Source organism: Arachis hypogaea, chromosome 5 (genome assembly GCF_003086295.3).
Source record: "Arachis hypogaea cultivar Tifrunner chromosome 5, arahy.Tifrunner.gnm2.J5K5, whole genome shotgun sequence".
NCBI classification, from domain to species: domain Eukaryota; kingdom Viridiplantae; phylum Streptophyta; class Magnoliopsida; order Fabales; family Fabaceae; genus Arachis; species Arachis hypogaea.
Genome location: NC_092040.1, coordinates 11,332,030 through 11,476,208, shown reverse-complemented (window position 1 = coordinate 11,476,208; position 144,179 = coordinate 11,332,030). Strand labels below are relative to the sequence as shown.

The following is a 144,179-nucleotide window of genomic DNA, read 5'->3' as shown; positions in this document are numbered from 1 at the left end:
GCATACCAATACATGAGAGAACAACAACATCAGTATGGAACCCATAAAACTGGAGTTCTGCAATCAATTGGCCCCACATATTTTTGGCCTCACATATTTTTTACTTTATGTTTAATAATGTTCGTTAAATACTTAATTTCATTAGTGACTACAATTAAAAAAGAATTTATATACGCATAAAAATACAAAAATACTTTTAGAAAAATTATACAGTTTTAAATAAATTTCACTATTTTATTTATTGCTAATAAAGTGCTACAAATAAAAATTAATAATTTTTTTTATCTTACTAATGATAACGAAATGTAAGTTCTTTAAAACAATTATATTCTACCTAAACGATATACTTATTATCAAATTCTTAATATATATATATATATATATATATATATATATATATTAAGAAATTTATTTTAGAGAAATAAAAATATACCAAAAATAAAAATATATTTATTATTATATTTTATAAATAAAAATATATTGTTTTTTAATTAAGGCTGATAATATATACTCTATTTGCAGGTATATAATCATACCCAATTTGATCGAGTAGAGTTGTTTATTCAATTTGCTACGAATAAGATAGAGTGCGAGTAGAATTTGCTTGTGGATAGGATCGAATACGGGTTTAAAATATATCATATCTTATTCTACCAGTATTTTTAATATATTATATAATATATATTTAAAATTTAAAAGTTATATATGTAGTGAATAAATATTAAAACCACAACTTTCTTCTTGTAAAAAAGCTCAAGATAATTATTAAGTTAATAATTTAAATTATTAATTTAATATATTTATTATTTAAAGAATAATATTGTAAAAATTTGGAATTATAAGAAGAGTGATGAGACATTTATCTTTATTTGTGTTATTTTAATTTTATTAAAAATTTGATGATTATGTTATTTATAATTTTATTTTAGATTTTAGTATTTTTAATTTAAACTTAATTTATTATTTTCTATTTTATTAATATGTATGAAATATGGAATGATTGAATTTTATATTTATTTGAAAATTTTTTATTTTCCTACAGGTAGGGTTAAATAAGGTAGGGTTGAAAACTTTAAGATGCGAGTGAATAAGGTTAAAGTTGAGTTTTTAAAAAGTTTTCAACTTATAGACAGAGTTAGGGTAGAGTTTGGATAGGATTAGGGTAGAGTCCAAATCCTATAGGACTGACAAAGGATAAGATAGAGTAGGGTTTGAATTCTACCCTAATCCTATCCAAACTCTATCATAACCCTATCTGCGAGTTGAAAATTTTTTAAAAATTCAACTTTAATCTTACCTGCATCCTAAAGTTTTCAACCTTACCTTATCTAACCTTACCTATAGAAAAATAAAAAAGTTTTTAAGCAAATATAAAAATCAATCATTTTATATTTCATACATATTAACAAAATAGAAAATAAAAAATTAAGTTTAAATTAAAATTAAAAATAATAAAATTTTAAAAAATCTAAAATAAAATTACAAATAACATAATCATCAAATTTTTAATAAAATTAAAATAACACAAATAAAGATAAATATTTCATCACTCTTCTTCTAATTCTAAGTTCTTACAACATTACTCTTTAAATAATAAATATATTAAATTAATAATTTAAATTATTAACTTAGTGATTATCTTGAGTTTTTACAAGAAAAAAGTTATGATTTTAATATTTATTCACTACATATATAATTTATAAATTTTAAATATATATTATATAATATATTAAGAATTCTAGTAGAATAGAATAGGGTATACTCTAAAGTCGCATTCGATCATATCCACAAGTAAATTCTACTCGCACTCTATTCTATTCGCAGCAAATTAGATAAACAACTCTACTCAATCAAATTAGGTAGGGTTATCTACCCACAAATAGAGTACATATTATCAGTCTTAATTAAAATGTTATATATTTTTATTTATAAAATATGAAAATAAGTATATTTTTATTTCTCTAAAACAATATATATATATATATATATATATTAAGAATTTGATAATAAGTATATCGTTTATGTGGAATATAATTATTTTAAAAAAATGTATATTTCGTTATCATTAGCAAGGATAAAAAAATTATTAATTATTATTTGTAGCTTTTTATTAGCAATAAATAAAATAGTGGAATTTATTTAAAATTTTATAATTTTTCTAATTTTTTTTGTATTTTTATGCATATATAAATTCTCTTTTTAATTATAGTTACTAGTAAATTTAAGTATTTAACAAACATTATTAGACATAAAGTAAAAAATATGTGGGTCCCATATTGACGCTGCTGCTCTATCATGCATTGGTATGTTATTTCTGCTACCTATGTCATTGTTCGACACGTGATTTTTACATGTGTTGAAAGAATTTTCTTTCTACACAATAGCAAAATTCTATGATTTATTCAATTTACCATTTATAACAATAAATGAGATCACCGTTGTATAAGTCATTTAATTTGAAATAGCATAATTTGTTATTATAATTAATATATGTATTGCCCACAAACAAATTAGAAAATTAAATAATTTCCTAACAATCTTCCACTTGAACTATACATATATTCTTTTTTTGAAATAATCACAACTTGTAAACTTTATCCGTATATCTAAATGTTATTTCCCTTATTACTTTAGCAATCTGATCCATCTCATATATTAGATATGGAATCACCGTAACTTTTGTCATATTAATGTCGCGACTGAACCACGATAATCACCATCCTAATATACTTAACGACATAGATCAAATTTGGATGAGTAATATGAAAATTACATGCCAAGTGATCTCATGTGTGTCTATTTTCAGTTACTCCAACTTTAAAATTTTATTGAGATCAAACATAAAACAAATATTGTAAAATAAACATTTCACATAATATGAAATAAACCATCAACTTGATTCTACAGAAAGATAATTCAATATCTGGCATAGGACATATAGTATAAAATAAACTCCCACTAAACCAAGGCATCACATGTATTGACACCTATCCGAACAATGTACTCATGAAAGACTTTAGGGATCAATCCCTTAATTAATGGGTATACTAGCATATACTCAGTTCTTATATGTTTTATGAAAATCTGTTTTTCTTGAATTTTCTCTTTGACAACTAAGAACTTGATGTCTACATGCTTTGATTTTGTCGAGCTCTTGTTGTTGGAGCATATATGCTGACTTATTATTACAAAATATTTTTAATGGTCTTTCAATATCATCTACTATATGAAATTTAGTGACAAAATTTCACAATCATATGCGATGTTTGGATGCCTCAAAGTAAGCAACATACTCAGTCTCCATTGTTGAAGAAGCTACAAGAGTCTGTTTGTTAAACTTTTATGCAATAGCTCCTCTAGCCAACATGAAAACACAGTTTGAAGTAGAGCGTCTACTATTTTGGCATTCCGCAAAATCAGAATCAGAGTACCCAATGATCTCCAAATTTTTTTATCTCAGCTAAGTAAGCATGTAATCCTTTGTTCTCTTCAGATAGCGCATTGCGCGTTTAACGGTTATCCAATGATCCATACTCGAATTGCTCAAATATCTACCCAACACTCCCACTATGAATGATATATCGGAACGTGTGCAGACTTGAGTATACATTAAGCTCCCTAGTACTTATGCATAAGATTTATCATGCATTATCATCCTCTCAAGATCAGTTTTGGAGCATTGATTGAGACTAAACTTGTCTCTTTTAGCTACGGATGTATCCATTAGTCTACAACTTTTCATACCATATCTACTTAAAATTTTTTCGATATAGTTCTTTTGTGATAATCCAAGAATACTTTGAGAGTGATCTCTTAGTATCTCGATTCCTAATACAAAAGTGACATCATCAAGATCTTTCATTTCGAATTTGTTCCATAGAAATTTCTTAATTTTATGCAACAAGCATATATCGTTACAAGCAAGTAGAATGTCATCAACATATAAGACAAAATATGTATTTTCTCCCATTTAACTTGTGGTATACACATTTATCTATGATATTTACCTCAAAATCATATGAGGTAATGACTTGATGAAACTTGTGTTACTATTGACAGAAAGTTTGTTTGAAACCATAGATGAATTTTTTTAACTCACAAACAATATATTTTGAATCACTTGATACAAAATTTCTCTAATTGTACCATATACATTGTTTTATCAATGTCACCATTAAAAAATGTTGTCTTTACATCCATCTGATATAGCTCTAAGTCAAAATGAGTTACTAGTGCCATTATAGTTCTAAAAGAGTCTTTCAATGATATCGGAGAAAAAGTCTCTTTATAGTCTATGCCTTCCTTTTGGGTAAAGCCTTTAGCGACTAGACGATGTTTATATCTCTTGACATTACCCTTAGAATCCTTTTGGATTTAAATCTCCATTTACAACCAATTGATTTTACACCTTCAGGTAATTTTATGAGGTCCCAAACGTCATTATTTTTCATAGACTTCCTCTCTTCTTTCATGGCATCAATACACTTTTCAAAGTTAGAACTTTGCATGGCTTGAAAAAAAATGATTGGGTCATTTTCTGTCAAACCAATGTCATTTTCATGTTCTTAGAGATAGACTATATATTCATGCAAAATTGCATTTTTCCTTTCTCTGTTGGATCTTTTTAATGGCACTTATTGAGGTTGTTGAGTTTGCTGTATGGGTTGAAATTGAGGAGAATTCTCATTATTCTCCTGTACTATAACCGTATTTTGAGCAACAATAATATTCTCATTATTCTCTTGTACTGTAACTGGATCTACAGTAGTATTCTAATTGTACTCTTGTACTATAACTACATCTTGAACAATAATAGGTAAAAAGACCTGATCATTATTAGTTACAGAATCCTCATAAAAAACAACATTCCTAAAATTTTCTCCCCCCCCTCCCAAACTCAACATCCTCCAAAAATCTCACATTTCTCGTTTCAAAAATAGACCTTAATATAAGATTATAAAATTTGTACCCTTGTGAATGCTCAACATAACCAACAAAGTAGCAACTAATTGTTCTCGAGTCTAATTTTCTTTCATGCGGCCTATAAGATCGCGCCTCAACTGGACATCCCCAAATATGCAAATACTTTATACTAGGTCATTTTCCAATCCAAATTTCATAAGGAGTTTTGTTAACTGCTTTGCTTGACACCCTATTAAGGATGTACATTACGGTCTTTAAGACTTTTTTCCAAATGATTAAGGTAAGAAAGAATGACTAATCATACTTCTCACCATGTCCTTAAGCATGCAACAAAAATAAATATATATATAAGTACACAACGAAAATAAAACACGCTTGTATTTTGTGTGTGTGTGTGTGTTCTAAAACGACAATTTATTTTTTTGGAAAACTTCATCCATCTCTCATCCGCACAAGTAAACGGTACTACTATGGCCAGAATTTCTTCAAACCACCTAATCCCTTTTTTCAAATTTTGTCCATGCTTAGTCAAAACGTCAACATATTAGTTTGCCTCTTTGAAAACATGTCGAATTATCACCCTGTGTGATCTAGTCATAAGCTCTTTTATGGAACGCACCAACGAAACTCCCACATGCTTTTCTACCACTACACTTTGGAGAAGATTAACAACGCAGCTAGAATCAAACTCCATTACAAGATAGAGGATGCTTATTTCCACCGCTAATTTCATACCCACAAAGAATCCTTAAACTTTTGCTACTGTGATTGTACACTTCCCAATGTTCATACTAAATCCGGCGAGAAACCTTCTTCTGGAGTCACGGATGATGTCGCCACTAGCTCCTCTGCTACCCAGTTGAAAGACAGAGCCATCAACATTTAAATTGGTCGAGCCTTCTTCAGGTGGTTCCCACCCGATTTCCAATGTCCTGGTAAGTTTGAGAATTCTGCTACTCTGTTCAGTGATGCTGAGAATGTAATTGTAGTTTGCTGTTAGAACTGTAACCATATGTTGAATTTGGACTTGTTGATTATTCTGATGATTGAAAACAAGCTCATTTATGCATCTCTAGGTTGTGTTGTAGGTAGTAATAAAGATGATGGTCTATAGGGTACCCTTAGTAAACTTTAAAAGATTGTTCTCCAGCCATCTTGGTGGACTTGGTTGAAGAAGTCAGGCTTTAAGTTACTATTGACAATGCTATTCCAGACGGTGCAGATGAAAGGACAGTCACGCAACATATGGAGTAGAATCTCATCATCATTTCGGCATCTTGGGCAGCTTCCATCCTCGGTAAGGCCTCTCTTCTTTCTCTTGTAATTTGTCATTAGAGCATCATGAGTAATCAACCAACTAAAAGACTTGAGTCTTGTAGGAGTTTTATTTTCCAAATATGTTTATAGAGTCTGTTGTCCTCTCTCCCGTCACTGTAAAATGTTTCATAGGCTGATTTGATAGAAAAATTACCATTCAGATTAGCTAGCCAGCTGATGAAATCATCTCCAACATAGAGGTTAGGCGCTTTAATAGTATGAATAATATCTTTAACTTCCTCAGGTAGAACCAGGTTTAGCACTTCCCAATCTCACTTGCCATCTTCCGTTACATAATATGATACTTTCTCATTTAGCTTGTTTTCATCTAACTTAATCAGAGATACCTCCGAAAGCTCTGTAAAACCTGGAACCCATTGTTCTTTTCAAAAAGAAGCCATAACTCCATTTCCTAGTTTCCAAATAAGGTTACTTTTAAATTTTTCTCAGACTTTAGTAATCGTGAGCCATGCATTAGAATTACTTGATCTGTGTTGAATATTAGGCATGGTACTTTTGCCACAACCATACTTTGCCCGCATATCCTTGACCCAGAGTGCTTCTCTATTGTGGATGAGGCCCCAAGCAAGTTTCATTAGAAATAGAAAATTAGAATCTTGTGCCTTTCAAATGCCTAACCCACCCTTCTCTTTCGGATTACACACGTTATCCCAACTAAGAAGATGTATTTTTCTTTTCTCATCACTGCTTTTTCATAAAAAATTTCTGCAAATTTTGTCTATCTTGTTGCACAGTACTACTAGAATCTTCATGGTTTGCATGCAGTAGCTAGGAATAGTTAATAACACTGATTGTACAAGTGTGCACCTCCCGACTAAGGAGAGAGTCTTTCTTTTCCAACTAGATAACTTGCTTTGCATCTTGTCAATAACAAATTAAAAATATTGTTGATGGCATCTTTCATGAATGAGAGAGACTTCCAAGTATTTTTTCAAGTTAGATGTGAGGTTGATTACTAAGTCTTTCCTCAATATTTGTCTCATGGTATGATTAACATTATTAGAGAAATACACACAAGACTTGCCAAGGTTAATTTTCTGTCCCAAACTCTCACAAAAATGATTTAGAGCCTCCTTGATAATCTGAACCTGTTTCCTATCCACTTTTGCAAAGAGAACTAGGTCATCTGAAAAATAGAGATGAGAAATTTTAGGCCCTCCTCTTGATAGAGTTATAGGTTCCCATTTCTTATCATGGACTAATTTATTTATCAAACGGGATAAACGTTCAATGCATAAAATAAAGAGGTACGAGAAAAGAGGATTTCCCTGTTTGATTTCTCTATTTGGGGAGAAGCTTTCTGATGGAAAGCCATTCCATACAAGATTCATGGATGTTGTCAATATTCAAAAGCCGATAACACTTCGAATTTGATCCAAGATCCCTGCATCTTTGAGGGAGTCCATCACAAAGAGCTAATTAAGTTTGTCATAGGCCTTTTCTAGATCTATTTTAATTGCCATCGAACATTTTCCATATTTTTTATTCCTCATAGTGTGAACCACCTCTTGTGCTACTAAGATATTATCTACATTAACTCTGCCAGGCACAAAACTTGACTGAGTATTAGAGATAAGAGAAGGCATATATTATTTTAATCTAAATGCAATAAGTTTAGTCACAATTTTATAGCAAAAATTACAGAAACTCATAGGTCTAAAACGTCCAAAATTTTTCGGTGAAGGAATTTTGGGAATAATAGCTATCAGAGTCTTGTTCACTTCTATTATGTTGTGAGGCTGATTAAAAACTTCTTTCACCAAAGTCGTAAGTGAATTTGCCACCACATCCCAAGCTTATTGATAGAATTTGGCTGCGAGACCATCGCTTTCCGGAGCCTTCCAGCTTCCCATAGAAAAAATCGCATCCTTAATCTTTTTGTTTGATTCCTCCTTAGCCATATCCAAATACTCTATATCCTGTAACATAGGAAATTGATTAGAAACAACAAAGTCATTATAATCAGATTCCAAACAATAGAGATTCTTAAAAAAATTAACACCCCAAACTTTATGAGTGTCCACATTGTCCACCCATTCGCCTTCCTCACTCTTTAAGACTGTGATTTTGTTTTTCTTACATCTTCTATTTGCCTTAGAGTGAAAATGTTTTGAATTTTTATCACCGAATTTAACGGTATCATATCTAGACATCTGTTGCCAATAAGTCTTCTCTTAAATTGCTATTATCTCATATTCTTTTCACAAATCTTTTTAGAGTTTATCCAAGAAGGGATTATTGTTGAAAGAGTTCTTTTTGTTGATCCCTTCAAACCTTAGAAAAATACGTTATTTTTTTCTTGAAAATATGCCTAAAAACTTCTTTGTTTCAAGTCTTAGCTGTGTTGACAAAGTTGCTAATATTCTGTAACAAGCTATTTTGTTCCAGCCAGCTACTTTTAACCATATTATTATAATTCTCATGCATAACCCAAGGGGCAGGAAATATGAAAGGCTTAAGTCCTTCCCTTTGAGTTAATTGAAAATCTAGCAAAATGGGAAGATGATCGGACTTTAGTTTGGATAAATGTTTGACATAAACATATGAGAAAATATCAGAAAAGTCAAAATTGTTAATGAAACAATATAGTTTTCTCTTTGTAGTCTTCCTTTGCCAAGTAAAAAGGGGTGCAGGGACAAAATTTTTTCTCTGGGACTTTTTGACAATCATATAAAATTTTCTCATTTCCATTACCCCCAGATTTTCTGTTGCAATCAGATCTTTCCTAACATGATTTCCTTTATTCACTGATGCTGGCTGGCCTTGGACTGCGGCGGCGTTTTTTCCTTTACGGTGGTTCTATTCTTCAGTAGCTACTTGAGATTATTGTCTATCATTTACTTCCTTCATCTTCTTTGGACATCCATAATATTTATATCCGTATCTACCATAGTTGAAACATATTAGATGAGGACCATCGTATTCTAGCCTGAATTCTTTTTCCAAGGCTGAGAAAGATGACACCAGCTTTTTCTTTAAGTCAATTTTTACAAAAATGCATGCAAATTTATCTCTTGAGTAAATAGACGTGTGTTCATCCACTTTGAGCATGGTTCCAATAGATTTTTCAACCTTCCATAAGAAATATCTATTATATAATTCGACTGGGAGATTGAGAATCTTGATCCAAATAGCAACCTTTTTAACCTCATTCTCTTGGAGTATGAATAAATGCCGCCACCTTTGAACGAAGAGGTAATGATAAGCAATCATCCAAGGACCCTCAAACAAAGTATGTGAATCATCCTCTTGGCTAGAGAATCACACTAGGAAGTACCCTCCAACAAGGTCCATCACACGAACTGCTTCCTTCTTTGTCCATCTCGGGTTTATCCACCGTTCCATAGTCTGTAAATTCAGACTCTTCTCTAAGGGCTTAACGATGAGTTCTTGCTTCCACGGCCTGCACCATTCATCATATTCTTTCAAAGACACCTCTAAAACAAGATTTAGATTGAAAAGAGTTTGTGATTTCTCCATATGTTCCATCAGATCCTCATCGAAGATGTAGTCTTCTGTGACTATCTCGACGATTTCATATAGATTCAGCTTTCCAAGCCTGTCATTCATCAGCCTATCCTTGTAGGAAAGCTTGGAACCTACGGATGCACTATTGATAAGGGTAACAACATTCTCCAGCGAGTTTTTTGACTCTTTAATATTCTCTGATTTTTTTCCTTTCTGTATGATCGTTATATGTTCTTCTACTTGATCTTCTCCATCCATCTTGACTTTTTTTATGCTCTTCGTAACTAGATCTTCCTCTTCTAGTGATTGTTTATCAATTTCAATGATAATGGCTAATGGGTTCATTCAAAAAAAAAAGGAGTAGCTTTAGAAATAATTTCTTAATTTTTTAGTTTCTTCTTTGCATACTAGAGTAGTTACTTTGTTATTGTTATGATCCAATCATAGTTACGTTTCATATATAATATATATATGCACACATATTAACGTATAGTAAAAATTAAAACTGAATATTTTCGTTGACTAAATTATGAATGATTATGATACCACTTGTTGTAATAAATTATTTTATAATTCAAATCATTCATATTGAATCACTGATATTATATATATCATAATACGGAAGCGTACCTTTACTCATAGAAATTAAAGATTAGAAATTAATGGAAGAGTTGTCTCAGTCTTCCTCAACCAAAACCTTTTGTATCCTTAATAGGGTGGTTGATGAATTGCAAGTTCTCTGATGGAAAAATAGTTGTTGAAGCGACTTTGGTATGTTGGGGACCGAAATCCTGAAGTTACTGTTTATATTTGAGTATGGCACCCATTAAATCCTAAAGTCTAAATAAAATTAGTATTTAAAGCCCATAAAGATAATATATGATTTTATTTTCATTTAATTCCAAATCAAAAGTAATTTTGTCTTATTTAATTTAGCATTTATAACAATAAATAAGATCATTATTATATAAGTCATTTAATTTGAAATAGCATAATTTGTGATTATAATTAAGAATTAAACTCTACATCCAAGCAAAATTCTTATCCAAGTCTATCCAAGTTGTTGTAACAACTTTTCAAATTACACGCTCTCTCCTCCTCCTCCTCCTCTTCTTCCTCCTCCTCCTCCTCCTAAAGTTGCACACACAGGTTTTTCTTCTTTCCTTCTTGTTCTACTCCTTTTAGAGATTATCAATTCAATTCAATATAATTCAGAACACTTGTATCCATTCAATTCAAAATAATTCAATTCAATTCATAATGAATTGAACATGTTATTAAGGTGAAACAATTGTATAATACTAAATGAACGAAATATTATCTATTATATAAAATCAAATTCAACATAGCTTTTTGCATAATGAACCGAACATGTTATTAAGGTGAAACAATTGTATAGTACTAAATGAACGAAATATTATCCATTATATAAAATCAAATTCAAAACAGCTTTCTGCATAATGAACCGAATACGTCATTCAGGTGAAACAATTCAAAACAGCTTTCTGCATAATGAACCGAATACGTCATTAAGGTGAAATAATTGTATAGTACTAAATGAATGGAACACTATCCATTATATAAAATCAAATTCAAAACACTTGTGTCTACAATTTAGAGATTATCAATTCAATTCAGAACACTTGCGTCCATTCAATTCAATTTAACAATTGCATTCTATTCAATTCGATTGAAAAAAATAATCCATTAGCAAAATGTTGGTGTTGTTAGTGATGACAATAACAAAAGAGGAGAAGAAGAAGAGGAGGAGGAAGAGGAGAAGCAGAAGAAGAATCTGCGTGCGCGAAGAAGAAGGAGGAGGAGGAGGAGGAGGAGGAGGAGGAGGAGGAGGAAGAGGGGGAGGAGAAGGTATGCTGAACTTGAAAGAAGAAGGAGAGGACGTATGCGTGTATTTGAAAAAGAAGCGCAGGAAAGAAGAAGAAGAAAAAATGCGTGTAACGACGCTCTTTTAATGAGTGGTTTTTGTTGATGTTACGTTGGACCTACTTGAATAAACATAGATAAAAAAAAATACTTAAATATATAGTAATACCCTATAATTAATATATGTATTGTCCACAAATAAATTAAAAAAATTAAATAATTTCTTAACAAGATAGACTAGTGGTTAAATGAAAAAATTAAAGTATGCCTAACATCACCCATATAAATTTTAACTCAAAATTTTCAAATTATTAGTCAATTTCTAACCAATAATGCATAGCGTTAATTGTGATGTATGAAATTCTAACATATATACTTTATTGTAGCATGTGTTTTAAAAATTGTATGAAACTACTTTTTTTTTATCTTAAATTAATAAAAAAACACAAATAATTAATTGATTATATCTCTAGCACAATTTTTTTAATTTGTTTAAATTTTCATTCATTTATATAAAAATTCTGATAATATATTATAAAATTAATTTTCTATTAAAAAATTTAAATAAATAAAAAATATAAATAATTATATTTTTAACACGAAATTCTTTCAAATCTACTGTTGCTTGGATGCATGTGATGCACCATTCATTAGCTAGGTATATATATAGATGTGACTAAATTAATTGATAGCTTATTAGACTACTGGTCCACGTATATACAGTGGTATGCACATAATTGTCCTTAATAGATAGCTAGGGATGCAGTATATATATATATATATATATATATATATATATATATATATATATATATATATATATATATATATATATATATATATATATATAGTTAGTGGGAAATGTTTTTGTTTTAAGAAAAATAGTTGTACACAACAATTGATTAATGCATGTCATAAGAAGATATAGTAGTAATAAGTTAACCGCATACTTGTTACCGATGCACGCATTCAAAATTGAAATAAAAGCGAAAGACTTAAGAGAAATTGAATTTAATATGAAGTATTTGCAGAAATTGAAGATCATAAATTCCATTCTCTCAAAACTTGTACGAAATGAGGTGAATTGAATCACAAGTCTGGAAAGAGAAATTGACAAGTCAAGAGAGTGTGATGAAGGAATTTTTCTTGACCGTAGGGTTGCTATCTAAAAGAAGACAAATAGAGCAAAGGCTTTCCATCTCTGCGAGTCTTATAACCGAGAAAGTGGCCTTTCTTCTTATTTGTCTTCTCTACCTAGCCATCAAGCTATAGCAACTACAGACAATTTCATTTCTGATCACTTCTTCACACATTAAATAATTAGGGTTTTTCACACTCACTCTTTCTCAACATACTATGCCCTTCAAAAAAAAGACTTAGGAGAATTAATTGATTTTCTAAAAAAGAAAATAGTTAAATCGTTTTCGAATTCCAACTGTGTATAGTAGTACTATTTGGTTCACAATGTTAAGTTTCATAAACGTTCCATCAATTATTTAATGCCCTGTATGCAAAGCTTACCTAAAATTCAACGATTTTGAAAATTGCAGTAAATTACAACACATGCAAGGCTTGTTGTGGACGTAAGTACGTAACTATTTATGTGGGGGGCTTAGAAATCCCCACACTACTAATCAAGCTTAGAGGCTTTTTAATGGTATCATTGACTTGCACTGTTTTGTGCCTAATATAATTGATGAGTACTACTTGTATGTACTACTTGATGACCAATAATTATTATGGTTTTGCGGAGTGGAAGAGTTAATTTTTTTAGCTCTTCTTTTGGCAGACCACTTTATGAAGACTGATCATGTGGGGAGCAAAGAAAGTCGATGCCAATGTCACTTCAAGAACCATGCCTTTAGTCAAAAGACCAAAAACAACCCTTTAATTTCCATCATTCTCCTCACTTTCGAACACTGTTGCTAGCTCCTTGTCCCAAGAGGTCCTTGCATTAACGAGCCAAATGAATAATAAAATTATTTTGTTAATTTAGAAAATAAATATTTGGGTCAACGAAATAAACAAGTAGAGAGTGACGATAACCTGGCCCAATGTGTTGTTTAGAGGTAAAATGAAAAATGAGACCAACCCATACATAAAGTGGTTTGGTTTCCAAAAAGAACATACAACACATGACTTAAGGACTTTGTGTCCCATTCTTTTCTTGTGTGTTCCAGTTTCATTGTCCTATGCCCCACGACCTACAGAGTTATGAAACCCAGGTCATCAATCATGGTATATGTATATATGTGTGTGTGTGTAGTGCTTGTTCAGTGTTTCAAAGTCCCTGTTCAGTGTCCACACTCACACTGAATTCAGATTTGGTTGCACCTTGCACGCGTACGTACGCATACATCACACACATACATTTACATATATGTTACTGCAATTTAAAGGGACAGAATCTGATCCTTTTAGATCAACAATTTGATTGGTATATATTGTTCCAAAAGTGTGTATAGATAGTACTTATCATTTTCGTTATCAAATAATGTCTCAAATGATTTAATTAATTTCCCTCTAGGGTCTTTGTTAACTAGAATCCACAACGTGTCACCACACTGGTTGTTAATTTCCGACCCCTCCAATCATAAAAGTATGGTTATATTATATGTCTGTTCAAATGACTTGATTAAATGAAAAGAACACATTAGATATCTATATTTATTAATTTAAATTGCTGTGACCGGCCCTATGGAATTTTCATCATCAATTTTTGTAGTGGGCTTTGATTGGACAATGAGGTAATTAGTACCATCCATATCTACAATGGTGAAAGTGATGCACCGCCCAAAATAGTAAGTAACATTACAACATCTCTATATCTTTTGCATGATTATTATTATTTAATAAGATTTGTGCTCACTCGTCATAATGGCAATATGAAACTTCTTTATCTCTTTTCGCTTTCATTCTTTTACAGGCCCTGCTGCTTAACTACTTGATGATCGAGAACAATTCACACGAATAATTATTTTAAGGATAAATCAATGTTCAAATATGGAACAGTAAACAGATTATTTAAGCTCGCTAATTGCTTGATGGGACTGCATGGAGGATATTATATTATACATATATACATATAGGGCTAACTCGAAGAATCTGGCTAATAATAAGTTAATGACTGTCTAATCTCAATGATATTATGATATGGAACTGATGAACAATATGATCCAATTATTGGTCTTTTCCTGTGATTAACTTGCAACTTTCAAAGTTTGACCTATGATTTCGGGTTTCCAAGAAAGTTGCTATCAGTGTGTCCATGATCTATATCTAGCTGCATTACACTAATTAAGTAAAAACATTATTCACAGTAACCTCTGATGAGTGATGAGTATGACCCCAACACTATAGTCTTACATAGGTCTGGTTGATTATTAACACTAGGTCACAAGCTAAGCGCATATTCTTTATTAATTATTAAAGTTTAGAAAATTAAAGAAAGATAATTAATTAATCAATTAATAAAGAGGCACGAAGAATCTGCAGCTCCTTTTAGTTGGAAACCAGTTCATCATCAATTAGGTTGTCACAATTCAAGAAACAGCATTCCTTCTTGTTATATATAGTCAACATGGTTTAAAAATTAAATGTTTGTCAATTTGATTATTGAAAAGATTAAATACTTCAAATTAGTTCTTAAAAATACAATAATAATTTTTTTGTATATATTATTTTTGCAATTAAAAAACCTTAATCTTTTTTGTTTCTTATACATCAAATAAAACATATAACATTATTTTATATAGATGGCGTGGGCCATATGACCCTTGAAATCAATACTGCCCTCTCACTCACCACCTCTTTTTTATATATGCCCACTACTCTACGACTCATGGAATCCTGCAAAGTTTTTTTAACTCTTTCAAATTTAAAAGTAAAAGGCAAAAAGAGTAAAAGTTTGAGTATCCGACTTATAAGTTTAATCAAAACAATCAATATACAAAATACAAACCGTTTAATAGTTACACGGGAAACCGCATGGAATAGTAAAAACCTATTAAGACTAATAAAGGCATAAAGTCGTTAGCCTGGGAATCAACCTTATAAAACAAGTTAGAATCTAACAAGGGAGGTACACAGTTTTTTATGCATGTAACACTATCAAAAACTATTCACTCATTTAGCCATTGGAATATTTTTCCAAGTACCAACTCTAGTTTGTGTGAAGAAGGTATGAAATTGAAATGAATAAACATGTGTAGCTGAGGTCTTGACTAGGGATGTCAATGGGGCGGGGCAGGGGCAGGGGATGTCTCTCTACTCCTGCTCTCATCCCCGTCCCCAGAACTAATCCCCATCCTCGCCCCGATTCCGGTCATGGGGGATAATTGTCCTCATCCCTGTTTTTCGCATTCCTCGTATTTCTTGCGGGGCTCATTTTCCATCTTCCTATGTTTAATATTTATATGAACATTATAATAAAAAATATCAAAAAATCAAAAAACAAACTACAAAATACTATTACAAATATAGAAATATATCTTATCCAAGATTATAAGTCCAAAAACACAATATAGCAAATTATAGTCCATAAAATAAAATCTTAAAATATGTGTTCCTTCCTCTTGTGTTTGTTGAAGACGTGCTTCAATTGTTTGATCCTCATCATCTTGAGTTGGTTCTGTTATTTTCAATAGGAGTCGAGCTAAAACTATCCATCCTATATAGTAAGATTACTAAAACACCCCTTATGTTAGTAATAAAGTAAGGGTATTTAAGTAAGCTCCAAAATTCGAGAAATTATCGGAGATGGGGTGAGAATCCCTGCTCGGGTCCCCGCACCTGTTTCGGAAAAATTTTGCTCCTCATCCCCATTCCCATTTTTATGGAAAAAATTCCCCACCATTGTGGCCCCATTCGAGGTGGTCTCCGCTGGAATCCCCACCTTCTGAGAATTTTTGACACCCCTAGTCTTGGTATAATGATAATTTATTTGCCTCTTGAGTAATCACACTTGAGTTCGAAATTTGGTTGAGACCAAATGATAAATAGAAAATTCTTAAAAGTGTTGTGTTATATAATGTGAAGACCGTTCGACTCATCTGAAAAAAAAAAAAATAAATCATACGATAATATGTGAATTACTAAAAAAACATTTGTTCTTGCATGTTTGGGGTGGGAGGAGGATCACATCAATTAATATAATGGATATATTGCGTTTGGATGCAATATTAAAAGCACTAATTATTATTATTGTTGCATTTAATGAAGATTTGATCACGTGGGTAGAGCAAGTTGTGCATGTGTGCGTTTTTCGCTTTTTGGTTTGGATTGAATGAAAAGACGGCCAACCCACCCATCACTGAACTAATATAATGTGCCATCGAAAGAGAAAGGTATACAAGAAGGAAAAGAATTAAACAATGGTTGGTATTGAATTTCAGTGTTCACTCGGAACCCGAAAAGCACGATTAAGATTTAAGACACACATGCATAAGTGGTTCACATGTTTTTCAAACATAAAAAAAAGTAGTTGACATGGATATATAGTTAGTTAGTTGTCCATCATCTCCGCTTAGCTTCCCCAGCAAATTACACTCCTTTTCTCCCCGCCGCTTTAATTTTGGAGAAAATGTTGACTTCTTAGTATGAACTAAGTAGAACCAACATATATATTTTTTTTTTACAGAAAAAAAATTTAAAATAAATATTCTTTTCAGTTTCTAACTATTTACCAGGAGAACATAATATCTATGCACAATTAAAAATTTTTGGTCCTTAATCATTTAAGTAATTAGTTTAAATAGATCTTAACACATCAACAGACTGTTTATAAAAGAATGTTTAGACTAATTATTTAAGTGATTAGAAATTGATTATGAATTTTTGAATTGAAAAAGACGTTTTGTCCTTCAAACAATAGTTAGAGATTAGAAAAGATATTTACTCCAAATTTTATTTATAAAAAAAGTTAAACGAAGCTTCCATTAAGAAGAAGAAATATTTGACTTAACTCTTAAAAAAAAAACATACATTCTCTATGTTCAACAATTAGTTGAGAGTGACTACAAATTTCTATTACAGAAAAATAAGGAAAATGTCGTCATTGTCTTGTTAGCTGAGATGGAAACATTAGCCTTCTAGGATTTAAAACTTTTTCGGAGAGAGCGAGAGCAAATATTTTTTATGCTTAGCTGATTAGTAGCATTACAATTTTTCATTTATTAATTACGATATTGTAGAACTCACATGAAATAAATTCCATATTTCATTTAATAATAAATTAAAGTATATATATCAATTCAATATGCAAGTTAAGTATAAAAAAAGAAGTTAATTAACAAGTGTTAACATATGTTTCGATATAGTGAGTTTGTATTGAATAGTTAAATATTTGAAGCTGTTAATGCATCTATTGTGTATTTGATTAAAAAACCCTTAAAAACTTCTAATAAGAATGACTTTTGTTAACAAAACCGTAAAAGGAAAAAAGACACCTATTATTTTGGTTGTTATAGTGAGAGTAACAATTCTTCTGTTTCAGGTCCTTGATTATTGACAACCCTACAATCCCTCCCTTAAAGAAACCAAAGTTGCTCTTGTTCCAACCATACCCTACACATACTAATAATAATAAATAAAGATATAAATAAATAAATAATAACTTTCCTCGGAATCCATCTTCCGTATTGTTTTTGGTCAGGGGACTTGGAAACCATCTTCCCTCGTCTTTAGTTTTGTATTTTTCCTCATGTGCCTTCATTAATTGATAATAATTATTCCATCCTCTTTTTTTTTTGGACTGTTTCATCGTCTTATGAAAACAAAAATGATCCAAGGCCTAGGAGAAAGAATATTTGGGCCTTCAGAATAATCATAACCCAAGTCCGAATATCTAAATACATTTCGTATTGAACCGAAAAGCGGGCCTATAACAATGGTCTCCTTCAACAGAAAAAAAAAACTCTTCTTAGTCTTCTTCTTCAACAAATTAATTAAATGATTTAATAGAATAATGAAGGAAAAGAAAAGGTCCTAACAGGAAGGGGGTAGAGTGAGATTTCTTTGTGTCGTCAAATTTTCCTACTCCGACTCTTTTGGATCATCAATGCATTCCAAGTTTCACGTTTGAACAGTTCTAAGTTTTTGTCTGTTGCCATTAGCATACATTTCTGTGTCCATGCACACACGAAAAGACAAGCATTCTCATGGTATGGCACTGTTCAAGTCACGGAACAGTAGGAGATCATCTTCATCTCCATCTTACGTATCCACCTTAACAATATTGGTTTTCATTGGACTATGCATCTTTGGCGTTTGGATGCTCAGCTCCAACTCCGTCGTCTCCCCTGATGACGAAACTTCCACCCGCACCGCCATTGATACTACCGACACCGAAACTGTCGCCGATGACATCGCTGATGACACAATAACAGAAGACAAAAAGGACAAGAGAGATACTGTAACTCCGGTTTTCGGTGACAACCCCGGCCATCTCCCTGAGGATGCCATCAAGTCCGGCGACCACAAACACGATGGACAAAGCCAACAGCACACTGCTGCCATTACTGACGCTCAGATATCCGAGGAAAGCTCCGTAACGCAAAAGGAACAAGCTGCATCTGTAGTAAGTGAGGTAGCTTCAGAACATGCTACCACGAATGTGGAAGAGGTAACTAGCAAGGCCCTAGATGTTAAAATGGAGGAGGAGGAAGCAAATCGAGAGCAGTTGAAGGAAGAGAAGGGAGAGATGGGAAAGACGAGAGAGACAGATGGAGGCGAGGGATCAAAGAAGAAGAAGAAAAAGAAGAAGAAAAAGGAGAAAGAGAAAGCATGGTCGACGCAGGCAGATGAGTCGAAGAGGCAGAAGGGAGAGTCAAAGGGCGGAGAGGGTAGCGAAGATCAGCTGACGTGGCAAGTGTGCAACACGACGGCAGGTGCGGACTACATACCGTGTTTGGATAACGAGAAGGCCATAAAGAGACTGCGCAGCACCAAGCACTTTGAGCACAGGGAAAGGCATTGCCCTGAGGATGCACCAACTTGCCTTGTTCCTCTTCCCCAGGGTTACAAGAAACCCGTGGAATGGCCTCACAGCAGGGAAAAGGTTACTTACTTTCTTTCACGCTTTATTTCATTCATTCATGCTCAGCACAAGTAATCATTACTGTCTTGTGTTGGAACAGATATGGTACCACAACGTGCCACACGTAAAGCTAGCACAGGTGAAGGGGCACCAGAATTGGGTGAAGGTGTCGGGTGAATACTTAACATTCCCTGGAGGTGGAACCCAGTTCATTCATGGAGCCCTCCACTACATTGATTTTCTTCAGCAGGTAGGTGAATTACACTTTGATTTGTTAATGGTATGTTGAGCCAATGTGAATGTGGTTGTGTGTGTCAGGCTGAAGCTGGGATTGGATGGGGGAAACATACTCGGGTGATATTGGACGTTGGATGTGGGGTTGGAAGTTTTGGAGGATACTTGTTCGAAAGAGATGTTATTGCCATGTCTTTGGCGCCAAAAGACGAACATGAAGCGCAAGTTCAGTTCGCCCTCGAGCGAGGGATACCCGCCATATCTGCTGTCATGGGTTCTCAGAGGCTCCCATTCCCTAGCCGTGCCTTTGATCTCCTGCATTGTGCGCGTTGTCGTGTACCTTGGCATGCTGACGGTATGTTCAATCATTTTCTTTCTTTCTTCATGCATGCATGCCTCACTTGCAAACTCTCTTTTCTAGGTGGTATGTTGCTCTTGGAATTGAATCGACTTCTGCGCCCAGGGGGTTATTTCGTGTGGTCTGCTACTCCTGTATACCAGAAGCTACCAGAAGATGTTCACATATGGGAGGGTAAGCTATATATCTTGTGTGTCAACAAATTGCTGTTCATTTTATAGCAACTTACTTGTTATAAAATCTCTTCTAGAAATGACTGCACTCACAAAGACCATGTGCTGGGAACTTGTCACTATCAACAAGGATGAACTAAACCGTGTTGGTGCTGCCTTTTTTCGCAAACCAACTTCAAATCAATGCTACGAGCAAAGAGAACAGAACCAACCTCCCTTGTGCAAGGATGATGATGATCCGAATGCTGCTTGGTACATGCATCAATGGACTATAATATAGTTTTACCATAAGTTTTAGTTCTTTTTTTCTGATCATAATTTCCTGAATGAGTTGTTATATTACCAGGTATGTAACTCTACAGGCTTGTATGCACAAGGTGCCTGTTAACAAGGCTGAGAGAGGAGCCAAATGGCCAGAAGCTTGGCCTGCTCGGTTGCACAAAACCCCATATTGGCTAAACGATTCACAGACGGGGATCTATGGAAAACCGGCTTCTCAAGATTTTGCAGCGGACAATGATCGCTGGAAGAATGTTGTGGATGAGCTGAGTAATGCTGGTATAACTTGGTCTGGCGTGAGAAACATCATGGACATGCGAGCTGTTTATGGGGGGTAGTTTTCCAACTAAGATTCTTACTACTATATACATTTTCATTTATGTGAGATACATAATCTAAACACCGTGTGTGTTTGTGTGTGTGTGTGTGCAGATTTGCAGCAGCTTTGAAAGATCTCCCTGTTTGGGTATTCAATGTGGTGAACGTAGATGCACCAGACACACTTCCTATCATCTATGAGAGGGGTCTGTTTGGGATATACCATGACTGGTGTGAATCCTTTAGCACCTATCCACGAACTTATGATATTTTGCATGCAGATCATCTTTTCTCAAAGCTTAAGGAGAGGTATGGATGGTAGTAGTGATCCTTCTTCATCCACACTAGAGGAATTGCAGTACATTGATCCAATTTTGTTTATTTTGGATCCACAGGTGCAAACTTGTTCCTGTCATGGCAGAGGTTGATAGAATACTCAGACCGGAGGGTAAATTGATTGTTCGTGATGAAGCTAGCACCATTGGAGAAATAGAGGCTTTGTTAAAATCCCTGCAGTGGGAAATAACCGTCTCCAAAAAACAAGAGGGTTTTCTCTGTGCAAAGAAAGGCCATTGGAGACCCGACAGTATAGCTTCGTCCTGATGAGAGGAGAGAATTCAAATACAGTTTAATTTTAAGATTTGTTGGTAGACAAAGCTGTACCATGGCATTGTCATGTGTTTGGAATCTCATATTCTTAAGTGTCCACAAAAAGTATAATTGCTCATGGTAGCACATAACATACGACAGTGTTGTGACATACACCTATAGGCAAATTTAGACTTCTTTAGGTCAATATAGACTGTCTTGTAATTCTGTTCTATGCAAACATCCGATACAGTTAATTCCAACTATGTTAGATTATTTTGTAGCAGAACCATTCGTCCAATGCGTGTGCCATATTTGAATCTGAAAGCCTTTTCTGTTTTAAACTTTTAATAGAAAGGAGGGTTCATATGACAATTCACTGTTTGACCTTTGCCTCTTTCTGAGGATTCTACTTTTTTTTTCCCCGGTTGGAAACAATCTTGTCAAGATATGGATACAAAAAATAATAGAATGTGGTTTACTAGTTGTTCACAGACTTCAATGATCCATATCTATAATTTCCATTTTCCAGCTCCACAAGGAGTATATCGATATTTTGTATCTTTATAATAAGCAATTAAACCAAGGAAATCAATTCGAGCTCCTCAACTTTTCCTATAGATATTATAGAATGACCCCTCGAAATAACAAGACAGAGAATCTAACTATAATTTTGGCATCAACAATATGTCAAGTTGAACTGAGAAGTTTCTGCAATTCACCGCTCTGTGCTGCAGCTCTGAGATCTGTTATGCCATAAACAGCGAAAAAGTAGTAGTGAGTAACGAAACACAAAGAAAGAAGGAAAGAAGGATAATAATTCAAAATTGAATAGCTAGATATGATTGACATAACAAAAGCAGCAAGTTATTGGTAATAACTAACCATCTGATCCACCAATATGTTTTCCATTGACAAATACTTGTGGGACAGTGCTTCTACCAACCAAATCAAGAAGCACACTCTGAATTTGATACCCATCATCTACATTAAAAAAAAAAAAACTGATTGTAACATGATAGAGACGGAATGAATGAATGAATGAATAGTAGAATACCTCGGAGATCAAGCTCGACCACAAAAGGGTGTTCGTTCAGATCAGCAAAGGTGCGTTTGGCACGCAAACAATACCTAGCAACATGAAAATTGAAAATTGAAAATTGAGTCGGCGGAATCCCTAATCCCTAATAATAAAGAGATCGAAGTGAGAAGATGACGGACGGGCAATAGGATTTGGAGAAGATGGTGATGCGGTTGGAGTAGATAGCGTTCTGAACAAAGGCAGACACGGAATTCGACGCTTCCACTCCAGTGGGTCCCACCCTCACCCCCCTCCAGTTCCAATATAGAAAGATTAAGGACAACACAGACACCGTCGCAACCACCCTCATCCCCGACCTCCTCATCGTCTTTCCTCTTAGCTTCTTTCGCTTATTCCTCAATCCTCAAACCCACAATCGCACCTTTTTCTTCCGAATCCAGAGCCAATTGATTAATTGAATACTTGATACTAGTCGTCAATCGATTCACGTTTCGCTTCCCCAATAACCCCAACCCTAACCCTCTCTGAAATTTAGAATTTTTCCGTTCTATTGTTAAAACTGAATTAACCTTTTCAGGTCACCGTACGGACATCATTTATAAGGAAAATTATTATTATGAATATAATTTTGATACATTACGAGTATTGCATTAAAATTAAATTTTATTATTATTTATATTTTACCATACTAATATTATATAAAAAGTATTAAAGAATAAGTAAAATTTATTGATTTTTGTTCGAAGTTCGTTAATAATATTTAGAAGTGTGACTTTTTTTTGGAACAAGCGAGTTCAATATAATAAAATGGAGTAATAAAATATCAAACAATGTTTCAAATATTAAAATCTAACAAATTAAAACCTAAAAACAATTCTTAATATAATTTTTGACATTATTATCAACAACAAAAAAATCTAAACTACACCATTTTCTATAACTAGTCAAAAATTTGTGAAACACCTCTTCTATTTTGGCTGCTTTGTTATTAAAGATCCGTCCGTTTCTCTTTAATCACACATTCCAAATAACTGCAAAAAAATATATATGTTACAACTAAAAAAAAAAAGAAAAGAAAAGAGGAGGGACACGTGAAAAGCACGTGACCCCATTAATCTCCTTTATTTACTGGAGGAAGGCTCCCGAACCCCACCCTTTCTCCTTCCTTTCCCAATCTCATCTCTCTCCTTTTTCATCCCTCTTATTTTCTTAATCTCCTCCATCTTCTCATCTCTTCTTCTTGTAATTACATACCATTATCAAACTCATCTTCATTATCTTACTTCCTTTTTTTTTCTATTCTATCTCTATTTATTCAAAATCTCTAAATCATAGAGTTTCAACTTAATGAGTGAAGGAAGCATTCAACTTTGAGTTCTAATTATTATTGAGGTTTCAAGGTAACTTTTTGACTCAATAATTAATCATATTCCCAATTTTTGTCATCTCTATATTTATGGGTATGTATAAATCCGAATTAGGGTTATTAGGATTAGGAAATTTGGGGCTTTTGTCAAGATGAGTAAGATTATGTTAATTGACAATATTAGTACCTCACAAATATCATTATTATCATATTTTTAGAGTTGTAGAATTATTGGACATCATTTGGTAGCTCGATGACGCGCTTAGAGTTGCTTCCGGTTCTTTGGAATCAAATTGTGACTAGATATTATATCTATAATTGTTTTTAAATATATTATTATCAATATTTATGTTGAATCATTATTTTTGTAGTTTGAAAATATTTGATTATTGTGATTTTTGAATTTTTGAAAATAAATATTGATTTGTGAAACTTATAATTTTATAAAAATACACATGAGACGATATTTATATATTTTGTAAAGCATACATGTTTTTTCATTTGACTTCATTAAATTTTAATTAAAATTTTTAGTATGCAATCTTATATATATTGGATTTTTTAGGAATTTAGTAGTATGTTATAAGCATTAGAGATTTTTATAAGTGCTTTGGTTTGGATTGATTTGGGAACTTTGACTAGAAAACCGTAGTTAACGGCGGTTATGACGTTAACCTAGATGCATCTGGATCAGATCTCAGCTAGCAGGGGGTTGTTAGCCTAACGTGTAGGCCACACGTTGAATTTGTTATACCGTATGGGCACACTAGAGGAAAGGGCTACCCTTAGAAGTGGAGCCGCCCTAAGTGTGTAATATTTGATTTGATTTGACTTCTGGATTGAGAACTCCCATTTCAGTTTATCCGCTTAACTACTTATTTATTTATTTGCATAATTAATTAATATGAATTTCTCCTCTCTGAAAAAAATATAATTTTCAAGGTAAATTTTGTATTGTCTCGTGTGGGTTATAGATGTAATGTTTGCTCACTGAGTTGCAAAACTCACCCTATTATATTCCCATATTTTTCAGATACATGAGTCATTCCAAGTTCCATTCCACCTGCCTTAGTCATTTTGGTGAGCCCTTCTTCTTTCCAAGGGCTAAGTAAATATGTAATGGAACCTTTGCTTAAAATTTAGATTATGTCAATGCTCCATATGTCACAGGCAAGATTCTCGTGTAGGTTATGTTATTTTGAATCTTGAATTGTTTAGATAGTAATTATAAGTTGGTTATGTAAGACTTATGGATTTAACTATATACTCTGATTATCAACTTTATATATATATATATATATATATATATATATATATATATATGATGTGTATTTTGGGTATATGTGGTTGTGGATATAGTTGGAATATGCTGTTGTTGTTGTCTTTGGAAATAGATGTTTATTATTGATACAGGGAGTTAATATTTATAATGGTAAGGTCCTAGAAACAGAAGAGATTCTGTCCGTTCTTCTGAAAATTTGGTTGTTTGGCTTGCTGAGGGACTTGTCCTTTGAACGCCAGTCATGGCTTAGTTCGGGCCATGACAAAGTGGTATCAGAGCCTCATATTTTTCTGTGTAATATGGAGCAAGTGTTCTTTAGTAAGATCACAATTGTACAAATAGAAGTCGGCCCATTTTTACAAAGTGTGATGTTACTAGAAGCCTATAGGAAGTTGTCTTCAATCCTTTGTTCTCATGATTCTTTCTCCCTGTCCTATTCTCTTTGAACTCCATATACATATGTCGTTGGTGATTCAATCGCTTTACTTACTCGATAGGTGGAAGATGCCACCTAAGAAAAGACGTGGCGGAGCCGTTGGTGTTCCTGATACTGTTGAATCCAATAGGGCAGTTTCTCTGCCACTTGGAGCGCTTCGACAAAGGCCAAGGAGCCAAAGGATAGCTGATAGGCGCAAAGGAGAGATACCCCGCAAGAGAGTTCAAGAGAACCCCGCAGTAAGAAAGGCTCAACCGGACTTAGCAGCTGAATTAAGGGGAATGAATCAAACCCTGAATGCGGTATTATAGGTCCTAACAAATCAAAATAGGAGCGGAGCAGGAATTCCTAATATGCCAACTCCTCAGTCTCATAGGGTTCATCAATTGTTTGGGGATCAAGAGCCGCCAATTGAGAAGTATTTGAAGTTGAATTCGTCCACTTTTAATGGAGATTCATTGGATGAAGATCCACAACAATATCTAGAAGATGCAAAAAAGCTATTCGGGCTCTCAAGTGCACCAAAGAATGGGTTGTTGAGTTAGTATCCTACAACTTGCGTGGTTCGGCAAGATATTGGTATGAGTCTCTTCATGAGAGTAAGGAAGCAGCTGAATTACCTCATCCTTCATGGGAAGAGTTCACTGAAGAGTTTCTCGCTCGATTTTATCCAGCTAACAAGCAAGTAGAGGATGCAATTGCCTTTGAAAGATTAAGGCAAGAGAATATGACCGTGACCGAGTATGCTAAGGAGTCTACTAGACTTTCTAAGAGTTCTCCATACTTGGTAAATTTAGAAGAGATGAAAGTACGTTGATTCGTCCGTGGGTTGGCAGAACCTATGCTCACTACTCTTATGCCTGAAGTCAGACGCATGTCTTTTAAGGATATTCTAAATTCTGCCTATGGAATTGAAGCTGGGATAGCGGAGAGAAATGCTTATAAGGATGTTGGTAAGAAGCCCAAGATGAAGGGACAATTTTTTGGTGGATCTAGTGCAGGAGGATTTCAGTCTCATCATGGTCAGACTAATCAGCAAGGTTATTCGGGTTATCGAACTCGTCCTCAAACATCTTTTGGTGGAGTTGCTTCTTCTGGATCTACTCCTATGAGTGTTTCGAGTCCCAGACCCTTTGTTAAGGGCACCTCTCAATCTAGTGCACAAGGTTCAAATCAGACAAGGTCAGCTCAGCCGTACTGCCATCAGTGTGGGAGTTACCATTCTGGTATATGTTTCAAGGCCACTGGAGCATGTTTTGGTTGTGGCCAATCTGGTCATCTCAGGAGAGATTGTCCTAATTCTAGAGGAGGCTTTGCTCCAGGTATTGCACGTCCGACAACACCAATGCCATCATCTTCAGCTATGTCTATTGGGAATTCTTCTGGTCCCAGTGGCAGAAGAGCAGGTGGCAGTGGTCAGACTTATAACAGAGGAGGGAGCCAAAGAAGAAGAGGTCAGGCACGTGTGTATCCTTTAACACGTCAATATGCTCAAGCTTTTAATGCTGTGGTGGCAAGTACCTTACAAGTTTGTTCTTTAGATGCTTGGGTGTTATTTGATATGGGTTCTCATTATTCATATGTATCTCCACATCTTGCATCTCATTTTGATAAACAACCTTAACTATTATCCCACCTATTTTATGTTGGCACTCCACTTGGAGTATCCACGATGGTTCGAGTCGTGTTTTGGTCTTGTGTTGTTAGAATTAATACGGTTGAAACCTTAGCTGACTTGATTCTTCTAGAACCAATGAAAGATATTGATGTTATCCTAGGCATGGATTGGTTAGCAGCTTGTCATGCTAATGTGGGCTGTTACTCCAAAACTGTGAAGTTTGACATATCGGGTATCTCACCTTTTGTTTTTAAGGGTGATGATTGTCCCACTTTAGCTAGCATCATCTCATCTATGAGTGCTATGCAATTGATGGATAAGGGAAATCAAGAATTTTTGGCAGTTGTTAGAGATGTTGATGCCAAAATGCCTAGTCTTGATCAGGTTTCTATTGTTAGAGAATTCCCTGACGTGTTCCCTGATGAGCTACCGGGGATGCCGCTCAACCGTTAAGTTGAGTTTTCCATAGAATTAGCTCCGGGAGTCCAACCTGTGTCCATTCCTCCCTATTGTATGGCTCCAACTGGGTTACGAGAATTAAAATTTCAATTGGAAGATATGCTAGATAAAGGATTCATTGGTCCTAGCACTTCTCCGTGGGGATCTCCTGTTCTATTCATAAAGAAGAAGGATGGAACGATGCGACTATGTGTGGATTATCGTCAACTCAATAAGATAACTGTTCGCAACAAGTATCCATTGCCAAGGATTGATGATTTGTTTGATCAGCTTCAAGGAGGTAGCTGTTTCTCAAAAATCGACCTGTGTTCAAGGTACCATCAATTGAAGATAAAAGAGGAAGACATTCCAAAAACTGCTTTTCATACTCGCTATGGGCACTATGAGTTCTTAGTAATGTCCTTTGGTCTGACGAATGCGCCTGCAGCTTTCATGGATCTGATGAATCGAGTCTTCAAACCTTTCTTAGATCGTTTTGTTATCGTCTTCATCGATGATATCTTGGTGTATTCGAAAAGTGCTACAGAGCATGAGTATCATTTGAGGATTGTGTTGCAAACCTTGAGGGACCACAAGCTTTATGCTAAGTTTTCTAAATGTGAGTTTTGGATAGATCAAGTGACATTTTTAGGGCACGTTGTATCAAAAGATAGAATCATGGTGGATCCAAAGAAGGTTGAAGCCATTCAGAAGTGGCCAAAGCTTACTACAGTGACGAAAATTCGTAGCTTTCTAGGGTTGGCCGGCTACTATCGGCGATTCATCAAGGACTTCTCGAGAATTTTTGCACCATTAACCAAGTTAACTGAGAAGAATATAAAGTTTCAATGGTCAAAAGCTTGTGAGGAAAGTTTCCATATGCTTAAGGCTTGTTTAACCTCAGCGCCTATTCTTGTTTTACCTTCTGGGTCTGGGGGATTCTCAGTCTTTTGTGATGCATCTCGGATAGGACTTGGTTGCATATTGATACAGCATGGCCGCGTTATTGCCTATACCACGCGACAACTCAAGAAGCATGAGCAGAATTACCCAACTCATGACCTGGAAATAGCAGCGGTCATTTTTGCTTTGAAGATTTGGAGACACTACCTTTATGGTGAGACCTGTGAGATCTATATGGATCACAAGAGTTTGAAGTATATATTTCAATAGAAGGGTTTAAATTTGAGGCAACGGAGATGGATGGAGTTGCTAAAAGATTATTATTGTACCATTTTGTATCATCCTGAAAAGGCAAATGTTGTAGCAGATGCCCTCAGTAGGGAATCTATGGGTAGCTTGGCCCGTATCATTCTTGCAAGGAGACTAATTGTTGAAGAAGTCCATCAATTGGAGGCCAGTGGAATTCAATTTGACCTTGGAGAATCAGGAGTTTTCTTAGCACATATTCGAACTCAATCTTCCCTGATAGAATAGATCAAGGTTGCACAAAGTGATGATCCAAAACTAAGAAAACTTATGGAAGATGTTCGCAATGGGAGGAGCTCAGACTTTTCTCTTGATCAAGATGTTTTGCGTTGTGGTCAACGCTTATGTGTGCCAAATAACCCCAACTTGAAGAAAGCTAATTTGGAGGAGGCTCACAATTCTAAGCACACAGTTCATCCAGGCTCCAATAAGATGTATCAAGATTTGAAATAATTATTTTGGTGGGAAGACATGAAGAAAGACATAGGAGTTTTTGTTCCTCATTGCTTAACCTGCCAACAGGTTAAAGCTGAACATCAAAGACCTGCTAGGTTATTGCAACAAATTGAGATACCTGAATAGAAGTGGGAAAGGATTAAGATGGATTTTGTAACAGGTTTACCTCGTAGTTTTAAAAGTTTTGATTCAATCTGGGTAATTGTGGATAGAATAACAAAGTTAGCCCACTTTCTTCCGGTGAAAACAACTTTTAGTGCAGCTCGGTATGCTCAACTTTATGTTGACGAGATAGTTAAACTACATGGAATTTCAATGTCCATTATTTCAGATCGCGGACCTCAGTTTACCTCTCATTTTTGGAAATCTTTTCAGAAAGCGTTAGGAACTCGTCTGGATCTTAGCACAGCTTTTCACCCTCAAACTGATGGACAATCCAGACATTGGAAGACATGTTAAGGTGTTGTGTTTTAGATTTTGGTGGGAATTGGGACAGCTATCTACCTTTGATCGAGTTCTCTTATAATAATAGTTATCAAGCCCACATTCAAATGGCACCATTTGAGGCTCTTTATGGGAGAAGATGTAGGTCACCTATTGGGTGGTTTGAGGTTGGTGAAGTTAAGCTTTTGGGGCCAAATTTGGTACAAGATGCAGTTGAGAAGGTTCACATAATAAGAGAACGTTTATTTGTAGCTCAGAGTAGGCAGAAGGCTTATGTTGATAATAGGAGGCATAACTTAGATTTTTCAGTGGGTGATCAAGTGTTTCTTAAGGTGTCGCCTATGAAGGGAGTGATGAGGTTTGGAAAAAGAGGGAAGCTAAGTCCTCGTTATATTGTTCCATTTGAGATATTGGACAGAATAGGTGCAATCGCTTATCGCTTGGCACTACCGTCTGAGTTGTCTATGATTCATCCAGTTTTTCACGTATCAATGTTGCGCAAATACCTTTCTGACCCATCTCATGTGCTTACACCACAAGCCATAGAGCTAAAAGATGATTTATCATTTGAAGAGGAACCCGTAGCTATAGTTGATCGTCAAGTAAAGAAACTACACTCTAAATAGATAGCATCTGTGAAAGTTGTTTGGAAGTGGAGGATGCAATGCGCAACAAATATCTGTATTTGTTTGAATCTGAAGGTAACTATCACAACTATCATAGTATATGAGTTCAAAATTCGGAGACCGATTTTTTTTAAGGGGAGAGAATGTTACAACTAAAAAAAAAAGAAAAGAAAAGAGGAAGGGCACGTGAAAAGCACGTGACCCCATTAATCCCCTTTATTTCCTGGAGGAAGGCTCCCGAACCCCACTCTTTCTCCTTCCTTTCTCAATCTCATCTCTCTCCTTTCTCATCCCTCTTATCTTCTTAATCTCTTCCATCTTCTCATTTCTTCATCTTGTAATTATATACCATTATCAAACTCATCTTCATTATCTTACTTCCTTTTCTTTTTCTATTCTATATCTATTTATTCAAAATCTCATTTTCTCAAAATCTCCAAATCATGCAGTTTTAATTTAATGAGTGAAGGAAGCATTCAAATTTGAGTTCCAATTATTATTGAGGTTTCAAGGTAACTCTTTGACTCAATAATTAGCCATATCCCCAATTTTTGTCATCTCTATTTTTATGGGTATGTATAAATCCGAATTAGGGTTATTAGGATTAGGAAATTTTGGGCTTTTGTCAAGGTGAGTAAGATTATGTTAATTGACAATATTAGTAGCTCACAAATATCATTATTGTCATATTTTTAGAGTTGTAGAATTATTGGACATCATTTGGTAGCTCGTTGATGCGCTTAGAGTTGCTTTCGGTTCTTTGGAATTAAGTTGTGAGTAGATATTATGTCTATAATTGTTTTTAAATATATTATTATCAATATTTATGTTGAATAATTATTTTTGTAGTTTGAAAATATTTGATTATTGTGATTTTTGAATTTTTGAAAATAAATATTGATTTGTGAAACTTATAATTTTATAAAAATACACATGAGACGATATTTATATATTTTGTAAAGCATACATGTTTTCTCATTTGACTTCATTGAATTTTAATTAAAATTTTAGTATGCAATCTTATATATATTGAATTTGCTATGGAATTTAGTAGTATGTTATAAGCATTAGAGATTTTTATAAGTGCTTTGGTTTGGATTGGTTTGGAAGACACTGACTAGAAAACCGTAGTTAACGGCGGTTATGACGTTAACCTAGATGCATCTGGCTCAGACCTCAGCTAACAGGGGTGTTGCTAGCCTAACGTGTAGGCCACACGTTGGATCTGTTATACCGTACGGGCACACTAGAGGAAAAGGGGCTACCCTTAGAGGTGGAGCCGCCCTAAGTGTGTAATATTTGATTTGATTTGATTTGACTTCTGGAATGAGAACTTCCATTTCAATTCATCTGCTTAACTACTCATTTATTTATTTGCATAATTAATTAATATGAATTTCTCATCTCTGGAAAGAAATATAATTTTCAAAATAAACTTTATATTGTCTCGTGTGGGTTATAGATGTAATGTTTGCTCACTGAGTTGCAAAACTCACCCTATTATATTCCCATATTTTTCAGATACAGGAGTCATTTCAGGTTCCATTCCACCCGCCTCTCAGTAGATCTTAGTCATTTTGGTGAGTCCTTCTTCTTTCCAAGGGCTAAGTAACTATGTAATGGAACCTTTGCTCAAAATTTAGGTTATGTCAATGCTCCATATGTCACAGGCAGGATCCTCGTGTGGGTTATGTTATTTTGAATCTTGAACTGTTTAGATAGTAATTGTAAGTTGGTTATGTAAGACTTATGAATTTAATGCGTATAATGCGGTTGTGGATATAGTTGGAATATAATGCGTATTTTGGATATATGTGGTTGTGGATATAGTTGGAATATACTGTTTTTGTTGTCTTTGGAAATGGATATTTATTATTGATACATGGAGTTAATATTTATGTTGGTAAGGTCCTAGAAACAGAGGAGATTCTGTCCGTTTTTCTGAAAATTTGGTTGTTTGGCTTGTTGAGGGACTTGCCCCTTAAGCGCCAATCATGGCTTGGTTCGGGCCATGACAATATGAGCCACTTGTTACACTCTTTTTTTCTGTTAACGACTCCTGTCTAACTCTCAAAATGTTCTTTCAGTGAACCCGGAATAGACACAGCCTCCCAAAGTCAAATAGTCATTCACACCACACCTGTCAAGTAAATTCACAACCAAGAAACAAGTGATAGATATGTTCGACATCTTTTTTACACAATACACACATGTTATCACCGTGGCTAATAATTCCTAACATATGCAATATTTCTTTGGTATTCACTCTTCCTATCAAAACAAACCAGACAAATAACTCCACACATGGTGGAACCAAACCTTTCCATAATATTTTGGTGAAATTATAGCTGGTGATGTTCTCCGAAAGTGTTTCTGACTGCAACACCTGCACAAAAGAGTTAATTGAAAAAATACATTTTTTGTCAAACTTCCATATAACTCTCTCTTGCATAACACATGCTATCTTTACAGGCCTTAAAGTCTCATGCAATTGATCCACTAATTCCAACTCCCATTGGAATAAATCTCGCCTCTACTGGAAGTTCCAAATCCACTCTAACCCGTCCCAAAATTCACAGTCCCCTATGACAGATCCTATTTGGTTTGAAACAGAGAAGAGCCTCAAAAAACTCGTCTTTAACGAACCATGAGTTAAAAGTATATTGTTGTATTATTAGAATAAAACAATTAGAATGATGACTAAAAATTAAAAATATTTACTAAAAAAATAAATTCTCCTTATCCCTGAGTTTTTTTTATTATATATAAAGATTATTTTAATATATCTATGTCACTGTAAATATAATAATTATGGTGTTTCAAAAAGTGTTGTTAAAATTAAAATAATATTTTTTATTATTTAGCAACACTTTTTCTAAAATATTGCTAAAAAACATTCACAAAATATAAAAAAATTCTGATTTTAATTTTAACAACACTTATAATGCGTTATGTTATAAGTTATAACTCGGTCTTTATTGTATATTTTTATAAAAAGTCTTATAAAAATAGTTATTAATGTGTGAACACATGGTATTCCTACATATAATTAAGTAGAATTGACATAAGTGCAACAAAATGCATATCTTTAATACATATAAGTCAAATACAACATGTTATTACTACCTGTCAGCTGCCAGATATTGCAGTACAAGTTTACCTTCTAAGATATACACCAACCTTCTTTAAATGTGTTTGCACTTCGAACACATTACGATCGTTGTTACCAGTCCATTGAGCTGTCCAGGACTTAGTATCCTTCATAAGGCCCTCCGATTTTCTTTGCTGAACTGGTGTCAATACTCCAGTGTAGGTACTTAGAACCTTCTTGTATTTTGTCATTCTCCTCATCAAGTAGCAAGGAAGCTCCTCCAACATGGTGAGAATAGGCTTTCCCCTATAGTGATTAATTTTGGCATTACATACCTCACTCATGTTGTTGGTCACATTGTCAAGTTTGGGCCATTGGCTAAAATAGAATTCGGTCCAGCAAAAGGGTTAAAACTTAGCAATATATGCCGATGTTTCTTCGTTCACCCTCTTCAGCCTCTGGATATGATGCTGGAACTCTGCATCTATACTACTCTTTGCACACGCCCATACCATATTTTTCAACTGTTTGTCCTTGAACCTCCCAATAAAATTCTTCAAAATGTGCCTTATACAACTTTTGTGGTGTGCATTCGGCATTACCTCATGCAAAGCAGGCAGCAAACCCTGCAGAATACATCCAAATAAACAAGCTTAAGATGTGCATTTGAATCTTGAAGAAACCATTTAACAAACACATAGATCTTGAGTTAAACCATTCATTAGGCAGATAAGTCCTCCAAAAAATCATTTATCAAGCAGATAGGTCCTCAAAGAATGAACACATCAGACATATAGGTCCTTAAAGAATGAACAATGCAACTCAGGATCACCTCAATTCAATTCAAATAGAATGACATCAATTACAATAAAATCACATCAAATACACATAAACAAGTAGCTTAGGATTACAGCAGTTCAATTCAAATACAATCAGGCCAATTCAATTCCATTCAAATACAAATACAATAAGGCCACTTCAAATATAGTAACACCAAGTGAAGTTAAAATAATGGTGCTGTCATCACATCAACTCAATTCAATTCAAATACAGTTAGACATATTCACAACAATATAAACATAAATAATGTAACTGTCATTTACCTTCTGCTGATCAGAGATAAAATTTCATCCTTCCGTTGAGCAATTACCAATGTCCTCTTGAAGAAGTTGTAGAAACCACTTCCAACTTTACTTTGTTTAACTGTTAACTACTGCATAGGTAATCACATAGAAGTGATTGTTTGCATTCTGAACTATAGTAGACAACAGTTACCCCCCATAATATCCTTTCAAGTGACATTTGTCCAACCCAATTAGTGATCTGCCAACCTAAATCTCTACACCCATACATCCAGACATACAGTTTGCTAAACAATGGTGGTGAACCAGAATTGTGGGGGTTGTTTCTAGCAATACAGTGCTGCCAGGATTGCTTCTGTGAATCTTAGTGAGATAATCTCTCAACTTTTCATACTGAACTCTCTCATTCCTAACATACCTTTCTCTAGCAACCTTTAAAGCTCTATAGATAATCTTGTCACTGCACACCACATTAAAATCTATCTTAATATAATCAAAAGCTTTTCCATAAGTCACGTGAGCCTAAGCATACCTGTTCCAAATTCCCTAGAACAGGTATGCTTAGGCTCGTAGGTCTTAATATGGTAGCACCGTCTAGCACTATTCCAGACACAATAAATCAGCCAGGGATATTCATTATCATCACTGCTAGGGACAATAGCAGTCTCATTAGTTATTGGTATAACTTCAATAGCTAGAGCATTTGCCTTCACAGTTTTAGTATCTTTTGTTCCTGATCTTCCATTGTTTTCAGCATTAGATTCCTCTTGAACTTCTCTAGAGCATAGTTGTAAAAACTGAACCGGTGATAAAACCGATCAGACTATTAGTTTATTGGTTTATTGATTCAACTGATAAATTACTAGTTGAACCGATAAAATCAGTCATACGTAAATAAAAAATATAAAATAGTCAAAAGTCTAAAATTAAAATTTAAAATAGATATCTTCACTAATATTTTAAAAACAATCAAGTTTCAACAAATTATAATCAACAAGTTATAATTCAGTTATCATTGAATAAGTATATAAAATTCTAGTATTTTTTTATAATAAAAATTTTTTAATTTTATTTTCATACTAAAGTAACTATTTTTTATTTCAATAATTAACTAATTAATTTATATTTATTATATTCTTTTTATTGAAAATAATATTTAATAAATATCATATAATCATAAAAAGAATAATGATATTGTAATTAATAAAAATATTTGATATTTTTATTTATATATGTTTAATAACATTTATATTAATAATTATGAATAATAAAAATATAATTAATTTAAATATAAGTGAGTATAAATTTAAAATAATATTAACAAAATTATTGTATATTTTTACTATATAATTAATAATTAGCATATAAAGTAACAAGGAATAACATAGTTTAGTAGCAAGGAAGATCCAAGTTCAAGTAACATTTTAACAATTTTGGAATTTTCTCTAGAGCGGGTGATGAGCGGATAATTTATACGCTTTTTGGCATTGTTTTTAGGTAGTTTTTAGTAAGTTCAAGCTACTTTTAGGGATATTTTCATTAGTTTTTATGTTAAATTCACATTTCTAGACTTTACTATGAGTTTGTGTGTTTTTTTGTGATTTCAGGTAATTTCTGGCTGAAATCAAGGGATTTGAGCAAAACTCTGAAAAAGGCTGACAAAATGACTGCTGATGCTGTTGGAATCTGACCTCCCTGCACTCGAAATGGATTTTCCGGAGTTACAGAACTCCAAATGGCGCACTCTCAATGGCGTTGGAAAGTAGACATCCAGAGCTTTCCAGAAATATATAATAGTCTATACTTTATTTGGAAATTGACGACGTAACTTGGCGTTGAACGCCAAGTACATGCTGTTGTCTGGAGTCAAACGCCAGAAACACGTCATGATCCGGAGTTGAACGCCCAAAACACGTTATAACTTGGAGTTCAACTCCAAGAAAATCCTCAGCTCGTGGATAGATCAAGCTCAGCCCAAACATACACCAAGTGGGCCCCGGAAGTGGATTTATGCATCAAATACTTACTCATGTAAACCCGAGTAGCTAGTTTAATATAAATAAGACTTTTTACTAGTGTATTAGTCGTCTTTTGACCACGTTTCATCTTTAGTCTCAGTTTTGTATTATTCTTCATCTTAAGAGGCTATTGATCACATTTTAGGGGGCTGGCCATTCGGCCATGCCTGAACCTTTTACTTATGTATTTTCAACGGTGGAGTTTCTGCACACCATAGATTAAGGGTGTGGAGCTCTGCTGTACCTCAAGTTTCAATACAATTACTATTACTTTCTATTCAATTCTCTTTTATTCTTATTCCAAGATATACGTTGCACTTCAACTTGATGAATGTGATGATCCGTGACACTCATCATCATTCTCACCTATGAACGCGCGTGACTGACAACCACTTCCATTCTACTCTAGGCCGGGCGCATATCTCTTAGATTCCCCAACAGAATCTTCGTGGTATAAGCTAGATAGATGGCGGCATTCATGCCGGAAAGTCTAAACCTTGTCTATGGTATTCCGAGTAGGATTCTGGGATTGAATGACTGTGACGAGCTTCAAACTCCTGAAGGCTGGGCGTGATGACAAGCGCAAAAGAATCAAGGGATTCTATTCCAACCTGATTGAGAACCGACAGATGATTAGCCGTGCTGTGACAGAGCATAGGAACGTTTTCACTGAGAGGATGGGATGTAGCCATTGACAACGGTGATGCCCTACATACAACTTGCCATGTAAAGGAGTAGGAAGGATTGGATGAATGTAATAAGAAAATAGAGATACGAGAGGAGCACAACATCTTCACACACTTATCTGAAATTCCCACTATTGCTTTACATAAGTAGTTCTATCCCTTTTTATTTTCTATTTATTTATTAATTTTCGAACTCACCATAAACCAATTTAATCTGCCTAACTGAGATTTACAAGGTGACCATAGCTTGCTTCATACCAACAATCTCTGTGGGATCGACCCTTACTCACGTAAGGTATTACTTGGATGACCCAGTACACTTGCTGGTTAAGTTGAACGGAGTTGTGTCCACACATAGTTGAAAAAGCAATGAATTTTACAAAATACAATAACAAAGGAATCACAATTTCGTCCACCAAGTTTTTGGCGCCGTTGCCGGGGATTGTTCGAATATGGACAACTGACGGTTCATCTTGTTGCTCAGATTAGGTAATTTTCTTTTCAAAAACTTTTTCAAAATTTTTCTTTTTCGTTTTTCCAAAAATATTTTTCGAAAAAAAAAATTAAAGAAAATCCAAAAAAAATTTAGAAAATCATAAAAATAAAAAATATTTTGTGTTCTTGTCTAAGTTTTGAGTCAATTTTTAAGTTTGGTGTCAATTGCATGATTTAAAAATTGTTCTTGCATTTTTCAAAAATCTCATGCATTCATAGTGTTCTTCATGATCTTCAAGTTATTCTTGACAAGTCTTCTTGTTTGATCTTGATGATTTCTTGTTTTGTGTTGTTTGTTGTTTTTCATGTGCATTTTTCGTTTGTTAGAGTCCATGCATTAAAGATTTCTAAGTTTGGTGTCTTGCATGTTTTCTTTGCATCAAAAATTTTTCAAAATTATGTTCTTGATGTTCATCATGATCTTCAAAGTGTTCTTAGTGTTCATCTTGACATTCATAGTGTTCTTGCATGCATTATGTTTTTGATCCAAAATTTTCATGTTTTGGGTCATGTTTGTATTTTTCTCTCTCATAATTAAAAATTCAAAAATCAAAAAATTATCTTTTCCTTTTTTCTCTCCAAATTTTCGAAATTTTGGGTTGACTTGGTCAAAAAATTTTAAAATTAGTTGTTTTTCACAAGTCAAGTCATATTTTCAATTTTAAAAAAATCTTATCTTTTTAAAATCTTTTTCAAAAATCATATCTTTTTTATTTTTTTCTTTTTTTCGAAAATTTCAAAAATCTTTTTCAAAATTATTTTCAAAATCTTTTTCTTATCTTTATATCACATTTTCGAAAACTCACTAACAATTAATGTGATTGATTCAAAAATTTGAAGTTTGTTACTTTCTTGTTAAGAAAGGTTCAATCTTTAAGTTCTAGAATCTTATCTTGTAGTTTCTTGTTAGTGAAGTAAGCAATTTCAAATTTTTGAATTAAATCTTTTTATCTTTTATCTTATCTTTTTCAAAAATTTTATCTTTTTCAAAATTTGATTTCAAAATATCTTATCTAACTTCTTATCTTCTTATCTTTTTCAAATTTGATTTTAATATCTTTTTTCAATCAACTAACTAACTTTTTGTTTGTTTCCTATCTTTTTCAAAACCAACTAACTACTTTTCCCTCTCTAATTTTCGAAAATATCTCACCCCTTTTTCAAAAATTCTTTTTAATTAACTAATTGTTTCATGTTTTATTTTTAATTACATCTTATCTTTAATTTTCAAAAATTACTAACCCTTTTTTTTAAAATTATTTTTGAAAATTCTCCCTCTCTTTTCTTATTCTATTTAATTATTTATTTACTAACACTTCTCTTCACCTCTCTTCATCTAAAAATCCGAACCTATTCTTCTTCACTCTTACCCCCTTTCTTTTTCTACTAACATAAATGAATCTCTATACTGTGACATAGAGGATTCCTCTTTCTTTTCTTGTTTTCTTCTCTTTCATATAAGCAGGAACAAGGATAAAGGCACTCTTGTTGAAATTGATCCAGAACCTGAAAGGACTCTGAAGAGAAAATTAAGAGAAGCTAAGTTACAACAATCTAAAGGTAACCTTTCAGAAATATTAGAACAAGAGAAGGAGATGGCAGCCGAAAATAATAATAATGCAAGGAGAATGCTTGGTGACTTCACAAAGCCAACGTCCAAGTTTGATGGAAGAAACATCTCCATTCCTGCCATTGGAGCCAATAACTTTGAGCTTAAGCCTCAACTAGTTGCTTTAATGCAACAAAACTGCAAGTTTTATGGACTTCCATCTAAAGATCCTTACCAGTTTTTAACTGAGTTCTTGCAGATCTGTGAGACTGTAAAGACGAATGGAGTTGATCCTGAAGTCTACAGACTCATGCTTTTCCCTTTTGCTGTAAGAGACAGAGCTAGAATATGGTTGGATTCACAACCTAAGGATAGCCTGGACTCCTGGGATAAGCTGGTCACAACCTTCTTGGATAAATTCTTTCCTCCTCAAAAACTGAGCAAGCTGAGAGTGGATGTTCAAACCTTCAAACAAAAAGATGGTGAATCCCTCTATGAAGCTTGGGAAAGATATAAGCAGCTGACCAAAAGATGTCCATCTGACATGTTTTCAGAATGGACCATATTAGATATATTCTATTATGGTCTATCTGAATTTTCGAAAATGTCATTGGACCATTCTGCAGGTGGATCAATTCACCTAAAGAAAACACCTGCAGAAGCTCAAGAACTCATTGACATGGTTGCAAACAACCAATTCATGTACACTTCTGAGAGGAATTCCGTGAATAATGGGATACCTCAGAAGAAAGGAGTTCTTGAAATTGATGCTCTGAATGCCATATTGGCTCAGAACAAAGTGTTGACTCAGCAAGTCAACATGATCTCTCAAAGTCTGAATGGATGGCAAAATACATCCAACAGTGCTAAAGAGGCAACTTCTGAAGAAGCTTATGATCCTGAGAACCCTGCCATGGCAGAGGTTAATTACATGGGTGAACCTTATGGAAACACCTATAATCCATCATGGAGAAATCATCCAAATTTCTCATGGAAGGATCAACAAAAGCCTCAACAAGGCTTTAACAATGGTGGATGCAATAGGCTGAGCAATAGCAAGCCATATCCATCATCTTCTCAGCAACAGACAGAGAATTCTGAACAAAACACTTCTAATTTAGTCAATCTAGTCTCTGATCTGTCAAAGGCCACTTTCAGTTTCATGAATGAAACAAGATCCTCCATCAGAAATTTAGAGGCACAAGTGGGCCAACTGAGTAAGAAAGTCATTGAAACTCTTCCCAGTATTCTCCCAAGCAATAAGAAGAGAATCCAAAAGGAGAGTGCAAGGCTATTGATATAATCAATATGACCGAATGCACAAGGGAGGAGGAGAACGAAAATCCTAGTGAGGAAGACCTCCTGGGATGTCCCTCAAGCAAGAAGGAATTTCCTATTAAGGATCCAAGGGAATCTGAGGCTCATATAGAGACCATAGAGATTCTATTAAATCTCCTTCTGCCATTCATGAGCTCTGAAGACTATTCTTCCTCTGAAGAGGATGAAGATGTGACTGGAGAGCAAGTTGCTCAATATTTAGGAGCTATCATGAAGCTGAATGCCAAGTTGTTTGGCAATGAGACTTGGGAAAGTGAACCTCCCTTGCTCATTAATGACCTAGATACCTGGATTCAGCAAACTCTACCTCAAAAGAAACAAGATCCTGGCAAGTTCTTAATACCTTGTACCATAGGCACCATGACCTTTGAAAAGGCTCTATGTGATCTGGGGTCAGGGATAAATCTTATGCCACCCTCTGTAATGGAGAAGCTGGGGATCATTGAGGTACAACCTGCCTTGTTCTCATTACAATTGGCAGACAAGTCATTGAGACAAGCTTATGAAATAATGGAGGACGTGTTAGTAAAGGTTGAAGGCCTTTACATCCCTGCTGATTTCATAATCTTAGACACTAGGAAGGAAGAGGATGAATGCATCATCCTTGGAAGACCTTTCCTAGCCACAGCAGGAGCTGTGATAGATGTCAACAGAGGTGAATTAGTCCTTCAATTGAATGGGGACTACTTTGTATTTAAGGCACAAGGCCATCCCTCTGTGACAAAAGAGAGTAAGCATGAAGAGCTTCTCTCAGTTCAGAGTCAAGAAGAGCCCCCACAGTCAAACTCTAAGTTTGGTGTTGTGAGGCCACAACCAAACTCTAAGTTTGGTGTTAAGATCCCATATCCAAACTCTAAGTTTGGTGTTGGGACTATACAACATTGACCTGATCACCTTTGTGGCTCCATGAGAGCCACTGTCAAGCTATTGACATTAAAGAAGCGCTTGTTGGGAGGCAACCCAATTTTATTTATCTAATTTTTATTTTATTTTATTTTATTGTTATTCTGTGTTTTATTAGGTACATGATCATGAGGAGTCACGAAAAAAATCATAAAAATTAAAAACAGAAGCAAAAACAGCAGAAAAAAATTCGCACCCTGGAGGAAGCACAGGCTGGTGTTCAACGCCAGTAAGATGCATCTGGCTGGCGTTCAACGCCAGAACAGAGCATCAACCTGGTGCTGAACGCCAGAAACAAGCAACATTCTAGCGCTGAACGCCAGGAATGTGCCTAGAGAAGAAAAGCTAGCACTGAACGCCAGTAACAAGCATGAAACTGGCATTCAACGCCAGAAACATGCTTTACATGGGCGTTGAACGCCCAGAATGTGCACCACACGGCGTTTAAACGCCAGAATGGTGTGCAAAGGCTTTTTACATGCCTATTTGGTGCAGGGATGGAATTCCTTGACACCTCAGGATCTGTGGACCCCACAGGATCCCCACCTACTATATTCCCACCTTACCTCCTAATCCTATTTTGTGATTTCCCCATGTCACACTTCCCAACACTCTTCACCAATCACCTCAATCCCTCTTCCCAATCACCTCCCTCACCACTCACATCCATCCACTCTTCCCCATAAACCCCAACTACCTTCAAAAATTCAAAACCATTTTCCCACCCATTCCCACCCTAAATGGCCGAACATACACCCCCCTCTCCCTATATATACCCTTCCATTCTACTTCATTTTCACACAACACTTCCCCCTCTACTATACCTTGGCCGAACCCACATCTCTCCCTTTCTACCATATTCTCTTCTTCTTCTTCTTCTCTTCTTTCTTCTATTGCTTGAGGACGAGCAATATTTTAAGTTTGGTGTGGTCAAAGCACAATCTTTTTTGTTTTCCACTACCATCAATGGCACCTAAGGCCGGAGAATCCTCTAGAAAAGGAAAAGGGAAGACAAAAGCTTCCACCTCCGAGTCATGGGAGATGGAAAGATTCATCTCCAAAAGCCATCAAGACCACTTCTATGATGTTGTGGCAAAGAAGAAGGTGACCCCTGAGGTCCCTTTCAAGCTCAAGAAAAATGAGTATCCGGAGATCCGACATGAAATCCGAAGAAGAGGTTGGGAAGTCTTAACCAACCCCATGCAACAAGTCGGAATCTTAATGGTTCAAGAGTTCTATGCCAATGCATGGATCACTAGGAACCATGATCAAAGTATGAACCCGAATCCAAAGAATTACCTCACAATGGTTCGGGGGAAATACTTAGATTTTAGTCCGGAAAATGTGAGGTTGGCGTTTCACTTGTCCATGATGCAAGGAGATGAACGCCCCTACACTAGAAGGGTCAACTTTAATCAAAGGTTGGACCAAGTCCTAATGGACATATGTGTGGAAGGAGCTCAATGGAAAAGAGACTCCAAGGGCAAGCCAGTTCAACTAAGAAGACTGGACCTCAAGCCTGTGGCTAGAGGATGGTTGGAGTTCATTCAACGCTCCATCATTCCTACTTGCAACCGATCTGAAGTTACTGTGGATCGGGCCATCATGATTCATAGCATCATGATTGGAGAGGAAGTAGAAGTTCATGAGGTCATCTCCAATGAAATCTACAAAATAGCCGACAAGTCCTCCACCATGGCAAGGCTAGCTTTTCCTCACCTTATTTGCCATCTATGTTACTCAGCTGGAGTTATCATAGAAGGAGACATCTCCATTGAAGAGGATAAGCCCATCACCAAGAAGAGGATGGAGCAAGCAAGAGAGACCCTTCACGGTTCTCAAGAGATGCATGAGGAAGCTCATCATCAAGAAATCCCTGAGATGCCTCAAGGGATGCACTTTCCTCCCAACAACTATTGGGAACAACTCAACACTTCCTTAGAAGATTTGAGCCACAATGTTGAACAATTAAGGGTGGAACATCATGAGCACTCCATCATTCTCCATGAAATAAGAGAAGATCAAAGAGCAATGAGGGAGGAGCAACAAAGGCAAGGAAGGGACATAGAAGAGCTTAAGGACATTGTTGGACCTTCAAGAAGAAGACGCCACTAAGGTGGATTCATTCCTTGTTCTTATTTCTTTCTGTTTTTCGGTTTTTAATGTTGTGTTTATCTATGTTTTGTGTCTCTACTTCATGATCATTAGTATGTAGTAACCATGTCTTAAAGCTATGAATAAAATCCATTAATCCTTCACCTCTCTTAAATGAAAAATGTTTTAATTCAAAAGAACAAGAAGTACATGAATTTCGAATTTATCATTGAATTTAATTTAATTATATTGATGTGGTGACAATACTTTTTGTTTTCTGAATGAATGCTTGAACAGTGCATATTTTTGATCTTGTTGTTTATGAATGTTAAAACTTTTGGCTCTTGAAAGAATGATGAACAAAGAGAAATGTTATTGATGATCTGAAAAAAATCATGAAATTGATTCTTGAAACAAGAAAAAGCAGTGAAAAAAATGGCGAAAAAAATAGAAAGAAAGAAAGAAAAAGCAAGCAGAAAAAGCCAATAGCCCTTAAAACCAAAAGGCAAGAGTAAAAAGGATCCAAGGCTTTGAGCATCAATGGATAGGAGGGCCCAAGGAAATAAAATCCAGGCCTAAGCGGCTAAATCAAGCTGTCCCTAACCATGTGCTTGTGTCATGAAGGTCCAAGTGAAAAGCTTGAGACTGAATGGTTAAAGTCGTGATCCAAAGCAAAAAGAGTGTGCTTAAGAGCTCTGGACACCTCTAACTGGGGACTCTAGCAAAGCTGAGTCACAATCTGAAAAGGTTCACCCAGTCATGTGTCTGTGGCATTTATGTATCCGGTGGTAATACTGGAAAACAAAATGCTTAGGGCCACGGCCAAGACTCATAAGTAGCTGTGTTCAAGAATCAACATGCTTAACTAGGAAAGTCAATAACACTATCCGAAATTCTAAGTTCCTAGAGAAGCCAATCATTCTAAACTTCAAAGGAAAAAGTGAGATGCCAAAACTGTTCAGAAGCAAAAAGCTACAAGTCCCGCTCATCTAATTAGAATTAATATTCATTGATATTTTGGAATTTATAGTATATTCTCTTCTTTTTATCCTATTTGATTTTCAGTTGCTTGGGGACAAGCAACAATGTAAGTTTGGTGTTGTGATGAGCGGATAATTTATACGCTTTTTGGCATTGTTTTTAGGTAGTTTTTAGTAAGTTCAAGCTACTTTTAGGGATATTTTCATTAGTTTTTATGTTAAATTCACATTTCTGGACTTTATTATGAGTTTGTGTGTTTTTCTGTGATTTCAGGTAATTTCTGGCTGAAATCAAGGGATTTGAGCAAAACTCTGAAAAAGGCTGACAAAAGGACTGCTGATGCTGTTGGAATCTGACCTCCCTGCACTCGAAATAGATTTTCTGGAGCTACAGAACTCCAAATGGCGCGATCTCAATGGCGTTGTAAAGTAGACATCCAGAGCTTTCCAGCAATATATAATAGTTCATACTTTATTTGGAAATTGACGACGTAACTTGGCGTTGAACGCCAAGTACATGCTGTTGTCTGGAGTCAAACGCCAGAAACACGTCATGATCCGGAGTTGAACGCCCAAAACACGTTATAACTTGGAGTTCAACTCCAAGAAAAGCCTCAGCTCGTGGATAGATCAAGCTCAGCCCAAACATACACCAAGTGGGCCCCGAAAGTGGATTTATGCATCAAATACTTACTCATGTAAACCCTAGTAGCTAGTTTAATATAAATAAGACTTTTTACTAGTGTATTAGTCGTCTTTTGACCACGTTTCATCTTTGGTCTCAGTTTTGTATTATTCTTCATCTTAAGAGGCTATTGATCACGTTTTAGGGGGCTGGCCATTCGGCCATGCCTGAACCTTTTACTTATGTATTTTCAACGGTGGAGTTTCTGCACACCATAGATTAAGGGTGTGGAGCTCTGCTGTACCTCAAGTTTCAATACAATTACTATTACTTTCTATTCAATTCTCTTTTATTCTTATTCCAAGATATACGTTGCACTTCAACTTGATGAATGTGATGATCTGTGACACTCATCATCATTCTCACCTATGAACGCGCGTGACTGACAACCACTTCCATTCTACTCTAGGCCGGGTGCATATCTCTTAGATTCCCCAACAGAATCTTCGTGGTATAAGCTAGATAGATGGAGGCATTCATGAGGATCCGAAAAGTCTAAACCTTGTCTATGGTATTCCGAGTAGGATTCTGGGATTGAATGACTGTGACGAGCTTCAAACTCCTGAAGGCTGGGCGTGATGACAAGCACAAAAGAATCAAGGGATTCTATTCCAACCTGATTGAGAACCGACAGATGATTAGCCATGCTGTGACAGAGCATAGGAACGTTTTCACTGAGAGGATGGGATGTAGCCATTGACAACGGTGATGCCCTACATACAGCTTGCCATGGAAAGGAGTAGGAAGGATTGGATGAATGTAATAAGAAAATAAAGATACGAGAGGAGCACAGCATCTTCACACACTTATCTGAAATTCCCACTATTGCTTTACATAAGTAGTTCTATCCCTTTTTATTTTCTATTTATTTATTAATTTTCGAACTCACCATAAACCAATTTAATCTGCCTAACTGAGATTTACAAGGTGACCATAACTTGCTTCATACCAACAATCTCTGTGGGATCGACCCTTACTCATGTAAGGTATTACTTGGATGACCCAGTACACTTGCTGGTTAAGTTGAACGGAGTTGTGTCCACACATAGTTGAAAAAGCAATGAATTTTACAAAATACAATAACAAAGGAATCACAATTTCGTCCGCCAGCAGGTCAGTTGGACCGATTTTCTACCAGTTCTCACCTGTTCTTATCCTTAAATGGTCATATTACTGGACCGATTTTCTACTGGTTCTTACCTATTCTTATCCTTTTAGCCTTACACTTAGCCTTAAACTTTGCCTTTATAATCATAGCCTTTTTTTTTTCACTTGCACACTTGAATCTAACTTTTCTCTTATCACTTTTGACATAAAAATTCTTCCCCCTTCAGCAATAGTATAATCCTTTAAGGCATGCTTGAATTGATCAAATGTGGCACACTCCATGTTCAATTGGAGTTGAACATCACCAAAGTGTTTAAGCCTAGCTTTCTTTCTTATATTATCCTTCTTTTCAACAGTTTTTTTCTTACCCTTCTTATCTCTTTTGCCATCTTTGCTTTTTATTTTCTTCATGAGTCCTTTATCTTCATAGCTATCATAGCTATCATCGGTGTCATCCTCAAAGCCCAGAGGTGGGGGTTTATACGCCTCGTCTTCAACACTTTCATAGCTATCATTGTCAGAAATTGGTTCAATAGAAAAGACCTCAGCTTCATTATCCTTATCATTGTCTTCTTGATTCATGTTATCTTTAACAGCATCTCCCTGACCCAAATTCATGTCATCTTCTTTCCCAAAATTAACATCTTTCATAATTGGATGATCAAAGAACAGACATAATTCATCTATCTTTCTGTCTTCTCTCTTCTTGTCACACATCTCTCTAATTTCTTTATCTTCATATATAGGATGTTGGCCTGCTTCATAACTAGGAATTGTTGAATCATACCAATACATCTTCGTATGCATGGTAGCCAAGCTCTTTAAATATTTTCTTCAAATCAAAATAATTTACTAAGTCAAAATCCAACGGAGAAAATCTCTTTACATTTCCATTAATGTAAAGAAGTTCACTCCTGTTATCTTTGACAAAGCTCCCCCATGTTGAAAGACAGGAATAACCCAATCAGTCATTTGACATTCATAAATATAGAATAAAATGTCAAAGTCAAAACACAAATTTAGATCAATTACATACTAAACAACAACTGCTCAAACTTTGATTTTTTATTTGTGATAACCATATTAATCCATGCATAAAGTTTATTTACCACAAACTATTGAATCTTTGTAATGTTAAGCTCATATATGCATGCATTACACAACTTATCAGGAACTGATTTTCATAGTAATGAAAACTTAAAAACACTTTTTTTAGCAACTAATTTTTACTATTATAAACAGCTACACGAGGTACACACCTTCGAACAAGTGCAACAATGAACTACTATACCATCCACATCATAATAGAGAAGAGATATACTAACTTCGACCAGTGGCGACCGATAGACCAGCAGAACCTTCATTTACAATAATTCTGTCTCGTATAAAGCCTTGATTCAACAATGTCAGTGAAAGTTATCGGAGGATTAGCAGTTGATGTGATGATGGATTTCTCCATAAAACCTAGGGAAAGAAAGAGAGTATGTTACGTGTAAATTCGTTTTGGGGGAGAAAAGACAAAAAGGGACCTTTACACCTATTCAGCTAATGAAACGACAACACAACATCGTGCCCTAGTCCCAAAACGTGGCGTTTAACATCATTCAAAACGGGGACCTATTTGTTCTAATCTCACGTAGCACTTAATGGCTGAGTCACTAACTTCAAGTGACATGTTAGATTGTTCTGTTAGTTCGTGATGAAAAGGTAACAAAAAAGACTAAAGTAACAGACATTAGAAAAAGTTTGAGACTAATTGTGTAATTAAATTTTGTTAGGGACTACAACGTCTACTTCAAATTTTTTTAGAGATCAATTTAGGTAAATACTCAAAATTATGTGAATATAAAATATTAAACACATGAAATAAAACTTATAAAATTTATTCTATGAATATTTTTCTTAAAATATAGAAATAAATGTCTTTTATGAACAGAACTGATATAATAACCATTAGTCATTAAAACGAAAAGAATAATTATTAAAATTGTCTGTTATAAATTTAAAAAATTAAAATGAATACAAATAAAATCGAATGCCAAGACTATTCATATGATTCTGGCCTGTTGCACCGCTATTTTTTAAATTTATAATGTAATAATTTCTATGTATCCATGCCTGCTTAAGGATGGAGTCAATTAAGTACAAATAAGAATAAAACAAAGAAAAATACGGGATGTAAAAGAATTTAAACTCTTATAAGTCAAAGAGAGATGAATATAGAAATCTAGGCTTGTATTAATTTGTCTTTGATTCTAGAATGATAAATTTAGTAAAGCAGTAGTTTACGCATTGCTACAACTTTAGTATTGGCACATTAAAGAGCCAAAATCTATTGCATTCCAAAGTCGTAGATACTGGGCCTACCTAACCCCTCAAAGTCAGTCTCCTTATCCAAACACCAAAACGGGGTAAATTAATGTGAAGTAAGAGCAATTCAACTCAAACCAAACTGTTCATACTTGATTTGCAAGTATAGCGAAACATGAAGTACATTACGGGAAATGAAGATACCAAGTAGTTACAAAAAAGAAAGGTTTGGTCAAACAGAAACATCAACCAAGTATTGATTGGAGGAAGCTTCCCATAGCTCCACAAGCACAAGAACAAGCTCATCCCTCATCTTGGATTAGGTATGGCGGAGGTTGCGGTTACAATTGTGGTTGAAAAGCTAGCAGAACTGCTGGTCCAGCAAGCAGCGGAGGCAGTTTCAGAGGTGGAATGCCCAGAGGGGGTGAGGGAGCAAGTAGGGAAGCTCAAGAACGAACTGGCATGGATGCAGGGCTTCCTCAAGGACGCAGACGCTAAGCAAAGCAACGAGCGTGTTCGCATCTGGGTCTCTGAAATCAGGGACTTGGCCTTCGAAGCCGAGGAGCTCATTGACACCTACATGTACAAGGCAACCATGCACACCCGCCATCTGGACAAGCTTCTAAGACCCCTCCACATGTACAAGCTTGCAAGGAGAATTGACAGGATCATGTCCAAGATCAAGGAGGTCTCCGCCAGGCCCGAAGCTTATGGCGTCCGAGGCGAATCGCGCGAGGATATTAACCTCACTAGTATTGAGAGTTTGAGGCACTGGAGGCAGCCATCGCCTTATTCGGAAGAAGAGTATGTTATTGAACTTGAAGATGACATTGAGCTGCTGCTGTCTCAGCTTCTTACCGTGGAGCCAAGGAACCATGTAGTTTCCATAGTTGGCATGGGGGGTTTGGGAAAAACCACCTTAGCCAAGAAGCTTTACAATCACAGAAGCGTGGTGAACCACTTTGAGTGCAAAGCATGGGTGTATGTGTCGAAGGAGTACAGAAGAAGGGATGTTCTGCAAGCGATTCTGAGGGATGTGGATGCTTCAAGCAGAGATGAGGCTGACAGGTTGGAGAGGTTGCCGGAGGAAGAATTGGTGAACAAGCTTCACAGTGTGTTGGATGAGAAGAGGTACATGGTGGTTCTTGATGACATTTGGGGAATGGAGGTTTGGGACGGCTTGAAGTCTGCATTTCCAAGGAGGAAGATGGGGAGTAAGATATTGCTGACAACTCGGAAATGGGAAGTTGCTTTGCATGCCGATGCGAGTAGCAGTCCTCATCATCTGAGGACACTGACAGAAGATGAGAGCTACAGTTTGCTATGCAACAAGGTGTTCATCCCTCCGGAGTTGGAGAGCCTTGCAAGGGAGATTGTGGTGAAGTGTGAGGGTCTGCCCTTGGCTCTGGTTGTGATTGGAGGATTGCTGTCAAGGAAGCACAAGTCAAGTGTGGAGTGGGATCAAGTGCTGAGGAATATCAGCTGGCACTTGCTGCAAGAGCAGGAGAGGATAGCAAGGATTCTTGAACTCAGCTACAATGATTTACCCTCCCATTTGAAGTCCTGCTTTCTCTATTTAGGCCTTTTCCCGGAGGGTCTCAACATTCAGACAAAGAAACTGCTCAGATTGTGGGTTGCCGAAGGCTTTTTACCGCAGGAAGGCCAAGAGACGCCGGAAGGGGTTGCTCACAGATACTTGAATGAGTTGATTGGAAGGTGCATGATTCAAGTGGGAGCAGTGAGCTCCTTAGGCAGAGTTAAAACAATTCGCATCCATGATCTTCTCAGAGACCTTTCACTCTCCAAAGGAAAAGAGGAATATTTTCTCAAAATATTTCATGGCAACATGGCACCCTCATCCACCACTTCACAATCTCACTCTCAGCAGCCAACTAGATCCCGGCGCCTTTCTATACATTCTTGTGACGACCGGTATGACTTCTTAAAACACGGTGCTCATCATTCGCGGTCCCTGCTGTTCTTCAACAGAGAGTATAATGATATAGTGGGGACAATCTGGTTCCACTGGAATTTCCTCCAAGAACAGAAATTGAATTTCATCTACAGGAAATTCAAGCTACTCAGAGTGCTGGAATTAGACGGTGTTCGGGTTGTTAGCCTGCCAAGCACAATAGGGGACCTGGTTCAGCTAAGGTACCTAGGATTGAGAAAGACTAATCTAGAAGGAAAACTGCCACCTTCCCTTGGAAACTTGAAAAACCTGCAGACACTTGATTTGAGGTATTGCTGTTTTCTCAAGAGAATACCAAATATAATTTGGAAGATGGTGAACTTGAGACATTTGCTGCTCTATACTCCATTTGACTCTCCAGACAGTGGACATTTAAGATTGGATACATTAACAAATCTGCAAAGCCTACCCTATATTGATGCTGGTAAGTGGATAGAAGATGGCGCTTTAGCCAAAATGAGCAATCTCAGGCAGCTGGGGATATATGAATTATCAGGAAAAATGGTGAATTCTGTACTTTCCACCGTGCAAGGTTTTCGCAACCTTCATTCGCTAACTCTTTCACTTCAATCCGAAGAGGATGAATTTCCAATGTTTAGGCAGCTGTCTCAGTGCATTCATCTTGAGAAGCTCTCTTTGATTGGAAAGATCAGGAAGCTACCCGATCCACATGAATTCCCTCCAAATCTTTTGAAACTAACTCTGCATAACTCCCACCTGCAGAAGGAGTCAATTGCCAAACTGGAGCGGTTGCCTAAACTCAAGATGCTCATATTGGGCAAAGGTGCATACAATGTGCAGGAACTGAGCTTCAATGCTGAGGGGTTTTCGCAATTGAATATTTTGCGGCTTATTCAGTTGAAAGAATTGGAAGAATGGACTGTTGAGGAAAGAGCACTTCCTAGGCTCGAGCACATGCTTATTGATGGCTGTGAGAAGCTGAGAACGATTCCAGAAGGACTCAAGACTCTCACTTCTCTCAAGAAAATAAAAATTATAGGAATGCCGGTAGAATTTGAACATAGACTTCGAACTAATGATGTGCCGGAGTTCAAGTATGTTACTCCTGCAATTGAATCTTCCATGGACATTTTGGCAGTTGGTATGCTGATTCATTCACCGATGCTTCTATTTCAAGTTTGATATATAAAATACATTTATGCATTGGTGTAAAGGATTTAAGAAGCTCACTTTGATTGCTTCATTTTATATTACATATTAACAATCAGCACAATGTTGATGAGTAAGCACAAACCTTCATCTAAGGCATGGAAACATTTTCAGGATCTTGCAGGTATATTTCATTTGCCATTGAACATTAATGAGTCATCTATCTCTCAAAAGGAAATCCATTTTTTATGCAAATGGTCAAGATTTATTGCAACTTTAAAGTTTTAACGATCTGAGTCTCGGACTATTACACATTTGTATGACTCATTTAGTAAGTTAGAATTCTGTTAGAATTGTTAGAGTTGATTAGTTCAGAATTAGTATAGGATAAGTTAGTCCCTACTTTCCATTAACCAACTTTCCCGCTATTAATGCATTTATACATGTCAACTTCTGCATTAATATAATGCAAGCTATGATTTCTCTCATTTCTCATCTGTTATACACTTATACTTATACTGACTTGTATAAAAAACAGCAAGATTTTTTGTTTAATATTCACTCATTAAATCATGAAGGATAAAGAGAAAGAGTTAATGTTCATATATAAAGAAGCTGAGTGTGGATAGAATATTTCTTTATTAAGTTATTGGAATACTCATTTCACCAAACATAAAAATAACAAATTAACAATGCTATAAAACACTCCACTTAATGTTCATGACACACGGCCAAAACTCATCATGTAGAAGAATTAAATGTTGATAAACAAGGAACAATAAATTAAAACATAGGTACAATCATGAGATCTGCCAACATGACAATTCTGTGACTTGATTAAGCATTAACCCTTCTGCAGTTCTTTCTGATCTCACCCCTTGAGCCTGTTAAGGGAGTAATGTTCCCCATCTTAACCATGGACTTGGCAAATTGTTCAAAGAAAAGATCATTACTTTCAGCATATTTCTTCACTAAACCTGCAGACACTGTATTCTGTGTCAAGAGAATTTCATCAGAGCTTAACAAACCCCTCTTGGTCAGTAAGTTCTTGTAGTAGCTGTTATCAAATTTTGCTGGGCTGACAAAGTCTAGCACAAACAGATTCTGGTCTCCGCCGGATCTTGGGCAGTGAGTGCGCAATTGAGCAGCATAGTATTGGTCAAGAGTGAAGTCTGCTTTGCCGTTGCCAGTTTGGTTGTAGAGTCTTTGCCTGAAGCTGGTACACCTTGAGTCTCCTATAGTATGGCTACCTATAAAAATTACACAACTGTTTATACCCAAGAGCACTGGTGCAGCTATGAAATACCACCAAATGAACTAAAAGGGAGTGATACTTAAATGTAGTAATTTGGTGCATGCATGAGAATAGAGGCTTTAAGCATAAACCAATCATGTTATGGACACACAAAACAAGAATAGAGGCTTACCAGATAAAGCAACTAGATCAACAATATCAAGGCCTTTAAGCTTGAATTTAGTTAGGATGGTTTGAAATGTGTTATTGGGGGCAGGAATGTTGTAGTTAGAGCCACTTATACTTGCATCAAGAGAATCCCTTCTGCCTAGAGGCACTTCCCATCTTGGTCCACCAGTCTGCACATAAAAGGGTATGGTAAAATCATCATCCTAGATTAAGATAAGGATATAGGGAGTGCCAAAAAATAAATAAAATACTAACAAGAACAGTTGAATCTCTGGCAGCTATGGCTAAAATGTCAGCACAGGACACAGTCTCAGGGCATGCCTTCTCTAGTGCTGATTTGATTTCATCAATAACTTCAAATCCTCGAGCCGAATTACGGTTGGGATTTGACCTCTTCTCGCTGATAATGGTTCCACTGCTATCTAGCAACACTGATCCATCACAGCCCTGAAATTGCAAATAAGTCATTCACTAGAACAATATAAATTCTATAACACATTTATGACGACACTTAGAAAAATTTTCCATTTTCGTTTCAATCACTAAGTTGTTGTTAGCTTCCTGTCATATGTTATGTGCAGAGACCTTGACAAAGCAGTCATGAAAATGCAATCTCAGCAGGGAAGCAGCCATGCGTGTTTCTTTCGCGACAGCTTTGGCCACAATGGACTTGACAATCTCTTGAGCTCTGGGGCAAGACTTTACATAATATTGCGGGTAGAGGTAACCGCCTACTTTCTTGTCACAATGGCAGAAGGGTGCAAAGGCTAGTAGAGAAAGAAGCAGGAGAAAGTTCACAGAATTGGCCATACTTGTTCCTCTCATCAAGATCACTAAACAGGACACAAAGTATAGAGTGAGTATCTAGAAAGAAAAAAAAATAAAACGTCTTCAAACTTGATTGGATGCACATTGTGATAAGAACATGGTATATATAGGAAGAACCTGGCAGAAAATAATTGCATAACAGGAGAAGAGTAAGAAAAAGGTGCAATGGTGAAAAAAAAAAAGCTTGGAGTTGGTAGCTAACTAGCTTTCAAATCCATTAAAAAAAAGGAGTATTGGAGTTGTTAAGTCTTGCCTCTTGCTACTGGACAAAATAAATTCTCTGTAGTATTATCAACATAAAAATAGCTTGAGGCTTTTTAGCATGGTATAAAGCAAAAGTGTTTAAGCTTAAGCTTCACTAATTATTAGAAGGCATTATTGGACCCTGGTTCCTACAGTATTCTTGCATTGAAAGCTATGTATTATCATTGGGTGTTTTTATTTATTAAGACCCGCATCAATTCCTTTCTTGCATTAACTTCTTAAGCACTATGGTCTGCTTTTCATTAGACAAAACAATGATTTGGCCTAATTACACTTTTTCACATGTACTTTATTTTCTTTTGCTAGGCATGCATGTGTTTTTCTTTTCTGCATTTCTTTTAATTACTATAAATGTTTATGTTCTTTGCCTTATTGAGGGAGTCTACACCTGCTTATGTTGACTTCATTGTCGGTCTTCATATTATTGAGCTAAGTTTCCTACCGAAAATTGTGTATTCAATGTGAGAATTGACACAAAAGCTAGGATTAACCGTTGCTTTAGATTAATGTTGAATATTTCAAAGCTCTTCTTGCATATCTCTCTTTTTGATTCATATCTTTTTTCCATATTTTTCTATTGGAGAAAGGCATGCACATGTTATATTAAAATACGACAGAATAAATTTAACATGCGATGGATGAATTATAGATTATTATAACTGTTTTTACACGTTTGTACTCTTTATATATGCTCCTTTTCTTGATCACTATAAAACGTTGCTTGCTCTTGATTTCTGGTTAGTTAATTAAACGGAATAACTTTTTGACTTCAAAACCTAACAACTTGTATTTAAGCTTGTGTAACTTTATATACGCGTGATGACAAGGTCTATAGTAAAATAACAAATCAAAGGGAATGTTACATAATTAATTTTGTGATGTAATTATATGAAGGAACAGGTATGTTTGGATAACATACACCTACTCCTCTCCAGCTTTCTTAAACCAAATTTGTCTTCTTCTGGTTTACCAGTATTTGCTTTTATATATATGCTGCTAAAATATGAGGGCTATGCTTCTTTTAGTAGCATATAGTAAGAGATAATATTAAGCTGTGTGTGGCACCTGGCAAACTAGCCTCAAAGCTATGAAAGAATAATAAGGATTATTACATATCAATTTCATGCAGCATAATTCGAATAAATTCTCTCAAGGGGTTATGTCTGCTTTACTTTTAAGCACCTACTTGTTCTTGGCAGCTGGCAGCTCCCCACCATGACAATATCATAAACTCACACATGAAAAAATGGTAATTGGTTCTTTGTAAATTTGAGCTTATGTGTTTTATTTTGTGCTTTACACTTAACTACTTGAGTACATCTACTACCGGTAAACTAGACAAGCATTTTACAGCATAAATAAATAGGTAACGTGGTACCGTCACTCAACTTTGGTATCTCGGCTTAATTTCTGCTAAACTGAAGCAATTCACACGTGCAATCTATTTATATTAAAAGAGAAATCACAGCTAGGGTTGGAAGTGAGCTTAAATTCGGCTCACATAAATTGAGCTTGGCTCACGACTCGATTCATTAACAATCGAGTCTATTTCTTAAACTCAAGCTCAACTCACCAAATGCTCACGAGTTGACTCAAATAATAGGAACATAATCTATAATTCTATATTAACAAATTATAACTTATATATTTTAAAAAATATTTAAAAAGATTAATTTTATATATTGTTTATCTATCAATAAATTATAAATTTTTTATTTATATCCTACATCAAAATTATATATAAAAAATAAATATAAAATTTTAAATAATTAAGATCATTAATATATATAATTATATATTACTATTTCATATGTATATATATAATATTAAAAGTATAGATTAAAGGTATATAGAATATGTGTATTAATAATTATATATATATATATATATATATATATATATATATATATATATATATATAATCCAGTCAACTCACGAGCTAATGAGCTGAACTTATCCAAGTTCAAACTTGGCTTATTTAACTTATGAGTTCAATTCCAAGCTCAAACGTGGCTCACCAGCTGACGAATTTAGCTTATCAAACTATTAACGAGTCAAACCCGAACTAGTTTGACTCACTTCCAACCCTAATCACAACCATTATTAGACATTTGATTTTATTCTATTTTAACACCTAAAGTTTTTTCTTTAAATGACATAACTTTTTATCTTTACATTATACTATAGTATTTTTATTATATTTTTATAATTTTTTATTTTTATATAATGTTATACATTCTTTTTTAATATTTTTTAATAAATATAGTTAAGTTATAAAATTTATTTCGTTCCCTCAAATAAATTTAATTTTTCATATTCTCCTATTCTTTACTTTATATAGGTTATTCTATACTTTTAATATTAATATTTATACTTTTTAAATAGACATAAATTGAGTTAAATTAAAATCTATTCATTCCACTACAAAAAAATTATTTAAAATGGTATTTATATTATGACGGTTTTGAAAACCTGCCATAATATTTCGATAGAGTTAAGTACTTTTTTCGTCTCTAAGACTGCGTTTGTTTCTGAGAAGAGGACAAGACAATACACTGAGAACAAGACACAAAGAATAGAGACACAAAATTTTGTGTTCTTGTATTCTGTTTGGTGATAAACTAGAACAAATTACGAAAATCTAATTTATTCTCATTTTTCTTCATTTAAAAATTTTGAGAAGAAAAATATAATAATAAAAAATATAATTATAAAAAATTAACCAGAATAATGAAAGAAAAAATAAAAAATAAGTTGTGCTCTGTGTCATTTCTGTCAGGATGGACACAAAATATACTAATTCAGTGTCCCTAGATACAATGTCTCGATCCATGTCTCATATGTCAAACACGATTTTGTGTCTCCGTGTCCTTGTCTCAATGTCCCATCCCGAAAACAAACGCAGCCTAAGGTCTGAGGTGAAAATCAAATTCGTCCCGACCTTTTTTTGCTATTAAAATCATCCTCAACATTACAAAATATTATAAAATCATCCTTTTATCCAAAAATAATATTTTTTAGACAATTTTACCCTTAAATAAAAATAAAAAAGGTGAAAACGGGCATTGCTTCCCAGCTATTCGCATTCTCTCTTTTCCCATACATAGCCTTTCTCTACTTCACTACCAAATCCAAGACTTCCCCTAACCTCACCCTCTTCGACTTCTACTTCTTGCTCGCCTTCGTCAGAGCCACTGGTTAGTTTCTCTTCCTTTCACATCTCTTCTTTTCTGCTTCCAATTTCAATTATTTAACCACCTCAATTCCATTCTGCAGTATCAGCTGGGTTTGAGTCATCGGTGCCAATCACCACTATGCGGAGCTCTTGTGGAGTCTCAACTCGAAACGGAGACCCGACCCGGAGAAGTTATAACGGTTCGGATCTGTCAACAAGAACTGAACCGGAATGGAACTGGAAATGGAAGGGAGGGGAGGAAGCTTTTGCTGGTGACGGTAGAGGTTATGGCAAGGACGAGTCAGGTAGTCACGAGTGGGTTTGGGTTGTTTTGTTCGAATGTTCTAGGTTTTTCTTTTGGCCCTCTTTGTGGAGTTGATGAATCCTGAATTTTGATTGTAAAGTTCGAAGCTTTTCTGAGTTTAAACGTAGGACTGTGTATTGATACCTCACATCAAGTACAATTCAGCAATTGTGTCATCCTAAATGCATTTGGTTCTTTATGTGTTGTCCTAGTTTTCGTACATTTGCTATGGTTGTTTGGAGTTTGGGGTCAAATATTCAGTTTTTTCTTAACTTTACCATTTTTAAGAATCTATATCTAGCTTGAGCATAGTTTTTCAATTACGTTGTGTCCAGTTTGTCGGTTGTAGGATGGTTCGGATAAGGATGAGGGGGAGGCGCCTTGGTTGATGCGGTCGTGTGAACGTTGGTGAATCGGGCCGCCGAGGTCTCGATGTGCGGAGAAGGAGGGGGTGTCACCTGCAAAGACACTCCGACGCTCTAGTCAGTGAGTGTACAGATGAGTATAAGATGTAGTACGTGACGTACCTTGGGGGGAGGGCAGGTCCTTCCCCATTTATACCGTGTCAGAGGTGGGCCCTGTGGGGACGGGCCCACTTTCCTCGAAGCTTCCTCACAGCTGTATTGGAGGGATGGTGAGGACGCGTGTCCAAGTATCGTGGCGAGTGCTGAGAACCCGACCACTCGGGTCGGATTCTCAATGGGTCGGGTAGACCCGTATGTGGTTTGGGGTAGGCCGTAACAGTGCCCCCAACGCGCCGGCAATCAGCCGCATGGGCTGTTGGTGGCGGGTTGTCCCTTTATTCATAGTCGTTAGGTCGGTCGTTCGTGTGGGAGACGCGCCACTCGCGTGCATGCCCATTCGTAATTTGGGGCGTTCATTCGTCGTCTCGTTTCTCGCGCGGGGCATTGAATGCTCATAATGGGTTGAAAAACCCCGTATGCAAAGACCATTTTGCCCCCAGGCCTTTCGCGCTCGCCCTAAGGCAGTTTTAAACAGTTTTGCATTTTCCTCTTCCATTCTTGTTCCTCCTAATCGTCTTTGTTCCTCCTTTTTCCTGCATTCCCCATCATCCAGAAGTTCTTTTCAGCATTCTTGCGTGTCTCGTTCCTTTCCGAATTTTCCTAATAATCCAGGTAATCACCATTTTCCTTCTACCTCAATGGTTTTTTGCACGTTTGTTATAGGTATCTGTTGCTTGTTGTTTTATTTCTGTGAATAGATGTATTTTTTTTCTATCGAATATGGTGTGCCAAGGGGGTTACCATTCTGGACTTGGTCTTATTTGGTCTCCCTTTTAGCTATGCTTAGTTTGGTTGTAGCCAGAGTGTCGTTTGTTGGCAGCCATGACTTGGCTGACTTCCTCATCATTTATGTACTCCTTAGCTACCATTTGGATCTCATGCATCGTCCAAACCGGTTTTGTGGTGAGGTGTTTTCGAAAGTCCTCGTTGAGGAGGCCGTTCGTCAGACAAAAGCTGGCCACCGAATCGGTTAGGCCGTCAATTTTCAAGCATTCGTCGTTGAACCGGTCCAGGTATTTTCTGGTCGGCTCCCCGTGTCTTTGGGTTATCCCAAGAAGGTTGATCGGGTGCTTTGCCTTTGCTATTCGTGTCGTGAATTGGGCTAGGAAGGCACGGCTGATGTCCGAAAACCCATAGATGGATCCCTGCAGGAGGCCGTTAAACCATCTGATCGTGGGTCCTGCCAGAGTCACCGGGAAGGCTCGGCACCTCACCTCGTCCCCTACTCCCTTCAGATTCATCCTATCTTCGAAGGTTGTGAGGTGTTCTAGAGGGTCTTGGGTTCCATCGTACCTCATGTCCGTTGGTTTGTCGAAGTGCTTCGGCAACCGGACCTCGAGGATGGATCGATGGAACGGGGTGGCACCCATTATCAGGGGTCGCCGTGTCCTCTCAGTCCTCTCTTCCCCGTCTTTGCGATCTCGTCCCGTGAGGCGCGTTTCTTTGCCTCGGGAGTAGATGATTGTGTCGTTTCGTCTTCTCGGGATAGGTGACTCTTCTCGGGTGTTCTCTGCTTCTGTTCAGGATGCGGAGGCGTGTCGGAGACGACTTCGGCGGGAATCTCTTTCTCGACTTTCAGGAGATGGGGAGTAGCTAGGATCGGTGATTCGTCGATCATGCTCCTGATCGGCTAGCTGTCGTTCCAGGTTCTGGACCCTGTGGCGTAGCTCCTGCATTATTCTGGCGCTGTCGCCGCCAGTTCCTCCGAAAGGTCGCGTCCCTGTACGTGGTTCAGTGCGTTGTCGGGGGACCTTCGTCGTCCTCTTGGCGAGGCGACGGAGGCTGCCCCCTCTGCGCCGGCTGCTCGGCCTTGGTCTCCGGTGCCCGGCACGACGTGCATTTAGGCGGTCCCCACAGACGGCGCCAATGTCCAGTTTGTCGGTTGTAGGACGGTTCGGATAAGGATGACGGGGAGGCACCTTGGTTGATGCGGTCGTGTGAACGTTGGTGAACCGGGCCGCCGAGGTCTCGATGTGCGGAGAAGGAGGGGGTGTCACCTGTAAAGACACTCCGACGCTCTAGTCAGTGAGTGTACAGATGAGTATAAGATGTAGTACGTGACGTACCTTGGGGGGAGGGCAGGTCCTTCCCCATTTATACCGTGTCAGAGGTGGGCCCTGTGGGGACGGGCCCACTTTCCTCGAAGCTTCCTCACAGCTGTATTGGAGGGATGGTGAGGACGCGTGTCCAGGTATCGTGGCGAGTGCTGAGAACCCGACCGCTCGGGTCGGATTCTCAATGGGTCGGGTAGACCCGTATGTGGTTTGGGCCAGGCCGTAACACGTTGCTGTTGTGATTTTGAAGTAGTTTTTGTACAAAATTTATCTTTAATGTAGTTTCTATTTTGCCAATTTTAGATTATGTTTGGTTGGAAAGAAAGAAATAGAGAGGAAGAAAATAGAAAGAAAAAAAAGGAAAGGAAATAAATTGAGTGGATTTTTATTTTCTTTAGATGTGTTTGGACGAAAGAAAATTAAGAAGAAAAGAAATGTTATAAAAAGATAATTTTATCCTTATATTATAAATGATATAGAAAAAAGTAAAAGGATAATATTGGAAGTAGAGAAAGATTTAATTTTCTCTCTATTTTCTCTTCATTATTGGAAGGAAAAAAAATATCTATTTTCCTTCTTCTTCCATTTCCATTTTCAATCAAACAAGAAAAAAAATTTGGTAGATCCTATCAATATTTTTTTTTTATTTTTTTCTTCCATTTTTCTTCTTCTCATTTTACTTCAAACAAATACACCTTTAGGGACAAAAAAAAATACTTAACCCTATTTTAATATTGCGGTGTTTTTTGTTGCTACCGTTAAGTGATCTGTCCTTGGTGGCGATTTGGGTCATTACAGCGGTTCCACCCCGCCGTTATCTCCCACATATATAAGCCCAATTTCAACCCTAATTTCAGAAACACTAGGTTGCTGAAGACGCGTGCGTACACTGCTGCTTTCATTGTGTGGCGATCTCCGATCCTATGCGTTCCCTGACGATCTTCTCCGGCGGCATCCTCCGGCGACGATCTCCTCCGGTGACGTCTCCTCTAGCTTCTTGCTGTCCTTCTTCTCTACCAAAATCCTCAGTGCCTCCCTTTCGTTCTCCCTTTCCTTCCATTGATGGTACTTCTCTCTCTCTATATCTCTCTTTCTTTTTGGGTTCGCTTCTCACTCGTAAATTTGTCGTAACGGTGAAAATGTGATGTGAATTTTGATAAGGACAGTGTTTGATGATGGAAACCTACCGCAGGAGAATAGCTTCATATATGTGAGTGCTATTTCTTCTTTTTCCAGTTTCGGTTTGTAAATTATAGCTTAAATTATAGCTTAAATCTTTATCGAACTAATTAACTTGAATTGATAATAATAATTACTAGTCTCTATGTTCCTGTCACAAATGCAGTTCAAATTTCTACATTAATTATTACTCTTTCTTTGCTATATCATGTAATTTAAGGGCTGGTGGAGTGGAGGATTTGGATATGGACTGTGAATTGGGATATTAGATCAGAAGTAACTTAATTACCTGCAGAAGCTCAATGCCAGCTGGTGAAATCCAACTTGATGCTAACTGCATTATTGATTTGAACCTAGATTTCAATAGGTATTTTTATTTACTCCTTTTTATTGTTTTCTCCATTTGTTCACTGCTTATTATCAGAGATTTTCTTTATTTAGTCTTTTTTTTTCAAGTTGTTGCTTATTAAGATGGAATAAGATTTGATGGTTGTTACTGTTGTTGTCATATATTGATTTCTAATATTGATTTTTGTGTTCAAAATTTCAGATGCTAAGATTTCTAATAAGATTTCTAATATTGATTTCTAATAAGATTTGATGATTGTTACTTTTAAGTCTTTTGGCCGTTCCTTATAAAGATTGAAAGTTTAGATATGAACTATTAATAATTATGTGTTGGTAATGTCCAGTTAATTGATTATACGACCAAGTCAATCTTATCTTCTTAGTCATGTTGTTGAACCGTTATAAATTTCTGTTTTACCCTTGTGATAATGTAACATCAGCATTCTAGTGTTCACTGGTGGTTAATCAGAGGTATGATTTGGAAACTTTACATTATCCTGCATTTATACTTTGTAATTATATTCCTGATTAATTTTATTTTACTATGTTTAATCTTGCACATATTGGATGCTGTTTCCAACTTCCAATAGATACTTCTTCTAGTTGCAATTTTTTGTTCAGAACTTCAGATATGCAACTGATTATCAAGCAAGAAATAAATTTTTAAAAAAAGAAGAAAACAAAAAATCCAAATGGTATTGTTCTACTCAATGAATAAATGTTCATGTGAGCTGAAAACCATTTCCAAAAGATTGTTCTGTTTTTACATAGGTTGAACTATTGTGAACTGCAATTGTCTTGGAAATTATTTGACGTTTAAAATTTGAAACCCCCCCCCCCTTCTAAATCTTACGCTTAATTTAGCAGTGAGTATATGTACCTCCTCACAATCCTTTATCATTCGATGCTTTATGTATTTGTTCGATGTTAATTCTCTCATTCTTAAATTAGGTTTTATATTTGTTTCTCCCTTGTTCTAGCTGACTGGATTTGTTATTGATCAGGGCCTAGCTGCCTTAATTGGATTTGTGTTCTTGTGGTTTAATTGGCAACCTATAAAGTGAAAGATGCTTAAATTGACTCTTTGTAAATAAAAGGTTTATTTCTTATTTTAACCCTTCAAATAACTAATTTGATAATCGTTAGCAGAGCAAACATGTAACTTCATTATTGACCTATCTAACCCATTATTTATTTCTTTTTTAAGTGACATGGTATACACTTTGTTGCTGCTTACAGTAGTCATTCTGTGATTCTTGCAATATCCTTTTTTGTAGTAGCACTTTCATTATACTATATAATGCACCCAGGTGCTCCTACATAAACTACATTTTTTTATATGTTTTTCATTATAATCTTATTTTGCATATGTTGTTCTGCATTAGGAGATCTTGATGTCAAAAAGTGAGAAGGAAAAATTATTTGGCTCCAAAAATTCTGAGCTTAATAAGGTAATAGCTTCATGTTCTTTCATCTGTTAATATATAAATTATATTAGACACTCCACTTTTGATGCTTAATAAGGTAAGAGCTCCCAATCCCAATTTGTTTTGTTCTCTGTGTTTTTCTTCATGATCATCTATGTCAATGTCATCTATGCAAGAATAATTAAGAACATCTCAGATTGTATATAGAAATTCTATTAATACAGACTCATGCCTTAGATAATGTAAGTATTTATATCTATATTTAGATCAAAATCATCTTCATCAGCAGTCAGGTTATCATTATTAGCTGCCTCAGAAGGAAAATTCGCATTCGAAAAGATCACTGAAAGTTCCTGAATACTCTCTTTAGAATCTTTTGTTTCCGCAATCGGGGCATGCTTTTTTTTTACCACTGGTGAGATCTTTGATAACTTAGATGAATATTCCCTAGGGAAGCCAGAGAGCAAAGCAAGCACCATTACTTCCAAAGATAACATCAGCTAAGAACGGATCAAGTGAGGAGAATATGATATGAAATCCAACTCAATATTGTAGTTTGTCACAATACATTGCTGTAAATCTTTTGGGATATCGAGCACCTTCGCCAACAGTGTTGTTGTGCATTTGAAGCCAAGAGATTCATATGATATGGGGAAATGAAGATGATGAAGCATGCAAGAATGAGCCATGGTTAGAGCAAAACTTAGATTCTTTATTTGAAAATGGTGATAATCTATCATTGTTAAGAGATAAGGTAGATGATGAACTATTAGATAATGACATTGGAGAAGACGAACACATGTCAGAATAGTTAGTAGGTTAAATTAATTTAGTTTCTTTCATAATCACTGTGTATAAAACCAGGTCTTCAAATTGAGCTAAGCCAAATACGGTAGAGTAGGTGAGTTTTATTAATAAGTGGTTTATTATTGAAAAATAATTTTTGTCTACATTTCTTCTTTTTCAATTTAACTTTTGTTTGTAAATTTTACATAAATATGTTGTTTGGATTCAATAATTGATTTAATGGAACTACTAAACCTTGATGCATATTTTATTCTATATTTATTAATTATTTATTTGATCTATTATGATATGCCAAAGCAAAAGAGGTACAAGAATCTACTTAAAGCAGCAGCAGCTGTAAATTATTCACAAGACAAGTCAATAGCAGCTGCAAATTCAACCCGAGTCAAGTCGGCAGCTTCAAATGCATCACAAGTCAAGTCCGCAGCAGCTGCAAATTCCTCCTGAGACAAGTCGACGGTAGCTTCAAATTCCTCCCGAGACAAGTCGGCAGCTTCAAATTCCTCCCGGGACAAGTCGGCAGCTTCAAATTCCTCCCGAGATAAGTCGACAGCAATTACAAGTTCCTCCCAAGACAAGTCGGCAGTTTCAAATTCTTCTGAGCCATCATCAGTTGCTCCAACTATATCTGAGCATTCATCCGAACCTAAACGCAAATGTGGACGTGAATCTAAGCATTACTGGACTGTTGATGCCATAGGTATGTAATATTCTCAACTGTAATATTCTCCGGCCACTTATCGCACCATTTTTTTCACTCCTCTTCCTTTCCAAATTTCACTATCTTCCAAATTTCATCCATTTTTTCTTTAATACAATGACCCCTCGGAATCAATTTACATGTCCATGTTTGGTAAATAGAAGGGTGGGCAGGGTTGTGGAGAGATGCAGCACAAACAATCACATAGGAGCTGCTGATTTTTGCTGTTGTTTTTGTTAATGATAATCAGTGATGATAATTACTGGTAGTTAACATTTACGTTGCATTAATACGTTACCATACATTACCGTAAACCATAGAGATTAGAGAGTATAGAGACCCCTGTCATTGTGATTGTCTAGTCAGTGGAGATTCTTAAGAAAGATGGTAAAATGAGCAGCGTCAGTGGGGTGGGTCACACACACTTTTCGGTGCGTCTTTTCTCTAAATGGGTCAGATCTTCCTCCAAATAACGTTCCTGCCACTAATGCTTCCCTTCTACTTCTACACCACAATGCCTCACAGCTGTTCCTCTCTCCTTCCAAAACATTTTATTGAGTTATTATCTGAAGAGTATATATATTTTGATCAATCGCAGCATCTTATCTCGTTTAGCAGTAATCATTTTCTGCTCTAACTTTTTCTTTGAATATTTGGTCAAAATTATGTTTCTTATTTACCTTATTATATTCTTACATTTGATCAAATTATTCTTTTTCTTAAATTTTATATTCTTACATTTGATCCAACTTGTTCTTTTTCTTAAATATTATAGTATTTTCTTGTTTGAATAATGATATTTATCTTGCAGTAGATATTACTAATATTAGCCTATTTTCACCTTGATTCAGAATTCCGATGTATAATATATAGTATTATATATGTAGCTGTTACATTATACCGTGCACAAGAATCAATCTTTTATAATATATATCTATCATCATATGTTTTATTTTTTAATCGCTCAATTTACTCATTTATTTATATTTATTTATCTATTTTAGATGAATATGAAAATAGTAGACGCCTTCATTTATTAGTGAAGGATGTGCATAATTTGCCAGAAGGTTTACGCATAATTATAAATTTTGATAGATAGCATGCAGCAATAGGTGAAGCAGCCAGACTCCTTGTAGGAGTTTGTGGGCAATTGGCCACTGATTGTGTAGCATTTTCAATCAGTTTTGATAAATGTTCAGATAATTCAGAGAGCTTTTTTGAAAATCAATGGAATATTTTTTTCCAAGTAAGAATATTACTTAAACTCTAAAGCTTATTTCTTTGTCATTATTTAGTTATATTTGTTAGTTAATATATATTCTTTGTTCCATATTAAAGGCCCGATTTTACTTCAAAGTGAGTGATAGTTTGGCCAAACGATTTCTCCTCCAATCGCTTGGCAAAAAATGGAGGGAACATAGGACAAAGCTTTGGAATGAGTTCTATGATTCGAGGTTGAGTAAAATCGAGATCATAAATAATACACCAGAAGATATTGCTCTTGATCAATGGACTTTATTCGTAGAGTATCATTTGAAGCCTGAAACTTAGGTAAGTACATACTCTCGTAGTTAAATGTTGTCCTACTAAAAAGCCTTATATAGTTTGCTGCTGTAAATAGGATATTGAATTCATATGGAATGTTGTGAAAGGCCTTTATATAGAGTTGGTAATAAAAAGCCTTTATTCATAGTTTGCTGCCTGCTCGTCTTTTATTTTATATAGAGTTGGTAATGAACCAGCGATATGTTGAATGCATGTTTGACTCTATTTAATTGTGTCCAATTTTATCTTGCAAAATCTTTGTAAGAGGAATCAAGAAATTCGGCAAAACAAATAATTCCTCATACTTCAGGTGCTAAATTAATTGCAAGAAGAAGGGTTGAATTGGTAATCATTTGGGCAAAAAAACCATTATAAGCCAATGTGCTGTAGAATTTACGTTAATAAGCCAAATTGAATATGGTTTCAGTAATGCGCCAGATCATATATTAATATAATTCGAACCAATTTGGTTCGAACTGCATTTGTTAATAATTCGAACTAGGTCAGTTCGAATTATGAGTTGAGTCTTCTTCAAAAATCGAACTAGTTTGGTTCGAATTTTGATTGCAAGTAATTCAAACCAGAGTGGTTCGAATTATAGAAAGAGAAACCGGCCAAAGTAATTCGAACCAGACTGGTTCGAATTAAACAAACTTTAATTCGAAGGAGGCCGGTTCGAATTAGTGGGAGAAAGAGCTCTATATATATGGCTGTAAACGTGAGTTGGTCTCATTAGAGGGAGTAAGATGGCTAGTGAGGAGAGTTTTGTTGTTTTGGTTCACCACAAAGGATCCATTAAGAGGAAAACTCGTTCCGGAGTGAAGTTCACAGATAAGGATCCTCTCTGTATTGTCGTTACTCCTACGACGAGCTTTGATGACCTTGTTAGATCTGTACTGATGAAGCTCGGTCTAGAAGGTGCGAAGCGGGTTAAGAAGTTTTTCTATCGCATTCCAATTACAGTGCTCTAGGATACCGTGAAGTATGATTGTTTCACGATTAGTAGCGATAAGGACTTGCAAGTAATGTTTCTTTGTCGGCGGCAGTTTTCGGAGGTGAGGACACCAGAGTTGTTGGCAAAACTGGTTGATGTGGTATCCAGCTCAGGAGGTTCGAACCGGAATATTACCACTTTAGGCACGCCAGTTGGTTCTAGTTCGCGGCCTGTCGTTGGTTCTTCCTCCGTCCCTGTGTACCAGCCGGTGGTCCAACCTGTCGCCTTCCCGTCTTTTACTGTTGATCTCAACGGCAGCGTAGGCGACGGGGTAGGTTCAAGGGAAAATCTGCCGAACGCTTTACTTGGCGTTGCACAACTTGGTGTTGGAGACGGATTGTTGGGTGATGCAGAGGAGGATGACGTCGAGCCGGATATGATTGACGATGACAGCGGCGATGATATTGGAGCGAGTGAGCCTGCATTGGCGATAGGTGGTTCTAGCTCTGGCACACAACAGTATCCACCTCATTTTTCCTCTTTGGACTTGGATGCCATGAGGCAGGAGGGGGTTTCTGGGCATTCTGTTGGATTCGGAGCTAGAGATGCGGAAGGGACTGCTGGTCTGACAGAGTTCCAGGTTGGTCAGCAATTTTAGGATAAAGATCAGGCCCTGTTAAGTGTGAAGACTTACATCATCCGATGAGGGGTACAGTACAAAGTAATCGAGTCTGATTATCGCCGGTATGTGGGCAAGTGTTCTGCGTTTGGGAATGGGTGCACATGGTTGATTCGACTGAGTCTCCGGCAGCGCAAGGGCATTTGGGAGGTCAAACGATACAATGGACCTCACACTTGTCTTGCCACCTCCATCTCGAGTGACCACAGGAGTTTGGATTATCATGTGATATCGGCGTTCATTATGCCAATGGTTAGGGCTGATGCATTCGTCAGCATCAAGGTGCTCCTGAATGCCACGGCAGCACACTTTGGGTTTAGGCCGACTTACAGGAGGGTCTGGATGGCGAAGCAGAAGGTTGTTGCCTTCATCTACGGTGACTGGGATGAGTCATACAACGAGCTGTCCAGGTGGGTGTTGGGAGTTCAGTTGACGATGCCTGGTACTGTTGCAGTCCTAAGGACTAGCCCTGTTCGAGTTGGAGGACAGGTAGACGAGTCTCAAGCTTATTTTCATAGACTTTTCTGGACGTTTTCACCGTGCATCAAGGCATTCTGTCATTGCAAGCCGCTAGTCAGCATTGACGACACCCATCTGTAGGGCAAGTACGGGGGAACGTTACTCATCGCAATTGCACAGGACGGGAGTTGCATTCGCACTAGTAGAGGGTGAGAATGCTGAGTCTTGGGCATTCTTTCTCTCCCACCTTTGTCAGAACGTGACACCGCAGCCGGGTCTGCTGGTTATATTGTACAGGCATAACGGCATCAAGGCTGCGCTTGAGGCTCCTGACGGAGGTTGGTTACCTCCATCTGCATACCGTGCATTCTGCATTTGACACGTAGCTGCTAACTTTGCCCTTACCTTCAAGGGCAAAGACGCACAGAGGCTTCTTGTGAATGCGGCGTATGCCAAGACCGAGGTTGAGTTTGATTAGTGGTTTGATATTCTGCGGTCTGAAGACCCGGCGATGTGTGAGTGGGCGAACCGGATTGATTATTCCTTGTGGACTCTTAATCGTGACGAGGGGCGAAGATTCGGTCACATGACGACGAATATCTCTGAGTGTGTGAACTCAATCCTCAAGGGTGTCAGAAACCTACCTGTATCCTCGCTGGTGAAGGCAACATATGGTAGGCTTGCGGAACTTTTTGTTCGCAAGGGGAGAGAGGCTGAGGCCCAGATGGGAACCGGACAAGAATTCACTCAGCACTTGGCCAAGTGTATTGAGGCCAACTTGAAGACGGCGAGGTGCTTCACGGTGACTTTGTATGACAGGGATAATTCCGAGTTCACCGTAGCCGAAACCACTCCGACTGGTTCCTTCTCATTGGGTAGCTATAGAGCATCGCTTGCCGCTCGGACATGTGACTGCGGGTACTTCCAGGCGCTTCATTTCCCATGTCCGCACGCACTTGCATGTTGTGCCTATTCACGGGTGAACTGGACCACTTATGTTCACAGCGTGTATAGGATTAGTTCGGTATTCAGTGTGTATCGTATGGGATTCACCCCTCCGATTCTGGAGGGTTTCTGGCCACCATACGACGGGCCTACTGTGATACCGGACCCTGACAAGAGGCGTGCGAGAGAGGGTCGTCCGAGGTCCACCAGGATACGAACAAATATGGACGAGGCAGATCCAAACCGTCCAAAGAGATGTGGCCTATGTCGCCAACCCGGACACACGTCGGAGTTGCCCACAGTTGGGTGGATCGTCTCACACTGGGGGCCATTAGTAGCCATGTTCTTAGCGTTAGTACTTATTTTAGTTAAGTTTTATTGTTGATTTTTTAACTTTCATGTATTCAGCATGCTGCTTTAAGTAATGAATATGTTATGTATCACTTTGAGTCTTGCTACAAGTACCCTTAATGCAAAATTTAATAAATAAATGTACATATTAGACTGTTATATGATGCAATGATTATAAATAGTCACTGCTAAATTCGGTAAACAGCAGTTTTCAAAGTACAATTCGATGAACAAACAACAAAGGAAAACAGCTCTAAAATAACAATAAAAGTACATATGGCTGTGATACATGAATAAACCCTACGGAACAAAATACATGATACATGACTCATATAAACAGATGCGATCCCGTACCGCAACGACGGGGTACCCGTACCCGCTGACCTCTGCGGATAAACGGCTTCTCATCCTCGATCTCATCCGTGTCCTAATCCAGGCCAGGCTGTGCAGGTGGCGTAAAATGGGCGGGTGCCGCAGACGGCACGGCAACAGACTCTGATGCAGCAGCGTAGGCGGATGGTGGGGTATTTCCCAAACCAAAATGGTCACCAACAGATGCCGTAGGAGGCTCGTTCAGATCAACGTCCAACGGTGCCTGGGTGCCGGATGTCTGACCACGCCTCCGAGCCGGCACGTCCTCCTGCATGATGGCGGTGATGTCATCTAGAAATTGTGCACCCCCGAAGTCTGCATCAAGCGTATCTGAGACAAGGAAGTCTGACCACTGTGATCCCGGAATAACCCATGGGGTACCCTCCTGCTGAGGCTGGTCATGGGCGGGTACACCAACGAAGTAATTTCCAAGAGGCCCTGACCCAAGTCCAGCGTGACCAGGGTCAGCCACGTCACCCATACCTGACCCATACCACTCATCTCCTTGTCCGCCATCGTGGGTACTAACACCATGAACTGCAACAGTACCTGTACCATCCCCGCCCACCAGACCATGCTGATCGTCGCCATCGTCGTCAGGGTCACGAGGACGGTGGTCCCCCGCACCATGCCCTCTCTGTCTCCCTCCCTGGCCTCGTTGTCCGCCTCTAGCGGGACCGTCATCGTCATGATCGTCAATAGCCGCATCAAGCTCCCTCCACTCACGCTGGCTCCTTCGTGTCCCAACACGAGCTCTCCTCTCAACCCGCCGCCTGTCCGGCACGTCCTCAGGCCGATCCATGTCACGAACTCGCCCAGCACCCCGCTGTGAGGCCTCAACTAGAATAGGAACGCTTCTCGGATCCATCAACTGCATCTCCGGAGATAGGAACCTCTTTCCATGTTGCCTCCACCAATCGAGGAACTGCTGCGACGGTCCAGGGTCGGCAACAACATCGAACCTCATCACGGTATCCGCACGGGAATCCCAATAGAGATGCCACTTCTGCAACTGGTACGGGAACCATCGATCGCCGCTTCTGCCGTCCTTGGACATCAGAAAGTCGATGTTCAGGGCGGGATTCGGACATGGCTGCACACCTCCAAACTACGGAAGAACCCTATCTATCTGATGCCACTCTATGACGGCAAACTAGATCAGCGATGTCACAGACCGCCACAACGCCATATGCCGAGGCTCCAATGCCTCTGGATGCACAACCTGAAGTACGTCGGGAGTTGTGTAAGGCATTCAGATAAATTGCACGGAGAACTCTCCATTGTTAGGGCAACTCATGGACCCAATTCATAAACTGTGGTTAAATAAAGGAACTTATTACGTAGTGTACTCACCTCCCTGTCCTGTAACCGGTCTATCCTCAACCTCCGCATCTGCACTCTAGGACCCTTCTCGCTACCGGAAGGGTTGTATCCTGACCACCTGCATCATAAATATGTGTTTAGGGTTTGTAATACTTTTTTAATCAACATGAAATTACTTATATTTAATTGAAATAGAGAAGGCTAAGTAGAGTACCTCGACGCCAATGGCCAGCTGAATGTCTCATACCCTTCAGGCCTTTACCGAGGAAATCGCCAGAAGATCTAAGACTGAAGTAGCTGAAGTGGGCCCGCTAACTTGACCACATGTCTGTTCGCCACTCGGCACATGCACCGGTACAACCAGGCTAGTGCTGCAGAACCCCAGCTGTAGGTACCCATCTCCTCCAGCCTAGCTACGTAGGGAAGCCATCTGATGTGAATGCGGTTGCCGGACTTGTCCGCAAATAGCTGCGTACTCAACAACATCATGATGTATGCACGGGCATATCTCCGCACAGTCTCGTCATCAGCTCCCTCAGGGCACTCACCAAAAGTCTCCTGAACCAGCTGCAGTTCACTGCGTACTTCTGAACCTGGCTGGGAGGAGAAACCATTCCGAGCAACTCCTGGAACCACACCCAGGCTGGACGGCCACCCTGTATGTAAATATGGAATTCTGATAGGCAGCCGCTGACGTAACGTTTGTCCACTGGCAAACTCAACTAGTATGCCACGTCCTGAAGTGTGATCGTGCACTCTCCGAACGGCATGTGAAACGTGTGCGTCTCCGGACGCCATTGCTCGACGAATGCACTGACAAGGGCCTCGTCTAACCGGAACCATCTATCGTTCAGCCTTGTTAGATGGTATAGTTCGGCCATCTGCAAGTACGGAACGTATCTGTCATCGAGTCGTATGCCCTGCTGCCACCGCATGCTTCAGATGCATCGCTGGGGCTGCACATGACATGCACCGCATTGTTAGAACCAGCTTCATAACCAATGACAAACATAGCCAAAATGATAAATCATCAAGAAAATGTCATACTAAATAAAACCGCTTAAAAATCTATGAACGAGAACCACATGCAAAACAACTACCATAGACCACACAGCTAAACCACTAACATAAAACAGCTAAACTAGAACCACTTTCATAAAACTGCTTAACTAAAACCATGAACATAAAACAGCTAACGCAAAACAAGTATCACAAACCACTAACATAAAACAACTAACAAAAACCACTAACATAAAACAACTACATAAACCACCAACATAAAAAAACAAACATAAACCACTAACATAAAACAGCTAACATAAAACAACTAAATCATACCACTAACATAAAACAACTAACACAAACCACTAACAAAAAACAATTAACACAAACCACTAACATAAAAAAATCAAAATAAACCACTAACATAAAACAGCTAACATAAAACAAATAAATCATACCACTAACATAAAACAACTAACACAAACCACTTACATAAAACAACCAACATAAATCACTAACATAAAAAAATCAACATAAAACCATACCACTTACAAAAAACAACTAACATAAACCACCAACTAAACCACCAACACAAAACAACCAACACAAAACAACTAACATAAACCACTAAAATAAACCACTATCATAAACTACCAGCAGAAACCACCTACATAAATCACCAACTAAACCACAATCTAAACCGCATGCAGAATCTCTCAACTAAATCACCAGCAATACCACAACGATTTACTGCTAGCAATAAGTTATTTCTGTACTAACCTCATCATTGATGACCCCGGCTATATGAGCAACTCTGTCCAAGCAATATAACCGTGTCGGATCGTTCCCCATCAGCAGAGTATTCTGCTCAGGTCTTCGTCAGATAGAATTTGGGTTGTTTTCTCTGGGATTTGGTGGGATAGGGGAAAGGAAGAATGGTTCGAATGAGGCTGATTCAAACTCCTTATATAGCCGAATCACCTGTAATTCGAACCAGGTAGGTTCGAATTATTAATGAGCCACGCCAAAAGTAATTCGAACCAGGTTGGTTCGATTTACATGCAATGCTTTACTTTGTATAATTCGAACCACATTGGTTCGAATTATGTGCATATTAAGTTCGAACCACATTGGTTCGAATTATGTTCAACCTTTTCATCCTAATTCGAACTGCCTTGGTTCGATTTATTAACATTTGTAGTTCGAACCCGGCTGGTTCGAATTACATTAAAATTATCACTTGGCTTATTGTTGAAACGATTTTCGTTTTGGCTTATTTACGTACCTTGAAACTGCCATTGGCTTATTAGGGTATTTTGCCCTTAATTTTATATAATAGTTAGAAAATAGGACAAAATACCCTAATAAGCCAATGACAGTTTCAAGGTACGTAAATAAGCCAAAACGAAAATCGTTTCAACAATAAGCCAAGTGATAATTTTAATGTAATTCGAACCAGCCTGGTTCGAACTACAAATGTTAATAAATCGAACCATGGCAGTTCGAATTAGGGTGAGAAAAGGTTGAATATAATTCGAACCAATGTGGTTCGAAATTAATATGCACATAATTTGAACCAATGTGGTTCGAATTATACAAAGTAAAGCATTGCATGTAAATCGAACCAACCTGGTTCGAATTACCCTTAGCGTGGCTCATTAATAATTCGAACCTACCTGGTTCGAATTACAGGTGATTCGGCTATATAAGGAGTTCGAATCAGCCTCATTCGAACCATTTTTCCTTTCCCCTATCCCACCAAATCCTAGAGAAAATGACCCAGATTTTATCCGACGAAGACCTGAGCGGAATACTCTGCTAATGGGGGACGATCCGGCACGGTTATATCGCTTGGACGGAGTTGCTCATATAGCCGGGGTCATCAACGACGAGGTTAGTACAGAAATAACTTAGTGCTAGCAGTAAATCGTTGTGGTATTGCTGGTGGTTTAGTTGGTGGTTTATGTAGGTGGTTTCTGCTGGTGGTTTATGTTAGTGGTTTATTTTAGTGGTTTGTGTTGGTTGTTTTGTGTTGGTTGTTTTATGTTGGTGGTTTAGTTAGTGGTTTTTGTTAGTTGTTTTTTGTAAGTGGTATGGTTTTATGTTGGTTTTTTTATGTTAGTGGTTTATGTTAGTTGTTTTATGTAAGTGGTTTGTGTTAGTTGTTTTATGTTAGTGGTATGGTTTACTTGTTTTATGTTAGCTATTTTATGTTAGTGTTTTATGTTAGTGGTTTGTGTTAGTTGTTTTATGTTAGTGGTTTGTGATACTTGTTTTGCGTTAGCTGTTTTATGTTCATGGTTTTAGTTAAGCTGTTTTATGAAAGTGGTTCTAGTTTAGCTGTTTTATGTTAGTGGTTTAGCTGTGTGGTCTATGGTAGTTATTTTGTATGTGGTTCTCGTTCATGGATTTTTAAGCGGTTTTATTTAGTATGACGTTTTCTTGATGATTTATCATTTTGGCTGTTTGTCATTGGTTATGAAGCTGGTTCTAACAATGCGGTGCATGTCATGTGCAGCCCCAGCAATGCATCCGGAGCATGTGGCGGCAGCAGGGCATGTGACTCGATGACAGATACGTTCCGTTCTTGCAGATGGCTGGACTATACCATCTAGCAAGGCTGAACGATAGATGGTTCCGGTTAGGCGAGGCCCTTGTCAGTGCATTCGTCGAGCGATGGCGTCCGGAGACGCACACATTTCACATGCCGTTCGGAGAGTGCACGATCACACTTCAGGACGTGGCATACCAGTTGGGTTTGCCAGTGGACGGGAGTTACGTCAGCGGCTGCCTATCAGAATTCTATATTTACATCCAGGGTGGCCGTCCAGCCTGGGTGTGGTTCCAGGAGTTGCTCGGAGTGGTTCCTCCTCCTAGCCAGGTTCAGAAGTACGCAGTGAACTGCAGCTGGTTTCAGGAGACTTTTGGTGAGTGCCCTAAGGTAGCTGATGACGAGACTGTGCGGAGATATGCCCGTGCATACATCATGATGTTGGGTACGCAGCTGTTTGCGGACAAGTCTGGCAACCGCATTCACATCAGATGGCTTCCCTACGTAGCTAGGCTGGAGGAGATGGGTACCTACAGCTGGGGTTCTGCAGCACTAGCCTGGTTGTACCGGTGCATGTGCCGAGTGGCGAACAGACATGTGGTCAAGTTAGCGGGCCTACTTCAGTTACTTCAGTTTTGGATCTTCTGGCGATTTCCTCGGTTTAGGCCTGAAGGGTATGAGACGTTCAGCTGGCCATTGGCGTCGAGGTACTCTACTTAGCCTTCTCTATTTCAATTGAATATAAGTAATTCCATGTTGATTAAAAAAGTATTACAAACCCTAAACACACATTTATGATGCAGGTGGTCAGGATACAACCCTTCCGGTAGCGAGAAGGGTCCTAGAGTGCAGATGTGGAGGCTAAGGATAGACCGGTTACAGGACAGGGAGGTGAGTACGCTACGTAATAAGTTCCTTTATTTAACCACAGTTTATGAGTTGGGTCCATGAGTTGCCCTAACAATGGAGAGTTCTCCGTGCAGTTTATCTGGATGCTTTACACAACTCTCGACGTACTTCAGGATGTGCATCCAGAGGCATTGGAGCCTCGGCATATGGCGTTGTGGCGGTATGTGACGTCGCTGATCTACTTTGCCGTCACAGAGTGACATCAGATAGATAGGGTTCTTCCGCAGTTTGGAGGTGTGCAGCCCTGTCTGAATTCCGCCCTGAACATCGACTTTTTGATGTCCAAGGACGGCAGAGGCGGCGATCGATGGTTCTCGTACCAGTTGCAGAAGTGGCATCTCTATTGGGATTCCCGTGCGGACACTGTGCTGAGGTTCGATGTTGTTGCCGACCCTGGACCGTCGCAGCAGTTCCTCGATTGGTGGAGGCAACATGGAAAGAGGTTCCTATCTCCGGAGATGCAGTTGATGGATCCGAGAGCCGTTCCTATTCCAGTTGAGGCCTCACAGCAGGGTGCTGGGTGAGTTCTTGACATGGATCGGCCTGAGGACGGCGGCGGGTTGAGAGGAGAGCTCGTGTTGGGACACGAGGGAGCCAGCGTGAGTGGAGGTGGCTTGATGCGGCTATTGACGATCATGACGATGACGGGCCCGCTAAAGGCGGACGACGAGGCCAGGTAGGGAGACGGAGAGGGCGTGGTGCGGGGGACCACCGTCTTCGTGACCCTGACGACGATGGCGACGATCAGCATGGTCCAGTGGGCGGGGATGGTGCAGGTGCTGTTGCAGTTCATGGTGTTAGTACCCACGATGGCGGACAAAGAGGTGAGTGGTATGGGTCAGGTATGGGTGACGTGGCTGACCCTGGTCACGCTGGACTTGGGTCGGGGCCTCTTGGAGATTACTTCGTTGGTGTACCCGCCCATGACCAGCCTCAGCAGGAGGGTACCCCATGGGTTATTTCGGGATCATAGTGGTCAGACTTCCTTGCCTCAGATACGCTTGATGCGGACTTCGGGGGTGCACAGTTTCTAGATGACATCACCGCCATCATGCAGGAGGACGTGCCGGCTCGGAGGCGTGGTCAGACATCCGGCACGCAGGCACCATTGGACGTTGATCTTAACGAGCCTCCTACGGCATCTGTTGGTGACCATTTTGATTTGGGAGGTACCCCACCATCCTCCTACGCTGCTGCATCAGAGTCTGTTGCCGGGCCGTCTGCGGCACCCGCCCATTTTACGCCACCTGCACAGCCTGGCCCGGATGAGGACGCGGATGAGATCGAGGATGAGGAGCCGTTTATCCGCAGAGGTCAGCGGGCACGGGTACCCTGTCGTTGCGGTACGGGATCGCATCTGTTTAGATGAGTCATGTATCATGTATTTTGTTCCGTAGGGTTTATTCATGTATCACAGCCATATGTACCTTTGTTGTTATTTTAGAGCTGTTTTCCTTTGTTGTTTGTTCATCGTATTGTACTTTGAAAATTGTTGTTTACCGAATTTAGCAGTGACTATTTATAATCATTGCATCATATAACAGTCTAATATGTATATTTATTTATTAAATTTTGCATTTAGGGTACTTGTAGCAAGACTCAAAGTGATACATAACATTCATTACTTAACGCAGCATGCTAAATACATGAAAGTTAAAAAATCAACAATAAAACTTAACTAATAAATACTAACGCTAAGAACATGGCTACTAATGGCCCCCAGTGTGAGATGATCCACCCAACTGTGGGCAACTCCGACGTGTGTGTCCGGGTTGGCGACATATGCCACATCTCTTTGGACGGTTTGGATCTGCCTCGTCCATATTTGTTCGTATCCTGGTGGACCTCGGACGACCCTCTCTCGCACGCCTCTTGTCAGGGTTCGGTATCACAGTAGGCCCGTCGTATGGTGGCCAGAAACCCTCTGGAATCGGAGGGGTGAATCCCATACGATACACACTGAATACCGAACTAATCCTATACACGATGTGAACATAAGTGGTCCAGTTCACTCGTGAGTAGGCACAACATGCAAGTGCGTGCGGACATGGGAAATGAAGCGTCTAGAAGTACCCGCAGTCACATGTCCAAGCGGCAAGCGATACTCTGTAGCTACCCAATGAGAAGGAACCAGTCGGAGTGGTTTCGGCTACGGTGAACTCGGAATTATCTCTGTCATACAAAGTCACCGTGAAGCACCTCGCCGTCTTCAAGTTGGCCTCAATACACTTGGCCAAGTGCTGAGTGAATTGTTGTCCGGTTCCCATCTGGGCCTCAGCCTCTCCCTTGCGAACAAAAAGTTCCGCAAGCCTACCATATGTTGCCTTCACCAACGAGGATACAGGTAAGTTTCTGACACCCTTGAGGATTGAGTTCACACACTCGGAGATATTCGTCGTGATGTGACCGAATCTCCGCCCCTCGTCACGATGCTGAGTCCACAAGGAATAATCAATCCGGTTCGCCCACTCACACATCGCCGGGTCTTCAGACTGCAGAATATCAAACCAGTAAAACTCAACCTCGGTCTTGGCATACGCCGCATTCACAAGAAGCCTCCGTGCGTCTTTGCCCTTGAAGGTAAGGGCAAAGTTAGCAGCGACGTGTCGAATGCAGAATGCACGGTATGCAGATGGAGGTAACCAACCTCCGTCAGGAGCCTCAAGCGCAGCCTTGATGCTGTTATGGCTGTCCGATATAACCAGCAGACCCGGCTGCGGTGTCACGTGCTGACGAAGTTGGGAGAGAAAGAATGTCCAAGACTCAGCATTCTCACCCTCTACTAGTGCGATTGCAACAGGTAGAATGTTCGAGTTCCCATCCTGTGCAATTGCGATGAGCAACGTTCCCCCGTACTTGCCATACAGATGGGTGCCGTCAATGCTGACTAGCGGCTTGCAATGACGGAATGCCTCGATGCACGGTGAAAACGTCCAGAAAAGTCTATGAAAATAAGCTTGAGACTCGTCTACCTGTCCTCCAACTCGAACGGGGCTAGTCCTTAGGACTGCAACAGTACCAGGCATCGTCAATTGGACTCCCAACACCCACCTGGGCAGCTCGTTGTATGACTCATCCCAGTCACCGTAGATGAGGGCAACAGCCTTCTGCTTCGCCATTCAGACCCTCCTGTAAGTCGGCCTAAACCCAAAGTGTGCTGCCGTGGCATTCAGCACCTTGATGCTGACGGATGCATCAGCCCTAACCATTGGCATAATGAACGCCGATATCACATGATAATCCAAACTCCTGTGGTCACTCGAGATGGAGGTGGCAAGACAAGTGTGAGGTGCATTGTATCGTTTGACCTCCTAAATGCCCTTGCGCTGCCGGAGACTCAGTCGAATCAACCATGTGCACCCATTCCCAAACTCAGAACACTTGCCCACATACCGGCGATAATCAGACTCGATTACTTTGTACTGTACCCCTCGTCGGATGCTGTAAGTCTTCACACTTAACAGGGCCTCATCTTTATCCTGAAATTGCTGACCAACCTGGAATTCTGTCAGACCAGCAGTCCCTTCCGCATCTCTAGCTCCGAATCCAACAAAGTGCCCAGAAACCCCCTTCTGCCTCATGGCATCCAAGTCAAAAGAGGAAAAATGAGGTGGATACTACTGTGTGCCAAAGCTAGAACCACCTACCGCCAATGCAGGCTCACTCGCTCCAATATCATCGCCGCTGTCATCGTCAATCATATCCGGCTCGACGTCATCCTCCTCTGCATCACCCAACAATCCGTCTCCAATACCAAGCTGTGCAACGCCTAGTAAAGCGTTCGGCAGATTTTCACTTGAACTACCTCGTCGCCTACGCTGCCGTTGAGATCAAAAGCAGAAGACGGGGAGGCGACAGGTTGGACCACTGGCTGGTACACAGGGACGGAGGAAGAACCAATGGCAGGCCGAAAACTAGAACCGGCTGCCGTGCCTAAAGTGGTAGTATTCTGGTTCGAACCCCCTAAGCTGGATACCACATCAACCAGCTTTGCCAATAACTCTGGTGTCCTCACCTCCGGAAACTGCCGCCGACAAAGAAACATTACTTGCAAGTCCTCATCGCTACTAATCGTGAAACAATCATACTTCACGGTATCCTGGAGCACCGTGATTGGAATGCGATAGAAAAATTTCTTAACCCGCTTCGCACCTTCTAGACCGAGCTTCATCAGTACAGATCTAACAAGGTCATCAAAGCTCGTCGTAGGAGTAACGACAATACAGAGAGGATCCTTATCTGTGAACTTCACTCCGGAACGATTTTTCCTCTTAATGGATCCTCTGTGGTGAACCAAAACAACAAAACTCTCCTCACTAGCCATCTTACTCCCTCTAATGAGACCAACTCACGTTTACAGCCATATATATAGAGCTCTTTCTCCCACTAATTCGAACCGGCCTCCTTCGAATTAAAGTTTGTTTAATTCCAACCAGCCTGGTTCGAATTACTTTGGCCGGCTTCTCTCTCTATAATTCGAACCACTCTGGTTCGAATTACGTGCAATCAAAATTCGAACCAAGCTGGTTCGATTTATGAAGAAGACTCAACTCATAATTCGAACTGACCTAGTTCGAATTATTAACAAATGCAGTTCGAACCAAGTTGGTTCGAATTATATTAATATATGATCTAGCGCATTACTGAAACCATATTCAGTTTGGCTTATTAACTTAAATTCTACAGCACATTGGTTTATAATGGTTTTTTGCCCTAATCATTTCTATGGTTTTGTTTGAATTGGCTGAGAACTGCTAGTCTCCAATGCATGATATTGACCAATTTTCCCATGATAATGACTATTTTTCATGAGAACTGTTATTGTTACGATATTACGATATTGACCAATTTTCCTATGATAGTGACTATTCATCATCAATTGATGATGGTTTAGAAGAATTTGAAGCTGTCGACTTGTCTCGGGAGGAATTTGCAATTGCTGTCGACTTGTCCCGGGAGGAATTTGAAGCTGTCGACTTGTCTCGGGAGGAATTTGCAGCTATTGTCGACTTGTCTCGCGAGGAATTTGTAGCTGTCGACTTGTCCCGGGAGGAATTTGTAGCTGCTGCCGACTTGTCTCGGGAAGAATTTGCAGCTGCGGCGGACTTGACTTGTGATGCATTTGAAGCTGCCGACTTGTCTCGGGATGAATTTGCAGTTGCTATTAACTTGTCTTGTGAAGAATTTACAGCTGTTGCTGCTTTAAGTAGATTCTTATACTTCTTTTGCTTTGGCATATCTGCTTAATAGATCAAATAAATAATTAATAAATATAGAATAAAATGTGCACGAAAGTTTAGTAGTTCCATTAAATCAATTAATGAATCTAAACAACATATTTATGTAAAATTTACAAACAAAAGTTAATTTGAAAAAGAAGAAAGGTAGACAGATTATTTTTCTATAATAAACCGCTTATTAATAAAACTCACCTACTCTACTACTCTACCGTCTTTGGCTTAGCTCAATTTAAAGACTTGGTTTCATACACGGTGATTATGAAAGAAACTGAATTAATTTAACCTACTAACTATTTTGATATGTGTTCGTCTTCTCCAATGTCATTATCTAGTAGTTTATCTACCTCATTTTTTAATAATGATAGATTATCACCATTTTCAAATAAAGAATCTAAGTTTTGCTCTAATTATGGCTCATTCTCGCATGCTTCATCATCTTCATTTCCTCCATATCATATGAATCTCTTGGCTTCAAATGCACGACAACACTCTAATCTTTACTCAAATCATCATTGACAAAATACACCATTCGAGCTTGTGAGGCTTCAATATATGAATCATCTTCCTCTCGGTCATTAATGTGTATTACTCGTGAAAATTTAACAGAAGTAAAACCCCAACTATCCTTTCTACAGCCCTGTTCTCTAGTGGTGTCAGTCCATTTATATTTGAATAAAGTAATCCGAAATCGGCCATTGTAGTTTAGTTCTATAATATCTTTTGGTTTGCCATAATATGACAAATCGACATTCTTAACATCAGCATCACTAGCGCTAGCAGCACAAGGAGTTGAAGACATTAAAAAACTTCACTAGTTTGGGTCTTTAACCCATTGTTTCGATTGGTAGTTTGAAAGGAGAATCCATTAATACTAAATGTAGAAAACCTCTTCGCATATCGTGATGGACCCTTTGCTAAGTATCTCAAATCCTCATGCACATCATTCATAATATCTGGGTTCATAAGCTATTATGATAGAACAACATATTAGTTATTATATCCACAAATACTAGCTCAATATTAGCAAAAAATTATGACTTCGCTATTTACCTATGCAGGAAACCAAGTAACAAAATCTTTATTGACTCTTTTTTCTATATCTACATTTGAAGGCCTTCTACCCTTAGATCGTCTTCGTACAAAATCTTTGAAATAATTGTCAGATATGAAAATTTAATTCTAACTAAACATCTATTTTTAAGTAAATAAAAAACATGTATGAAAATCCTTAAGCACTTATCAATAAACGGTTTGACATATGGATAATTTAAAATCACATAACGATGTGCTTGTTTTTTTTCCATAGGTGACAACTTAAATATTGTGAAAGCTCCCTTTGAGTTCCCCATTTGTGGAAAAAGGGAATCCACATGCGTACTGTAATTATCATCTAGATGATCATCAACACGTGATGGCCTATTAAATCTTGTCTCAATCCCTTATAAGTATCGAGAGAAAAATGTAAGAACTTCTTTAGCCATGTATCCCTCAGCTATAGAACCTTCTGATTTAGCTTTGTTTCGTACATAGGACTTCAAATGACCTAAATACCTAGTTTGTATAATTAAGTGACAGGTTAAATACCTAAGCAAGATATAACTAAGTGATAGGTTAAATGAATAATGATTGAAAAGAGATATTTACCTCTCAATAGGATACATCCACCTATAGTGTACTTGTCCTCAGAGTTTTGCTTCATCAACTAGATGACATGTTAAATGAACCATGATTGTAAAGAAAGAAGGAGGGAACAACATTTCTAAATGACAAAGGGTAAGGATTATTCGAGGTTGGAACTTCTCAAGTTCTGTAATACTTAAGCTTTTAGAGCACAACTGTTGAAAGAATGAAGACAACTCTATTAGCACTGCAGTAACTTTATCTGGTAGCACATTACGTATGAGAATGGATAATAGTTGCTGCATAAGAACGTGGCAATCATGACTCTTCAATCCAGAGAGCTTTCTTTGCTTCAGGTCAACACACCGTGAAATATTACTCGAGAGACCATCTAGTACTCTCATATTCTTTATAGTACGCAAGAATATATCTTTCATGGAATTTGATATCGTGAACAAAGATGGATGATATCTCCCATTTTTATCTGACCATAAATCTTTTTTTTACCCATTTCTTTAAGATCCTTACGAGCTTTGAGATTATCCTTTGACCTTTCAGTCTCGTTGAGCAAAGTGTATAACACATTGTCGCAAACATTCTTTTCAATGTGCATAACATCTAGATTATGGCGCAATAAGTTAGACTCCCAATAAGAAAGATAAAAAAATATGTTTTTCTTCCTCCACATCCCCGATTCAGCATCTTCTTCAACAACTTTTCGTCGAGTCCTCTTACCTTTACTTTCCTGTAGTTCCTTCCCAAATGAAACATTGATTCCTTCAAGTTGTTCCAATATTTCTAACCCTATTAGTACTGGTGGGGGATCCCTCAACTCAACTTTTCCATTAAATTTTGCACGACTTAGCCTAAACTTATGACCCTTTTCTAAGAAACGGCAATGCCCCAAAAACACCATTTCCACCATGCTTTAATCTATATGAATCAGTGTTGAAGTTACATATAGGACAAGCATATTTACTGTGTACGTTCCACCCAGATAAGTTACCAAGGCCTGAAAAATCACTAATTGTCCACATTAATGCTGCTCGCAATGTAAACATTTCATTCTTGAACCTATCTAATGTTTGAACACCATCATGCCACAACTCTTTTAACTCTTTAATAAGGGGTTGTAAGTATATGTCTATGTTGTTTTTCGGCATTTTTTCTCCGAGAATAATCATTGATAAGATAAGTGATGTTGGCTTCATGCACTCCCATGGAGGCCGATTGTATGGAATAAGCACCACTTGCCAAATGCTATAGTTTGTATGCATAGCTCCAAAGGGATTGAATCCATCAGCTGCAAGACCAAGACGTACATTTCGAGGATATTCGACAAATCTATCATGAAGTAAATCGAATGTCTTCCAAGCTTCAGAATCCCGCGGATGCCTCATCTTCGAATCTTTCTTTTCTGCCGAAGCATGCCATTGCATTGATTGAGCAGTCTTAGAACACATGAATAATCGTTGAAGTCTCGATTTTAGTGGAAAGTATCGCAAAATCTTTGCTGGTTTCTTCTTTTTAACATCGCTCCATTTAGATGTCTTGCATCTTTTGCATTCTTGCAAATCTTTATCCTCCCCCAATATAACATGCAGTCAGTAGGGCAAGCAAGTATCTTGGTATAATTAAGCCCTAGTTTCTTTATGGTTTTCTTAGCCTCAGAATGTATTTGAAATCTTTGCATTTCCAAAAGCATCTTTTAATAACTTGAGGATTTCGGTCATGGCTATGTCGCTTATTCTGTATAAGCACTTTATGTGATACAGACTAACTAAGAAAGACAATTTTGAATACTTTGTGCACCCTTCATACAATTGTTCATTGCCATCTTCTAAACTTGAAAAATTCTACATTTTTTCCATTGTGCTCTTCATTTTCTGCTCCATCTCCATCTTCTATGTTGTCTTCATCTTCATCTCCATCTTCATTCAAGTCAGGTCCAGCAACTCCAAACACGTCATTGAGCATTGTTACCATTAGATGCTGAGATGTCGAATCATTTTGTACAATATGACTAGTTTGATGAACTTGTGACCCAATTCCAAGTACTTTTTCACCATGCCACTATCAAACTTTGTTGTTTTCTGGAAATGGCTTGACTATTAAATGTTCAAAAATTTTCTCTCTTGTTTGCCACTTGCCAAAACCACACACTGGACAAGGACATTTAATCTGACGACCCGCGAGAGATCGATGCTCAAAAGCAAAATCCAAAAACTTGTTTAAACCATCTTTATACTCATGCATGGTTCGTAGTTTTTCAATCCATGACGTATCGATTGACATGACTAAGAGGGACTACAAATAGAAATTTTAAAAAAGCTATTTATTAAAAATCTATATATATTTTAAAGGTAAGAAATTTATTCTTTTATATACAAATTAGATATTAAAAATTTACTTAAAGAATATTTAAAAGAAAATATAAGAAAATTATAATTACCTTTTTCAAATGATAGTTTCCCTTCATTTTTCTTTCCCATCAAATATTTAAACTTGAAGCTTTCAAAGTAAAGTAGCTAGCAACAAGAGTTGAAGAAGATCTAAAACCTGTTTCACATGAAAAATTATCACCAATAGATTAATTAAAATTATCAAGATTAAACATTCAAAATTTCAAATAATCAGCATGCATGTGGTCAACTAGAATGATATATATATATATATATATATATATATATATATATATATATATATATATATAAAGAGTAAAGTATCGTTTTTGTTTCCAACATTTGGGGTAAGTCCCAAAATTGTCCTAACGTTTCAATCGTCCTATTTAAGTCCCTAACGTTTCAAAATTGACTCAATGTTGTCCTGTCGTTAGTGATTCATCAACAGAATTGACAGTGGGATAAAATTGAGACGGTTTTGAAACGTTAGGGATTTAAATAGGACGTAAACGTTAGGGACAAAAACGATACATAAAAATAAATTTTAATTTAATTTAATCTTTCAATAATATTAATTTTTTTACTATACATAGTATTCAATTATTTTTTAATTACATCTAAATCAATTACACTTAATCAAATTACTTTTATTTTAAATAAATTTATTTTTTATAATTTTAATGAATTTTGATACATTAGAGACAAAAAGTATAATTTATATTTTATTGTATATATATTATTTTTTTCTTTTATACAAGTTTATATACTAGTCATTCTGCAAACATTTTATGATAACTAAAATTTTTTAAGAGTAAAATTATAAAAAAAATTAATTTATTTAAAATGAAAGTAATATTATTAAATGTAATTTACTTAGATGTGATTAAAAAATAATTGAATACTATGTATAGTAAAAAATTGATATTATTGAAGGATAAAATTAAAATTTATTTCTATATATTATTTTTGTCTCCAATATTTTCGTCTTATTTAAGTCCATAACATTTCAAAATCGTCTCAATTTTGTCCCGCCATCAATTTTGTTAACGGATCCCTAATGGCAGGACAACATTGAGTCCGTTTTGAAATGTTAGGGACTTAAATAGGACAATATAAACTGTTCCTGTCTTGTAATCTGAGCCGAGGTATAACTCCTTCTAGTGCCGAGATATAACTCCTTCTTCCGTGTGTATGGAGTTTTCTATCCTAAGAGCACAGATGCCGAGCTATACTTCAGCCGTCAAGGAACACCGGAGGAGGTTGGGACCTGCAAAGAGACTCCAACGCTCAAGTTAGTAAAAGTATAAGATGAATATCAAATAACTCAGAATGAATAGTGTTGTGTACCTAAGATTGGAGGTGGACGTATTTATAGAATTGTTGTAGTACTGATATTGTGGAGCTGTTATTTAGTGGGTCTAATTATGTGATAACTGCTCTTTAGTGAGCTTGTTTAGAGAGATTTGCGGAGAGATTCCTGTGCCATCTGGGTTGGCACGTAGTTATATGATTGTATATGATAAGTTCGTTAGAAGAGCAAAACACGTACTCTCCACGTACTCCTGTATTTAGTTTTAACCAGATTGATTCCGATTTATAGTCCTGAGCCGAATTATAGCCAACGGACGGATCATAGCCCAGCTTGACTTGTGAAAATTTTCAATTAAACAGGTTGAGCTTCCGACCTATAAATCGGAATTGTGATTATGGCAGCCCCCAAGCTCAACTTGTTAGATTGAAAAAGAGAGGGAAAAAAATTGGTAGTAATAGATGAAATAATGAAATAGATAAACAAATAAATAAAGATGAATAAAAAAGGTGAGATAGTTATGGCTATTCAATTAGTGGTAGCCCCCAAACTTAGCCGGTTAGTCGATATTTATTCAAAAACAATTGAATGGTAAGAGTTGTTCGATCAATATAATTATGTGGAGATACTTTTTCTATTTGAGAACAATTTTTCATGGATGGCACATGGATGGCATATAGTATTTGATTGACGCGAACTGAAAAGTTCGTCGATTGTATGATCCGAGAATGTAGTGATCAATTGTCTTTGAGAATTTTTTCGACCCACAATAATTAATTGACGAATTTCTTACCCAAAGCAATTAATTATTGAATATTGAGTGAATAATAAAGATTTGTAACATAAATAAAATGGGTTGAAAGTAAACATGCATAAAATATTGTAAAATAGAAAAATAAAAGAGATGAGTCCATCACCTATGTATCAAAGTAACGATCATTGCTAATCTGAGTTTGTTTTTTTTATTGGTATTTTTTGGATTGATATTTTGAAGTTGAATGATTGCATCAAAGTATCACGTGTGTGTTGTACTTGAGCTTGAGTGTCCGATCTTTATGGTCGGTTATTACGGATAATTGGACATAATAGATAGGTTGGTATCTTGTGCGTTCGAAAATTGGAGTATAGTTCCGTTTTGATCTGATCGTGTACTGGATGGCTTATAGATCAAGGAAGATTAATAGAAAAAAAAAATTAAAAGTAAAAAAGTAAAGATATTTTAAGAAGAGAGCACATAACTGCATTTCGACGTATGAACTTAGCTTAAATACACCTTTGAGAAAAAGATATTCCCTGTACTTGTTAGAATATTGTCACAAAATGTATGTATCTCGTCTGATGAGCTTTAGGTGTCTATCATGGGTGTCCATCACCGCGGTTTTAGCTTACGAGGTATAGTGTTATCATTACTAGAATTTTTTTTGTTCCTTTGTTCCTCCTCATTGCCTCGGTTGTTTTTGTTTTTGGTTTAATAATTTGGTCATCCGCTAAACTTTTGTTCACAGCGCTCGGCCTCGCCTCGGTGGGAGGAGGAGGTGGATTATTTTACTCTTCCTGCAAAATAAGATAAATAATTCAGTAGAAAAAATAGTAGTGGGGTTTAGTAAACTTGGCCCAACGGTGGGCGCCATATGTTCCTGTCTTGTAATCTGAGCCGAGGTATAACTCCTTCTAGTGCCGAGATATAACTCCTTCTTCCGTGTGTATGGAGTTTTTTGTCCTAAGAGCACAGATGCCGAGCTACTTCATCCGTCAAGGAACACCGGAGGAGGTTGGGACCTGCAAAGAGACTCCAACGCTCAAGTTAGTAAGAGTATAAGATGAATATCAAATAACTCAATAGTGTTGTGTACCTAAGATTGGAGGTGGACGTATTTATAGAATTGTTGTAGTACTGATATTATGGAGCTGTTATTTAGTGGGTCTAATTATGTGATAACTGCTCTTTAGTGAGCTTGTTTAGAGAGATTTGTAGAGAGATTCCTGTGCCATCTGGGTTGGCACGTAGTTATATGATTGTATATGATAAGTTCATTAGGAGAGCAAAACACGTACTCTCCACGTACTCCTGCACGTGTGTATTTAGTTTTAACCAGATTGATTCCGATTTATAGTCCTGAGCCGAATTATAGCCAACGGACGGATCATAAACATTAGAGACAACTTTAGAACTTATCCCAAACGTTGAGGATAAAAACGATACTTTACTCTAAAAAAAATAAACCAAAATTTTCAACTCAAAATAATAAGATAACTAAATTAAGGTGCCATATATCATGTACGATCAATATCTATACATCATGTGTGTATGTATAATCAACTAAGAATATATGAATGTTGTATTTTTAATAATTTAGGATTAATATCAAATTATATTATTAAAGGATTTGAACAATAAGAATTAATTAATACAATATTTATAAAAATATAGTTCATTATATAGAGTCCTAACTTTTTATCTAGTATAATAAATAAATATGCCTAATAAATTAAATTAAATATACAACTAATTATTGTACACAAAATCCTAGGGAAGCTAGCTAGGTGGTTCACGCAAGCATGCTCATGTATATAACATATTGGCCTAACTCACATCATATATTTTAAAATTAATCGGAAGTGATAAAATTAAAAACAAAGTGACCATATTGTCCATGATGATAAAATTAATAATATAAAGAGACACGTGCAAAATACAAAGTAACTTATATAATTTAGCATGAAAATAAACTTTATTAAACTTAGCAAACTATCTGTTGGCGAAGGTGCTCGATATCCCAAAAGATTTACAGCAATGTATTGTGACAAACTACAATATTGAGTTAGATTTCATATCATATTCTCCTCACTTGATCCGTTCTTAGCTGATGTTATCTTTGGAAGTAATAGTGCTTGCTTTGCTCTCTGGCTTCCCTAGGGAATATTCAGCTCAGAACGCAAACGTTGGTGAGAATCCAATGACTCGAAAACCTAAGGGTTCTTCCGCAAAGCGGACTCGAACCGTTGACATCCGCCACAGGGTAAACCACCGCCTCTCAGGCCCCGGATATGTTATTATTGGAATAATTGTTGGAGACTCAAATGGTGGATGCTTTTTAAAACAAAAAACTATATGAAAAATAGAAAAACCCCAGAAAAGAAAGATTTATTTATCAAAGATCTCACCGGTGGTAAAAAAAAGCATGCTCCGATTGCGGAAACAGAAGATTCTAAAGAGAGTATCTAGGAACTTTCAATGATCTTTTCGAATGCGAATTTTCCTTCTGAGGCAACTAATAATGATAACCTGACTACTGATGAAGATGATTTTGATCTAAATATAGATATAAATACTTACATTATCTAAGGCATGAGTCTGTATTCATAGAATTTCTATATAAATCTGAGATATTCTTAATTATTCTTGTATAGATGACATTGACATAGATGATCATGAAGAAAAACACAGAGAACAAAACAAATTGGGAGGAGGTACATATACTCACTGCTAAATTAAGCGTAAGATTTAGAAGGGGGGTCAAATTTTAAAAGTCAAATAATTTCCAAGACAATTGCAGTTCTCAATAGTTCAACCTATGTAAAAACAAAACAATCTTTTAGAAATGGTTTTCAGCTCACATGAACATTTATTCATTGAGTAGAATAATACCATTTGGATTTTTTGTTTTCTTCTTTTTTTAAAAATTTATTTCTTGCTTGATATTCAGTTGCATATCTGAAGTTCTGAACAAAAAGAGAAATTCTCCACATACAAGTATTTTTTATACAAGTCTTTACAAGTGCACCTTCTTCTTCTTGCGCACGTTCTTCTTCATCTTCTTCTTTTCCTTCGTTTCTTGCCTTCTTTATCTCCTTCTTCAACCATTACTGCACGTTTTCACTACACCTTCTTCTTCTTACTGCACGTTCTTCTTCATCTTCCTTTTCTTCTTCTTTTCTTTCGTTTCTTGCCTTCTCTTTCTCCTTCTTCAACCATTACTGCACGTTTTCACTGCACGTTCTTCTTCTTCTTGTTGCACGTTCTTCTTCCTCCTCCTCCTCCTCTTCTTCTTCTTCCTCTCTTTTGTTTCTTTCCTTCTCTTTCTCATTCTTTATTTACGTATTTTCTCTCTGTTTTCTTTCATCGTTATTCTTGATTTCCATTGTTTTTTGACATCAAGCTCTGAAATCGTTTTTGAAGAAGAATAAGCAGCAGAAGATGAGGAGGAGAAAGAGAAAGAGTTCTGAATTATGAATAAGGTGTATTTCAACGAATTTTGGGTGTATTTCTCAAATCCTTTGGGTGTAGTTTTTGTAATCCTTTGGGTGTATTTCTGTAATCCTTTGGGTGTATTTCTATAATCGTTTGGGTGAATTTCTGTAACCATTTGGGTGTATTTCTGTAATCGTTTGGGTATATTTTTGAAGTTTCATTATCTTCAAATTTGGCAAGAAACTCGTTTTCATGGAGGAAGAAGAAGAAGAGTCGTTTATAATGCATGGTGAGTAGCACGCTTTGGAGAAAGTGGTTGAATAACGTGTATTTATTTACTCTTGAATGTGGGAGTGTAATGCGTGTTTTTTGTTGGGCTTGTACCAACTTGTAAGACTTATAAGGCAAAAAGACTTGTATGTGTAGCAAGCCTCGAACAAAAAATTGCAACAAGAAAAAGTATCTATTGGAAGTTGGAAACAGCATTCAATATGTGCAAGATTAACATAGTAAAATAAAATTAATCAGGAATATAATTATAAAGCTATAAATGCAGGATAATGTAACAGTTTCGAAATCATACCTCTGATTAACCACCATTGAACACTAGGATGCTGATGTTACATTGTCATAAGGGTAAAATAGAAACGGTAATGGTACGTTACCAAGAAGGAATCTGCCAAAATCTGCCAAATTGCTATTGGGCTGTTTCAGAAAGCCCAATTATTCAAAAAGACACACCCCAAATTAACTCAGTTAATCCTAATATCATATGTTTACCCCTTTAACCCTAGTTTACCCACTTTTTACTTGTTCTTACTGCTGAGACACACCCTCACTTCCCATCTCATCTGCCAGCGCCACATAGCACGCCGGACTGTCGTCTTCTCCGGTCGCATTCCTCAACGGAGTCAACGCCGAAAAACCAGTTGAAGCCACTGATAGGTACGGTCTCACATCGGCCAAGAGTCATACCGTGAGCCGCTGCATGTTGTCGTCGTGGAGACGCATCCACCCGTGAGAACCTTCATCACGACACCCTCCGGTAGGTCCGCCAGAAGGCACACGACGGTTGGACTCTTCCGTCCTCATCCCTGTCTCGAGTTCAACCCCCACTTGCAGTGTCTCTTCCCTTCGACCCCAGCGGAACAACAGCAGGTAAGTGGGTCTTCAATCTTTTGGCTAATTGCTAGTTATTCGGTTAATTTGTGAACTTTATGCTGGAGTTGAGATTTAGTCAATAATGATGCTGTGTCTACTGCAAGTTCCATTTAAATTTAAAGAAAACAGAAATATGTCGATTAATAGGCCTTTTGTTGATGTGGATCCCTGTGTTAAAATGGTTTACGATGCTGTGCCTAACTATATTAAGAAAAGGAAATGATGGTTCCATGATAGTTGCGCTGAAATGATTTTTTTTGGACGGATCTTGACTGTGAAGTACTAATCGAAACATATTTGTGGTTCCCTGCTATATAATATCGTTGCTGTACACAGCCCTTTTGTTCCTTTTCTACCATGTTTTGGTATGAGTTATTGTTTTTTTCATAATTGACTATTTTTTTAATTCATTATATATGTTGGTGAACCCGATCAATAGTATTGTGACAGCACCTATGTAATAGGATACATTTAAATTAAAAATTAAAAATACCAATTAAAAATAACAATGGAAATTAGTGTTGATGATCCTCAGATGTGTCTTCTCATTCCTCTTCACATTTACAAAGTAACTTGAACTTTTGTCTTAGATGTGTCTAACAATACTTTTCCATATATATATATATATATATATATATATATATATATGCCTTTAAATCGTACACATCATCACATGTGCATGCAGAACTAAAGAATTTTGTGCGTATGTTTCTACTACAAATTCTTCAGCTGTGATCTTGGCTTTTTTGTATTACAAATTTCTGCTTGTCAAGTTTTTGAATGCGTAGTGATTAATAACACATAATTGGATCTATTTAATTAGTTAAGACTTAGTTACATGTGACTTGATCATGCAGTAGTGTTATATTTGTATATTCATGTTTATGTGTTATGTACACAGTGCATATGCCTTTGTACATTGGTAGAGGTAGCTACTGTAATAGGTAACAATGCAGTTTTGGAAAGAAATTTGCAATTTTTAAATTTAAGGTTTAATCTCTAGTTAATAAAATATTGTGTCAATTTTTCAATTTCAATTCAATCTTAGCCTAAATAAACAAAGAATAGCCTAAATGAGCAATAATAACTATATCCTTTATTTGAGATTAAAACATAATTTTTTTTTGAAGAAACATATACTTAATTCTCAAGCTATGTATATGTTCATTTTTTACTTCTCACAACCGAGTTCGCTTTTTCCTTTTGATCTTCTTTAGTTATCTTTCTTATGTTAATTTATTTTTCTAAATGAAATTGAATGAAAGTTAAATTAGGGAAAGGTCGAGGAACACCAAACAAATTTAGAAGTTGGAGTTTTTCTTATACATATTTTAAAGCGGCAAAGTTTTTTGGATGATTTTATAAATAGAAAAATGTAATTTTTTCCTCCTCGTCAGAATTAGATACTTCTCATCTTCTTGTTTTTTTTCTAACACATCCTTTCCTGTTTTCGTTAAGAGGGTATATATAGATTAGTAATAATAATTAAGTATACACATTATAGCACACTGTTAAATTTTTCTTTCACTTTCTTTATAGTGCTCAGGCTGTTTATAGAATAAATATGTTATTCAAATATTCAAAAGTGATGGTTAATTGAAATTTCAATGTGTAAGAATAAAGTATTAATTAAAGTGCAAATCATGTTTGAAATAATGAAGTAACATCAATGCGATATATGATCGTGTAATTATCTAGTGCGTATCTATATTTCATCATTTTCTTGAACCGCTTAATTAGTTGAGTTCGGGGAAGAAAACACAAGTTAGAACCTGGACATAATTTTCACACTGTTGCAAGATATCGACGTCAAGACATGGGAAAGCCGGTATTAAATCATTTATAAAATTGTGTTTCTTTCTATTTTAGCATTGGTTTGTTTCTGAAGGTCTCGGTTAATGTTAACAGAAATTACTAGAGACACGGTGTTCACCGTGCTACATCACAGATCTGTTCCACGATCTGGAAACTAACCAAGCGCAAGCAAAGTTAGATGAGATATCAGAAATTGGTTTTGGTTTTCTTAAGCTAGTGCCAAAGTGGAATGTTAAACAAGGATTAATGGTGATGCTGGCCAAGGCTTATGACACTGAAACAAGCACCTTGAAAGTAGCTGATGGAGTCATCCGCATTGGGGCTGAGCTGTTCGAACGTCTGTTCAGAATTCCGTCAAGTGGTGAGAATATCTTATCTTTTAAAAAAGAATTTTATTGGTTAAAATGGTTTCGGCCTCCGTGGTTTTACCTTTATTATTCCTATTCAGTTGGTCGTTTTACCGTGTTTAACACACATGTATGCTGCAGTTGATGACTTCACCCCATTCGACGCTAGTAATACCGAGCATGTGTCGATACAAAGAAGATTTCATCGGTTAAATACTATATAGCTGAGACAGTTTGTTAACCAGTGCGCTATGGATACTGAAGATGACAGGATGGAGTTTAGGAGGCATTTCATCCTGCTCGTGCTGAAGATGTTTCTGTATCCGACTGTGCAACACATCATCTCGCCGTGGCACATCGATACAATACTTGATGTATCTGATCCTGGGAGATTCCGTTGGCCCTTGCATATTTTCAAATCATTAGAACAAGCAATTAGGAAGTACCAATGTAAAAAAAACAAGACTTGCCAGGGCTGCATGTTTGCCTTGCTGGTAACATTTCTACTTCAGCATGCATCTTAATCTGTCTATCCCTTGTATCCCAATAAATAAGATTTGTATGCAATATCCACAGGTGTTGTACTTCCATAAGCTAAAGCATGGTGATCTCGATAATTGTCAAGAACCTCAGCCGTGACTTTCTGCATGGACTGCCAAGGAGCTCAGCGCCATAGCAGCAACTATTCAACACGAGGTATGTACTCTTTGAAGCTCTCTTTCTCAGGTAATTAACTGCAAGTACACTTTTGAAGACCTGACATCTATGGTTGTGCGTTGAATTATTAATGACCTTGATGTGTCGGTTATGGCTGTGTTTTTTCATGTAACCTTATTTGGATGTGTTTGTGCTGGATGTGGCTTTAGTTTTATGTGTCTTTTGACTAGTTGATGGCCCTACACAGGCTTTTATCGTACCCGGAGGAAACGATGGTGTGGTCCTCGAAGGTGCCACAAAGGAGCGCACAATCGGTGCATGTCTTAACAAAGAAGACACTAACCAGACAATGAGTCCTGATGGGTGCAAAAAAGTGAGTAAAAATGGCTAAGTAATGAATCTTTTATTTGGATTTGTAAAATTAAAATAAAGTGAACGTTCCACCCTTTTTTTTCTTACCATTGGCTGCTAAGACCCTCCTTAATATTCCTTAAAGAGAAGTTGTATACATTTAATTTGTGTTAATAGTGTGAATTCTAGGCACTATGTCCTTGTTGGAACTGAATAGCTTGGTGTTGTAAATTTAGGGATCTGATCGCATAGAGGGTGATGGCGATGACGATGACGAAGAGCCCATTGCGAAGAGATTACGTTGTAGACATGATTTGAAGAGGACACCGAAATCTTGTTCGATAGTAGGGGAGACCAGGAGAACGAGCAAGACAGAGAGAACAAAGAACCAAAAAGTAAGTAAGATGTGGCGGTATAAGAATGTGTCTGATGTATTTTTCAAACTAAGCACACGAGCACGGGTCTACCATATGTTTTAACGAATGCCTATTGTTGCCTTGTCTCGAAAACAGAAATATGTTATGCTGTCTTTAGTTTAACTTGCATTGATTGAGTGACCCGAAATCACTATGTGTTTTTTTTTCGTGTACCATGTTTTTGATGATGTGCTTTCAGGGATCCGACATGAAGCCAAGAGTTATTAGCGGGTCAGTGATAAGAAATGATAAAGCAATTGCTTTCGACGAGGCTGATGAGGATAACCAACCCATTGGCAAGAGAATCAACATTAAAACCCAGAAAAGCAAACCACAATAGCAGAAAGGGACAGAAGGGGAGAACATCGCAACAAGCCTCCCGAAAACATCAAAGAAACCAACCAAGACGTATGAGGCTGAACCAAAAACTCCGTCAGCTGCAATGATTGACTATTCAATAATTCAGGAATATTCAAGTGAATTTTTGACATGTAAGTGAATAGTATATAACTTTGTTTCCATTGGTAGTGTGTATTGTTTTTTACTTCTTCTCTTAGGAATTTATATTGGTTGACCGCCCCACATGGTTAATCTTCAAACAGACACCCTGACATCTTATCGCAGCGAGATCCAGAGTGCGAAAGGCTATGGGCAGATATCGAGCGACGTTACCCATTGAGAGCCATTAGCATCGACCCGATACAAACAATTATTCCAAAAGGGTCTTCAGTTCGCACACCGAGTCCACCACGCCCATCATTCTCACTTGGGATGACGCAGATCTTCAAAACACCCACACCATCCCCGCCTCGACCCATTCATCCGTTACTAAAGGGACGAAAAATCACTGAGCGGGACGAACAAAGAATCAGAGGATGGGCTGTGAACAGATCCCTTGATAGTAAGCAAAAAGTCGCGTCAAATAAGGGTAGACCACACTTAGTACTGAGAAGGGAGGACTTGTACACCCTAAGGCCACGTGCTTGGCTCAATAACAATGTATGTAATGCAAAAACTTGGTGATCAAATTTGTTTAAGCATTTTGTTTTGCGGGTAATTAAGCTTTACATTTTGGTTAATTAGGTCGTGCACTGGACGCGTTGCGCATTCAATGACTCAGGGTTAAGAAGATTCACACATGACTTCTACTGCGTGTGTCTAGGGATACTGGTAAGGAGACTTTTATATGGATAATTTAAGTATATTAAACCTATTGAACAACTTCGTATTCGTCTTTGGACAGGAAATATTGTTGGTCGAAAGGAATGTATTGCAGTTTCAGAACGGCCCAACTCCGGTGTATGTGGGTTTGGGAAAAAACTTTGGTGTTGATACCAGGTATTTTGATAAGGTAACAGCTTTAAAGAGAAGATAGGTAAGTCTGTTTATCAAATGAGAAGTTGTTATTTTTATTTGCATCCGAACAACGGATATATGTTTTTCATTATAAATCCAGGTGAAATGCCTAATTACAGTTGCATAATGTTGCAGTGGTTTTTCCCTATATGTATCACCCGTCACTGATGGGTGTATGCGTTCGATGTATCCGCGAAAAAATTGTTTCTACTAGATAGCATACCCAATAGACCACATGATACATTCCGGAACAGGCTAGATGCATATGCGGTACCACAACATGTCGTCACCCTCTGGCTTTATTTAATCCTTATTATTGTATTCTATTTAAGTGTTTTCTATGTGATTTAGGCGAGGCTCATTGAAGACATAGCACAGGTGGCCATCCCCACTTATAAGCCCACTCAACTTGCACATATGCACCTGTTCCAGTACAACCAAATAGGTAAGTCCCCCTCAAAATCTTTAAATGCTGTATCGGAGTACTAGACTGAAGGCGGGAATGTGAATGACTGGGATTATGTGAGATTCCAAAATCTATATGTAGTTAACTGATTTTTTAAGCACATGTCATTGTCTGTACCTACATGCAGTTCTTTGATTTTCACATGCAGGACACTATCAAGTTATATAGGTTGGAGATAATGCTTGACATCATCCTATGTCACAAAAATTTACACATTGGAGATGCTCTGAATGCCGTTAGCAGCCATGATCGACCTCCTGTGCGCCGCAACCAACCAAGGAACAAACGTAAGGAGGTTAGGACTCTGTTTACAGCACCTAGGACAAAGAGCATGCTTCGGCGAGCTGCAGGGGTGCAAAAGAAATAGACGAGCAAAAGAAGATAGATATAAAAAAAAGCCTGTATATTACATTCTAGTTTGCTTAGGGCAGAGTTATCCTCACATTGTGAGATATTTTTTGTTGGGTCTAAGTATTTTCCTTGTTTTACACAGATGCATCTTGTTTTGGATTCTTGTTCCTTCACACGTTTGTCTGGGATAAATTTATGCACAAGCTGACCAACTGAGACACTTTGAGATATTTTTGTTTTCAATTAATAAGCATGTCACAGTTTGATTGTCGTCTATTTTGGATGTCTCAATTTATGTTAGCAGTGTATTGTTAGTCAGGTGTTGTTCGTAGGTGCTGGAAAATGGATGTGTCTTTTGACAGGTGCAGATAGGTGTGTCTTCTGGGTGGATGTTCTAAGCACAGATGTGTCTTGTTAACCACAGATGTGTCTTCCGTATTTTTATTGAATGTATCTATGGCACATGGATGTGTCTTCTGACAGGTGTGGACAGGTGTGTCTTCTGGGTGGATGTGTCTTGTTAACCACAGATGTGTCTTCCGTATTTTTATTGAATGTATCTATGGCACATGGATGTGTCGTATGCCAGATGTGTCTTTTAATAATGTGTCTTTTTCGTGCTTGCATTTAATCGCACATGTGTCTTATATGTTTCTGGCTTAATTCATCGTGTCATGTTCAGAGTTGTCTCAGCATGGATGTCTCTTCCACTGGAAGTGGCTATATAGTTATGTGATGTTAACATGTTTTCCTTCTCACGGATGTGTCTCTTGTTTGGATGTGACAGGTTAACGACAGATGTGTCTTCCATAATTTTTCCAGATGTGTCTATACATATATGGATGTGTCTAATACCATACATGTGTTTTAAGATTGACTTTTTTTATTTTGGTCTTGGCGTGTGATGGCAGATGTGTTCTCCCCATTTACAGCGTAATTACAGCATCACTTCTCAGCAATTGTCTTAGTACGGATGTGTGTTATACATGTCGATATTCTTTTAAAGTAACAAAAGCTTGAAGGTTTCAAATAAGTCTTAATTGATTCGTTATTAAGATACACACCCTAATGACAAAAAACTCATTAAGTAATTATATCTTCAGCTTAAAAATGTCATTTAAATTAATAACCTGGAAACTTTGTAAAATGATAAGTGGAAAAAAAATTACTAAAAAGACAGCAAGTGTCCATACAAATCCATAATCAAAAGTAATCTAACTATGTCGAAATGAGTGTAACAAAGACAAGAACCCACCATTTCCATGTGATTCGTTCGTGTTCAGAGTAGGAATCACCACTATGTTTGGATTGATTGCTCCATTATTTACCTAAAAGGTGAAAACATGCATGAACAAAAAGTGAATAACACTTTCAACGTTATCCATCAAGGCATGCTAACATATGGTTAGAAACTATGTAATGGTAGACACATACCGGAGGTGGATTATTCTTCTTTCTTCACATATATCTCTTAATGGATGCGTCCAGTTCAGATCCAAGCCTCTTCAGTCTCGGTTGACCCTTTGTTGCGACCTTAGAGGGACCTTGAATGTCAGATGCAACACAAGCTGGGTCAGACTGTGTCACCATGTTGTTATTTGTATTGGGAACACTTCTGGACCCCAAGTTCGCATGATAATTAACCAACTTGGCCCTTAACTCATCAAGACCCGAATGTAACATAGCCGCCTCTTCTTCACATGTCACGAATTCCTGTGCCACATTAAAGAAGTGCGTACACAGTCTTCTAAATAAGTTGTGGCTTTCATCCAATTGCTTCTCGTCATGGCTACTCTTAAGGAAAGTGTGTTTCTGCTTTACATTCTTGCTCCATCGAGGGAGAACATAGCAAGATGGTACTCTGTCTACTCCGTAATAAAAGTAAACAGCAAGACAATGACAACAAAGAATACCTCTCGATGCAAACATGTTGCACTTGCACCGAATCTTGTGTGTCGACGGGTCAAACTCGACAATATTGTTCCAGGACCTAGGTTCCCCATATAACATGTATTGCTCTTTCACAATCACACGAAATAAATCACCCTCGTGAGTCGCACCACGGACTAAATAATTCCCTTTTTTCCTGAATTCCTGTTGTACTTCCCTAAACTTAGAGGTTGTGTACTCACGCTAAAATTATCTTTCAATTGTAGTACTTGATGAACAAGGAACAACTCTTTTAGAGTCTACAGTATCATCTTCCAGTTTCTTCTGCTCCTTGTTCCCAAGCACTAATGAGCGGATAATTTATACGCTTTTTGGCACTATTTTTAGTATGTTTTTAGTACATTTTAGTTAGTTTTTAGTATGTTTTTATTAGTTTTTATTTAAAATTCACTTTTCTGGGATTTACTATAAGTTTGTGTGTTTTTCTGTGATTTCAGGTATTTTCTGGCTGAAATTGAGGGACCTGAGCAAAAATCTGATTCAGAGGCTGAAAAGGACTGCAGATGCTGTTGGATTCTGACCTCCCTGTACTCGAAGTGGATTTTCTGGAGATACAAAAGCCCAATTGGCGCGCTCTCAATTGCGTTGAAAAGTAGACATCCTGGGCTTTCCAGCAATGTATAATAGTCCATACTTTGCCTGAGATTTGATGGCCCAAACCGGCGTTGCAAATCAGCTTCAGAATTCCCGACGTTTAACGCCGGAACTGGCACAAAAATTGGAGTTAAACGCCCAAACTGGCATAAAAGCTGGCGTTTAACTCCAGAAAAAGTCTCTACACATGAAAGCTTCAATGCTCAGCCCAAGCACACACCAAGTGGACCCCGGAAGTGGATTTTTACGTCATTTACTCATTTCTGTATACCTTAGGTTACTAGTTCACTATTAATAGGATCTTTTGACATTGTATCTTCAATTCATGACACTTTACACGTTTCTTATTGTATCTTCTACGGCATGAGTCTCTAAACTCCATGGTTGGGGGTGAGGAGCTCTGCTGTGTCTTGATGGATTAATGCAATTACTACTGTTTTTCATTCAATCATGCTTGCTTCTATTCTAAGATATCACTTGTTCCTCAACTTGATGAATATGATGATCCGTGACACTCATCATCATTCTCACCTATGAACGTGTTCGTGACAACCACCTCCGTTCTATCTTAGATTGAGTGGATATCTCTTGGATCCGTTAATCGAAATCTTCGTGGTATAAGCTAGAATTGATGGCGGCATTCAAGAGAATTCGGAAGGACTAAACCTTGTCTGTGGTGTTCTGAGTAGGATTCAAGGATTGAATGACTGTGACGAGCTTCAAACTCCTGAAGGCTGTGCGTTAGTGACAGACGCAAAAGAATCAATGGATTCTATTCCAACCTGATTGAGAACCGACAGATGATTAGCCGTGCTGTGACAGAGCGCGTTGAACATTTTCACTGAGAGGATGGGAGGTAGCCATTGACAACGGTGAAACCCTACATACAGCTTGCCATGGAAGGAGCCTTGCGTGCTTGAAGAAGAAGACAGTAGAAAAGCAGAGATTCAGAAGATAGAGCATCTCCAAAACCTCAGCCTATTCTCCATTACTGCAAAACAAGTATTTATTTCATGTTCTACTACCTTTCACAATTAAACCTGAGAATTATTAATATCCTGACTAAGAGTTACAAGATAACCATAGCTTGCTTCAAGCCGACAATCTCCGTGGGATCGACCCTTACTCACGTAAGGTATTACTTGGACGACCCAGTGCACTTGCTGGTTAGTTGTGCGGGATTGCAAAAGTGTGATTGCAATTTCGTGCACTAAGTTTTTGGTGCCGTTGCCGGGGATTGTTCGAGTTTGGACAACTGACGGTTTATCTTGTTGCTTAGATTAGGACTGTTTTATTTTTGTTAGTTTAGAGTCTTTTATTTGAGTTTAGTTTCATATTTTAAGTTTGGTGTCAATTGCATGCTTTTGTTTTCTTTTAATTTTTCGAATTTGCATGTTCTTAGTCCTTTCTTAATCCTTAAAAATTCTAAGTTTGGTGTCTTCTTTGTGTTTTCCTTTAAATTTTTGAAAATTTGTGTTTGGTTTTCTAAAAATCTGTTCTTGGTGTTCATCTTGACATTCATAGTTTTCTTGTTTGTTCTCTTTGTTTTGATCTAAAATTTCTAAGTTTAGTGTCTTTTTGTTGTTTTTCTCTTTCCTCATTAAAATTCAAAAATAAAAAAATTATCCTTTTCTTATTTTACTCATAATTTTTGAAATTTTGCATTAAATTAGTCAAAGATTTTCAAAATCATATCTTTTTTAGTCAAGTCAAAATTCTAATTTCAAAAAAATTGATCTTTTCAAATCTTTTTCAAAAAAATCAAATCTTTTTCAAAATAATTTTCAATCATATCTTTTTAATGGATTACTTAATTTAGTTTTCAATTTGCTTTGATTTTATTCTCTTTTGGTTTTCAAATTCTTATTTTATTTTCCATTTATTTTATTTCATTATTTTCGGTTATTTAAAAAAAAAAAACAATTTTACTTTACTTGTGAATCCATATCATATTCCCTTTCTCCATCATGGACCTAAGTGGAATTGAGCAGTCCAGAAGGACTCTGGGGTCATATGCTAACCCCATTACAGCTGCATATGGGAGTAGCATCTGTATACCTCCCATTAAAGTAAGCAGCTTTGAGCTAAATCCTCAACTCATTATCATGGTGCAGCAAAATTGCCAGTATTCTGGTCTTCCACAGGAAGAACCTACTGAGTTTCTGGCACAGTTCTTACAAATTGCTGACACAGTACGTGATAAAGAGGTGGATCAGGATGTCTACAGATTATTACTGTTTCCATTTGCTGTAAAAGATCAAGCTAAGAGGTGGTTGAATAACCAACCCACAGCAAGCATAAAAACATGGAGACAGTTATCAGACAAATTCTTGAATCAATTTTACCCTCTAAAAAGGATGACACAGCTAAGGCTGGACATCCAAGGCTTTAAACAAGAGGATAATGAATCCCTTTTTAATGCCTGGGAGAGGTATAGAGGTATGCTAAGAAAATGCCCCTCTGAAATGTTTTCAGAGTGGGTACAGTTAGACATCTTCTACTATGGGCTTACAGAAAAAGCTTTAATGTCTCTAGACCACTCAGCTGGTGGATCTATACATATGAGAAAGACGATTGAAGAAGCTCAAGAGCTTATAGATACTGTTGCTAGAAATCAACATTTGTACTCTAGCAATGAGTCCTCTACAAAAGAAGAATTTATGGTAGTAGCCACTGATCCTACTCCTCAAGAACAGATGGTTGAGCTTAATCAGCAATTACACCTGATGACAAAATAGTTAGCAGAATTTAAAGAGATGCTCCAAGAAACTAAAATTGCTAACAAGAACATAGAATCACAGTTGAATCAGGCAAAATAGCAGTTATCTAAACAGATAACAGAAGAATGCCAAGCAGTTCAACTGAGGAGTGGGAAGACATTGAATAACACTGCTCAAAGTAGCAAAAAGCCAATAAAGGAATAATTGACAGAGGATAACCAAACCACTATCCAAAATCTCTCTGAGGACAGTAAAAGCCCAGAGAGGAATACTCTTGGCGTTCAAACGCCAGAAAAGGGGGAAAAGTTGGCGTTAAACGCCCATTCTTCACCCAATCCTGGTGTTCAAATGCCAATGGGGAATCAGACACCTGAGAGTGCTGGTAGTAACTTCTCTAAAAAGGCTTCTCCAACCACCTCTGTAAGGAATAAACCTGCAGCAATTAAGGTTGAAGAATATAAAGCCAAGATGCCTTATCCTCAGAAACTCCGCCAAGCGGAACAGGATAAGAAATTTGCCCGCTTTGCAGACTATCTAAGGACTCTTGAAATAAAGATTCCGTTTGCAGAGGCACTTGAGCAAATACCCTCTTATGCTAAGTTTATGAAAGAGATCTTAAGTCATAAGAAGGATTGGAGAGAAAATGAAAAAGTTTTTCTCACTGAAGAATGCAGTGCAGTCATTTTAAAGAGCTTACCAGAGAAGCTTAAAGGTCCTGGAAGCTTTATGATACCATGCACATTAGAGGATACTTGTACCAAGAAAGCTCTATGTGATCTCGGGGCAAGTATCAACCTAATACCTGCATCTACTATCAAAAAGCTTGGCTTGACTGAAGAAGTCAAACCAACCAGAATATGCCTCCAACTTACTGATGGCTCTATTAAATATTCATCAGGCATAATTGTGGACATGATTGTCAAGGTTGGACCATTTGCCTTTCCCACTGACTTTGTAGTGCTGGAAATGGAGGAGCATAAGAGTGCAACTCTCATTCTAGGAAGACCTTTCCTAGCAACTGGACGAACCCTCATTGACGTCCAAAAAGGGGAATTAACCCTGAGAGTCAATGAGGATGAGTTCAAGTTGAATGTTGTCAAGGCTATGCAGCATCCAGACACATCAAATGACTGCATGAGCACTGATATTATTGACTCTTTGGTGGAGGAGGTCAATATGACTAAAAGTCTCGAATCAGGGCTAGAGGACATCTTTAAAGATGTTCAGCCTGATCTGGAGGAACTAAAGGAAATAAAAGAACCTCTGAAAATTCCTCAGGAAGAGGAGAAACCTCCTAAACCTGAGCTCAAACCACTACCACCATCCCTGAAATATGCATTTCTGGGAGAGGGTGACACTTTTCCAGTGATCATAAGCTCTGCTTTAAATTCACAGGAAGAGGAAGCACTAATTCAAGTGCTAAGGACACACAAGACAGCTCTTGTGTGGTCCATAAGTGATCTTAAGGGCATTAGCCCAGCAAGATGCATGCATAAGATCCTATTGGAGGATGATGCTAAGCCAGTGGTTCAACCACAGAGGCGGCTAAATCCAACCATGAAGGAGGTGGTGCAGAAAGAGGTCACTAAGTTACTAGACGCTGGGATTATTTATCCTATTTCAGATAGCCCCTGGGTGAGCCCTGTCCACGTTGTCCCCAAGAAGGGAGGCATGACAGTGGTTCATAATGAAAAGAATGAACTAGTTCCTACAAGAACAGTTACAGGGTGGCGCATGTGTATTGACTACAGAAGGCTCAATACAGTCACCAGAAAGGATCATTTTCCTTTACCATTCATAGACCAGATGCTAGAGAGACTAGCAGGTCATGAATACTACTGCTTTTTGGATGGCTATTCAGGTTACAACCAAATTGCAGTAGACCCTCAGGACCAAGAGAAAACAGCATTCACATGTCCTTCTGGAGTATTTGCCTACAGAAGGATGTCTTTTGGTCTATGCAATGCACCTGCAACCTTTCAGAGGTGCATGCTCTCTATCTTCTCTGATATGGTAGAAAAGTTCCTGGAAGTCTTCATGGATGACTTATCAGTATTTGGAGAATCATTAAGCTCCTGCCTTAACCATCTAGCACTTGTTTTGAAAAGATGCCAAGAGACCAACCTAGTTTTAAACTGGGAAAAATGTCACTTCATGGTGACTGAAGGAATTGTCCTTGGGCATAAAATTTCAAACAAAGGAATAGAGGTGGATCAAGCTAAGGTGGAGGTAATTGAAAAATTACCACCACCTGCCAATGTTAAGGCAATCAGAAGCTTTCTGGGGCATGCAGGATTCTACAGAAGGTTTATAAAGGATTTTTCAAAAATTGCCAAACCTCTGAGTAATCTGCTAGCTGCTGACACGCCATTTATCTTTGATAAGGAGTGTCTGCAGGCGTTTGAGACTCTGAAAGCTAAGCTGGTCACAGCACCAGTCATCTCTGCACCAGACTGGACATTACCATTTGAACTAATGTGTGATGCCAGTGACCATGCCATTGGTGCAGTATTGGGACAAAGGCATGGTAAGCTTCTGCACGTTATTTATTATGGCAACCGTATTCTAAATGATGCACAGAAGAACTACACAACCACAGAAAAGGAGTTACTTGCAGTTTCAGATCTTATTTAGTAGGATCAAAAGTGATTGTGTACACTGACCATGATGCTCTTAAATATCTACTCACAAAGCAGGATTCAAAACCCAGGCTCATAAGATGGGTGTTGCTTATGCAAGAGTTTGATATAGAAATAAGAGACAGAAAAGGGACATAGAATCAAGTAGCTGATCACCTGTCCCGGATAGAACCAGTAGCAGGAGCATCCCTCCCTCCTACTGAGATCTCTGAAACCTTTCCGGATGAGCAATTATTTGCTATTCAGGAAGCTCCGTGGCTTACAGACAGTGCAAACTATAAGACTCAAGGTTTCCCTTCTGTAACCATGGAAAGGAAGCATGAAGAGCTTCTCTCAAAATAGAGTCAAACAGAGCCCCCACAGTCAAACTCTAAGTTTGGTGTTGGGAGGCCACAACCAACTTCTAAGTTTGGTGTTAAACCCCCACATTCAAACTCTAAGTTTGGTGTTGGGAGGTTCCAACATGGCTCTGAGTATCTGTGAGGCTCCATGAGAGCCCACTGTCAAGCTACTGACATTAAAGAAGTGCTTGTTGGGAGGCAACCCAATGTTATATTTATTATTTTCCTTTGTTATTTTATGTTTTCTATAGGTTGATGATCATGGAAAGTCACAAAATCAATTGAAAAAGCAGAAACAGAATGAAAAATAGAAAGAAAAATAGCACACCCTGGAGGAAAACTTGCTGGCGTTTAAATGCCAGTAAGAGCAGCAAATGGGCGTTTAACGCCCAGTCTGGCACCATTCTGGGCGTTTAACGCCAGAAAGGGGCACCAGACTGGCGTTAAACGCCAGGAATGGGCACCAAGCTGGCGTTAAACGCCAGAAATGGGCACCAGCCCGGTGTTTAACGCCAGGATTGGCAGAAGGAGCATTTTTGCTCACCACTTGGTGCAGGAATGAATTATCCTTGACACCTCAGGATCTGTGGACCCCACAAGATCCCCACCCACTCCACCACTCTCTCTCTTCTTTCTTCTTTCGCTCGAGGACGAGCAAACCTTCTAAGTTTGATGTGGTAAAAGCATTGCTTTTTGTTTCTCCATAACCATTTATGGCACCTAAGGCCGGAGAAACCTCTAGAAAGAGGAAAGGGAAGGCAAAAGCTTCCACCTCCGAGCCATGGGAGATGGAGAGATTCATCTCAAGGGATGCACTTTCCTCCACAAAACTATTGGGAGCAAATCAACACCTCCCTAGGAGAATTGAGTTCCAACATGGGACAACTAAGGGTGGAGCACCAAGAACATTCCATCTTCCTCCATGAAATTAAAGAAGATCATAGAATCATGAGAGAGGAGCAACAAAGGCAAGGAAGAGATATTGAGGAGCTCAAGCACTCCATAAGATCTTCAAGAGGAAGAACAAGCCACCATCACTAAGGTGGACCCGTTCTTTAATCTCCTTGTTCTTTATTTTCTATTTTTTGAATTTTTATGCTTATGTTTATCTATGTTTGTGTCTTATTACATGATCATTGGTATCTTAGTGTCTATGCCTTAAAGCTATGAATGTCCTATGAATCCATCACCTTTCTTAAATGAAAAATGTTTTTATTACAAAAGAACAAGAAGTACAGGATTTCGAATTTATCTCTGAAACTAGTTGAATTAGTTTGATGTGGTGACAATACTTTTTGTTTTCTGAATGAATGCTTGAACAGTGCATATGTCTTTTGAATTTGTTGTTTAAAGAATATTAAATTTGTTGGCTCTTGAAAGAATGATGAAAAAGGAGAAATGTTATTGAGGATCTAAAAAAATCATCAAATTGATTCTTGAAGCAAGAAAAAGCAAAAAAAAAAAAAAATAAAAAAAAGAAAAAAAAGAAGAGAAGAAGAAAAAGCAAGCAGAAAAAGCCAATAGCCCTTTAAACCAAAAGGCAAGGGTGGAAATAAAAAGTGATCCAAGGCAAAAAGAGTGTGCTTAAGAACCCTGGACACCTCTAATTGGGGACTCTAGCAAAGCTGAGTCACAATCTAAAAAGGTTCACCCAGTTATGTGTCTGTGGCATGTATGTATCCGGTGGTAATACTGGAAGACAGAGTGCTTTGGGCCACAGCCAATACTCATAAAGTAGCTATGTTCAAGAATCATCGTACTTAACTAGGAGAATCAATATCACTATCTGAATTCTGAGTTCCTATAGATGCCAATCATTCTAAACTTCAAAGGATAAAGTGAGATGCCAAAACTGTTCAGAAGCAAAAAGCTACTAGTCCCGCTCATCTAATTGGAGCTAAGTTTCATTGATATTTTGGAGTCTATAGTATGTTCTCTTCTTTTTATCCTATTTGATTTTCAGTTGCTTGGGGACAAGCAACAATTTAAGTTTGGTGTTGTGATGAGCGGATAATTTATATGCTTTTTGGCACTATTTTTAGTATGTTTTTAGTACATTTTAGTTAGTTTTTAGTATGTTTTTATTAGTTTTTATTTAAAATTCACTTTTCTGGGCTTTACTATGAGTTTGTGTGTTTTTCTGTGATTTCAGGTATTTTTTGGCTGAAATTGAGGGACCTGAGCAAAAATCTGATTCAGAGGCTGAAAAGGACTGCAGATGCTGTTGGATTCTGACCTCCCTGCACTCGAAGTAGATTTTCTAGAGCTACAGAAGCCCAATTGGCGCTCTCTCAATTGCGTTGGAAAGTAGACATCCTGGGCTTTCCAGCAATGTATAATAGTCCATACTTTACCTGAGATTTGATGGCCCAAACCGGTGTTGCAAATCAGCTTCAGAATTCCCGGCGTTTAACGCCGGAACTGGCACAAAAATTGGAGTTAAACGCCCAAACTGGCATAAAAGCTGGTGTTTAACTCCAGAAAAAGTCTCTACACATGAAAGCTTCAATGCTCAGCCCAAGAACACACCAAATGGACCCCGGAAGTGGATTTTTACGTCATTTACTCATTTCTGTATACCTTAGGTTACTAGTTCACTATTAATAGGATCTTTTGACATTGTATCTTCACCTCATGACACTTTACACGTTTCTTATTGTATCTTCTACGGCATGAGTCTCTAAACCCCATGGTTGGGGGTGAGGAGCTCTGCTGTGTCTTGATGGATTAATGCAATTACTACTGTTTTTCATTCAATCACGCGTGCTTCTATTCTAAGATATCACTTGTTCCTCAACTTGATGAATATGATGATCCGTGACACTCATCATCATTCTCACCTATGAACGTGTTCGTGACAACCACCTCCGTTCTATCTTAGATTGAGTGGATATCTCTTGGATCCGTTAATCGAAATCTTCGTGGTATAAGCTAGAATTGATGGCGGCATTCAAGAGAATTCGGAAGGACTAAACCTTGTATGTGGTATTCTGAGTAGGATTCAAGGATTGAATGACTGTGACGAGCTTCAAACTCCTGAAGGCTGGGCGTTAGTGACAGACGCAAAAGAATCAATGGATTCTATTCCAACCTGATTGAGAACCGACAGATGATTAGCCGTGCTGTGACAGAGCGCGTTGAACATTTTCACTGAGAGGATGGGAGGTAGCCATTGACAACGGTGAAACCCTACATACAGCTTGCCATGGAAGGAGCCTTGCATGCTTGAAGAAGAAGACAGTAGAAAAGCAGAGATTCAGAAGATAGAGCATCTCCAAAACCTCAGCCTGTTCTCCATTACTGCAAAACAAGTATTTATTTCATGTTCTTCTACCTTTCACAATTAAACCTAAGAATTATTAATATCCTGACTAAGAGTTACAAGATAACCATAGCTTGCTTCAAGCCGACAATCTCCGTGGGATCGACCCTTACTCACGTAAGGTATTACTTGGACGACCCAGTGCACTTGCTGGTTAGTTGTGCGGGATTGCAAAAGTGTGATTGCAATTTCATGCACCAAGCACGTTGTCATACTCATGCACGAACTGAACCAGTCCACTCTTGCAATGCAAGTAACCACCATAAAAGGCGTGCATGCTCTCACTCCGTTGAGTACTTCTCATACCTGCCCAAAATTCACCTTGAAAATAGATTGGAACCCACATTCGACGTTCGTCATAAGGTCTACATAACCAACAAAAAAAAAGTTATAATCACCATACAGAGATTCCATAACAAACCCACTATAAAAGAGGACTATAAGAGCACAAAAACAGAACGAACCTGAAAGCCATCTATTTTGCTCCAAGTTAAACTCATCAATAAATGCAGACCAATCCTTCTCAAAAGATTCCACAGACCTCGCATTCCAAACAGTGCCATGCATTCTATCATATATTTCTTTATACCGAGCATATCCTCCGAACTTATGCGGTATCTTCTTCATTATGTGCCATATGCACCAGGGTGGCGAGTATCTGGAAGGACATTCTTGATAGCACCAAACATGGATTTGCACTGGTCCGTGATGATGGCCTGTGGGGGAGATCCCATGCACCTCAGACATTGCTTAAAGACCCACTCGAAGCAACAAATTTTCTCATTTCCCATCAAAGCACATCCGAGCAGAGTGGACTTGCCATGATGGTTAACGCCAACAAAAGATGCAAATGGAAGTCCATGCCTGTAATAAATCCAACCAAAATTACCAAAAGCAAGCTAAATGCAAAAATCATTAGACATTTGAATACAGGCAAAACACACATACATACTTGTTTCTACTGTACATTGTATCAAATGGCACCACATCACCATAATATTCATAGGAAGCCCTACATCTTACATCTACCCAGAGCGCTCTTTTAAACTGGTTAGCTTCGTCTACATCAACTGCATAAAAAAAATTCGAGTTGATATCTTTCATTCGCATGAAATAGCTAATCATTTCCTTGACATCTGTGTTTCTATCAGCACAGCGCAAATTGCTCGTAATGAAGTTCCTCACATCCTTTTCTGAGTAACCCAAATTCGATGAGCCACCAACCTCGTTCGGCAGTGCGAGATAAGTCTTATTAGGCCGTATGCCAGCCTCATCGTTGTTCTGAATCACACACTTGACATGCATGGTCAGTTCCCTGTACTCAATGTAGTGCATAGCTTGCTTGGCAGAACACGGGTGGGTGTGCTTCAGTTCTAGTTTGGAGACCATCCAATTATCCTTCTGTCTATCAAGCATGACGTACATCCTTGCTTTGCATCCGGCTGTTATTATTCGCTTTACCCGAGTTGCTGCCTTCACTCGAGACTCCCGATAACTTTCACAACTACAGTGTAACGATTGGTTAACAGGTATCATTGAATCCTTCCTGGTCTTGTCAAAGTTGGTGTTCCTAATCCTGGTCACGAAGCCAACTTTCTTTGCATAATTAGTATAAAACTCTTGTGCCCGCTGCAAGGAAACAAATCTCAATCCTACGTACGGGATTTCATCTAATGGAATTCCAGTGTGATCGGGTAACTGCAAAGCCATTACGAAAAAAATATCATTCAACACAAAAAGTACTCAACTAATTAAAATAAAAAATTCCTAACTTTTCTTGAATACTTCACACCTCATGAGTATCCCCTCATGAGCACAGGAATTCAGCAAAATAAAGAATATTTCACACCTCATTATTCACTGCCATTGCATCGTCCACTACTTCAATAACGCTTCCAGAATCTTTCCCCTGAAATTGATAACCGAGGACGTATAAACAAAAGACATATCCATCCACCGTTCGACACTCACAATAACTCTTCTACACAATTCCCACTTTTCCATAGATATCACCAACTAATCAACAATCAAAACTAAACAGGTGTAGAACAAACATCAATCAAAGTTGCACACATCAATTAAACATGGTGACCAAACACAATAATAAACGGGATGAAAATGTAGCACCTTTCTAGCATTGTTGAAAGAAATATTATCCACACAATTCCTAACTAAGCAAATGAAATCACAATTCTTCCAACAAAGCTTATCTCTGTTAAGAACTCAACATCAAACTAAAAATATAGTTATATATTTCTACCATATAAATTACCTTGTCCACATGATGTGTGTCATCTTCACTAAGCGATGGAACATTAACGTCGCAAGAATTATACTGATCAATATTATCATATGTTGTACCGTACAATGCGCCTTCACAAATTGCTTGTTCCATCGACATTATGTGGTCCACATGCATTCAATGAAGACACATGTACCTTACCGAAGAAGGTTGAGGAGAAGAGGGTTGCGTGACACCTTCAAAGACTCACGTTGCAGTTGCTCTTCCCTTCGGGTGAAGGCGACGTCCCCGTCGATGGATGAAATGGTGGCTTTCCAGTGAGATGAAAAGAAACCCGACGAAAACCGTTACACCTTCAAAGACTCACGTCGCGGTATAAGTGGCCTCCAGGTGAAGGCGATTTCACCGTCGATGGATCAAATGGCGGCGATCCGGTGAGATGAAAAGCAAGCCGACGAAGATGCAACGCCGGAGAAGAATGAGGATTAGGTTTGCTTTGCGGTGTTCCTGGTTGCGTTCATAATTGGCCTCATGCGACGTTAGTTTGTTCTCACTCCTGCACAATTCAAATTGCATTATACTGGACCCACCAAATCCCTAATTGACATAACAAATTATATTTAAATTAAATTAAATTTAATTTTAATTAGTGTTGGTAATAGTTGGCAGATACAACTCTTAGTACCCTATACTTTTCCAAACAGAAATTTATAACGGTTCAACAACATGACTAAGAAGATAAGATTGACTTAGTTGTATAATCAATTAACTGGACATTACCAACACATAATTATTAATAGTTCATATCTAAACTTTCAATCTTTATAAGGAACGGCCAAAAGACTTAAAAGTAACAATCATCAAATCTTATTAGAAATCAATATTAGAAATCTTATTAGAAATCTTAGCATCTGAAATTTTGAACACAAAAATCAATATTAGAAATCAATATATGACAACAACAGTAACAACCATCAAATCTTATTCCATCTTAATAAGCAACAACTTAAAAAAGATTAAATATAGAAAATCTCTGATAATAAGCAGTGAACAAATGGAGAAAACAATAAAAAGAAATAAATAAAAATACCTCTTGAAATCTAGGTTCAAATCAATACTGCAGTTAGCATCAAGTTGGATTTCACCAACTGGTATTGAGCTTCTGCAGGTAATTAAGTTACTTCTGATCTAAGATCCTAATTCACAGTCCATATCCAAATCCTCCACTCTACCAGCCCTTAAATTACATGATATTGCAAAGAAAGAGTAATAATTAATGTAGAAATTTGAACTGCATTTATGACAGGAACATAGAGACTAGTAATTATTATTATCAACTCAAGTTAATTAGTTCTATAAAGATTTAAGCTATAATTTAAGCTATAATTTACAAACCGAAGTTGAAAAAAGAAGAAATAGCACTCACATATATGAAGCAATTCTCCTGCGCTAGGTTTCCATCATCAAACACTGTTCTTATCAAAATTCACATCACATTTTCACCGTTACGACAAATTTTCGAGTGAGAAGCGAACCCAAAAAGAAAGAGAGATATAGAAAGAGAGAGAGAAGTACCATCAATGAAAGGAAAGGGAGAACGAAAGGGAGGCACTGAGAATTTTGACAGAGAAAAAGGACAGTAAGAAGCTAAAGGAGACGTCACCGAAGGAGATCGTCGTCGGAGGAGGAGATACCGCCGGAGAAGATCGTCAGAGAACGCATAGGATCGGAGATCGCCACACAATGAAAGCAGTAGTGTACGGCGGGTTGGAACCGTTGTATTGACCCAAATCGCCACCAAGGACAAATCACTTAACGACAGCAACAGAAAACACCACAATATCCGAATATTATGGTAGGTTTTCAAAATTGTCATAATATAAATGTGATTTTAAACTTTTTTTATAGTGTTTTTATTTTTGTTAATTTTTTTATAACTATTTAAAAAATTTAGTTAATGACCATAATTTTTATTTTTATTTTTTAGTTTATTAAACATATTTATTAGGTAATTGTGTGATTGTATTCGTTAATTTTTTTTTACTTTGTGTAATTATATGTATTAGTTATATGGTACTTTTATCACTATGTATCGTTTCTTTTATTTCAACCATTTATTTTTTTAATATTATTGAAAATACATATAGGTCACTATAAGAAAAATATTGAATACCGTCAGATTTATCAATAAATTTGGCAATAAATTCGTTGAAAAAAAATTGGTGCGATTATTACCGCCGATAAATTTGACAGTAAATTTACCCTAAATTAAAATCACGAGCCCTCTCATCTCATTTTAAAAGATCCACTCTTTCTCTCTGCATCTCTCTCCCCCAAACCACCTTCGTCATCCTCCTCTACCACGCCGGCGCCACCAACAGACTCCAAAGACTTCATAGACTCCTTGCGCCGCGTTGGTCGCTTTGTCACTGCTGTTTTTGTCGCTTCTGTCATTACCACTGCTGCTATTCTCTCTGTTGCCGTAACTCCCTCTTTCTTTCCTCCAGGTACGTTATCCTCTTCCCTTTTCTTATTATTTTTTTTATAATTTATTTAAAAAAATCCCTAATGCAGCTTGTCGGTTGGTTATTGTCGCCACTACTATGTCAGAAAAGTCTTCTGCGCCACTAGTATCTTTGAGGAACTCACTCACTAATTAGTTTAGAGTAGTTAAATCCTAAACCTTAATTTATTGTGTATGTTTCTATTTCTATTTTATTTTAATTTTGTTCAATTTTTATTAGATTTTAGGATTTGTTCTGATTTTGTTCTTTTTTTTTGTTTATTGTGATTTAGAATTTAATATTTATTTTAGATTTATTATTTTATTTTAATTTTAGAATTTTTGAATTCATTATTTTCTGTTGTAATTTCTATTCTGATTTGTTTTTAATTTTTTTGTTCCTAATTTTTGTTATGATTTTTAATTTGTAATTCATAAATTAATAATTTTGGATGTTTTTATTTTTAATAAATAGAAATTAATCAAATTTAAGATGTTTTTATTTTTTATAAAATGTGTTGAGATGATTTAAAAAATTTTTAGTATTAAAAATATACGAATTTAAAATTTTTATTTAAGAGAAAAATGATAGAATTATGAGTGTAATAATAAAAGAGAATCTTTTGGGATTATTTGATTCACATTAAATTTGGAATTGGCTTTTAGTATAATTAAATGAAAAAGGATAGTTATAAAAAAAATTAATTGTATCAATTAAATTAGGAAAGTAATTTACATTCTTTTATAAATATAAATATTATTAATTATGTATGTTTATTTATTGTATATAATGTTTTGGGTACGTAAGATTACTAGAATATATATCTCGAATATATATGCTATTATACGGTCAAGTCTCACATATAAGACTTGCCCATGTTCCATTCCACCACCTGCCTATTTTCATCGCACATTCAATAGAATGTTAGATACCTATGGTAGCTGAAATTTACTATTGAACATACTTACAAACTGCAATTCAATTGATTTTGCACTGCAAAGTGCAAACTTCTTATTAGTCCGCCCATCGAAATTGTTTGTTAGGTAAACGAGAAGTCACACATTTCATGGTATAAATCTTTGGTTAACTTGATCATTATTATTACCCGAGCTTAAGCCATTAATAACTGGATAGGACTTAAATAAAATAATTTTGGCTATATAAATAGCGAAGCAGTTAATAAAACTTTGGTAAGGTTGATTGTTTCGTGTGAGGAAAATAAAGAGAAGAGGATGCACCAACAAAAGAAGTAGCAATATAGCTCGTTTGGGTGTTGGATTCTCATAAAAACTTACTTACACATACTCTATAATTTATTTGCACTAGATACTGATTCCTGTACGGATAAAACAGGGGGTGCATGCAAACTAACGCCCCATATATATGTACATAGAGAGCAAGTCCTATCCTATCAGAGGCCAAGAGTACTAGTTATATTTGCATAATTCATATATTGAGCATATCCACTTTCTTGTTTTGTACATTTTGTGGTTCACATGTTCAACATCATTTATGTAACATGGCATCTGTGAAGTTCTACTGATGACTGAGAGTGAGAGTGAGAGAGAGAGAGAGAGACAGACAGAAACATCATCCGATCCTCATGATTTTCTCCTCTTCCGCTCAAAAGAATATCTGCATTACAGAATTAATAAATAAATAAATAAAGCAAGTTTTGATCAACATAATAGCCAGCATGCATGCATATAAAGTAGGTGAACATACCATCTTCTTCTTCTTTCTCTTCTTCTTCTCAATGTAAGCAGAGAGCTCCTCTTGCTTGCTGAGTGAATCCTCCAATTGCTGAAAGATTAAAGAAGATGGATGAGACAGCAAAAAGAGAGAAGTGAAGATGCATGGATTGTGTTAAACGAATGGTGAGCAGTGAGCACCTTCTTGGTTTCCATGAGTTGTTTCTCAAGGTTGTCGGCGCGGGAGATAGCGGAGTTGAGCAACTGCTCCTTCTCAGGGGGCAAGGCAGCAGACTTTTGGTTCATGTTGTGCATTCTCTCTTCCAACTCAGCCATCCGCTTCATCACAGTAGTGAACTCTGCAGTAGAGAGGGCAGTTGGGGGATCAGGCAAATCGTCAGAGGGGACCTTCTCATCAAGAGACGGGACCACCCCAACATTACATACATCACGATCATGATGATCATGATCATTATCATTATGAGAAGGAGAAGAAGAATGAGGGATATGGGTTTTCCCAATAAATTCATGAGTAGTAGAAGATTGGATTTTTTGTGATGAAGAAATGATGGTGTTGTTGGCATGAGTAGTAGTAGTCTTAGAAGAACAAGAAGCAGAGGCAGTGAGTTGCTTTGGCATGTTTTGTGTCACCCTGGCCATGGTGAAGATTCCCATTACAAAGGCCATCAGGCCATTCAAAACCTTGGAATTTTCTTTTCCGTGAATCTTGCTCATATCAACATCCATGGCACCAGGGGCGCATTCTCCTCCTTCATCTAGATACCAGTTGAACGCGTAATTACTATTCGGAAGTGCATTCTTTCTTTCTTTCACATTTTTTTTTTCATTTTGGCATTGACACATCTAGTACTATAAACCTTTTCCACTCACATACATTTATACAACACAAATAAAACAAGACCATTACTATTGATTTGATCTACTAATATGTACCTTTAGATGCTGTAGTTTTGTCAACTTTGTCAATCTTTTTTGTCACCGTTTTGTCAATCACGGGGATAATGTCCTCATGCTTCTTGGTTTTAACCGCAACCACAAGAGCCTGCTGTGTCGTTTTTGTTTGAGCAGCCTGGCTCTCTTGGACCTTTTTATTCGCTGCGGCCTGTGTTAGAAATAAGGCAACAGCAGATGATGATGATGATGATGATGATGATAGACACATGTATGATCGTCTGACTCTGACATAATGTTCTATTTTAGTTTTGATTGAATAGTTAAGTTTGGATCAACTCTGATATTCATTAACATACCTTATCACTAAGTGAAGAAACTTGTTTGGTGAGAGCCGCTTCCCCCTTGAAACTCTTGTTTCCCTAATCATTGGTAATAGAAATTAGTTCGAAAAAATTTGAGTAATGACAGAAAACACTTATCATGAGAATGATATTAACATACCTTATCACTAAGTGAAGAGGCTTGTTTGCTGAGACTTCCCAACCTGGACATAGGCTTGGATTCCTAACAATAATGCTCACTAATCACTTCAAAACCTCACCAGTAACGGAAATCATCAAACTTAATTAACAGAATGATAAGCTATCTTACCTCCACATGTTTCTCCTCCTCAGCTTGAGACCCTTTCCCTTTCGAACATTTGTGATCACCATTTTGAACCATCTATAATTCAAGTAGTTTAGAAAACATACACATGTAAGACATTATTGTAGCCTAAAATCATAATGGAGATGCTAAAGAAGGAATAAAGAGGTAATTGTATGTTAAGCCCACCTTCATTATTTCTGGATCCTTCCATGGACCCTTATCAGAACGCATACAACCTCCTTCAACTCCAGGACAGGTACAACTGCCTCCTAAAAACTCAGGCAATTGACTGGTAAAGCAAAAATAAATAAATAAATAATTGCCATAACTAAGAACCTTCTTGTTAGTTGTTACAACAATAATACTGAATGTATTCATGAACTCACTTTGCATCGATTATTTCAAGCAATTTAGTATCATACTTGTTACCAAGAACCTGCAGATGAATTACAAGTTTCAGTTACCTGGTTCTACCTATTTTTCATGAGAAATACAAGAGGATTTAAGATAAAGTTCTGTATGCTCACATGGATTTTCGCTGTAGTCTTAGGGTCAAGGAAGGATTTTACAGTGTTCCACAAAATTCTAAACCCGGAACCTGCATTGATGATGAACATGCGATTCAAGGTCTGCAGTGAAGCAACCAATTTCATGACATTACTCGGCAATCCACAGCAAAAACATTTCTTTTTCTTGATTTTTTTCACGATTATAACCGTTATGGAAAGAAAAAGAAAAAGAAAATACCTCTGGATAGTTGTCACCGTCAATCTGCTGAAGGCGAGTGACAAGTTCCCTAGCATTCTTGTTGAAGTTTTTAAGACCCTGCGGTACACATACAACAAGAGAATTTTAGCCATCTTTTTATTATCGAAGTTTTTAAGGATGAGTATTGATCTCAGCATGCATACCACTCCTTGGACATCAAGGATTGTTGTACTTTGGTCGATTTGCTTCCTTGCAGCAATGGAGCAAGCTGGAAACTTGATATCAAAAGTCTTCTCAAACTCTTGGACATGGTACTTGATGTAACGATCCATGGTTGTGACTTGCATCAGCTTGGTGGCATCCACTTGTCCCAATCTTTCTATATACACAGGACGTCCATCTTTGTCCACTCCATGGTGTCCATGCGGATAATACTTAATCACTTCATTGATTTCCTTGAATTCAAACTCCTATACAACAACACACCCTAACTCAAACTAATAATTAATCATAATAACATTCCATACCTAAGGAATTCAAAACAATACCTCTACAATAGTGTCCGAACCAAATTCCTTCCTCCACTTGAGCATGTTAGACCACATTAGCTTTGTTTTCTCGATATCAAATTTCCTCGCCTTGAGGAATCTATATGAAAAACCATTTATTGTAATAAGAAACATAACGTTGCAAGATTTGATTCAGAGGAAGAAGAAAGAGAAAAGGGAAAAAACCTAAGCATCATGTGATAATCATCGTGCTTTGCAGGAAGTAGTTCATCCAAGATAAGAGCTTGGCGGAACTCGTCGACATGTTTCATCTCCTCCTCATCGTGGACGTCCTCAATTTCAATGGACATAACCTTGCTGCTCCGCCTGCCCTTTTTCGTCAGAGAATTCCTCAGCCCGTTTGATGCATTCATGGCTTTCTTCCTCATAGAGTCTACCATACACGGGATCAAATAAATCAGAAAAATACATGAAATAAATGAAAGCAAGTAAGGTTTGTTGTTAATTACTCGTCCGGGGGGAGTTGGGTCCAGACATGGTGCCGCTTGTGCTTGGTTTCTTTTCGGGAGATGAATGTATGTAAATTGGAGGGAAGAATGATTCAAGCACTCATATCATTCAGGGCAGATATACCTGATCCTAACTGCCCTGCCTGCATGCATCCACGCATATAAGAAAACAGATGAACAAGGAATCATAATAATAATATATGCAGATCATGTAATTGATTACCTGTTGAAGCTTGAACAGATTGAATGAAAAGTTATTACAGACAAGAAAGTTGTTTCAATGATACATTATCCCTTCTCCTCAAAATAGCGCCACTTTTAGAAATATTATTGTTAAGAGACAGTGAGGCGCCATTCACAATTCTCACCACCAATTCTCTTACCGTCAATCTCTCTTCATTTTATTTCATAATTAGCAAATACCATATAACAAATTAAAGTCACACCTTCCAACAAAATCAAATGTTTATGTCACTCTCATTATCATATCATATAATATAGTATAAATCCCTCCTCTTCTCTCACTTTAACGTCTCACTAACTACAATCAACCGTCTTATTTACAATATATGTATCCTTACTATTTATGATACATCCAGTTTAATTTCCATTATTCTGCTTATTTTAAGATGTTAACAAATCAAGCTAATCTTATAATTTATTTGTTCGCCAAAACAACAGTAATTATTCTCCGGAAATAAAATGAATCATGTATTAGAACTTGTCAAGTAATAAAATTAAATGAGATCGATAGCAGCGCTACTATTTGATCTTCACTATATATCACGTGAATTGCTACGTTGAATGATTCATATAAAAGCACAGCATACAATAATAATTAAGTAACGCACACTGCAGATCTTAACCTTGCTAGATGGTTTACCAACATAGTCAAACTTGTGCAGGTGATTAGACGAGGATGGATCCGTTTGAAGTGGAAGCAAGGCGCGTCTCAGGTCTTGATTCCAAGTCATAGATTTCAAACTTGGATACAGTTATACAGTTATTTCTGGATTGTACATGGATAGAATTATAGAAATAGAAATAGATGGATTAGTTATTCAAAAATTTATTCATACACTAAAATTAACTATACATATATTTATGTATAAGTATACATGTGATTTAATTTATTTTTAATGTATATTTATATTTAAATATATATTTTATATTGGTGACTAACTTTGATAGATAATTATAGTGTACATGTAGCATAGTTGTTATTTATTTAATTTTATGTTTCTGAAAACACTAACAACCAAGGATGTGGGAAAATGTACCTATACAAAAATTGAATGCTGTCACCATTGATTGCAATTGACAAAGAAAACCATTTATATTATTTTAAAGTAAAAATTCAGGTAGAATCGACTTCACGTGAAGTTGATAGCTGAGAACTATTAGATGAAAATTTAATCAAATCAGTTAAATTATCTAACGATTCTCATTTATCAACTTCACGTGAAGTCGATTGCATCTGAATTTTCACCTTATTTTAATTGTAACTTCATATAATCTTTATAGATTTCAATCTATTAACCGCCGGATGATATTTAAATGGATGGGTACTATTTGAACTTCATTTGACGCCAAATGAATTGCGAGTTAACAACTTAACATAGTATCTCATGTCAAATACCTACATATACGTTTGAATCAAACTTGTGCTGCATAAAGATTGTTTTAACACAAGCAAGTGCTTGAACCGTAGACTTGTACCTTAAACTTGCAAACTCTATCTGCGTGCAACTTGCCTACTGTTAGATATTTAAAACCAAATTGATTTTGGTATTAGAGAAACATCACGAAGCTAGTCATTATCATCACAACTCATTGAGAGCTGTAATCAAAATTGGAGTTGTAAGATTTGACAATGGTGAAACATCAAAGAAATTGGACCTTTAAAATAGTTTTAGAAGATGTTCATTTGATCATACTCTTTATATCAAATTTGTTGAACCTGGAGATATCTTAATCGTATATTTTTATATTGATGATTTAATTTTTACCGGCAACAATTTGAAGATAATAATAGAATTCAAGAAAGCTATGATAAAGCATTTTAAAATGACGAATATGGAGTTGATGTCTTACTTTTTTGATATCAAAGTCGTTCAAAAAGATAATGAAATATTCATTTCATAGAAAAAATTTTAGATAGAACATTTAAAATTAGTTTCTACTCCAATCGAAAAAAAAGTATAAGTTATTGAGAGAAGATAAGGGAGGAATAATAAGTTCCACTTATTACAAAAGTTTGATTGAAAGTTTGAGGTACTTGATTACAACTAAATCAGATATCGTGTTTGGAGTTCGATTGCAAGGAACCTTATTATACTAACCATTTGCAAGCAACAAAAAGAATTCTTCGATATACCAAAAGTACTTTAAATGATGGAATTTATTATGAAAATACTAATGAACTGAATTTTGTCGATTACACTGATATATAATGATTGGACCGGAGATATAGAAACAAAAAAGTACTTCAAAATTTGTATTTCATTTTAGTTTTGGTGCAATTTTATGGTTATCAAAGAAACAACTAGTAGTTACTTTCTCAGTTTCTTTAAAGCATAAGCAAAATATATAGCAGCAGCAAAATGTACAATACAAGCAATTTAATTAAGAAAAATTCTTAAAGAATTAGAAAGAGAAACAAAGTACTCCAATAACGATATTTTGTGATAATAAATCAGTCATTGCACCTTGTAAAAATTTAATATTTTATGTAAGATTCAAGTATATTAATATCCGATTTTATAAAATTAGAGAATTGATGAATAAAAAAGAAGTTGTGATCAAATATTGTCATATTAAAAAATAAATAGCCGATATTTTTATAAATTTATTAAAGATTAAATTATTTTACAAATTTAAAAAATACTTAAAATAATTAATTGTGCAAACTTAATTTAAAGGAGGTGAATGTTAGATATTTAAATTAAGTTGATTTTGATATTAGAGAAACATCATGAAACTAGTCATTATCATCACAACTAATTTGTAGTCAAAATTGGAGTTGCAAGATTTGACTAAATGGTGGAATATCAAAGAAATTCAAAAATAAATTGAATTAATTGAAAAGCTTGGCTACTCAAATGACCGTCAAACTAGAATCATCAGCAACTACGTATGCAAGTTGAACAAAATTTTTTTAGCAAGTTTGTTTCTGCAAAAATGAACCGCCTATATCATTTGAGATTATTTTATTCCTTGTAAAATTAATTACCTTGCCTATATAAAAGGGCATGCACGTATGTATGTTTTGTGTGTTCCTAGAAATGAAAATAGTTTAATTTTGATGAGAAATTAAAGATGCTTCTCTATTTATTTTTCAGTGTGAGTTTGAATAATGATAAATATAATAGTATTATTTATGTGAATTAGTGATCTTGAGACCCATTTATTATGAGTATTATACTCACCCCTACTATATTTTTTATAGCTCCATTCAAAATGATATAGCAAATATAGTTAGTTGGACAAAAACTAAAATGCCGCTAAACAAAATAAATGTGCTTTGTGGGAATCATCAGTCTATAAAGATTCAGAAACATATTCGAAAACTGATGCATGTATAAACTATAGAAAGTACATAACAGGTATCGTTTCCACGCATTACCTAAGCAGGAAGAACCAAGAACAACATCCAAATTGTGAAGGTTAATTTCGTGTAAGGAAGGAAGTCAGGAGGCAATTTTTAATGGCACAAATAACAGAGCGCAAAATGAAACTATAGAAACAGATGAGCTCGTGAACAAGTATGATTGAACATGAGAAATTTCAAGAAAAGAAAAAAGAGTTCAATGTAATGGGATTAAGGACTTCAAAAGATTTTCCAATATTTCGTTAGTAGATTACTAATAGCTATGCATAATTGCATACACAATTATATTACAGAGGAAGAACAACAAGGGCTATTATTCTGCTTCAAAATTCCATCTGATCCCAACACAAGATAACCCGAAACCTATTTTTATTTTTATTTTTTTTTTCATAGTTAGAAATGAGACTCAAATTTACTACCACTAGGTGAGTATAGAGAGATTATGTCGTTTAAGTGATAGTTCGTTGGCAACTCAAACCTTATTTTGATCCTACTATAATAATAATAATAATAATAATAATAATAATAGAAAAGCAATGTGTCTTATAGATTAGCTACCTTTAAATTTAAAAATAAAACTAAAACTATAAATCAAATATTAAATATCTAAAATATAAACAAATAAAATTTAAGAAATTAAATTGAAATGATTGTATATAATTTGAGTATTTTTAATAATAAACTATTTTAAAAATGACAAATTTAAAAGCATATGTTTTAGTCATTTTCACGCTGATTAACAAGTTCAAAAACCAATAGTTGATTATGAAAGGATTTAGTAAAAACATCCTTATTTAATAACAAACTAATGTATGAATCCGTGTTTCAACACGAAAAAATTTATAAATGTAAAAAAAATGATATATTTAGATATTTAAAAAAAATAAAATAATTATTATGTTAAGAAATTTATAAAATTATTATCAAAATCAAAGTTTAATTTAAAAATAGTGAGTAATAATCATTTTACACATTTTTTAAGTAAAATAATTATACATTGATACAGAATTTAAAATAAAATTAAAATATTTATATTAGAATCATATTTTTTCAAAAACTTCTCTATAAACAATATTGATGGTTGAATTGGCAGACATTCCTACGTGATTCATAAGTAAAACTTTTAAACCGCTCTTACTCTTAACTCTTAAAAGTGCCACATATAGTTGGCCATATGTAAAAACTGGTTTGGACAAGTACAATCCAACATGAGATATATTATGAGAAACTGTCTTCGTTGGAATCTAACTGGGACGATTTCATTTGTTGGTACCATATTCATTCTTGGAATCAAAGCAATATGACCAACATTGTTACCACTAAGACTTCACATTCTATGACACGATTTTTAAGTTTCCTAACTTGTAGCCTTATACCATTACAAAAGCCACTGGATTGGTCAATATTCCTCAGTAACATCGTTGGAACACCAACCTTGAGTATTAATTTATGTGGAGGCAAACCAGAGCAATTTATGCTATTCAATAATTCAAAACCATAGAGATTTAGTTGACTCTCCATATTCCCTTCATCCATACAAATCGAATCCGAACTAAGATATAATTTTTTTCCCTCCAAGAATGATAGCCATCAGATGGTTGTTGACCTCTTCAACGATGTCCAGCGTGGGATTCAGTATAGTTCTTGCTTTGAAAAAAATCCTTTGAGGACATGTTATCCAAAATATTTGGATAAGAAAAATGAACCAACTCATCAAATGCCTGATCCGAAAAAGGAATAACAATATCTCTTGGAAGACATATCTTAGATTCACCATCCATATTGTCACATATTAGACCATCACAATCTTTTAATAACCACTTATCAAATTGCTTTGTCTCATCTTGATCTGAAGCAGTCATCCATACAGAGAGTCTCATGTTTTTTTGTTAGTTTGAGCACCTCACAAAACTTTCAAAGCTAAGACGAATTCACGGTTGAATGAACGATATCTTGTCTCGATCCTCGTAAAATGATAAAGAATTTGTCTAAAGTCTCCACCTAGTACAACTACTTTTTCTCCAAAGGGCAAATCTTTGTTATATGTTGGAGAAAACCTCATGATATCACCTAAGCATTGATCAAGCGCTTCATAGCAGTACCTACTAACCATTGGAGCCTCATCCCGAATTATAAGTTTGGCTTTCAACAGCAGCATTACTTGAGGGGAACCAGGTTTGATGTTACATACAGAATCCTCAGTTATATTCAGCGGAATTTTGAACCTTGAGTGTGCCGTTCTTCTATTGGGAAGAAGTAAAGAAGCAATACCACTTGAAGCAATGCTTAACACAATATCACTCCTTGAGTGAATCTCAGTAGACATAAGATTTCAGAGAAATATTTTTTCAGTACCCCCATGACCATACACAAAGAAAAAATTCCTTCATCACAATACACAGTTATAACAATTTTATCGAATGCATATTTTTGCTCAGGTGTTGCGATGGCTAATATATTTGAGGCATTTTTCTTTAAATCATCCCTATGAAAGTTTAGCTCTTCCCTGATAACCCTTTCAGTTAACAAAGAACTATCAACTTCAGTTGCTAGAGGCATAGGAGGATAGTCTCTTAAGGCTTTACCATAGGAATGTAAGATCTTGTCTATATTTGATCTCATCATCTGACATGGTTAACACTGCATATTATACAATACTGTAAAAATTCAATCAAACTAAAAATGATCAATAATGAAGAACTTTTATAATTGCAATTATAAAAACTCACCCTCATATTCTTCATGGTTCTCTGTCAATACAAAATATCATCTGAGAGTTCATGCCAACATCTATCCCAGACATGTTCTGGTCTTGAGATATTGTTGGATGTTAATAGAATGACAAATAACCTTCTAACATATAATCCTGAGGCCCACGAGCTTGCTTCCTTAATTGCATCCATGAATTCTCTGTCATCTTGCAAGAGTCCAAGGACAAAGCATGCATCTCTATACGTAGCATAACTTGTTCCTCCTACTGTTCTTAGATCTCAAAAATTTGTACATCCTCTTTGAGTATTCAAGAGAAGTCGTTGGTAATATTCTTCGGTATTTTTTACAAAAAACTTAGTTAAAATCTCACTTTTAAATTGCTAAATGGATTAGGCTACACGATTTCAATTATTATGTAACTACACATCCGCATAAGATTAAGTTTTCTAAAAAATATAGAACAATTCTAAAATTGTATAATCTACAGATTATAACTACTGAAAGTTATTTGAACATTTGTTTTCTAGTGTAGATAAATCGAATAAAATGGACGCGTGGTACATGCTGTTAAGATTTTAAATTTAAATCATCAAATAAATAAGATCAAAATTGAATATAAACTCGTCATTACCTACAGGTACATGAGTCAACCTTCCAATTGCGAAGCCTTACTTTCGAGAAAACCACTTTAAAGCATTGTCCTTCCAAACAAACTTGGTTGGAAACTAAGCATACGTCAGACTTCGAACATAAGGATATGACATGTTCACCACCATCCATCCCAAAAATATGGCATGAGATATTGCTCTTTCGACGATATCTTTCACATTAGAAGTTTCACTATAAACCACAGATTGCTTATCCTCCAAATGGAATGGAAGTCTAATCACAAATGGTTCTTTCTCTTGGATTTTGTATCCAAATAAACCAGACTGTCTCACATGCCAAAATGTACCTAAATCGTAGTAATTCCTAATTTCGTCAACAAATTGTGTGGCTTCTGACGAATCACCAGCGTTGTATAGAGTAGTTGTTACGCGGTCATTGCCCTTGTGTACATACTTAAACAGATACTTAATAGAACTTGTTTGGCATGTGTATTCCATATTTATGTGGCACCTGAACTTGAACAACAATTCTAGATTATAAGTAACAATGAACTTATTGTCTAGTACACATTCCCTTTTCTTTACTGTTCGACCGTTATCAGTACACCTATATTTGAAAAATTCAGCTTCATCAATGAGTGTTTGCTGTCCAAACTCTTTGGGATAAAACTTTGAACATGATCCATTCTTCATGCAAAGTGAATTCTTGTTGTATGGACCACATAGACCATGTACCATGTAATTCTGAACAGCTCCATGTAGATTTGGCCTTTTATTTTCATTAGGAATCTCAGCTATTATATGTTTGTCTATGTTATCTGGTGTTTGTGGCTTGAACTCGTTACTCATGAAAAAAAGAATTTGTGCATGTGGAAGCCCTCTCTTTTGAAACTCTATAGTGCAAACATCTGAAAATTAAAAAAGACAAATGAGCAAAACATTACAACATAAGGTTTTAATAAGGTGTTGCATAAACACATACTTACATCCCAAAATTTTGCCAAAGATTTTTTCCCTTTTTAGGTCATCAATCAAACCATCAAGTTTGATCTTGAAAACTCGATACCATATAGCAGGGGGGTCTGCTGCCTTCAATCCAATGGGAGTCACTTCTCTTTTTATCTCATCCCATTTAGGGTTACAGGTCATAGTGATCAAATAGTTAGGATATCCTGCATATCTGCAAATTACAAATGCATTTTTACAATTATTCATCATGTACCTAAGTCCACCGGTAAAAGTACTGGGAAGAATGATTCTTTTGCCAAGCCTTGCAGCATCTACATCCCCGTTTATAAGACTTTCATGCAGACATTTGTATTTATCAACCCTCAACTATGGTTGTTTATACCTAAAGAATTTTAACCTCTCTGATTTCACCATTGTGTGGACATCTATCAGAAACTCTTGGAATAATCTCTTTGATCTCAGAATTAACAGAGATTCACCCGTCTTTTTCTGTACATAGTTAAAAAGCAAAGAATTGTCGCAAAGTGATTATTTTGTTTTTCTTTGTAGGGCTAACGGAGATAGAATCTGATGTTACAATACCCAAACAAAAATACGAAAACAACAATGGATATTGCAAGGCTAAATAAGATGGGTGAAAAACATCAATCTGTTGGAGCTTTCTGGTTTGACTCTCTATAATAATATCTCTATCTTTACTTAGTTGTTCGACATCACCAACAATCAATGCAGCCACTTCAGATGCAGATGGCAAGTTGTATGTCCTGTCATCTGTAGTCCTTTTACTAATCAACTTAAGCTTTATGTTTGTGCAATTTTCCTGTTGGTACCTATCTCTTGCATAGCGAAAACTCTTTGCCAAACTATTATTTTTCTAGCATGTTTCTTAATATTGCCACAATTTTCTTATCCCGCTCATTTATAGCTTCATTGGAACTACAAAAAAAAAACACAATAAATTTTATGTTATTTTCTCTCACATATAAAAAATAACTAAAATGTTTGACTGGTTGCATGAAAATTATCGAAGTGTGCCTATCCGATTATCAATCTCATTTTCTGTGTTATAAATATATAGCTGGGCAAATGTTAGTCGCAGACTATCCGGAGTAAGCTACCAATGCTGTGGTAGTTTTGACCCCAGGCATAAAAATTGGAGGAGCAGTCCCATTGTTCACCCCACGGTCAATTTTTTCGGCCATTGATGTAAAACAAAATATTGAATTAAATGCCCTTATATTTTTTAGGAAATGAATACTTCTTTGATCTCCTCCAATATGTATCTTGACATTAGTGCATGTCTTTGCAAACTAAAATTTATAATTTTATATAACTGTCTATGAAAATATTGCTAAAAGTCTCCCAATCCCTTTCTTTATTGGCCGAATACAACATGAGCTATATATTAAATCTATTTTTGACTGTAGTATCTTTTTTTATGATGAAAAGCTTATGTTTTCTTGTAGGAAAACACAGAACTCAATTTTGTTCTTGTTCTATTTTTGAATGAATAGTCCCAAGAAAAGCAGAAACTGCTGAGGTTGAAATTATGACAATTATGAGGTGAGGATCATACAAATATGGGATTAAGTGTATGAAAATAGAAAAACAATTGGGTGTATGAATAAAATTAGAAGTGCCTGCTCATCCATCAACACTATTTCAATGGAGCTAATGTATTTGGAGTCTTTGAATCTCGGTAAAGACCAAAGTTTGATTACTTTGACATGAATCTTCCAACATTCTTTTGGCGGTGCAATCATCTCCAACAAATCATATCACCTAACCAATTTTTCTCTAGTGAAAAAAATAAGAGCAAATGTAAATTCTAGCAAGTACATATGTCATGGTAAGATTGTAGGACCACACCTCTTAGGCTTTTATAGCAACTAAGAAGAGGTATATTTTTTAGTAAATCTTTTTAAAATCAGAGTACATCCAAAATCACATATCCTTCATAATCAAAAGAAGAAAAAACTTGTTTTGATGATTTAACGGAAAAAGATTTGAATTGAAAATAAAACACTTATTATTGGCAAATCAAAATATACTGAGTAAAAAAAAGGGTATGAAAATAAGATCTGAATCCATGCCTTCCTTGCAGTATCTCACCTCCATCAATTACAGATAGGGAGCGTCCCGGTGCGATGGCGATCTAAACGATAATAACATCAGTGAAAGTCTCCTATTGCCGGTCCGCTATCTAACCTCTCTGGTCACATTAGCATCTCCGATCATCGTCGACATCCTCGCCGGCACAACCCCGTCATCACCCGTCGCCGTATGAGCAACCAGTCTTCTCATCTTTTCCGTTTTAAAGTTGCCAGTGCCAAGACGCCGTTCTCCATTGCTGGTGTATATGCTCGCTTGTTGGGAGAGAGAAGACCCAAAAAGACTAAAAGAGGACTTTGGGTGTGGGTTGAAATTAATTGTACGAGATCCGGATAGGTTTTCTATCTGCCCAGCTTGGAATCAGAATTAGTTTCCGTAGGCCCATGTTTTGTTAAGATGCAATGGAGGCAAGCAAGCCAACATAGTGTGGGCCCTACTATTTTATTCCCTTTTTATCACAATTAACAAGTTCTATGCTTTGTTTGATTGTTGTATAAATCATAGATTTACATTGGGCCGCCTAGGAAGTTATTTTATTTTGCTTACATTTTAGAATGAGTTTAATTAATAATTTGTTATATAAAATTATTTTATATTTTTAATAAATCAAATCTAATGATATTAGTTAATAATACATAGAATAATTCCGTTTAGAATGAAAAAAGTTTTGCCTGATATTACTTTTGCTTACAGAAATATAAAACTTAAAACTTAATAATCTACAGAATATAAAAGGCTAAGGAAATAAAGTGATTTATAAATTATCTTTAATTTATATATAATATAATTAAATTTAATGAATTCAATTAAAATAAACAACAAATTATTTATTTTATTTCAGACTTTATAAATGAATAAATGTAACACCCAACTACCAAAGCTCACGCTTCCGGCTGCGCGACTCTGATAGCTCAGATATTACGACGATACTTATACTATTCAATACTAAAATATGAGCCTGTTTAAAACTTTAAACCGCAAGACCGCTCCCAAAAATATTCTTGCTATACAACGTGCATCCACACATACCATACAACTTACAAAACTCATAAAGGGTACATATATATATATATATATATATATATATATATATATATAATATTACAAGCATTATCCAGTACAATTCCTATCCCTCTTACAGAATATGTCAAGATAAAGGCGAGGGTACAAAAATAATAATCTAAAGTAATATAAAGCATCTCAATAACAAATAAATAAACTCTTCGTGACTTCTACGTCCATATCTTGAAAAGGGAAAAAATGTAGGGGGTGAGAACATCATCCTCGAAAGGGTTCTCAGTAGGGGGTTTTGGGAATTACTGTAATAGGATACGTGAAGATAACCGCACCAGTGATAACCGTCTTATGCCTCTTTTCAAAAACAACGATTTACAATAAAAGTAAAGTCGAAAATCTTTTCTGAAAGAGGAACCGTTCAATTCTCAAAAACTCAAAAGCCTTTCAATAGGTTTATCTATACTGAACCAAAATTGTCTTTCATATTTTTCCAAACCAAAAACACAAGCCGAAACCAACCATCGGTCCATCTCAATTCAACCACGGTCCTAGGCCCAAACAATCCAATCCAACAACCAATCACCACAATCCAACAGAGTCTCAGTTGCAAACACAGATAGAAAGTTCAAGCACAAACAAACAGTTACATTCAATGCTTGAAAAGCATGGGCGGTAAGCAAGTAGAACAAGTAGCAGTTAATCTCAAATAGTCACAAAGACAAACCAAGTACAATATGCACACCCAAACAATGTAACATATATGCATATGATGCATGCCTGTCCTAGTGGCTGATGATATCATCTGTCGGTTATATAGCCAACCCGACACGTCCTGGTAGCTAACCATGGACAGAAACACCCATCGCGGAGCAAGTAGGTTTGAGTTACAACCCCCTTGCTACTACCCGCTCAACCCAAAGCCAGTGGAATAACCACTACTGCGGCTACTACCCTGGTGGGTGTTTAAAAGCTCAACTTGGAGCGAGTGGAATCACCACTACTGCCGCTATTACCCAGGCGTCACAGTCTCTGACCTGGAGTAAGTGGGACGAACCATAACCCTTGCTACTACCCAGGTATCTCAAGAAATTATCCATTCAGTCTCAAATCAATCATCATTGTTCATTTACCACATTCATTCATTAATCATATATACATTCATTCTCAGCCACGGATCAACATCCATCTCAGCCATACGACCCATAACTCATTCGACAATCAGCCATAAATCAATATCATACACAACCATTCCGGCTCATAACAAAATAGCACTTCCACCATTCAACATCATCAAATTCACAAAAATCGACATTTAAGCCATAATTCACTTTTTCTCAAATTATTTCACTTTGAAATCAAATTTCAACTCTTTTCAGCCTTGGCTTTAAAGATCTCATTTCTCAAATCATCTCAAGCTCATAAGCCACTTTTACTTAAAGTAAATTCCCCTTTTACAACAATGCCACTCTCGGCATCCTCTTTCCAAAACTTCTATAACCATGGCAAGTTAAAGATTTATTTTGAAAACATTCAAAATCTTCCATCCCACAATGGGATTTCGTAGTTCCTCAGCAGAGTCTCAAGTCTTTAGGGGAGATTAATATAACTCATTCCCTCAAACTTACTTAAAATCATAGATTATCGGCTCAAGTAAATAAAACTGAATTTATTATGAAACCGACCATACAAAATCACAAGTTCCAACCCGGTCCAAAAATCAACTCATTTGAAACGGAACCGCTTCATTTGAATCAAACCACTTTCAGGTTTCTTTTTGGAACCCATTTTTCTAACTCTTCCCAAATGCCTCAAACTTGATTACTCAAGTAAAAGTCTAGATTCCTTTAAAATCACTAAAAGCTCTTTTTTATATTGAAATCAATATTAGAGCATCACTCTTTCCTTCAGTGATTCAAACGGTAATAGTTCATTTCTAAATAAGCCGAACTCAACGCATAAAGTTCATTAAATAACTTAAGCTTGAAAACATAAATATTCTCTTAATAAATCAAATAATATAATTTCTCAAATCCAACCTTTTTTAAATAACTTTTCAAACAAGACTAGGATTTTGTAGAAATTTTGGCAGCACTTCCCCTAAAACTTGGACTTTTGCCACCCAGTTCGGGTCCCAACTAAACTGTTTCTCATTCCTTTTCAACAGCTCGAAACCAGAAATCAATTCAAAAGCAAGCTAAATCCAACAGTCGCCTCAGTGGCATATCTCAAGGAAACCATTTCAAAATCAACTCAATATCAACCGATTTAACTCATTTCCAAAGCTTTAAAGAATCGGTTCAGCAACAAATCATTTATCAAAACCGAATCAATTAAAGTAAACCAGGCTGAATTCAAAAGTGTATTCTATTTTTCACCTTCTTAAGAAAATCCATTCAACTCAAATCAATTCTTAACGGATTAAACTCGATCTCAAATCTTTAAAAGAATCAACTTGAAAAGCATTCTGTTTCACAAAACACACAACAATCCAACCCAAAAACGTTCATAATCAATCGAGACAATTCAAATCGAATATAAGGCCGATACAATCACCAAATATACATTCTCTCACAGCAGTATCCATATATAATAATTCTAATATATAAAAATATAGTTTTTGAAAAGCGCCCCTACCTCAAAACGCAAATCTATAACCCAAACGCGTCACAGAGTCCTTTTCGCCTCAACCCGAAATCAACAATCAAAATTCTGGTTCTGCATGTCTTTCTCAATAGTAGAAACAGCCTCAACGCCACAAGTAAACTCGGATTCTAACTCCTAGAACCATCAACATTACAATTACTTTATTACACGGAATAGAACACTAACGCAGAGCTCTCGAAACAGGAATACTTACTGAAACTAAGAAAGAACGGCTGAACCGAACCGCAGCGGGCTTTGAACCGGTTAGGCGGTAGCCCCGGCAGCCACCTCCAGCAGCTGCGGCGACCCGACTCCGGCAACAGTGACTGAAACCAACATGCCGCAACAATAAAACTCCAGAATCTCACAAGAAACGAAAACCAAATTCGAAACCCTTACCGGCATTGGATCTCGACGGCGGCAGAGGTGTTTTCTGGCGACAGCAGCGGGGTTTTGGGCGGTAGGAGTGGCAGTGGCTGGCGCAGGTCTCCTCTCTCTCTCCTCTGATCCTATGCTTTCTCTCTCTCTTACGATGCACGACTGGGCGGCCTCCTTCTCGATGGCACGGCGGCGGCGGGGATGGCTGGGAGACGTGACGGTAACTTCTCCTCACCGACGGCCAACCCCCAGTGGCGATAATGGCGAGGCAGCTGAGCTTGGGAACGGTGGCGGTGCAGAGGAAGTTTTTTCCCCTCCCGCGCGCGCCACTTCCCTCTCTCTCCTCGAAGCTCTGCGGCGGTAGCAGTCTAAGGCGACGGCGGCAGCACGGCGATGCAGCTCTGCACAGTGGGTCACGCTCCTCCTCGCGTCACTGGCCCACATTTCCCACCTACAACATCGCGCGATCCCTCTCTTACTCAGGCTAGATCGGCAACATCATGGTGGCGAACTGAATGGTGCAGCAGCGTGACTCGCCTCCCCTTTCGATCGCTGCTCTGCTCCATCTCTCCCTTTCTGCTTCTGTTGCTTTCCGTTCAGGGAAAGAAAGATAGGAAACTGTGTGTTGTGGCTAGGATAGGGTTGCGCAGCTGCTGGGTTGGGGGAAAGCTGTGCGTGTGTGTGTGGCTACTTGGGAAGGAGGGGTTGCATGAGAGGATCGTCGGTGGTGGGAGATTCGGTGACGCCGCCACCTCTGATGGCAGGGAAGAAGGCGGCGCCGGTGACGGAGGAGGATGACGCAAGGAGCAAGTATGGGGAGATGATGGAGATGAAGATGGTGGTGCGGCATAAGGACTTGAAGGAGATCGTAGAAGCCATTAAAGAGAGCTTTGACAAAGCTGCGGTGGCCGGAGATCAGGTCTCTGAGATGCTCCCGATCAGTCAGGCACAACTCGACCGCAGTTTCAAGCAATTGAGGAGTTTGTTCTCTTCTTCTTGTTTGTTTGTTTTGATAATTAGTTGATAATCAATTTTGGCTTTTTTATTTGTTTCATTTGTATGGTTACTGAATTTCTGGGCAATTAAGGGGTTAAGTTCATTGGTTCTTCTTGACCATCACTTTTTCTTTGGACCCATTCCTCCCTTGATGAATCATTACTACTGCTACTCATCAACCTGTTTTCGTTGTTCACATTGTTGTTAAGATGCGCTTGTTGCCTCAGTCCCACTTGGGCGGCAACAAAAACAGCATGATGATGTTGATGAGAAGGTTAGTTTGGAGGTGGTACTTGCTGCAGCATGTTTTGGAAGCTGAGAGTACCTAAAGAAGACAAAGAAGAAGAGACAGATTGTTGGAAGTTAATGGCTGTAGTTGGAGAGAATAAATGGAAGAGATAAGGAAGTGGGGGTGCAGGTGAAGGGTGAGGGTTTTTTTTATTTTTTAATATTATTTTTATTAATTGATGAGGGTAATTTAGTAAAATAAAATTAAAAAAAATGACGATTTTATAACGTTTTGTAATGTTGAGGATGATTTTAATAACAAAAAAGGTCGGGACGATTTTGATTTTCACCCCAGACCTTAGGGACGATTTCAATACTTAACCCTTTAAAAAATTATTCATACTTTTTAATTATATAATTAACTTAATTAATAACCTTTATTATTGTTTTTATATTAAAATATATCAATTTATACTATCTACATTTTTTTTACTACTAATAAGTAAGTAGGTATTTGCACCATTATACTTATTGTCTTAAATAATGACTTAAGTTTCTTATTTTGTATGTTAAATAATATCTTGTTTCTTAAATTTATTAAATATTAAGATGAGAAAATTATGCAATAAATTATATAAATAGTCATTACAAAAAAAATATATTTATCATATATAATAATCCTTGATATATGTAGAGTTATGTATATATTAGGATTATCTATTTTAATTATGTGAGTGATTATTGTTATTTTCACTTTTTCATTACATTAGTAAATAATATTTAAACTAATAAAAAAATAATTAAATTTTTTATTAATTTGAATTAAAAAAATCTCTTGTAAATATATTCAACTTTTACATATACTAAGTGTTAGAATATTAAATAGTATAGTATTTGTTATAACAATGATTCAAAATATTAATTCAAGATACACTTGGACCTAGTAAGATCTCAATGCAAGCAAGATCAACCTAGACTCATTGTTAAGGTCCCAAATCTGACATAGGTTTATTACCTTAAAAGCTCAATATAGATGAAGTCCACGTATTTCCTCTCAAATCGGCTTAAATTGGTTCTCCGTTACTAGTTAGGTATGGTAATGGGTATACTCTTGTCTCTTCTCCGTCTTTGCAAATTCCTGTTTAATTATCCCCCTTAGAGAACACATATCTCCTCGGGTATCTACGAATATTTTTTGAAAATTTTTGAAAAAAAATTAACACAAAAAGGCATAATAAAATAATTATACAATAATAAATTCAATATAATTCAACACAACATAACATATTTGTTGTGAAAAATAACATTTCAAAAGGAAAAAATATAAAAATATATTTCAACATAATAACATAACATAATTTTTTAGGACGATATTGAGCAACGTGGTGACGGACTTGAGAGGTAGAGAAACTGAGTTAGAGAGAGAGAGAGAGAGAGAGAGAGAGAATCGATGCTAAGAATGAGTCTGAAAGAAAAAGAAAGGATTCAAATTTGAAGCAGGAATTAAGGTTACTAAATTTAAGAAATAGATAAATTAGAATAAATTAATAATTTTATATTCACGTGGATTTAATAAGCCCCATAGATACGGATACTTATGTCTGTGTCCCTATCCATTTTTGCATGGCAGGTCGTTTTACAGGTCCCCAATCCCCATCTAGCCCAAAACGCGAGTAATCCCCGCAAATACTCGCTATTTTTGCGGTCCCCGATATTTTTGTGATTATCCATATCGTTAGCATTTATTGGTTCGTGATGTGGAGTTATATTATTCCAGCCACTTAATAAATTCTTAGATAATTAAAGTCAAGGTTATATCATTTTTGTAAAGTCACATGTATCCTTGTTATAATAATATTAATAGAAGATAAATGGATAACCACTAAATAAGTCACATTTTTCATATATATATATATATATATATATATATATATATATATATATATATATATATATATATATATCACATATTATAACTTGTGAAATCATAATACTTTGAGAAGTGATGTATAAGCAACTTAAATGTTGATAAGTCTAAAAAATTTTAAAAAATAAAAATATAAAAAAATTGCATGCCATAAGATTTTTTTAGAAATTTGTCTATAATATATTATTAATAACTTTAAAATTACATATACATTATTTATCTTATATTTTTTATATTTTATCGAGACTTATAATTTTTTTTTATCGGCGATATTAGTAGTTATATAAAATTTTTTACCTTTAAATAAAATTATAAAAAAATTAAAAATAAAATTAATTGCTATTTTTCTAACAATTCATTTAGTTTTTAGTTTAAATTAAAATTAAATTATATATTTAATTTATATTTATTTGTTTATCCTAATAATTGTATATAATAGATAATATATTTAAGCATGTTTTAAAAGAAATTATTCAATTTTATATATTTGAAAGTTAACTATGAAATTAAGACTAAAATGAAGTAAAATACAATAAACATATGAGAAGTAAAAGTAAAATAAATAATTAAAAAAAGGCAACAAAATAATTAAAAAATAAAAGAAGATAAAAAAGACAATGCGTGTAGTTGATAAAAATACATTATAAAAAAATTTAGTATAATCAATAAATATAAAAGATGAAAGACAAAAACTAAAATATGTTTTTATTAAAAAATTTCAAAAAAAATATTATGAAGAAGAACCTATTAATCAAGTATTATGAAAATATTATAAAAAATTTAAAATATTAGTAAATAAAATAATAACTCTTTTAAGAATTATTAATCAAAATATATAAAAACACATTCTAAAAGTAATAAGAGAGTTATTCAAATTAAATTCATTTATTTCATTTTCTTATTTATTATTTATTAAATAATTTAATATTTATCTTGGTCAAATCAAATAATATAATTGATTAGTTATAATTAATATTGTTAACTCTAGTGGTATAATTAAAACATATTAAAACTCTAAAGATAAAATTAAAACTAAACGTTAAAGATAAAATCAAAACAACATAACATTTGCTATCTTATAATTTTTTTAATAAAAATTCTATTAATACACCTTTAAAATGCACCACTTTAATACATTTATATTTTTTAATAAAAATAAAACTTATGGTAAATATCTCGTATATTTGTTAATAAATTATATACAAATATTTTTTAAAATATATCATTTTTATTATATAAAAATAACTGAGATACCTTTAAATATGATTATGATAATTAATTAAGTATTATATATTTTTTATTAATTTATATTTAATAATTTACCTCTAATAATATATTTAATAATGTAACAATTAGTTTGTTATATCTATAAAATTTTTAATATAGTAAAAATGTAACATATGATGAAAAAAAATTTAAAGCGACATAAATTTTTTATTAAAAATAATATATTTTTTGTTATTTTTTAGACACATTTCTACTTTTTCCAGTTATAAAAATGACAATTAAGTTAAAAAAATAGCAATTAATAAAGAAATACAATTTAAGGCAAACATATTTTGAAAAAATTAAAATAAAATAAAAATTTTTAATTATGATCATTAATATAATCATATATATTTACTTTAAGATTTATATTTTGAAAACTCAGAATATTAATATCTTGTATTTTTTTTATTTTTTTAATTGTAGACTATCATAAATATTAGTTATTTTTTAATAATGACAATTGTAACACTCTAACTTTTAGCACGTCATAATCGTACCAAAAGTAAGGTGTTACGGACCTGATTTCCTTTATTATAAATTTACTATTGAGCCTTTACGTCGATATCGCGTTTCAGTTTTTGAGAAAATTCCAAAAAAAAAATCTTGTTTTTACTAACTAAAGAAGTACATATCAAGAGATCTTCAAACACTAATTTCACATAATTACTAATAATTATAAGCGCTATACAAATAAATTCAATATAAAACTCGAATACAATTCCTATTCCTCTGTATAAAATAAAATATAAAATAACAAAGGCGAGACAATTCTATGAAAGCAACTCAACTCATAACTTAACTCAAATAAAACTAATAACCGTCCACAACTTCAAGTTAAGTCTTCGAACCTATGTCACTGAAAGGGTGGAATATATTAGGGTGAGAACAAACCGCACGTTCTCAATAGGAAATGGGAATGCCGTAAAAATAATGAAATAAAGTGAAAATAATTAACTTTACTCAATAAAACTATATTTTTATCAAACCCTTTGAAAATACTCTTGGTTCTACTTTGGCTAACTAATTACCTCTTTTTAAAATCTCTAAAATCAAAACAAATTTTAAATATAAAACTAGTCACATTACTCGTTTCTCAGCCACGTAGTTAATCCTCAGTCAAATATCAATTCATAATCACTTTAATACATTCACAAACAAATAGTACAAGCAAGAAATTAAATTCAATGTACAAGCAAGAGATTAAATTCAATGTACAAGCAAGTCACAACAAGACAAACAGCACAATCACAAAGAAATAAAACAAGCAAGCGTAATCAAATGCAAATGTGCAAACAATATGATGCATGTGATAAACCACTATTTTATGGTTTATCTTGTGCTTAATTGAGTGGATTTTATCAACTCTTTACCCACTTATTCATACTATTTGCATGTTTTACAATTCCTTCCCAGAATTTGTTCTATGATTGAAAACATGCTTCTTTGCCTTTTATTTTCTTTTATTTAATCCTCTCTTATTACCATTAGATGCCTTGATATGTGTGTTAAGTGATTTCAGGGATTACAGGGCAAGAATGACTTAGAGGATGGAAAGGAAGCATGCAAAAGTGGAAGGAATACAAGAAGTTGAAGAAACTGCAAAGCTATCAGCCTGACCCTCTCACACTAAAACGACCATAACTTGAGCTACAGAGGTCCAAATGACGCGGTTCCACTTGCGTTGGAAAGCTAACGTCCGGGGTTTCGATTTGATATATAATTTGCCATAGTGGCCGTACAGATAGGTGACGCAAACGCGTCATTCACATGGACGCGTCGCATTTATAAAAATCAGCGTGGCAGATTTCGCAAACAGCGAATCCTGGACTATTTCCAGCCCATTTTCAAGCCTAGAAAACACAGATTAAAGGCTGCAAAGTGGAGAAATGAAAGAGACCGGAGATTAGACTCATAATTCATAATTTTAGTTTTAGATGTAGTCTTTAGAGAGAGAGGTTCTCTCCTCTCTCTTAGGATTAGGATTAGATTAGAATTTATTTTAAGATTAGGATTTCTTATCACTTCAGGATTATTTCATCTTCAATTACAGGTTCAATGTTCCTTTTATTTATTTTCTCAATTTAATTTATAGATTTCTATGTTCAACTCAACTTCTTTATTTGGCTATAACTGCCCATGTTACATTTGATTGAGTTATTAATTTATGATTTTGAGGTATTTCAGATTGATGATTGCTGTCTTTTATTTATATAAATAACTAGTGTTAAACCCGTGCGATGCACGAGTTTATATTTAAATTTGATAAGTTAAATTAAAAATAATATTTTATAACTATATATTTTTTTAAATTTAGTATAACACTATCATCGTAGTTATATAATAAACGTGTTAAATATGTTGTTTTATCTTTATTCAAAGTAAAATATAAATAGAAAAGTTTGAAGTTTATAATATTCTTAAACCATAAGGAGGGAGACATGAAAAAAATAAGAACATATATAACTGTAATAATAGCATGTTAATTTTACACTAAATTTTGTATAAAAAGCTAATAAAAATTTATCGATCGATAACCTAGTATCTTACTAACTTCATTAGAAAAGCAATTGGCATAGGATGTTGTGCTCCTTGTTACACATTTCATTTCAAATCTGAAAAAAGAGTTATAGATAAATTAGTAATATCTATAGTAAATATTTGTACAAAAGTATAAATCATAACATGCTATTAAAATAAAAATAATATTATTCTTACCTAAATATTATTAAAACCTCTTTGAACACGACATTTGTTGTTGATGACTTTGGATTGCCGTCTTCATCTAGAATTAAAACCCTGAGGCCACTGCGACTCTTAACTCTTGACAAAGCAACATAAAGTTGTCCATGGGTAAACACTAATTTTGACAAATAAAGCCCTACATGTGATAATGATTGACCCTGACTCTTGTTAATGGTCATTGCAAAGCATACTGTCAATGGAAATTGTCTCCGTTGGAACTTAAATGGCAATCCTGAATCTGAAGGGATCAAGTTCATTCTTGGAATGTACACTTTATCTCCAATATTTCTACCGGTCACTACTGTCGCTCCAATTACATTGCTGCCAAGTTCGTTAACTATTAATCTTGTCCCGTTGCATAAACCTGAAGTCTGGTCTATGTTTCGCAGTAGCATTATAGCGACTCCTGGCTTCAAAGTCAACTTGTGATTGGGTAGTCCCGAACATTTGATGTCATTTAGGAACTCTGGTGTGAACCACTCTTGTTGAACATCTTCATTCTCATCAGCTTGACATGTTGTGTCAGAGCTCAAATACTCCTTTTCCATCCCTGGAAAGATTGTCAAGACAAAATCGTTTACCTTCTCGACACTCTCAAGCGTGGGTGCAAGAATTGCCCTACTCTGAAAATACCTGTAATCTGACATGTTTTGCAACAAATTTGGATATGCAAAGTCTACCAAATGAGAGAGAGGGTCATCAGTAGTTGTAATCAATAGATCATTTGGAATTTCAACTTCTGATTCATCACCAACAACAGAGCCAATATTTCCATTTCCAACATCAAGTATCCAATTAGCAAATCTCTTCATTTCACCTTCATCTTGATCCGAAGAAGACATTAGAAGCCTCATATTCGTATGCAGTTTCAGAACCTTACAAAATGACCACAGATGGGATGAGTTAATAGCGGATGCCAATATATCGTGTCTACTTCCTTTCGGAATCACCGGAAGTATCTGTCTGAAATCACCTCCTAGAACAACAACCTTACCACCAAATGGTTGATGTATCTTATGTTGATCGGTAACTGACATAAGATCCCTGAGCGTCCGATCAAGTGCTTCAAAGCACATTTTATTGAGCATTGGAGCTTCATCCCAAATTATTAAGCTACTTTGGATGAGCAGCTCAGCCTTCAAACTGCCATGCTTGATGTTGCAAGTAGATTCATCAGTAATTGTAATGGGTATTGAAAATCTAGAATGAGCCGTTCTGCCACCAGGTAGGAGTAAAGAAGCAATTCCACTGGATGCGACATTTAAAACAATTTTTCCTCTAGATCGAATAGCAGAAGAAAGTCCATTCCAAATAAATGTCTTACCACACCCACCATGCCCATAAACGAAGTAAAAACCACCAGAGTCTGTAACAACAGCATTGAGTATCTCATCAAATACTAACCTTTGCTCATGAGTCATCTTTTGTTCTGTATATAAGTTTGTATGAGTCAACTCATTTGTGTCATATGCTAACTCCTCCTCTATTAGCTTATTCTGAAAAAGGCGAACATGAGACATCTCAGGATATGGCATTGATTGATAGTCTCTTAAAGATCTCGCATTGCTGTTGAGTATCTTCTCAATCTCAATAAGGCAGAGGTTTTTCAATTCGTCATCAGTCATGCTTAGTCCTAGAAAAAGCACATAGTGGTTTTATGAAATATTTAATAAATAATTCTAAAATAAAATTATTAATATTCTTAATAAAAATAAAGATAATAAGAGAATACAATCTTGATATATAAAAAAAGACATAGTAAAATACCTTGGTTTTTCAAAGCTTTTCTCCTCTCATATAGTATTCCATTAGCCAATAATGTCCAAGTTGCATTCCAAACACGCTCTGGGTTGCTAATGCTATTAGATATCAGTAGCATCGCAAATAATTTTCTCAATTGATGACCAGATGCAAGTTCAGCTACCTCATTAATAGCTGCAATGAATTCCCTATCATCGCACAGTAGTCCCATGGAATAGCAAGCATCTTGGAAGCTAGAATATGTAATTCCATTAACTGTCCTAATAGACTCATATGTTGTGCAACCTCTCTGAACAGCTAACAAAATTCTCATATAATAAATATCACCTGTACCCGGTGGAACATAATTTAACCTCCCGATAGAATACCCTCTTTTGCGTGGATGCCACACCCTTGATTCTCTATCATAAACAAATTGATTTGGAAACTCAGCATACGTCAAAGTTTGACCTGCTTCAAATTTTTTATTGGCCTCCATCCATGCTAAGAACATTGTACATTTTCCTTCCTCTTCTTCCACGATTTCTTCAAGATCGTCATCATCTTTAAAGATGATATTTTGCTCTCCAGGCAAATGAAAGGTTAATCTCATCACTGAAGGCCACCTTTGATGAATATCATACGCTAAGGTTCTCCACACAGCCTCACATGCAGACAAATATCTGCAATCATAGAATTGTTTGATCTCATCAATAACCTGAGCATCCTCTCCACTGGAAGCTTCCTTTGTAACTCCAACTGCTACCCTGTCTGGACCTTTATTCACATACTTGAACAAATATTTGATAGCATTCGACTTGTTGCAGTACTCTACATTAACATGCGCTTGATAAGACATCAGTAGATATGCATTGTATGGAACCACATTCCTATTATCCATATGGACTCCCTTCTTCTCAGTAACCACCCCTGTGTCTCGTCTTCTATATGATGGGTATCCACTATCATCGATAACTGTGGTTTTACTGAATGTCTTGGGATAATATTTGGTGCAGTACCCATCTTTCATGCAGGGAGATTTTGAGAATGCTCTACCACATGGTCCATGAATCATATATGTAGATACAGCTCTAAACAATTTTGGATGCTGAGCAGGATCTGGCAACTCTGAAGATATTAATTGATCAATTTGAGTTGTCGTTGTTATCTTATGGTCTCCACTTAACCACAAAAGAATGTGAGCATGTGGTAGACCTCTTTTTTGGAATTCCACCGTATACATCCCTTATACCAAAAAGACAAAAAAAAAGTTATATGTTATATTTAAACTATCTATTTTATGTATCTGCTTTGATAAATTAAGGGTGATAATAAAAAATCAACAATACGTTAAGTAAGAAAATATTTTGCCATTTATTTTATAACAATCTAAATGAATATTTCTCTAAAAATAAGGTCGGATGATGAGCAATACCTGCATCTAACACTCCAAATGGAATTCCTTGCTTAAGATCCGAGATTATCATGTCAAGCTTAATTTTGAATACTCTACACGATATATCCGGCCGGTCTTCAACCTTTAAGTTCCTTGGATTGTTAACCCTGCCAATCTCTTGCCAACTTGAGTTACATGTCATTGTGATGAAGAGGTCTGGATATCCATATTTCTTACAAATTGCCATAGCATCTTGACAATTATTAAACATGTATCTCATGCCACCAGTGAAGGACGCAGGTAGGATGATACGCTTACCTGCTTTAGAAGCACGTGTCTCACCCCTAACAACTGCATCTTGAATCCCTTTGTATATATCACTCCTCACCTTGGTTTGGTTGTTTCTGTAGTAGGTCAACCTTTGTGCTTCAATCATAGAAAAGCAATCAACCAAGAACTGCTGAAATAATCTTCCACCATTGACAATGATTGCATACTCGACCTTTCTCTCTTGTATTCTAAATGCTATGAACTCCCTTAAACTCACACGCTGTCTCTTTCTATTTTCATCAGCCCTATGAGATTATCGCAAAGGAATGTCTTCTTGGTAGCCATCTTCACCGTAAGGAAACATCATAGGGTACTGAAGAGGAATAAATGCGGTGTGTGTCTCATGAATCCTTTGCAGATGTCCAGACTTTAATTGAACTATAATATCACACCCTGCATCTCCAGAATCAAAATCTCCTACTATTAGAGCTGCGACCTCGTTAGAAGATGGTAAATTGTAGACTCTTGCATCCTTTGATCTTTTTCGGT

At 36.5% G+C, this 144,179-nt stretch overlaps 13 protein-coding genes across 25 annotated transcripts; 4 read left to right on the top strand and 9 right to left on the bottom strand.

Moving 5' to 3' along the window:
* Positions 1–18,608: 18,608 nt before the first annotated feature.
* Positions 18,609–19,606, top strand: LOC140184821 (uncharacterized; the record flags this gene model as incomplete). Its single annotated transcript, XM_072238001.1, has 1 exon — positions 18,609–19,606. A coding segment is annotated over exon 1 (864 nt), but the record flags the coding sequence as incomplete, so codon positions are not given.
* Positions 19,607–19,618: 12 nt separating this feature from the next.
* On the top strand, positions 19,619–21,882 carry LOC112803270 (probable methyltransferase PMT27). The gene is made up of 7 exons (XM_072236698.1): positions 19,619–19,898; positions 19,967–20,237; positions 20,304–20,414; positions 20,491–20,665; positions 20,760–21,026; positions 21,125–21,319; positions 21,406–21,882. The coding sequence occupies exons 1-7, from the start codon at positions 19,707–19,709 to the stop codon at positions 21,611–21,613; spliced, it is 1,419 nt and encodes a 472-aa protein (XP_072092799.1). The 5' UTR covers positions 19,619–19,706; the 3' UTR covers positions 21,614–21,882.
* A 30-nt stretch (positions 21,883–21,912) lies between these two features.
* LOC112800759 (glutaredoxin-C3) lies at positions 21,913–23,234 on the bottom strand. The gene is made up of 4 exons (XM_025843148.3): positions 22,820–23,234; positions 22,656–22,729; positions 22,484–22,582; positions 21,913–22,344 (listed from the first exon to the last, which is right to left on the bottom strand). Exons 1-4 carry the CDS (start codon positions 23,002–23,004, stop codon positions 22,289–22,291), a joined length of 414 nt encoding a protein of 137 aa, XP_025698933.1. The 5' UTR covers positions 23,005–23,234; the 3' UTR covers positions 21,913–22,288.
* Positions 23,235–48,899: 25,665 nt separating this feature from the next.
* On the top strand, positions 48,900–52,111 carry LOC112800758 (disease resistance protein RPP13). Its single transcript, XM_072236697.1, has 2 exons — positions 48,900–51,927; positions 52,055–52,111. Exons 1-2 carry the CDS (start codon positions 49,179–49,181, stop codon positions 52,063–52,065), a joined length of 2,760 nt encoding a protein of 919 aa, XP_072092798.1. The 5' UTR covers positions 48,900–49,178; the 3' UTR covers positions 52,066–52,111.
* A 446-nt stretch (positions 52,112–52,557) lies between these two features.
* LOC112800757 (peroxidase 72) lies at positions 52,558–54,542 on the bottom strand. Its single transcript, XM_025843146.3, has 4 exons — positions 53,944–54,542; positions 53,614–53,805; positions 53,363–53,528; positions 52,558–53,185 (listed from the first exon to the last, which is right to left on the bottom strand). Exons 1-4 carry the CDS (start codon positions 54,181–54,183, stop codon positions 52,773–52,775), a joined length of 1,011 nt encoding a protein of 336 aa, XP_025698931.1. The 5' UTR covers positions 54,184–54,542; the 3' UTR covers positions 52,558–52,772.
* A 4,684-nt stretch (positions 54,543–59,226) lies between these two features.
* Positions 59,227–59,823, bottom strand: LOC112803268 (uncharacterized). The gene has a single exon (XM_025846774.1). The coding sequence runs from the start codon at positions 59,821–59,823 to the stop codon at positions 59,227–59,229; it is 597 nt and encodes a 198-aa protein (XP_025702559.1).
* Positions 59,824–61,103: 1,280 nt separating this feature from the next.
* Positions 61,104–77,624, top strand: LOC112800754 (protein MAIN-LIKE 1). Of its 12 annotated transcripts, none has more exons than XM_072236689.1 (11): positions 61,104–61,572; positions 61,674–61,717; positions 61,907–62,053; positions 63,420–63,485; positions 63,913–64,151; positions 64,566–64,968; positions 66,068–66,214; positions 66,307–66,519; positions 75,097–75,836; positions 75,933–76,020; positions 76,113–77,624. In XM_072236689.1, exons 9-11 carry the CDS (start codon positions 75,172–75,174, stop codon positions 76,236–76,238), a joined length of 879 nt encoding a protein of 292 aa, XP_072092790.1. In that variant the 5' UTR covers positions 61,104–61,572; positions 61,674–61,717; positions 61,907–62,053; positions 63,420–63,485; positions 63,913–64,151; positions 64,566–64,968; positions 66,068–66,214; positions 66,307–66,519; positions 75,097–75,171; the 3' UTR covers positions 76,239–77,624. The 12 variants fall into 12 exon arrangements, with proteins under 12 accessions (XP_072092790.1, XP_025698922.1, XP_072092791.1 ...); XM_025843137.3 differs by having other exon boundaries at positions 66,064–66,214; XM_072236690.1 differs by lacking the exon at positions 63,913–64,151.
* Positions 77,625–77,747: 123 nt separating this feature from the next.
* Positions 77,748–79,064, bottom strand: LOC140184820 (uncharacterized). Its single transcript, XM_072238000.1, has 4 exons — positions 79,011–79,064; positions 78,561–78,893; positions 78,112–78,470; positions 77,748–78,015 (listed from the first exon to the last, which is right to left on the bottom strand). The coding sequence occupies exons 1-4, from the start codon at positions 79,062–79,064 to the stop codon at positions 77,748–77,750; spliced, it is 1,014 nt and encodes a 337-aa protein (XP_072094101.1).
* Positions 79,065–109,913: 30,849 nt separating this feature from the next.
* On the bottom strand, positions 109,914–111,688 carry LOC112803266 (protein FAR1-RELATED SEQUENCE 5-like). Its single transcript, XM_025846771.1, has 4 exons — positions 111,560–111,688; positions 111,137–111,196; positions 110,240–110,985; positions 109,914–110,151 (listed from the first exon to the last, which is right to left on the bottom strand). Exons 1-4 carry the CDS (start codon positions 111,686–111,688, stop codon positions 109,914–109,916), a joined length of 1,173 nt encoding a protein of 390 aa, XP_025702556.1.
* Positions 111,689–115,266: 3,578 nt separating this feature from the next.
* Positions 115,267–119,373, bottom strand: LOC112800751 (phosphatidylinositol/phosphatidylcholine transfer protein SFH12). Of its 2 annotated transcripts, none has more exons than XM_025843135.3 (16): positions 119,237–119,373; positions 119,014–119,156; positions 118,730–118,937; positions 118,544–118,643; positions 118,199–118,465; positions 118,035–118,112; positions 117,815–117,916; positions 117,674–117,723; positions 117,474–117,576; positions 117,291–117,362; positions 117,141–117,203; positions 116,996–117,058; positions 116,679–116,847; positions 115,926–116,500; positions 115,759–115,836; positions 115,267–115,668 (listed from the first exon to the last, which is right to left on the bottom strand). In XM_025843135.3, the coding sequence occupies exons 2-16, from the start codon at positions 119,039–119,041 to the stop codon at positions 115,657–115,659; spliced, it is 1,968 nt and encodes a 655-aa protein (XP_025698920.1). In that variant the 5' UTR covers positions 119,042–119,156; positions 119,237–119,373; the 3' UTR covers positions 115,267–115,656. The 2 variants fall into 2 exon arrangements, with proteins under 2 accessions (XP_025698920.1, XP_072092788.1); XM_072236687.1 differs by having other exon boundaries at positions 115,926–116,083.
* A 5,153-nt stretch (positions 119,374–124,526) lies between these two features.
* LOC140184819 (uncharacterized) lies at positions 124,527–125,367 on the bottom strand. Its single transcript, XM_072237999.1, has 3 exons — positions 125,353–125,367; positions 125,022–125,248; positions 124,527–124,926 (listed from the first exon to the last, which is right to left on the bottom strand). Exons 1-3 carry the CDS (start codon positions 125,365–125,367, stop codon positions 124,527–124,529), a joined length of 642 nt encoding a protein of 213 aa, XP_072094100.1.
* Positions 125,368–126,060: 693 nt separating this feature from the next.
* On the bottom strand, positions 126,061–129,216 carry LOC140184818 (uncharacterized). Its single transcript, XM_072237997.1, has 4 exons — positions 129,121–129,216; positions 127,310–127,401; positions 126,930–127,123; positions 126,061–126,851 (listed from the first exon to the last, which is right to left on the bottom strand). The coding sequence occupies exons 1-4, from the start codon at positions 129,214–129,216 to the stop codon at positions 126,061–126,063; spliced, it is 1,173 nt and encodes a 390-aa protein (XP_072094098.1).
* A 10,093-nt stretch (positions 129,217–139,309) lies between these two features.
* Positions 139,310–143,796, bottom strand: LOC140184817 (uncharacterized). Its single transcript, XM_072237996.1, has 5 exons — positions 143,400–143,796; positions 142,484–143,209; positions 141,992–142,312; positions 141,342–141,857; positions 139,310–139,332 (listed from the first exon to the last, which is right to left on the bottom strand). The coding sequence occupies exons 1-5, from the start codon at positions 143,794–143,796 to the stop codon at positions 139,310–139,312; spliced, it is 1,983 nt and encodes a 660-aa protein (XP_072094097.1).
* Between the last annotated feature and the right edge of the window lie 383 nt (positions 143,797–144,179).

Coding starts and splice junctions, on each gene's coding strand:
- LOC140184818 (XM_072237997.1), bottom strand. CDS start 129,216: ATGAGAAGACTGGTTGCTCATACGGCGACGGGTGATGACGGGGTTGTG. Junction 127,402..129,120: donor ATGCTAATGTGACCAGAGAG/GTTAGATAGCGG, acceptor AACTATGTACAG/AAAAAGACGGGTGAATCTCT. Junction 126,852..126,929: donor CTTTGGCAAAATTTTGGGAT/GTAAGTATGTGT, acceptor TTTAATTTTCAG/ATGTTTGCACTATAGAGTTT.
- LOC112800758 (XM_072236697.1), top strand. CDS start 49,179: ATGGCGGAGGTTGCGGTTACAATTGTGGTTGAAAAGCTAGCAGAACTG.
- LOC140184820 (XM_072238000.1), bottom strand. CDS start 79,064: ATGCCTGGTACTGTTGCAGTCCTAAGGACTAGCCCCGTTCGAGTTGGA. Junction 78,894..79,010: donor CCGTTCGAGTTGGAGGACAG/GTAGACGAGTCT, acceptor CTGTATGGCAAG/TACGGGGGAACGTTGCTCAT. Junction 78,016..78,111: donor GCTTGGACATGTGACTGCGG/GTACTTCTAGAC, acceptor CATCGTGTATAG/GATTAGTTCGGTATTCAGTG.
- LOC112803266 (XM_025846771.1), bottom strand. CDS start 111,688: ATGTCGATGGAACAAGCAATTTGTGAAGGCGCATTGTACGGTACAACA. Junction 111,197..111,559: donor ACACACATCATGTGGACAAG/GTAATTTATATG, acceptor TATCAATTTCAG/GGGAAAGATTCTGGAAGCGT. Junction 110,986..111,136: donor CAATGGCAGTGAATAATGAG/GTGTGAAATATT, acceptor ATGGCTTTGCAG/TTACCCGATCACACTGGAAT.
- LOC140184817 (XM_072237996.1), bottom strand. CDS start 143,796: ATGATTGAAGCACAAAGGTTGACCTACTACAGAAACAACCAAACCAAG. Junction 142,313..142,483: donor GGAAGAAGAGGAAGGAAAAT/GTACAATGTTCT, acceptor CACCGGGTACAG/GTGATATTTATTATATGAGA. Junction 141,858..141,991: donor AAAAGCTTTGAAAAACCAAG/GTATTTTACTAT, acceptor TGCTTTTTCTAG/GACTAAGCATGACTGATGAC.
- LOC112800751 (XM_025843135.3), bottom strand. CDS start 119,041: ATGTCTGGACCCAACTCCCCCCGGACGA. Junction 118,466..118,543: donor GTTCGGACACTATTGTAGAG/GTATTGTTTTGA, acceptor GTTGTTGTATAG/GAGTTTGAATTCAAGGAAAT. Junction 117,577..117,673: donor CTTGAAATAATCGATGCAAA/GTGAGTTCATGA, acceptor TTGCTTTACCAG/TCAATTGCCTGAGTTTTTAG.
- LOC112800757 (XM_025843146.3), bottom strand. CDS start 54,183: ATGAGAGGAACAAGTATGGCCAATTCTGTGAACTTTCTCCTGCTTCTT. Junction 53,806..53,943: donor TTCATGACTGCTTTGTCAAG/GTCTCTGCACAT, acceptor TTGCAATTTCAG/GGCTGTGATGGATCAGTGTT. Junction 53,529..53,613: donor CCAGAGATTCAACTGTTCTT/GTTAGTATTTTA, acceptor TTTTATGTGCAG/ACTGGTGGACCAAGATGGGA.
- LOC112800759 (XM_025843148.3), bottom strand. CDS start 23,004: ATGAGGAGGTCGGGGATGAGGGTGGTTGCGACGGTGTCTGTGTTGTCC. Junction 22,583..22,655: donor GGTCGAGCTTGATCTCCGAG/GTATTCTACTAT, acceptor TTTTTAATGTAG/ATGATGGGTATCAAATTCAG. Junction 22,345..22,483: donor ACATATTGGTGGATCAGATG/GTTAGTTATTAC, acceptor ATGGCATAACAG/ATCTCAGAGCTGCAGCACAG.
- LOC112803270 (XM_072236698.1), top strand. CDS start 19,707: ATGCTCAGCACAAGTAATCATTACTGTCTTGTGTTGGAACAGATATGG. Junction 19,899..19,966: donor ACATTGATTTTCTTCAGCAG/GTAGGTGAATTA, acceptor TGTGTGTGTCAG/GCTGAAGCTGGGATTGGATG. Junction 21,027..21,124: donor ATGCGAGCTGTTTATGGGGG/GTAGTTTTCCAA, acceptor GTGTGTGTGCAG/ATTTGCAGCAGCTTTGAAAG.
- LOC112803268 (XM_025846774.1), bottom strand. CDS start 59,823: ATGGGTGCCACCCCGTTCCATCGATCCATCCTCGAGGTCCGGTTGCCG.
- LOC140184819 (XM_072237999.1), bottom strand. Junction 124,927..125,021: donor GATAAAATTGTTATAACTGT/GTATTGTGATGA, acceptor GATTCACTCAAG/GAGTGATATTGTGTTAAGCA.
- LOC112800754 (XM_072236695.1), top strand. CDS start 75,172: ATGGCTGGACTATACCATCTAGCAAGGCTGAACGATAGATGGTTCCGG. Junction 75,837..75,932: donor AGCTGGCCATTGGCGTCGAG/GTACTCTACTTA, acceptor TTTATGATGCAG/GTGGTCAGGATACAACCCTT. Junction 76,021..76,112: donor ACCGGTTACAGGACAGGGAG/GTGAGTACGCTA, acceptor TTCTCCGTGCAG/TTTATCTGGATGCTTTACAC.